Source organism: Ochotona curzoniae, unplaced genomic scaffold (genome assembly GCF_017591425.1).
Source record: "Ochotona curzoniae isolate NIBS_2020 unplaced genomic scaffold, NIBS_Ocur_1.0 contig_2927, whole genome shotgun sequence".
In the NCBI taxonomy this organism is placed as follows: Eukaryota; Metazoa; Chordata; class Mammalia; order Lagomorpha; family Ochotonidae; genus Ochotona; species Ochotona curzoniae.
Genome location: NW_024465654.1, coordinates 3,311,196 through 3,453,117, shown reverse-complemented (window position 1 = coordinate 3,453,117; position 141,922 = coordinate 3,311,196). Strand labels below are relative to the sequence as shown.

At 45.3% G+C, this 141,922-nt stretch overlaps 6 protein-coding genes and 1 pseudogene across 11 annotated transcripts in view; 4 read left to right on the top strand and 3 right to left on the bottom strand.

Moving 5' to 3' along the window:
- The window catches only part of NECAP1 (NECAP endocytosis associated 1), a 9,410-nt gene extending 6,864 nt beyond the window's left edge, over positions 1–2,546 (top strand). For both annotated transcript variants that reach the window (XM_040978843.1, XM_040978845.1), the window contains 2 exons: positions 534–636; positions 904–2,546. In XM_040978843.1, the coding sequence (XP_040834777.1) occupies positions 534–636; positions 904–952 (152 nt within the window). In that variant the 3' untranslated portion in view covers positions 953–2,546. The remainder of the gene's footprint in view (positions 1–533; positions 637–903) is intronic.
- A 5,057-nt stretch (positions 2,547–7,603) lies between these two features.
- On the top strand, positions 7,604–18,447 carry LOC121155473 (C-type lectin domain family 4 member A-like). The gene is made up of 7 exons (XM_040978841.1): positions 7,604–7,870; positions 8,349–8,470; positions 9,932–10,048; positions 14,361–14,456; positions 15,850–16,001; positions 16,437–16,552; positions 17,971–18,447. The coding sequence occupies exons 1-7, from the start codon at positions 7,839–7,841 to the stop codon at positions 18,116–18,118; spliced, it is 783 nt and encodes a 260-aa protein (XP_040834775.1). The 5' UTR covers positions 7,604–7,838; the 3' UTR covers positions 18,119–18,447.
- Positions 18,448–24,363: 5,916 nt separating this feature from the next.
- On the bottom strand, positions 24,364–29,241 carry LOC121155474 (C-type lectin domain family 4 member E-like). Its single transcript, XM_040978842.1, has 6 exons — positions 29,123–29,241; positions 28,164–28,256; positions 27,489–27,578; positions 26,563–26,714; positions 25,808–25,923; positions 24,364–24,540 (listed from the first exon to the last, which is right to left on the bottom strand). The coding sequence occupies exons 1-6, from the start codon at positions 29,157–29,159 to the stop codon at positions 24,372–24,374; spliced, it is 657 nt and encodes a 218-aa protein (XP_040834776.1). The 5' UTR covers positions 29,160–29,241; the 3' UTR covers positions 24,364–24,371.
- A 5,195-nt stretch (positions 29,242–34,436) lies between these two features.
- LOC121155538 (protein FAM186A-like) lies at positions 34,437–55,562 on the top strand. Its single transcript, XM_040978968.1, has 9 exons — positions 34,437–34,616; positions 40,744–40,963; positions 42,495–42,665; positions 44,383–48,356; positions 49,125–49,681; positions 51,930–52,122; positions 53,570–53,715; positions 53,937–54,119; positions 55,498–55,562. Exons 1-9 carry the CDS (start codon positions 34,437–34,439, stop codon positions 55,517–55,519), a joined length of 5,646 nt encoding a protein of 1,881 aa, XP_040834902.1. The 3' UTR covers positions 55,520–55,562.
- A 28,199-nt stretch (positions 55,563–83,761) lies between these two features.
- CD163 (CD163 molecule) lies at positions 83,762–109,252 on the top strand. Of its 2 annotated transcripts, XM_040978839.1 has the most exons (17): positions 83,762–83,893; positions 84,894–84,980; positions 85,890–86,210; positions 90,235–90,555; positions 91,901–92,221; positions 92,673–92,993; positions 97,693–98,007; positions 98,092–98,406; positions 98,768–98,854; positions 98,936–99,250; positions 101,528–101,848; positions 102,659–102,970; positions 104,403–104,438; positions 104,624–104,731; positions 105,558–105,653; positions 106,893–106,944; positions 109,015–109,252. In XM_040978839.1, the coding sequence occupies exons 1-16, from the start codon at positions 83,863–83,865 to the stop codon at positions 106,934–106,936; spliced, it is 3,351 nt and encodes a 1,116-aa protein (XP_040834773.1). In that variant the 5' UTR covers positions 83,762–83,862; the 3' UTR covers positions 106,937–106,944; positions 109,015–109,252. The 2 variants fall into 2 exon arrangements, with proteins under 2 accessions (XP_040834773.1, XP_040834774.1); XM_040978840.1 differs by lacking the exon at positions 106,893–106,944.
- A 13,515-nt stretch (positions 109,253–122,767) lies between these two features.
- On the bottom strand, positions 122,768–122,892 carry LOC121155612 (annotated as a pseudogene).
- A 1,065-nt stretch (positions 122,893–123,957) lies between these two features.
- On the bottom strand, positions 123,958–140,290 carry PEX5 (peroxisomal biogenesis factor 5). 4 transcript variants are annotated; one of them, XM_040978834.1, is made up of 16 exons: positions 140,235–140,290; positions 139,616–139,781; positions 139,326–139,361; positions 138,914–139,046; positions 138,641–138,772; positions 132,277–132,382; positions 131,740–131,830; positions 131,277–131,387; positions 130,924–131,016; positions 130,515–130,634; positions 127,248–127,391; positions 126,994–127,064; positions 126,443–126,655; positions 125,963–126,128; positions 125,492–125,649; positions 123,958–125,313 (listed from the first exon to the last, which is right to left on the bottom strand). In XM_040978834.1, exons 2-16 carry the CDS (start codon positions 139,763–139,765, stop codon positions 125,112–125,114), a joined length of 1,926 nt encoding a protein of 641 aa, XP_040834768.1. In that variant the 5' UTR covers positions 139,766–139,781; positions 140,235–140,290; the 3' UTR covers positions 123,958–125,111. The 4 variants fall into 4 exon arrangements, with proteins under 4 accessions (XP_040834768.1, XP_040834770.1, XP_040834771.1 ...); XM_040978836.1 differs by having other exon boundaries at positions 130,515–130,610; XM_040978837.1 differs by having other exon boundaries at positions 130,515–130,604.
- Positions 140,291–141,922: the final 1,632 nt, after the last annotated feature.

Sequence of the window (141,922 nt, the reverse complement as noted above, 5' to 3'; positions counted from 1 at the left end):
AATCTTCTCATTTGAGGAGTGAGAGCAGTAGAACTCAGGAATTTTCCCAAGATGAGAGAAACAGATATTAGAATCTGTAAGTTTTCACTTAATGTATTGAACAGTGCATCCCCATGATAGGGATGCCCCACAGTGTGTCTGCTCAGCCCCCGTGATGGGGTGCCCACAGTGTGCCTGCCCATCTCCCGTGATGGGGATGGCTCACAGTGTGTTTACCTGTCTCCCGTCCCCTGTGATGGGGTGCCCACAGTGTGTCTGCTTGTCTCCCGTCCCCCGTGATGGGGTGCCCACAGTGTGCCTGCCCGTCCCCCGTGATGGGGATGGCTCACAGTGTGTCTACCTGTCTCCCGTCCCCCATGATGGGGTGCCCACAGTGTGTCTGCCCGTCCCCCGTGGAAGGACGTCTGCGTTGTTGCAGGGATTGGACAGTTCTGACTAAAGCTGCTGGAACATCTGGTGCAGGTTTCTACGTGAATGTGCATTTTGGTTTCCAGGGTTTCTGAAGTCCTATGTCTCTTTCCTGTTTTGCTCAGATATCCTCTTAGATTTGGATTCCCCTGCGCCTGTTCCGACAGCAGCGTCCGCACCGGTCTCTGCAAGCAATGACTTGTGGGGCGACTTCAGCACTGCGGCCAGGTAACGGGCGCTGGGAGGCATGCCGCTCAAGGAGAGCTTTGCCGTGGGAAAGCCAAGGAGGTCTTTTCAGCTGTTGAAAAGGACATCATATAGGAGTTCTAGGGACAGTGAGACTGGAAAGTTTAGGGTGAGGTCTGAGTAGAGTCTGTCTGGCCCTGGTATTATTTCTGTGAAGTATGGCTCCGGAAGTTTTTGGGGGGCAGTTCTTGGAGCCTCATCAGTGATGAATGGGTCGGTGACCGTGGGCCATGTTCTCCTGTCTTGCAGCTCTGTGCCAAGCCAGCCACCACAGCCATCCAACTGGGTCCAGTTTTGAATAGCGTTGGCAGGACATTAAGGACAGACTTGAAGCATCAAAATGACCTTGAGGGCACCGATCAACCCGTGAGGGAAGTTAGGAAGCCCTTCCCTCCTAAGAACCGAATTCCTGGACAATCTCCCGAGCTTCTCCATTGCATTCGAGCCGACTGAGGTCCGTCCCTGTGTTGGTCATCAGCGTGCAGCTGGGGAGTGTGTGTTGTGCCCTGCCGACTGCCAGGGCGGGGAGCGTGGCTGTTAACTTGCTCCTGGCTGGCTGTGCTCAAAAGGCCAGTGAGCATTTGAGGGCAAAGTGACCTGCAGCATCTGTACATTTGTTTTCTGTCCTTTAAGTTCTTTAACTTATTTCAAAAAAATCATCTCATGGCCCGGTGTGCCTCTGTGAAGTCCTGTTGAGCAATTTCAGGAGAGGTGAAAACCCTAAAACTTCCTTTTCTACCAACCCCAGACTCCACAAATGGCAGGCCGATCTCAGTGTTTGCAAATTCAAAGTTTGGGTAGGGGTTGGAAAGAGTCGTGTTTCCCCTGCTGTAAATAGGGCCTCCTTCGGGCTTGCCGTGTTCAGTGAGCATCCTGGGTGGGTGCGGCCACGTCGCCCTGTGTGTTTCCATGTCTTTCTGTGATAAGAGGGTTGTGTTGGTGGCACTTTCACTGTTCTTTCTGTTGGTTGAATAGTGCAACATCTTTGACATTGGGCGTTTCTGGGATGAAAGCGGCTCAAGGTGGCTGTGCTTTCCAAGGTCTAGGGGTGTGTTTAATTCCACGCAGCCCTTTTTGGCTGCTGCCTTTGAAGCACAGCATTAATTTGTAGGTGCCCCATTGTTTGACCTTAAGCTGAAGAGTTTAGTCTTAAACCACTTCTGTAGAGCAGAGAGGTTGAAAGCACTTAACTGACTCAGCCCCCACGTTGCCCTGCTGCCCGTGTGTCTGGCCCCTATCCACGAATATTTCTTTTTCAGTCTGTTTCTCTTTCATAAAAAGCTGCTATTACACCTGCTGTAATTTATGAAGGAAGTTAGAGATCCACAGGCTTACCTGTGACAAATTTTGCCCGTGACTTTGATACCCGCCACCTGGGGTATCTTAAAATCAAATTCCTCTCCTGCCATTTTACAATGCTGTGAAGAGAATTGCCCTACCCATTCACATGAATGGGTATAATTTTGTTTGCTAATGAGCAATTGTGAGGATGAAACGGGAGGATGTAATTTCTCCCCTGAGTACCTGTATGTACACATTACGAGAGTCCTTATGTTTAGTTTAAAATATATATGCTCTCTTTGATTTCCTTGTTAACTTTTTGCTACCTTGGGTCCACCCCGTTCATTGCCTCGCCTTCCCAGCAGCTCTCTTGCAGAGCCATGGCAACGCATGTACAATTCCAGTGCAGAACACTAAGGAAGGCTGTAGCATCATGGTGACTAACTGTTGGGAACCTGTTTTCTCAGTCTTCTTCCACGTTGGTTTCTTTGTATTCTTAAGATGATAATATATTATGTATTTGAATTGCTGAAAAATTGAAATGGAAGTTTAAAATATATGTATATAAAGCATATGCTGTATTGGTGCAATAGTAATTAAAATAAGGAAAACCATGGTGTGTTTTTTAGTTTGTTTATTGAACTGCTTTTTAGATTTAGTTGACTATATGAATGTTAGGCAATAAAAACACATTAATAGCTGTTATTTTTTTTAAAAAAGATTTAGTTATTTATTTGGAAGGTAGAGTTGCAGAGAGAGATATTTCCAGCTGTTGGTTCATTCCACAAATGGCTTCACTGGCTGAAGTTGGGTGCCTCAGGAGCCAGGAGCTTCTTCTGGGTCTTTCACGTGGGTGCAGGGGCCCATGTGTGTATCTTCCGCTTTCCCAGGCGATTAGCAGGGAGCTGGATTCCAAGTGGAGCAGCTGGAACTCAACAGCCTGTGGTACCACCTGTGCCCGCTCTCTGCAGTGGCGTCCCAGGCTGTTGGTTTCATTCAAGGAATAAGTTGAGACTAGATCTCTGCTTGTAGCTCTGTGCTAACAGAGCTTCCCTTGTCATATCAAGCATCTTATCAAAATGGCAAGAACTAGAAATTCAGTAAGAGCAAAACTGGGAAATTCTCAAGAATGTAGGCATTAAAACCAGTGGTTCAAACAAAGAAAAAGGAGATTAAAAATATCTTTTCTTTTAACTTCCTGAAATTTTTTTTTTTAATATTATTTTTTTTTATTGGAAAGGCAGATATACAGAGAGGAGAGACAGAGAGGAAGATCTTCCATCCGATGATTCACTCCCCAAGTGAGCGCAATGGCCGATGCTATGCCGATCTGAAGCCAGGAGCCTCTTCTGGGTCTCCCACACGGGTGCAGGGTCCCAAAGCTTTGGGCCATCCTCGACTGCTTTCCCAGGCCACAGGTGGGGAGCTAGAAGGGAAGCTGGGCTGCCAGGATAGAACCGGCGCCCATTTGGGATCCCAGGCGTGCAAGGTGAGGACCTTAACCACTGTGCCACTGCGCCGGGCCCAGGATTAAAAATATCTTAAGCTTGGGGTTGGCACTGGGGTGTAGTACTTAAGCCTCCTCTGCGGCACTGGCATCCCATGTGGACCCAGTAAGAGTCCCAACTGCTTTGCTTCCGATCCGGCTCTCTGCTTATGACTTGGAAAGCAGTGGAGGGTGGCCCAATTGCTTGGGCTGCCTGGCTTTGGATTGGCTTCTGGCCATTGACCATCTGAGGAGTGAACCAAGTGGATGGAAACATCGCTGCAAAAGCATCTTCCTAACATCTGTGTTAGAAAACTGCCTCAGTGTTTGTTTTTTAAAGATTAGTTTATTTAGTTGAAAGAAGAACAGGGCGGGGGGTGGGCTTCCATTCACTGTCTCGGCCTCAAGAAGCCCACAATGGCTAGGGCTGGGCCACACCAAAGCCAGGAACTGGACATTCTATCGTTTTCCCACATACGTGTTAGGGCCATTAGTAGGGAACTGGATTGAATGTGGAACCAGTTGGTTCACCAACTGTTGGTCACATGGAATGCCAGCTGTGCCAGTGTTGCCCTTACAGCTTTAACAGAGTTCTCTCACAGTGGTCTGCTTTGGTCAGTACTGTCAGAAGTGGACTCTGTGAAGGAAGTTCTCTTGCCCAGGTGTATTTGTTCTTGTTATCCTCCCCATTGTTGAGCAAACAAAACGGCGTCATTCTGTGCAAATGGCCCGTGTGATTCCGGAATACTTTGATCATCTCCTTATTTTAATCATACAATCAGAATAGTTTTCTAAATGATCAATGTGTGTATAAGAGTACTCTGTGTGAGAACTTATCAGTGACGTGCAGGTTAGAGCTGCAGAAGGTACCACCTGACTCCTGTAAGGATGGAGAGCAGAAGCTCAGGTGACAGGTTGGCAAGGGTGTGGAGAAAAGGGAAGCTCTTCAACACTGCTGGGAATCTAAGTCGGTTACGGCCGTTATGGATGAGGGCACAGATTGCCTCAAAAAATACACCAGCTGTGCCAGTAGTCTGTCTTAGGGATTGGATGAAAGCTTCAGCATGTTCATGACAATACATATGAAAGCTGCAGGGATTTTCTTTTTAAAAAGTGCATCAAAAAGAGCCTTATCTTTTAGTTTGCAGTAATTTGTATGTCAAAAGGAAATGAAGTCATGATTTCCAAGAGGCAACTTCCCTCTTAGGTTTCATGTAGAAGTCTTCACAAAGCCCCAAGATACACAAGTGCTTGTTGAGGGATAAATGGGTCCAGAAAATGCCTGTGTACAATGGAATTCATCCTTAACAGGAAGGGACCACGTGGGTGACGCTTGAGGACGTGAGCAAGCTCTGGAAGGACAAATACTGGTCAAACACAGTGGGGGAAATGGGCAAAGGACACACAGTAGCTGCTGCTGTCCCAAGATGCAGCGAAGCCTACAGTTAATGTATCATTAACAATTTACTCAGAGAAGAGTGCTCAGATATTACCACACACACACGATTACATGTGGCGATCGACATGCTAATTAGCTTGGCTGTGGTAATCATTTTACAATGTATACCTCAATCATAACATCACGTTGCACACCCTAAACATAAAGTCAAATATACAGAGAGAAGGAGAGACAGAGAGGAAGATCTTCCATCCGCTGGTTCACTCTCAAAGTGGCTGCAGCAGCCAGAGCTGAGCCAATCTGAAGCTTGGAGATTGTTCTGGATCCCCCATGCAGGTGCAGGGTCCCAAGGTTTAGGCTGTTCTCAGCTGCTTTCTCAGGCCACAAGCAGGGAGGTAGAAGGGAAGTAGTCTGGCTCCCTGCGAAGTAGTAAGGGGCCACTAGAGGGCACGCTTCCCCCAGCAACTTCAGCGCAATCGTAGGGAATGCTGTCAGGCTTCCGTCCACAGCAGGCATTGAAGAAGAAATGAAAACCCACAGGGGCGTTTTGCCAATGGCATCCAAACGGGCAACTCATGCAGAGTTTGTTGGGCAGGGACAAATTCCAGGAGGATATGCCTTTTCAGGCTTTAAGCCAGTATTTGAACGGGATATGTATGTATTAATTTTAATGAAATCCTCTTTGGCACCAGCTTCCTGGTATGGATCACCGATGGGCATAAGGAGCAATGCTTCATTCCTTGTTTTGTAGCCATAATGCTGCTAAAGCACCTCTATGGCCTATAACTACCAGTAAGAAACCCAGCAGCAATTGCTTCCTCATCGTGTGTGTATGTGTGCATGAATCATGTGCAAGGTACTAGTTAAGATGGCATGGATTTTCTGTTTGAGAATTTGATCAGTATCATGACCAGATGATTAGACTTGGCAATCAATACCATGAGTGCAAAAGTACTCTTAAAACCCTATATTGCAGAGCTGCACATTTTCCATATTGCAAACTAACCTGTTCCCGCTGGGTTCCTGCCACGGGCATGGGAGAGCTGACTGAGCTCCTGGTCCCCGGGCTCCAGCTCCAGCAACCGTGCATGGCAGGCATTTAGGGAAAGAACCACGAGTGCGCTCTCTCTGCCTCTTGCGTCTTCACCACTTGTCAAACATTATCTAAGAGAATGTTTTGAATCCTGGGAACACTGCCTGGTTGAAATCGGGGCGGACCATAGCAGCGGCAGAAAGAGGCGCTTTGCTTTTGTCACCTTTGGCAGCCTTGGTCTCAGGGACAAGCCTGTCATTTAGGGAATGCCCTACCACGGGTGGCCACCACTGTCAAGGCAGTAAACGTCGTGTCTGAGAAGGATGGCTGCTGCTTCCTCCAACCGGAGGCCCAGCTGTTCCTGACACTGAGATGGTGGTCATGGCAGTGGTGTTTGTGGTCAGGAACAGTTTGTTCAGGTGGTCACGGGGGCGCTGGATGTAGCCACGGTGGTGGTAGATACAGTGGCAATGGGGGACGGTTACCAAGGGACTCAGTAACGATCAAAGACATTTTGGAAGTGTTCAAAACTACACTGACCTTGGTGGTTACAACAGTGGAGATCAACATTTTGACCCCTAAAGAGAGGACACTTGGATGCCGAAGTTGCAGCTCCCGTGGTGCTGACGGCCAACGTTCTGTCAAGAAGAAGGCACAGCAGCAGTTGCTGTGGCGATGGCAGAAGGCTTTCATCACTGCCAGGAAATACAGCTTAGCAGGTGAGCAAGTCAGAGAAGTGACAGTGAAGCCGCAGAAGCCATAAGCAGGGAGCTGGATCAGAAGCAGAGAAGATGGGACACGAACTGGTGCCCCTATTAGCACCAGCAGGCCAAAGATTAACCTGTGGAGCCACAGCACTGCCCCCCACCCTGTGTTATTTTTTTTTAAATGTAATTAAATGGATCACAAAGTAGATAGGGACCAATTTCAGCTTGAGGATCAATATAGCTTTTTCTGGGCCAATGCCGTAGCCTAGTTGGCTAAATTCTTACTTTGCACGTGCCAGGATCTCATATAGGCATCAGTTTGTGTCCTGGCTGCTCCACTTCCCCATCCAGCTCCCTGCTTGTGGCCTGGGAAAGCAGTGGAGGACTCCCCAAAGCCTTGGGGCCCTGCACCTGCGTGGGAGAACTGGAAGAGGCTCCAGGCTCCTGGCTCTGGATCGGCTCAGCTCTGGCCATCGTGGCTGCTGAGAGGAGCAGAGACAGAGAGGAAGATCTTCCCTGCAATAATTCATTCCCCAAGTGGCTGCAATGGCCAGAGTTAAGCCGATCCGAAGCCAGGAGCCTCTTCCGGGTCTCCCACATGGGTGCAGGGTCCCAAGGAATTGGTGTAAAACGAGGAGGAAGGAAGAGGAGAGGGAGGAATCCCTATACCTCTCAAACTGTCTCATGGAAAATAGTAATAATAATAAATAAGTGTTTAAAAAAACATGGGATGAGCATTTAGTGCCAAGGCTAAAAGGCAGCTTGAGACATTTCTGTGTAATATCGGACTGTGTGGATGGGAGTCCAAGTTCAGTTCTGGTCCTGGTTCCAGCTTCCTGTTCATGTAGCCGGTGTTGGATCAGGTGGCTGGATTCCTGTCACCCAAGGGGGAGACCCAGATTGAGTTCAGGTTAGCTCTGGCCTCTCCCAGCCCCAGCTGCTGTGGGAATTTGGGGTGTGAGCTGGTCAGTGGAAGGTCTCTGTTTTGGTCTCTCTGTGTTTCTTACTTGCAAATAAAGGTGAACACATTTTGCAAAGTCATACCCAGCTGACGGGCCTTTTGTTGAGATGGATGAGGACTGGTGAGATAGAGAAGTGGGGAATACAGAATGGCCTCTTCCCCCAGTAAGTGGTCAAGAGAGTCATTTTCAGAGTTCTGGAGGTGACCAGAGAGATTGATGATGGAGTTGCTTAGGAACCCACAGCAAGGCAGGGCCAACAGAGCAGCAGCTTCCGTGTGCATGGGACCCGGCATTGCCCTCCCTGCTGTGCTGGGGGATGGAGACTCTCAAACGTCTAATGGTTGAAATGTGAGTTTTGCATCCCTGGTCCTCTTCAAATGGGGGACCAAGAAACGATCCCATTCTCCAGCAACGACTGGGGGGAACGGCAGGTGTCTCTGCGCCTGGGTTTGTCTGCCACCAGGTTTGCTTGCCTGCAGAAGCAGATTTCGTGCTAAGTTCGAAGCTCAGCGCTCAGGAAAGAATTCTTTGAAGGCTTGGTTCCTCTTTTCCTTTCCTTTCTATTTCTTTCCCTCGCCCTCCAAGTTCCCACTTTTGCTGTGTTTGCAGAGTCATGTCATGGGGTTGAAGGCTCTGAGTCATGCTGCGCTGGTCCTGAGCCTGGAACCAGTGCCTGTGTGGACAGAGTGGCTCCCCGCTGTGGTTTCAGTTCTCATGAGACTTCTTGGGGGTGCTGGTTGCCATGGCACCTCTTCTCACCTGTTGAACCATAGGAAGTCGACCACTTACCAACGTTGTGCTTCTCCTTTATTGTATTTTGAGCAAGGCCTGAGACATTGTCTGAAGAAAGCAGAAACTCTGTCAACATGGCTTCAGAAATCACTTATGCTGAAGTGAAGTTCAGCAATGGAACCGTGGCCTCAGGCGTCCATCCAGGCTCCGCTGCAGGTAAAAGCTGTTTTCTTTCTTTCTCTTTTTCTTCTCTTTCTCTATTTTTTAATGGCTGGAGTTGATGATGAGGCAAAGGATGAAGGGAAGGCTCAGAAACAAGATCTAGGTAAGTTGCCAGCTCTCATGGAGTCGTGGAAGAGTGAGCCAACTCCAGGAAAACACGAAGGGGTGAGGTAGTTACATAGTCAGTTGGGAAAGCTTCCATGATGAAGTCGTAGCTTCAACTTTGCCCACTAGGAAACTGAGCCGTGAGGAACCAGTGACCAGCGTTTGCTACGCAGAGCGTGTTGTTGCGAAGTTGACTTAGTCTCTTATGGCTGGGGAGACGGAGCTCAAAAGACTAGGCAGTTTCTGTAGCCATCAGCCCAGATGCAGGATTCCTCATGAATGAATGGAGGTCAATGTCTTTTTTGTAATCATTTGTTTTTTCTAGAAGTATACAAGAGAAGAATGTTAATTATTATGTGTTAATTGCATAGGAAGGTCTGCATAAATGTGATCTTTAGAAGCTGATGTACTGGCACAGGTACATAGAGCTGAGTGCACTGGATCCCTGGTGGGGGTGAAGCTCAGCAGGCCTCCAGGACCACCCCATCCCCGAGGTTAGGTGCCTGTAGCTGGGCTGCGTGCTGCCCTAGGGCCCGCCTAGTAGGTAGATGTCAGGTTTGTGAGCCCCAGGGGTGGGGGAGCCAGCGATGCTTGGGTCACTTGGTCCAGGAAATTGGACTCGCCTGCAAGAACATGCCCTACTTAATGAAAAAGGCGAAGCAGTGGCCACAGGCCCTGTTATAAAGGAGAATATGGCAGCTCATTTGGGGCTGTAGCAGAAGAACAGATTGGGACAACTACCCCGAACAATGACAGCAAAAATTCTCAGTGAATGGAGCCACTGGACATTGGGAGGGTGACATCACCCTTGGATCGGTGAAAATGGCGGCATTGCAGAACTAGCCAAACCACCTGGACAGAACCCTCGGAATAGTCTGGGTTGACATGAAGTGGTGGTTCCCATCCCCGGGCACTAGGACGTACGGAAAATCATGAGTGGTTTCCTCCTTGGTCTCTCCTTCCCCCAGGAACAACAAGAAGAAATGGCAAATTTGGAAGCAATGAATTCACCGAATTTTCCCTAAACCTCGATCCTTTCCACCCTGATCAACCATGTAACCATTATTAAAAAACTAAAATTTAAAAATGGAAAAAAAAATAAACTGATTCACAAAAACTATGAAGATTATTCTCAGTGACAGCAGTTTGTGTTTTTACGTAGTTTCTAAACTTTCCACAACAAACATTATCGTTTCATCCCTCTTCCTATGGATATTTTATTGTCATTTCAAATGTCACCCTCCTGGAAGCTGTGTGCCATCCAAGCAAAGGGCAAAGAGGAAGAGAGGGTGGAAGAGCAAGTGGAGTCAACACTTGTTCTTTATAACACTAATTTGGTTTTCCTTTCAGCGCCCAGACCGACGACAACGCCTCACAGAAGTAACCCTGGTTTTCCCAAGTTCCTCGCGGCCTCTTTGCTGGCATTCCTCCTGCTCCTGGCAGTCTCGCTCCTCGTCGCGTTTATTAGTGAGTATTCCAGTGGAATTCATAAGCAGAGAAGGTCTCTGTTAGAAACTAGCATTTAATAATAGTCTTACCTAGAATTGTGAGGGAGAATTTTTTTTTTCTGGGAAGACATAACTCATGGGACATGAATGGGCATAATTCAATAGAGGAGTTTTCATTGATTCAGAGTTAGTTGCTCTAAAAAAAGGAATGAGATCAATTTTAAACAGAATTTGAAGAGTGCACACATTGGTGTTTCAGATTGGAATCTGGGGGGTGGGTCTTGTATCTGTGTTAGAGACTGGTTAAGCAAAAGCAAACCTCTATTTAATTTTTTTTTTTTTTTTAATTTTTGATGATGATTACATGGCTGATCAGGGTGGGAGGTTGGAAGGTCAGGGAAAAGTGGGTGAAACATTGTTTGCAAGTTTGCTATTTCTTCTTCCTGCATCTTGGGGTAGGGCAGCGATAAAGGAGAAGCCTCACCCGGCCTGCCAAATGTCCCAGTCCCCAGGGATGGGGAGCCACCCAAGGTCCCAATGTAGTGCTTGCTCCGGGGGTTTGCTCAAGCGCTTTGGATAGTTCTGAAATGCAAGTCCAAGGTGAGGCAACCCTTCCGATGTCCACTGGCTGACACAGCTGACCTCAAGCCTCCATTCACCCGGATTTTTGCTGTCATCATTTGGGCTGGGGTTGTCCAATTTGTCTATTCTCCTTCTGCTACAGTACCAAATGGGTGGCGGTATTCTGCACTGGATCAGGGACTGCAGCCACTGCACCGCCTTCTTCACTGAGGAAGTTGCATTCTTGCAGGCGGGCTCAAGGACCCGAGTCAGGCGACCTGAGCCTTGCCATTCCCTGCCCTCAGGGCTCATGCACCCAGCACCCACCTCACCGGTGGGCAAAGGGACCTGGGCCAGGCAATCTGAGACCTGCAGGATCCCCTGTCCCTGGGGCTTACGAAAACAGCATTCACTTTGTGGGTGGGCCCAAGGACCAGAGCCAGGCAACACAAGCCCTGCTAAGTTCCCTGCCTCTGGGGCTCAGGGACCTGGTACCCTCCTCACAGATGAACCCAAGGACCTGAGCCAGGCAACCCGAAACCTGATGGACACCCTGCCCCCACCCCTGGGCTCTTGAACCTGGTGCCCACCTCACAGGTGGGTACAGGAACCTAAGCCAGGTGACCTGAGCCCCCCTTAATCTCCTGCCCCTGGGGCTTTCAAACCTGGCATTTACTTCATGGCCTGCCAAAGGGCCTGAGCCATGGACTCACCAGACCCTATGCCCCCAGGGCTCACAAACACAGCATACCTTTCCTCCACCCCCACCTCGCAGGTGGGCCCCAGGACCTGAGCCCTGTCAGATCCCCCACCTCTGGGACTCACGTACCTGGCCCCCATTGGGTCCAAGCTGGCATGACTCACCTCACCTCAGCATCCACAGCCTGGACTAGTCTAGTCTGCTCCTGTTCCAGCTCCTGCTGGTGGGTGCTGCAGCCTATCCCACCCCAGCCTGATTGCTGTCCCGGCCCTAATGTGAACTGTCTGGTGTCATGGTTCAACCTGACCCCTCCTGCACCCTGCCCTGTTCTCAGATCTGCCAGTGGATGTTATGTGCTGGTCCAGACTGTTCTGTCCCCAGACCTGACCCACACGGATGCCAGTGGGTACTGTAACCTGGCATTGTCTGGGCTTCTCCTTGCCTTGCTTCTTGAGCTCTCCTACTGGGACTGTGTCCCAGTGAAGGAGTTTCCCAAGCTTCTCTATCGAGTCTCCTCCCAGTGGCAGTTCTCGCACACCAGTGGGTTGTTGGCCCAAGTTGACTTTGTCCATGTTCTGGCCATGAACAGTGGTCTTGCTCAGCTGGCCACACCCATTCTGGTTCTTGTTGTTGGTTGTTGCAGCCCAGTGCTACCTGGTCTGCACCAAGACACAGCTTTCACATAGTTGAGTGGGAGTCAAGACCTAGTCTGGCCTGTTCTACACCCACCCTGGCTCTCATGAGTACCAGTGGGGGCTGGAGTCTAACCCAGTCCATCGCTTCCCAGACCCAGTCCACAGTTGTGCCAAAGGAGGCTATAACCATGTCCAGCCCAGCCCGCTGCCCCCCAATCCAGTTCTCATCCGCATCAGTTGGAACCCCATCCAGATAAGTTTCCCTTAAGCTCCCCAGCCAGGCCTGCTCCCATCCTCAGCATTCAGGCATGCCAGTAGAGGGAATTGATGTACAATCAAATTTAATTTATTAGAAATTATGCTTTATACAGGTCTAGAACATAGCTATATGAGGACAAAACTGGAGACAAATAGAGAACCTAGAAGGCTAATTCACTGATGCAACTGAGAAACAGAGCCTGATCTATAGCTTATGTTACTGAAGAATAAGAAGAAAATTCTTTGGATGGCCAAAGAGGTAGACTCAGGGAATTTGAGATATGAGAAACGAGGAAGCCAGAGAAGTAAAGAACAATCTCAAAATTCTGGGTAAACTCAGCAATTGTGAAGTTTTCCAAAGAAGTAGGCAGTGTAGGATGCGTGGTAAGCTTGGGTTTGTAGAGTTTTAGATGACTGTGGGAACCTCAGAGGGATGTGTATGGTGGGAGATGTGCTAGGTTAGATTTCAACCCAGGTCTTCGGAAGTCATTCACGTACAGGAAGCAGGTGACAGCATGGGGATGTATGACATTTTTCAGGAAGGGATATAGTGTGAGAAGGGGTAGGGAAGGTTATGGTATGAGAAGCGTACGAAAGGGATGTTGGGGACTGCCATTTTAAAAGAGGTGGATGAATGAAGAAAAGGTTAAAAAGCAATGGCCAGAAAAGTGAGACAAAAATATGAAACAGAAGGATCCCAAGAGTTGAGAGACAAAACAGTTGGGGTCAAGTAGTGTAAGAAGTCTAATCGGAAGATTATTGACACGTGGCCCTAAGATACACACTGATCGTGTTACTGCCTGTCGTTCTAACAAAACTCCTGAGACTGGACACTCTAAAAGGAACAGAGGTTGACGTGGGCACCTGGTGCTGGGGTCGGGGAGATCTGAGCGCCTGAGGCTGGTATCTGCTCAGCATCTGCTGAGGGCTTCAGAACACAGTGGAAGGAAAGAGACTGAGTGTGTACAGAAGGGAGAAAGCACGAGGTGGACTTGCCATCCAGCAGCCAGCTCCTGGATAACGAACACACCCCTGAGAGAAAGATGCTTTCTCTCTTAAAGGCTCAAGCACCTGTTAGAGGCCCTACTTACCCACTCTACCACAGAGACAACCAAATCAGTCAGGATGAGCTTTGGGGGGACCAAATAATAACAGTGATGGTCCAGTGCAGTGTGGTTTTAGTGGAGCAGTTCAAGAAAAACCACAGTGTAGTGGTTTGAGGAACAGATGGGGGTAAGGGGAACAGAGAGAAAACTCAGTTTGTGTAGGCAGAGGTGGGCTAGTTTTAACTTTAAAAAAATCATTTACTAATTTTCATTTGATTTGAGGGGAGGGAAGGAGATAGATAGATATATATATACAGAGAGAGAGAGAGAGGGAGAGAGAGAGAGAGAGAGGATGTGAGAAAGTGAGGGAGAGAGCCAAAACAGCCAAGCCAGGACCCAGAGCTCAGCCAGGTCTCCCCCGTGGAGCAGGAGGGTACTTGAAAGCAGCAGCCCGAGTACTTGAAGCTTCACCTGCTGCCTTTGTGGGTGTGCATTCCCAGGGAGCTGGGTGGGAAGAAGAGTGGGGACTTGAACCAAGCACTTCAATAGGAGATGGGGCATTCTATGTGGCGACTGCACTGTTGCATCCACGCCCATCCCTGGGCTAAGTTTTCAATCGGGAGAGACGTGAGGAAGAGTCAATTATGGAGTCGATCAATTATATCAAGTATGGAGAAAGCACAGAAAAGAAGAGGAAGCATCTAATGTTCTCCTGATCCATTTCAGTTTCTTTTTAAATTCCCCCTTTTCCAGAGGAATGCAGAAGTAGCTAATTGCATTCTTAAAGACAAACCTTGAATGGCCTGTCCCCGGGGTTCAATAGCCACATGCATTTTACACGAAGTCCTCAAGCAGAAAGTGGACAGTAACTCTGATCTCGTTTTGATGGACCTGCCTCATCTACACCAACTGCTGACCTTGATTTCTGGACATGCGTGTAGTTCCGATCACAGCAGCATCAGGACTTCATTGACTGATGAGGAAGGTTTTTGTTTCCGGTCAGGATCCATCTACTCCCATAGTTAGACATTTTGTTTTGTTTGTTCTGTAAACAGGTCGAGGAAACAACAAGAAAGGTGAAAAAGTCCTAATACTGCTAGGAAAGTGAGCCGTCTGTATTTTCCTTTCCAGTTTTCTTTCAAAAATATTCTCAGCTTCTTGAAGGAAAAAAGACTTTAAAAGAACTAAATCACACGGCGTTGGAGTGTCTGAAAAAGAATGTTAAAGGTAAATATGAACCATACACTTTACGAGGATCCCAAATCAGTATTTCCAAAAGATTGCTGGATGTATCATACTAAGAAATGGAGTCTTATGGTCATTTTAAGCTACAAGTGTGGAACAGCACAGGACCTAAAAGTTCTGCGTATGTGCTTTAATTTGATTATGCAAGAAAATAGAAACATAGCTGTGAAAAATGAACATGCTACGTTTCAGATTTTTTTCAGCACTCACTCGTACGTACACATATGTTAAAGCCATGTGACTGAAATGCTAATGTTTTGTTCTGATTAAAGATTCCATGTCGCTTGTCAAGTCCGTAGGATTCGGACATGAGGGCGCTGTTCTCATGCATCGGAAGTGAAGGAGCCGGGGCTCCAACCAGTGCCCACATGGATGCCAGCATGGGCAGGCTGTGGCTCTCTTGCTGTGCTGCAATGCCAGCCCTCATTTCTTTTTTCCAGTGGGCTCACAGGCATTAGGAGCACTGCGTGACGCTGTTTTCTCTAGAGGCTCTGTTGGTCAGTTGGTAATTCTCATGGTTCTGTTCTCCCACTCACCGATTCCCCTGCCGCTGTCCTGCTGCTCAGTCCATTCTCCGGACGTTTCTATTACTGTGTATTTCACTTGGAAAAAAATCACTTGATTCTGTGTGTCTTGCACTTCTTGGCTGACACTTTTCACTTCCTCCTTTATTTACAAAAAATTTATAGCTCCTTACTGAAGCATTTTTATCATGGCCACTTTAAGGTTTTTGTTAGATACATTCTAAATATTTTTGTTTTCTTGATTGTTGGTGTCTATCGGTTATTATTTTCTATGGAATTTATGAATTTCCTAGTTCATGGTATAATGAGTCATTGTTGAACCATGAACATTTTTATATTGTGTTTTAAAGTCTGGATCTTATTTAAGCATATATTTTAGTTGGTTTTAAAACATTTTTTGAGATGACTTGTTTATTTGAAAGAGTAACAGGGAAGAGAGCGGGAGAGAAGCACAGAGAGAGAGCGCCTTCAGACAGCGACACATTTCCCACGTGGCAGGCTGTTCTCTGCACTTTCCCCAGTCACATCAGCAGGGACCTGGATCAGGGGTGGCGCCGCAGGGCCTTACGCCAGCTCTCCTGACATTGCAGGTGGCTGGTGACCTCCTGTGACGCAGTAGTGCCCTCTGCCAGGGTGACTTTCTTAGGTGCCAGTGCAGCAGGAGAAGAAAGCTTTGTGTCGTTGTTCCCTGCTGGAGAAGAAGGTTTTCTTGGCACCAGAGCGGGAGGGGCACCTTGCATCATCCAAGTAAAGAGGAGCGTGTCATTTCCCCATCCCCTAACTTGGATACTCCCCAAACTTTTAAAAGCGATGTCTTACGTTGCACTTACATGGCCTTCTTTCTAATACAGAGAAAACCTGGAGCTGCTGCCCAAAGAACTGGAAGCCATTTACTTCCAGCTGCTATCTGATTTCCTCGGACTCCAGATCTTGGAATGAGAGTCAGAGCTACTGCTCTGCCATGGCCGCGCACCTGCTGGTGATCAACAGCAAGGAGGAGGAGGTACTTGCTATCAGAAAGTGAAGCCATGACTTCCACCTGGTTTTCCTACAGCTTTCTTGGCTAAGAGGGGGGTTTCCATGGGTTTTAGACATTGGTGCTGTGGTAGGCAAAGACTTTGAAACAGCTGGGGAAGGGCCAATGTGGTGGTATTTTTCAAGCCAACACAAATAGTAAGAATCAATGTTTTCAAACCTCTATATCTGAAGTCACACAAGCTGTTAAAATTACGGCTGCCAAGTGTATACCTGTTTCTTCAGCTGCATTTTCTGATATTTAGTATTTTAAAACATTGTTAAGCAGATTTTGTAGACTGTTGTATGTTCACTCCCTATGCTTGATGATACATGATGTTGTGTGAACTGGGTGCTTGGGATTTAAAAATAGTATTCCCATAAAAAATTGGAGGGTCATGGCTCCTTTCTTTTTTTCCTTCAGAATTTCATCATCACAAATCTGCAAAATAATCTGGGTTACTATGTGGGACTGTCAGATCCAGAGGGTTGGAGACGTTGGCAGTGGGTTGATGAGACACCATATGATGGAAACGTCACGTGAGTAGAGAAAGGAATGCTGGGTCCTAGGTCATGCCTTGGCTGTCAGTGTCCTCGTGTCAGCTGGGAAATGGAAGTAGCTCACTCTGCTTTTCACCTTGGGCACTGGCTTAAATCATTTTATTGTCTAGAAATGCTTGTTAGACACACATAATTATTTTCTCTTCTCTCAGATGACAAAATTGAGTTTGGATGATTCATCTGGGTCATCCAGTAATGTCAGCAATGCTTCCCACACCCAGATTTGACTGTGTTTTCTTAAAACATTTATTTTCCCCCTATAACCTAGTCAGAATTGGAACCCCACATAGAACTGTAACCCCTTTACTTTTGTAATAAATATTAAAATAAACAAAGAATCAAGATTTGGGAGGCACACATACACACACGCGCACACACACACACACACACACGAGAGCTCTCCCATCCTGTACTTCACTCCTTAGACGACCAGCACTTCATACAAGTCTCCTATGTGTGTGTCAGGAACTCAAGCACCTAGGCCGTTTTCCACTGATTTCCCAGGTGTGTCAGTAGGGAGCTGGATTGGAAGTGGAGCAGCTGGGACTTGCACTGGTATTCACTTGGGATGCTGGTGTCACAGGTGTTGGCTTAATCCACTGTGCCACAGCTTTGGCCCTGGGTTGAACTCTGAATCCAGGCAGAAACCCCATCATTTGAGTCAGTACAACAGCCTCCTACAGTCTACATTAGCAGAAAGCTGGAGTCAGAAGCCAGAGAGGAGAATTATATTCAAGGAACTCTAATACAGGATACAGGATCCTTAAACAGCATCGTAACTGCTCTGCCAAACGCCTGCTCCTCTATTAGGTCTTAACTATTGCACATGTCTGAATATAGTAACGCTTCATGTTAATTAAGACCATAGCCATTAGTAGCATGAATTACTTTTGATAAAAACTATGCTGTATTTTAAGTCATATTCCATTTATGAAATTCTTTTAAAAATACAAATGTTTCAGTATATTATTGTCTTTTTTTTTTTTGCATCGATGATGAGAAGCACAGAGTAATACCAGTTTTTAACTAGTTTCTCAGATTCCAAAAGCAGTATGGTAAAAAATGAAACAATTATATTGATAGGTGGGGCCAGGGTGAAATCTTTCGGTCTATAAGGAAGCTCTAGGGGTTGACCTCCAAGACCAGGACATGGTGATGAATAATTGGAAGACAGCCCCTGAGAAGGCAAAGCAATGCAGAGGATGTGGGCTCTATTTTCAAGGCAAGTGCTAGAAATGCAGAGAGAGGAAAAACTGCACACACAGTAGGAAAGCTTGGGTGGAGCTCCTGACCCTGATTTCCACAGGTGCAGCACCAGCTCCCTGCTGTCTTACCATCTCTCATCCTCTTCACGACACTGCCTGAAGGCACACTTTTACTCTTTCTCTTCCTTTTAGATTCTGGCATAAGGGTGAACCCAACGATCGGAACGAACGTTGCGTTATGTTAAATTTTCGTTATGTTCCGAACGCCTGGGGCTGGAATGATGTCCAGTGTGCTCAGCGTCAAATGTCAATTTGTGAGATGGCGGAGATCTACTTATGAACTAACGTTGTCCGTGAATGTTTGGTTGGATTCACACCCAGCAAGACAGAGCCAGCTGTGCTTACTTATGTGTAAGGAATGCTTATCATGTTTTATGCACATGGTCGGTTATTCCATCCAGGAGAGAATGAATCAACACACTGCTTTCCTGACTCATTAGGAAACCTTTATTGAGCATTTTCCATATGCCAGAGACTCTGATGGATACTCTTGGCTTGTTGTTTGCTGATGGAATGAAACGATGGGACTCTTCCACTCATCTCACCTTTCTTTTTCTCCTCCCAGCTTCGTTGATGTATAGTTGACAAATAAAATCATAAACATTTAAAGTGTACTGAGTGATTATTCGATATACTTGTGTATTTTGTGATCATCAAATGAGCTGACACATCCGTTATCTTCCATAGGTGCCAACCTTTTGGTATACAGTGAGACTATGTGAAGTGCACTTTCTATGCAAACTGAAGGCATAAGATAGGGAGGTTGTACTCACCAAATAGATCCTAGAAGTTTTGGACCTTTGGCCAATATCTTCCCATGTCTGTCATCCCAAGTCTTGGGCGGTCACTTTTCTACTCTGGGCTGCTGTGCGAGTGACTCTTGGATTCACATACTAGTGGAATAATAAAGTGCTTCTCAATCCCTGAATTACTTCACTTATCCTTCTCTGTTCCTACATTGACACACTTTGGATTTTTTCACTGTTGTGCGTGGCACTGCCGTGGACATGGGAGTGTAGATGCGTCTGGGAGCTAGTGGTTTTATTTTCTTCAGCTCTGTACTTAGAGGTTGGGTTACTGGATTTTGCAGTCTTATTTTCAGACACAAGGACTATTCCAACTTCCTTTCTCACCAGGAGTAGACAAGGATTGCTTTTATCCACATCCTTGCCAACACCATTTAGCTCCTGGCTTTTGAAAATAGCCACCCTAACAGGTGTGAAATGATGCATCATTCTCATTTTCATTAACATGATTAAGGATGATTATCGTATTAAGCACCTTTTCACTGATCTATTGGGAATTTGTATGTCTTCTCTGGAGAGAGAAAATGTCTTTTCAGATCTTTTGTCTGGCTTTTCGTCCAGTGACTGACTCCCCAAATAGCCACAACAGCTGGGATGGACCAGGCTGAGGTCAGGAACCAGGACCTCCAGGTCTTCCACATGGGTGGCAGGCGTCCAAGCATTTGAGCCATCTGCTGCTGCTTTCCAAGGTGGGTTTATGAGCTACCAGGCCCTGTGCGGTAGCCTAGTGACTTAAGTCGTCAGCTTCCATGCGCTGGGATTGCATATGATCACTGGTTCTAAGTCCCACTTCCCATCCAGCTCCCTGCCTGTGGCCTGGGAAAGCAGTCGAGGACTGCCCAAAACCTTGGGATCCTGCACCTGCGTGGGAGACCCAGAAGAAGCTCCTGGCTGCTGAGTTCAGATCAGCTCAACTCTGGATGATGCGGCCACTTGGGGAATGAATCAGTGGATGCAAGATCTTCCTCTCTGTCTTCTCTCTGTGTATCTGACTTTCCAGTAAAAATAAATAAATCTTAAAAAAAAAAAAAGAGAGAGAGAAGTAGAGCTACCACAACTTGAATCAACAGTCATGGGATGCAGTGTTGCAGTTAGAGGCTGAATTCTCTGTGCCACAACACTAGCCCTAGTTTTTATCTTTTTCAGTGGTACATTTAATTTGATTGTTAAAATGTACAATAATATATACCTAACTTATTTTTCAACTTTTCTATTGATGACATTTGAGTTAGTTCTAACTTTTAGTTACTATAAATAGAATTTTTGTACAGATTTTTTTCATAATTATTTTTAGTTTTAAGGTTTAAAAATTTTTAAACACTTTGCCGCATTCACCTTTAACGTGGATATAGACATACACATACGAGCTATTTTTAAAAAACAGGACTATTAATATCTCAAAATGAGGGATTTGTGAAAATGATCATAGTGCAGGGAAAGAAGGGTAAATTGTCATGTAATTGACGAAATTCAGAGAAGCAATACTTATTATTTTATATCAAATGAAAGGAAAATGCACATCCTTTTATGTGCCTTTTGGTGGACTCTTGTGCTGTTTTTAAAAATTATTGATTTGAAGAGAGAGAAGGTTGGAGTAACACAGAAAGATAAATGGATAAAAGCAGAGCATGGGCGAGACCTTCCATCTGCTGGCGCACCGTCCAAATGGCCACACAGCTTGGCTTGCCAAAGCCATCCAGGCCTCCCCTGCGGACGGCTGAGGCCCAAGTGCTGATGCCATCTTCCACTGCTTTCCCAGGCACCTCGAGGGAGCTGTAGTAAAGGCAGAGAGGTGAAGGACTCAAAGCAGCACTCTGATAGAGGGTGCTGGCACCTCAGGTAGTGTCCTCAGCTATTGCGCTACAACACCGCCCCAGCATTTGTGTTCATTTCTAAGAGTGGAACGTATCAACATCTTTTATAAAACAAAGGCTTGTGATTTTCATGAATTCCAAATTATCATTTTTCTTCATAGTCGTATTTTTAGTGCTGTATCTAAAAACTCGCAGAAAACAAACAAACAAAAAAAAAAACATGAAACCATGTAAACGTTCCTTGTTGGGTTCCAGAAGTCTTATACTTTTTTGTTTCTAGACCTGTATTCCATTTTGAGTTAAATTTGTGAATGCTTAAAGTTTTGCTTCGATTAATTTTTTCACAGGTAGATTGTTCTAGCACCGCTAGTGAAAAATTGATTATTTCTTCATTGTATTGGCTAACCGCGTATCAGTACAGCAGCCTAGTCCTTCATTCTGCTGTGTGATCGTGTCCTCACATCGTATGGACAATGGCGGAGATCCCAGTGCCCGAAGGTCAAGACATGTTGAACAGTTTTTCTTTTTTCTTTTGGAGTTCATGTTTGATTTGGAAGTAGAGATGCCTACTGCATTGCACCTTCAGAACTGGTTGTGACAGTCTCTCTTACACAGTTACTATACACACCCCCCAATGACAAGCCATAGATCAAAATCAACAACAGGAACAGTAATAGAAAATTTACAACATGAAGTTAAATAGCATGCTGCTGAATGATCGATCTGTTGCTGAAGAAATGAGAAAGGAAATAAGAAACTTCGAAGGAAACGATGCTAGTGAGTGACCTCTCTGGAAAGGGGTTTGTTTCAAACGGATTGCTGACTCGTTTAAAAGAGATCAGGTTGGAACGAAAGCATTCGTTGTGTCTAAGAGTATATTGGACGCTTATTTTGAGTCCTTAGTAGTTGTTATTGTATCTACTTGTTTTAAAAAATAAATTCTTAGTTATTTGGAAGTCAGACTTACACAGAAGAGGAGAGAGAAAAGTTTTCTGATCTTTGGTTTACTCCCCAGATGGCTTCAATGGATAAAGCTGACCCAGGCTGAAGCTGGGAGCCAGAATCTTCATCTAGCTCTCCCTCATGGTAAGCAGGATCGCAAGCACTTTGCAGGCCATTAACAGGCAGCTGGGTTGAGGTGGAGCCATCAGGACACTAACAGGTGCCTGCCTTGCAGATGGTGTCTTCACCCACTACACCACAACCCTGGTCCTGATCTGTACTAGGTTTTGCATGGCTTCCTAGACAAGTGCAAATGTTTTAACATTGTCTGCCAGTACAATCTGACTCAGCTTGCAATTCTGCTTCTTCCCTCATTTTCCATTCTCCTTATCATTTAAAAAAAGACGTATCTAATTTGGCCATTTCTTCTTTTTGGTTTTCCTCCCACCATCTGTGTAATCCTTAAGGCCTGCTACCATAATTGGGAAACTTACATAGGACAAAGGAGAAAAATAAAGCAAAGAAAAATGGAGCCCGGGTTTACTCGCAGTCCCAGAGGGCAGACATTGGAGATGGAGAAAGAAGCAAAGAGGTCTTTAAATGGCTTGGCCTGTGAACAGCTCAGGAGAACGCCTTTCCTGCCTGGACAATCACATCACTCAGTTCTTGGGTTTTGTTTCTCTATCTCTGAAGGGAACTGGAAACAGCTGGTGGTGTCCCTCTAACCACTTCTCCCTTCTCTCATATTTTGTTGTTCCCTCAAACCAACCATGGGGGAGATTTTCTGAACTTCAGTCATGTTTCTCAGAATCTATACTTACAATGATCACTTGAAAAGCTCTGTAGAGGGGGTTGGTGTTGTGACACAGTGCATAGAGCTGCCATCTGTAACACCAGCATCTGATGGGAACACCAGTTTGAGTCCTGACTGCTCTACTGCCTATCCAGATCCCTGTTGCTGGTCTAGAAAAGCAGTTCCCAGTGTGTGGGAACCTGCCACCCCACCCTTGCAGGAGACCTGGAAGAAGCTCCTGGCTTCTGGCTTCAGATCCACTCAGCTTTGGCCATTTGGGAAGTGAACCCTGGTTAGTTCTCATGGGAAGACTGTTACAGTGAAGACATTTGTGTCTGCACACTCTGGTGTTTTGTGTTATGGTATAATTTCTCCATCTTACACACACTTCCACTGTGTTGTTGTTTATTCCTAGAACCCCACCAATGAGACCAACACAGTCTTGGACTTTCAGCCTTCAAACACTGTGGTCTTTATAAGTCAAGACAATGAAAAATGGATTCATGCAGGTTGTGACACATTTCCTTGGCTTTTTACGATTCTCGATGGATACAGTGGTTACCTCTTTCATACTTTATGAACTAGTTTTAGTGAGGGAAAGAACTTGACCTACAACCTGGTGCACAGGGACTGACTGGATGAGGTGTCAAGATATGCAGCAACACCGGCTCCTAGGTCTGGAACTGGGTATGTGTAGGGCTGCTGCTCACCAACTGGGGCCTACCTGTAGGCAGGTGCTACAGCGTGGGCTCTGGGTTGCAGTGAGGTGCTTGGGTAGTGACTGCAGAGTCTAGGTCTAGAATGCAAGCACATGCCAACCAGTAGCGGCTCCAGGGTTTCGTGTGGACTAGCTTCCTGTGGTAGTGATCCTGGTATCTGAGGAGCAGGCATTTAAGAAGTGGTTGTGGACTGGTGTGGAGCTTGTGTATACACAGATGAACCACAGCTTTGGGGTCTAGTGGTGCAGCTAGCCTGCAACAACAGTGGTCGTAATGGACGTGCAAGCGCACGTGGTGCAGACATGTAGTCAGAGTGGAGTGATTTCAGCCCTTATGTCTGGGGCATGGCCCATTTGTCTGATGCATGGGTATTGAGGAAGTGGTGGCAGAGCCTGCATCTATAACATGGGCTCATCCTGACCCCGGCATCTGTCCTGGGACTAGTTCATATTGAAGCTCGCTGCTGACGGTGCACACTCTGGAGGTAAAAGTAAAGGCTCAAGGAGGTAGTTGGGGCCCTGACAGTCACAGAGACTCCATGGAAGTTCTGAGCCCGCTTTTGCTGGCCTAACTCTGACTTATTGCGGGCATCTGAGAAGTGAAACAGTAGTTGTAAGATCCCTCTCCACTTATTTCTCCTTCTCTCTCTCTCATTTTTTTTTTCAAATACAGTGAATATAAATAAAAACTTTGAAAGATTGAAAGAAACAGGGAAATCTTTTTACATTTCCTGTTGAATCTGAAGAAGTGGGTGAATGTGGAAAGTGAATGGGAAAATAATATTCCCCTAATGAAGAGAGACTTGGGAGAGTTTAGTAGAGCTTGTTTCTTTAGATTTGGCTTGTTTTCCTGCGTGTCACCCTGTCCCCTCAGGCAAAGAGCAGGCCACCCGTCCCAGGAGGGTCTTCAGACGGTGTTGTTGACTTCGGAAATTCTAAAGAACCTGAGGCTCATGTGGAGAAAATGCACTCCAGTCAGCATTATGAATTCCAACACTGAAGATAATTTATTTTTAGAAATATCAAGTAGCTAACTATTACTTTTTAAAAGATGTATTTATTTGGAAGCCAAAGTTACATACAGAGAAAGAGAGAGATCTTCCACCTGCTAGTTCATTTCTCAGATGGCAGCAGTGGCCAGGTATGGGCCAGACCTAAGCCAGGAACCACATGGGTCTCTCACGTGGACAGCAGTGTCCCCAGCACTTGGACCGTCTTCTGCTGCATTTGCCATACCATTAGCAGGAAGCCGCACTGGAAGTGGAGCAGCTGGAACATGAATGGTCACCCTCATGGGATGCTGACATGGCAGGTGGCAGCTTTGCTATGGCACCATGCTGACCTCCAGAGTAACACATCACCATGAGGTCCTTCTCCAGTGAACCGCACATTTTCAATTTTTAAGATCATGGATATTGTCATGTTCGTCTTGTTCCATGTTTCAGTTGTGCCTTCTGTTCTCAGAGATTTACTTTGCTCAAATTGTTTATCTCCGGCATTTCACAAATCCGAAACATATTGAAGAAACAGGATACATCATTCCAGTTTTTCCTGGGATTCGTAGAGTCCCTTATGGCGGCACAGTCCTCCAGTGTGACTATGTTGTTGGGCTCCCCTACATCCCAGAAGCTGAGAAAGAGAGGAGATTATAAATCCTGGTGAAAGGAGGCAAACAATCCAATGTAAGCACCAAGTTACAGGTATGTTATTCGACTTGCCAACAGTTGGGGGGGCAGATGTTATAACCTCTATTTTAGTGACGAAGGAATTTCAGAGCTCAACTATTTGTCTCAGCCATGGAGTATGGGCGCACTGAAAACCACTAGACCGTCATGACTTTAATTCATTTATTTATGGTATTTATTTGAACAATAGAGTTACAAGTTGAGAGAGAGGCATTCCATTTACTGGTTCATTCCCCAGTTGATGGATCAGGACTGAGCCAATCCAAAGCCGGGAGCCAGGAGTTTCCTCTGAGTCTCCCCAAACAGTACAGGGGCCCAAGTAATCTTTCTTTTCCCTCCGAGGCACATTAACAGGAAGCTGGGTCAAAAGTGGAGCAGCCAGGACAGGAATCAGTGCCTGGTTGGCTTAACTATTATGCTATGTGCCAGCCTCATGCTCCTTCTTGCATTTTGGTTCCAAAATGCTAATTTATGGGAATGGTTGATACTCTTTTTCTGGAGTATCAATGTCCTGTATAATGCATTGGTCTCTACATTTCTTGTGTTAACTGAGGGTATTTTAACGGTGTCACCACGATTGTAGTTAGGCTGCTTACATGATGCATCGCAGCACATCAGCTACACTCTTGTAACTCCTGATGGTTACTCACACAAATCATTTAACTCACTTCGCCTTTACTTTCTTCAATAGCAAATAAAGATAAATAATACTAGAGATATCTTTGGGACGGGGTAATTTATGTGAGAGGAAATGATGAATGCCAAAAAACTTTACACACTTCCAAATTCCGTGTCCTCATGCTGTAAAGCCACCGTCAGGGAAAAAAGGAGATGTTACGATAGTTTCTACTTTCATGTAGAAATCTGAAATCTCTCAAATTGCCTTTTTTTCCCTCACTTACTTCAATTTCAATGCCTAGAGCTCTAAATTCCACTCTTTGCCTCTCCTACTTTATTAATGAGGGATAACCCCCTTCTCATTTCCATACGTTTTTTTTCCTTTCTCCCGACACAGCTGCAGGACGTGGGGAAGCAGGGAGGAGTGGCCTTCCCTCTTTCCTCTCGTTTACAGTCCATCCCTGCACTTGTTCCACCGAGGATGGGCTCGAACACATCTCGTGTAGCAGGAGGAAACTCTGAGAATCCCCTCCACACTGATCAAAGTCAGGATACGGAGCAGCAGGGAAATTCTTGTCAAGGAAGGGAATTACCTCAGAGACTTGACGAGAGGCGTGTCATCTACCCACTTCCACTGACCCTCCGCCACCTGGTCTGTCAGTCCGATATAAAACTCTTTCTTTGGGGGTTTTGTGTGGAAAAGGAATTCCTATGGAAGTGACAAAATGGCAAGATATGAGATCAAGCAGCATAATTCAGAAAGAAAATGTCAGAAGTCATGAGTCTTAAATGATGGTTAAGTGTACTTGAGGTGATTTTGATCATTGATGATTATGTCTTAATTTTTCTCCTATTGGTAAAATGCACTTAATATAAAACTAGATCAACAAAAAATTAACCTTTCCCAGAGAAGGAACTTCTTGGCGATTCATTAAAAATTTGTCTAAGGTTAGAGAAAGCCAAATACTGTAGCAACCCAGCACATAATGTTACTCATTACAGCTTAGAGGTAATGGCCATTAGTACCTGTCCTGTTTCATACACGTTTGTAAACACAGCAATCTTACTAAAATGGACATTCAACCTTTTTTCCCCCTCTTCTGCCTAACTTCTTCAATTAATGAAGGAATTTCTCATGGGAGTTCTTGTTAAGTTTTTCTGGTAATGAAAAATAGTGAGTGAAGGTGATGGCTTCCGGAAATAGCAGGGACAGCTTGCCCTTCAGGGCAGCCATTGTGCCAGTAGTCACTGAAAGACCAAAGCTTCTTGGGCGCAGGGGGAAAGCGATGATGGGTGTTACCCTAACACCGGGTGGGGGTGCAAGGGGGCGTGCCTGGACTCACGCTACCTGCTCCTCCAGTGTGTTGATAATCACCAGATGGGCTCCCACGTTTGCACAGCTTTTTAAACTTGCTGTCCACGGCAGAGTGTCAGTAGAAAAGAAGTAGCAGCTGGACTGAAAGTATTTCCAGTTCAAGGGACAGCAATTCTTCACTGAGCCTAGGAGAAGGGAAGGGTCAGTGAGTAACCCAGGTCAACCAAATAAGAAAGATGCAGTTTCATCTGGCCCCCTGCAGCCTGTCATTTCCAGACCCCTTGGAAGTTCATGTTCATACCCCGCATTTTACTATCTAAGACCTCACGCTGATGTAACATCGGTAAACAATTTTCTTAAATTTTCAACATAATCCTCATTATCTGTGTGTCAGCATTAATAATACAGCCATATCTGCGATCTGCTTTGGTCATACTCTTGTTATGGAATCCTATTTGTTTGTAGGGTTTGGGGTCCAGGAAATTTACGTATTTTATCTAGCTGACCTACAAGTAGCTATCTCTTAAGCTACTGAAGCAAAGTACTGTCAACCAAACCCACAGTGGGGTAGAGGTGAGCTCCATCCCTGGGAGGGAAGCAGCCTTCCCAGAGTCCTCACACTATGGGTTTTTTGTGCCTTCACCTCACTTTGGAAGCAGGTGATCCATTTTTTTAAAGTATATTCCTGGAGATATGACCTTCGATTTTTAGGCTTAATGTGCAGATACACATCTCAGTTTGATTCTGAAAGTTTAATGTCTTCAGCATTTCATGGCCGAAGTTCTAATCCTGGGGTTTTGCCAACTCCTCCCATTCACATGCAGCATAGGAAGTATTATACATTTTGCTTGTGAAAATTAAGCTATAGCCTAACTCTGTTTCACTCATTCTGAGGTCACGGTAGAGACCAGGAAATGTTGATAGTAGATGCCCATGTTCAGCCGTGAGGACCAGGTTACCTAATCCATCGCTGTAGCAGGAGAGCCCTGTGACACCGTCATCTGGCTGGGACCTTGTCCCACCACAGGTTTGGAAGACACGATAGGTCACTGTAAGGAAAGGGGCAAAGGAAGCGCTGAAGATTCGTTTCTTGCAAAAACAACAAATCTGCTCACTTTCATATTCATATTCAGAAAGTATTAATGGTTATTCTGCTATTGTTTGACCTCAAGTGCACAGGAACTGGGGGCTCAACTTCTCAAAGAAAGAGAAGGAATTCAGATTTATAAATCAGCTTTCCTGATTTCCAAAGGATTAAATTTATTTAAGAGAAAACAAAGATATATGTGCCCTTTCAGCCACATCCTTGTTATTCTTCTTTCAGTATGCAACTAATTGCATTTCTGATCCTCACCAGTGATAGAGGTTTATACTAGCAATAGGAATGGTACAGAGAGGAGGGCTCAAAACCATGGAGGACATGAAAATGTCCATTGCATAAAACACATCAAAGGTCACTGAAATTTACTAACAGTTCTACACTAGCTGTGACATCTGACTTGAGGAGTAGGCTAGAAAATCGGTAGTGAGACAGGGAGCCTGTGTATGGGAGTAGAGAACCTCCAGGAAGCAAAGAGTTTCCTATCAATATGCAATCAGAGAGAATCATATTGAATTGGACCATTAGCACCTACCCACACATCTGGTGATGAAGCAGGCACTGAGAAGTAGAATGGCACTGACAGCCACCGTCCACGAGAATGCCTGAGAAGAGACGCATCTCCTGCCTGCGGAAAGAAAGACACAAGCATGGTCAGGCTTCCTCCAGCACGCCACAGAAGAGAGGTGAGATCCACTCACGTGCTTGTTTCCTTCCACCTGCCTCAAATTGTGCTGAGTGGTTCTTGAGTTTCAGCATGCTTCAGGCTTTCTTCCAGAGCTTGAGGAAGCATGGATTGCCAAGTCTCACCTCCATGTGGAACAATCTTGGTAGAGCTCACACAGAGCCCACCAGTTTTCAGGGGCACTTGATGCTGCTGCCCCGAGGAGCACGTTTTAAGAATCATCCATTGCTAACTTTACCACTCTCCACCCATGAACTCAGTCACAGAATTCTCCCTAAGTCTCCCAGTTCTAAAACATCCTTTCCCATGTGACGCCTCCCCTCTCATTTCTTTTGCTCCACCCTTTCCTTCTCTTTCTGCCTCCTGTCTTGGTTTTTAGTCTTTCTTCTTATGTCTTTTGTTTTTTTTTAAGAGTTATTTCATTTATCTGATAGAGTTACAGAGAGAGAAGCCGGGGGAATCTTCCATCTGCTGGTTTTACTCCCCAACCAGCTGCAACAGCAAGAATTGAGGCAATCCAAAGCCAGTATCCAGGAGCGTCTTCCAGATCCTCTGTGTTGGTGCAGAGAATCTGGGCCATTTTCTTCTGCCTTCCCAGGTACATTAGCAGGTAGCTAGATCAGAGGTGGAACAGCTAGGGCTTGACCTGGAACCCACATGGGATGCTGACACTGCAGGCAGAGGTTTAACCTACTGCTTTATAGCACCTGTCCCCTCACTGAATTATTTTTCTGTTGCCCATCTTTTCCCATATTTATAACTGGTACCAAAAAGATTCCTAGAAAAAAAGAGAGAGGTGTAGATTTTACCTGTGCACTGTGATACGGATAATGTGGATGAGTCCATTCTCTCTCCTTTTATTTCCTGTTTCTGAGTGCAGGAGGGTTTTGGTGGTAAGAGTCAGGAAAAACGCATCCGCAAGGTGAACACATACTCTGACTTTAGGAAGTCCAAACTCCGTAGATGTAAGAATTTTAACTTGATTCATGGCCACGCCTTCAAGTCAGAATTTCCTTTCTTGCACAAGGAGGCCAAGGGGGTTTACTGAGCAGTATTTCAGTTCTGCTCATGCCAGAACCCAAACACATCGAGGAAATGATGAAATTGTGAGTCTCAGTGCAAGCAGGCAGGCTTAAAAACATCAACTTGCTTGGGTGGGCAATGTGCCTCTGCTTTTGCAAGAGCTAACATCCCCTTGATGTGGGGATGCCCACCCTGCATCCCCAAACGTCACTGTGATGTGTGTCCTCCATGCATTCGTTACAAAAAGAAAACAGCCCTCAAAGCACAGCTGAGCAAATAGTGTATATGTTTATGGGTTAGTACTGTGCACTTTTAAAATTTGCTTTCTGAATTTTTTACCGATTTATTTTCATTTTACTTGAAAAGGAGGGAGAAGATGAGGGAAACGGAGAGCAGGGTTGTGAGGGAGGGGAAGAAAGAGAGAGACAGAGAGATCTTCCATCCTTTGGTTCACTCCCCAGAAGCCTTCAGTAATCAAGGCTGGACCAGGCTGAACCAAGCCGAGGATTCCCTTACAGGTAGCAGGGTCCTGAGTACAGGAGCCATCACTGGCTGCCACACTGGGTATGTATCAACAAAGAGTTGAATCAAAAGTAGAGCCAGAACATAAAAGAACTAGGAGTCTGATACGAAACGCAGCTGTCTAAAGCACTGTCTTAATTGCTGCTCCAAACGTCTGCCCCTAAGGTAAAAATCTTAGACATCTTGTGGTGGGTGTTGAGGCATAGCCGGTAAAGCCACTGTCCGAGGTGCTGGCATCCCATAGGTACACCCTCTTGAGTCCCAGCTACTTTACTTCCACTCCAACTCCTTGCTTATGACTCAAGTGGAGCATGACTCAAGTGCTTGGGCCCCTGCCCTCATGTGGGAGACCCGGGAGGAACTCCTGACTCCAGGCATCAGATTGACCCAGCTCTAGTCACTGTGACCATTTAGGGGAGTGAATCAGCAGAGGGAAGGTCTCTTCTTTCTCTCTCTCTCTCTCCCTCTTTCCCTCCCTTCGTTCTGCATTTCAAATACATAAATAATTAAATCTGTTAAACCCAAAAGAAAACAGGAAGACCATTTTGGTGGACTAGATCTTTAAGAAATACGTCTAGAATTCCATAACTTCCATAACCCCCAACTGAACCATGGAGATTAAAACATTATTTATGTTTAATATTAATTTGGTGGAGGAAGAGAAGGAGAGTTTTCATATGCTGGTGCCCATATGCCAAGTGCTTGCAACGCTGGGGCTGGGCCAGGGCTGGGACAAGCTGAAGCCAGAAACCCAGAATTCCATCAGGGTTTCCTGTGTGGGAACAGAGACCCAAGTACATGGTGAGCCATGAAAGGGAGCTGGACTGGAAGCAGAGAGTCCAGGGGCCAGGACTTAACCAGGTCTTCAGGTATGCAGAGGCTGCACCAGTGACAGCTGCACATCTCTTCCATTTTTAATGTTTTTTCTCCCTTATCGCTTGAGCATTTTAATTTTTTTTTTTTTGCGGGGGGGGGGGTACTTATATCCCTCGTCTCAAAGTGGTGGCTAGTGAGTTATTTTAGAGGTCTCTCTCAGCTGAACAGCCTCATGTGATGTGGCCACCCTCAAATTCAGCTCAGGGAACAGAAACCTCAGCTCTGGTCCTCCCACCAGCACAGATATCCGAAGCCTTAGCAACCCCACAGGTACGGACGGCACAGACCAGGTGATTTCTAGTTCTGCGTTGTAGTACACGCTAGGAGAAATGTGTTTGAATGTCAGAAGTTGGAATTGTGGCAAGACATTCAAGTGCAGTGCTTCTCTTGAAAGTTAGGATGTACTTTATTGCCTTCCTCACTGCCTTTTATGAAGTAGATCACACTGATTTCAGCTGAGTCAAGTTCATAAGTGTCAGGAGGCAGTAAGTATGATGCCTGTTGCCCTGTCATTGCCAATCCCATGACCCACTTTCCATGTGTTTGTACTCAAAGGGACTTTTTATTATTTTAACGGGTTGGTTAACTTCCTCTACACTCTTCACTCTACACTAACGTATATTTACAATTTTAAATGATATGTTTATTATAGAATGTATTTCATATTTTATTAGCAAATGATTTTGGAGAAGTTACCTAATAAATGAGAAATATGAAATAATGCCAAATCATAATTATCCATTTAAAAACTTTAACAATCAGTAATATAATTCAATATATAATTTTGTTAATTTTATTTATTGATAAATTAATGATCATTTTACCAGCCAAATTATAAATTATATTTATGTAAAGTGAACACATTTTGTGTTTCACATATTTTCTTCCATATTTTTAAAAAATCTTTACATTGTCATGCTTTCAGTTCACTTTGCAATCACAGGCTTACCACTTCACTTGGCAAAGATTTCAACAAATAACAAGCAGAAAAAACCCTCTACTGTTCCTCAAGAGGGTAGGAAGGCTGTAGATGGTCGAACACCAAGCGGCCAGCCTCACCCATCTAGGGTACATTGCACTCCGTGTGTATTAGTTACCACAGGTAACTAGTGGGGTTTCCAGTTGCATCTATTTTGTTGCAAAAGACAGGATTTCATTCTTTATTGTGATTGGATAGTATTCCATTGCACATTTATGTATATCACACTTTCTTTATCCATTCATCATTTGATGGCCATCTGGGTTGATTCCATATCTTAGCTATTGTGAATTGAGTTGCAATAAACATGGATGTGCAAATATTTCTCTCATATGCTGATTTGATTTCATTTGGGCAAATTCCCAGGACTGGAATGGCTGAGTCATACAGTAGATCTATTTTAAACCCTTAGGAACTTCCAAGCTGTCCCTCATATGGTTGTACTAGTTTACATTCCCACCAACGATGGACTCAGGTACCTTTTCTCCCACATCCATATCAGCATTTATTGTTTTCTGACTCTTTATGATACCCATTCTAACTGGAATGAGATGAAATCTTACTGTAGTTTCAGTCGGCATTTCCCTAATGGCATTCCCACAGGAGGGAAAACTAGGGTTTTTCGAAAGGAAGTCTGGGTAGTGTATCCCTCCAGAGGGATACTGAGATTTGAGAATATTGATGAATCCCATTGGATCTGAGCCAGTTGGGAGAAAGAAACCAAGGGATTTTAAAACAGAATACCCGTGCCTAGTGGCTAAATCCTCGCCTTGCACCGGCTGAGATCTCATATGGGTGCTGGTTCATATCCTGGCTGCTTCTCATCCAGCTCCCTGCTTGTGGCCTGGGAAAGCAGTAGTGGATGGCCCAAAGCCCTGGGAGTATGTATCCATGTGAGAGACCCGAAAGAAGCTCCTGGCTCCTGGCTTCAGATTGGCTCAGCTCCAGGAGCTGCAGCCGTTGAGAGAGTGAACCAGCAGATGGAAGATTTTTCTGTTTGTATCTTCTTCTCTCCTTACATCTGCCTTTCCAATTAAAAAATAAGTCTTAAAACATTAAAAAATAAGACAGAATACTTGTTTTTAATACCAATAGGGACTGTATCAAATAATTCTCTTTAGGGTAGGCATCGCAGTGCCACGGGCTAAGGTGTTAATTGGGATGCCTGCCTCCTATATCAGAAAGCTGGTTCAAGTCCTGGCTGCTCCACTTCTTCTATCCGTCTTCTTGCCAATTCATCCAGGAGGCAGCAGGTGACAGCTCAAGAACTTGCCCCGCTCCCAAGCATGTGGAGGCCTGGGTAGAGTTCTTGCCTCCTGCCTTCAGCCAGACCCAGCCTTGGCTGTTGCGGACATTTGCACAGTCAAACAGTGCATGGAAGATTCTCTCTCTCTCTCTCCTGCCTCACTCACAAGCTCTCTGCCTCCATCAGTCTCTTCCCACATCATTTCAAGTAATTGAAAATAAGTAAGTAAATACAACATTTATTTGATATTTGGCAAAACATTGGACATTTGATGTAGCTGTTAAGATGTAATCCCATACTGAAGTGCCCAGGTTGCAGTATTGGTTCTGTTTCTGATTCCATCACGTGGAAGCAGGTGATGTTTGACTATAGTGCTTGGGATCCATCCGAACACTTGGGAGGCCCATGTTGAATTCTGGGCTACTGGCTTCAGCCTGGCCCATCCCAGCTCTACAAGGCATCTGGATAGAAGCATAAAGAGCAGGATCATCATCTTCCTCAAAATCTCATCTTCCAAATGACCACTTATCTAACAAAAAGAGAATCACATTTATTTCATTACAGATGTGGGAAATAAGCCTACCTGACTCCACCTACCCACCAGAGGATAGCCTGAGAAGCAGAAAAGGGGACACACTTATTGTTAGCTGGTCAGCAGGTGGAAGCAGGCTCCTCCTTTTGCCCCTGGTTTCTCAATGGCTAAAGTCCCACATGGCACCCAAAGCAGGGGGAGAGAGGGTAACAGGGTGGGTGGGTACTGCTGGGCAGATCCAGGACAAGGGAAAAAGAGTCATTCTGTGATCTCATCGAGGCTCCAGAAACTGAGAAGAGAACATTCTGGAACAAGCATCAGATGTTTAACCATTACAGAATTGCTGAAGGTTATGAAAGTAACAAGTGGTGGTGCACGGTTTGCTAACCAAGCTCAGCAACTGACACAACTTGGGTTCGTAGTCCTCTCTTTTACATGGTGTTGAGGCTTAGTATCATGGCTGTGCTAAGGCTAAACTGTCTTCCATGAAAATACACCATGATCATTTATCACAACAAACACAAACTATTTAAGCAGGAACTCAGGAGAGAGAAAAAATAGAACTCTGACACGTGGGTTTTAAGCTCATCTCAGCAGGGTTAGGTCTTCTGCTTCTTTCTGTGCTCCTGTTGTCTATTCTTTGCTATCCTCCCAACCTCTTCACCCTTCTACTCGAACGGCCTAGACAATGTGTATTGCAAGACCTTTTAAAAGAACCTTGAAGTCACTGGCAAATGTCACAATGGTTCTAATGTGATGTCACCAGAACTTGAAGTCAGTGGTTCCTGGCAGGAGAAGTTTCTAACAGAGTAACCCACTGACTTCTAGGAGCAGGAAAGGTCTTTTCTTAGCTTCTAGTGGATATCATTGTTAATATTTACCTATTAGGTTCTGTGAAAAAGCAGAAATAGAATAAGATCACCAAATTCTCACCATTTTATCAAAATGGAATATGAGAAAGTTGGTGAATCTGAATCAGAAAAAGCTATCAAGAATTCTCCTAATGTGAAAACAAAGCCTAGAAATACTCCAGATATCCCAGAAGTCCCCAGGCTTGAAGTTCCAGCCTCAGTGCGGGACATCATCTATCGGATTCAGCGAGCACAGGTCACTCGAGCCAGAGATGTAAGTAATGAATGAGGAATTTACAGATGGCACCTTGAAGAACAGAGTTACAGAGAGAGAGGGAGGAACACACACACACACATACACACACCCCACAGAGTCTTCCACCCTCCTCTGGTTCACTCCTAGGATGATCACAGTGGCCAGTGTTAGGCCAGGCTGAAACCGGGAACCAGGAACTTCATCTGGGTCTCCCACATCAGTGATCTAGGACCAACTAGTTGGGCCATCTTCTGCTCCCTTTCCAGGCCAGTAGCAGGGAGCTAGAACAGGAGCAAATGAAGCTGTAAGCCAGCAGCTCTAAGAAATTGTAGAAAACATGCTACAGTATGAACTGAAGAAATAGAAAAGGGAAATAAAAACATTCCTGGAAACGAATGAAGATGATAACAACATATCAAAAAAAAAAAAAACAGCAAAAGCAGTACTAAGAGAGAAGTTCAACAAATAGTGCCTCTATTAAGAAATCTGAAAGGCAACAAATAAATGATGTATCAGTACATCTCAAGGACCTGAGAAGAGTAACAGCAAACCAAACCCAAACTAGCAAAGAATTAAAATTAGAGAAGAAATAAAAAAATTGAAACAAAAAATGATACATAAGAACAGTGAGTTGAGGAGTTGGTTTTTTTTTTTGAAAATTAGCAAGACCAATACAAAACTGGCCCAACTTATCAAAAAAAAAAAAAAAAAAAGGAGGCAGAAGATCCAAACCAATGAAGCCAAAGATGAAAAGGAAAATATAACGACACCACAGATATAAAAAGAACCATCAGGAATTATTACAGCTATGTGTCAATAAATTGAAAAATCTAGAAGCAATGGATAGATTTTTAGATACACAAAACCCACTGAAATTGAGTCATGATGATATCGAAAACAGAAATAGACCAATAACTAGAACATATAATGAATAAATAATAAAGACTCTCCCAACAAAGGAAATTCCAAGACCAAATGGGTTACCCGCTGAGTTCTACCAGACTTTTCAAGAACTAATTACAATTCTTGAGAATCTATTCACAGCAACTGAAAGACAGAGGATCCTCCTAAACTCCTCCTCTTCATCCTTCTTAAGATTTTATTGGACAAGCAAATCTACGGGGATAAGGAGAGAGAGAGAAAGATCTTCCATCCACTGGTTCACTCCCCAAGTGGCCACAATAGCTGAAGCTGAGCCAATTTGAATCCAGGAACCAGGAACTTCTTCCTGGCCTCCCAATGCAGGTGCAGGGTCCCAAGGCTTTGGGCCATCCTCTGTTGCTTTCCCAGGCTACAAGCAGCAAGTTGGATGGGAAGCAGGGCTGCCGGGACGTGAACCAGCAGCTGTATGAGACCCCAGCATTGACAAGGTAAGGATTTAGCTACTGAGCCATTGCACTAGGCCCCCAAACTCCTTCTTTGAGTTCAACATTTCTTTAACTCATAAGAGAGTCTGGCAAGGTTGTGGGCTATAAAATCAATACACAAAAATCAATAGTGTTTATATGCGTAAACAATCTCATGGCTGAGAAAGAACTTGTAAGATCAGTTTCATTCACAATAACTGCAAAAATTTGAATATCTTGAAATAAATTTGATCAAAGATATGAGGAATCTCTAGGGTAAAAACTGCAAAATATAAAAGAAGAAAAAGTAGAAGACACTGAAACATGGAAAAATATGCCATGTTTGTGAATTTGTAGAATATTATCAAAATGTCCGTACTATTGAAAGCAGCTTACAGATTCAAAGTGATCCTCAGCAAAATAACTGTGACATACTTATCAAATATAGAAAAATTAATATAGAAACACAAGAGACTCAAAATATTAAGGTAATCTTAAAAACCAATCAAAGCTGGAAGTATTATATTACCAGATTTAAAGATATGTACTATATGGCAGTTGTAATCAAAACAGCCTTGTACTGGTACAAAAAACAGACCTGAAGATTAATGGAACAGAACAGAATCTCAGAAGTGAACCATAATGTCTATAGTCAACTAAATTCTGACGAGTGAACTAAAATCAATCTATAGAGAAAGGAAAATAGATCAATACATGCAGAACTAGATTTTTACCTTATACAAAAATCAACTTAAAATAGATCAAGGATCTAAGTCTGTGATCTGATATCATCGAATTACTAGAGAGAAGCATCAGGAACACTGCAAAGTTAAGCATGAGCAAAGACTTCTTGGAAAAGACCCCAGATGCAGAGGCAATGACAGCAAAAACAAACAAATGGGATTGCAATAAGCTACAAAGCTTCCGCACTGCAAAGGAAGCTATCAGGAAGCCATCAATAAAGGTAAGAGGCAATCAACAGAACGAGAATAAGTATTTGCAAACTACACAACTGATAGAAGATTAATATCCAAGGTTTCTTTTTTTTTTTTTTAAGAACTCCAGAAATTCAACAGGAATAAGAGAAAGTACAATTAAGTGGGCAAAGGTCGTGAGCAGACATTTTTATTTTCCAAAGCATGAAATTCAAAAGGTGAACAGACCTGTGAGTGCTCAGGTTCTCCAGCTGTCAGGGAAAAGCAGACAAAACACAGCACGAGGTTCCACCTAACCGCAGGGAGAAGGGCCCTGACACACAGAGAAACCAATAACCAATCAATGTTGGCCAGGATGTGGGGCCACAGGTACTGTACTCCACTGCTGGTGGGAATGGGAACTAGTGCAGATGCTACAGAAGACAACATGGAGATTCCTCAGATACATGAAAATAGGTCTAACGATGTGATTCAGACTTCCTACTGCTGGGAATATGTCCAAATAAAATAAAACCAGTATATGAAACATCTATCCATATCTCCATGTTTTCAGTAGTGCAGTTCATGAAAGCAATTGGAAAGTAGAAATTCTCTGTGTATGTAAAATACCTATTTTCCACTTAATTGGGACTCGTGTCTATTCCGTGATTTTAATCCAGAGACAGCATTATTTTGTGCATCTCATTGTTCCATGTCTGTTCATTAGGGATTGCTGCACATGGACTCCTGGACGAATTCAACAAATATCTGTCAATCTGTCATCTGTCTCCCTCGCCTGTCTCTTCTATTTTGGAAATGTAAGATAACCCAGGCTCCTTTTGTACACTCTGTGTCTCAGAGTCACAACTTCTCTACTTCTTTGTGTTGGAGAATGTTTAGACATCAGACTTCGGGAGAGGTATGCGAAATACTCTTGCTGATCACTGCTTGTGGACCATCTCAGCCGAGATAAGAAATACAAGGCTGTACATTAACCTAGGCATCCAACACGCTCGCACTTACATGTCTACCTGTCCGTATGTGTATGTAGAGTGCAGCCTTACACTGATATTTTACCTTCCAGTCCTGTCGCGACAGGTTCTCTTTTTGTTTTTAATTTGAAATGAATTTATCCAACAGCAGGAAACCCAATTCTATCCATGTTAATGTGGTATCAATTCAGAGAACAGATTCAGCATGGTTTGTGGATATATTTCTAAGAATATAATGCTTCTAACATCCTCCTACTTTCTTTCCTATTAATTTTTGAGAAGGCATATTTTAATTTATTTCACTGAAAGGTGCAATTGTTTCACTAAGTAAATGGCACTACAAGTAAAAAGTAAAAAGACCATAATTCAACATTAGTAGATAAAACATAAAACCAGAAATCAAATGAAGAGATGTCAATTTTATTGATACAGTGAATTTTAAAATGACCAACATATAAAAACTATAGTAGCATATCATATTCTTAGCAATTTGACAAAGATATAAAGCAAAGCTTTACATGGAGACATTTCTTTGTTGTTGTTTTTTTTTAAATTTTCAAAAGTTTTACCTCTCACATCTAAGAAAATATGGTATTTGTATTTCTGGGTTGAGTTTATTTCACTCAACATCATATTCTCCAGATGCAACCATTTTGATGTAAATTATATAGGAATTATAAAGGAATCACAACAGATCCAGAATACGCAGAAGGAATTCTGAACAACAGAAACCAAGCTGGCTGGCTGGAGCTGCTGCTATAACATAACAGATTGTCCCACAGAAGTGCTGGTTTGAGTCCATACTGCTCCATTTATGATCCAGCTCCCTGATAAAAGCATCAAGTCCATGTGGGAGTCCTGGGTGAAGTCCCCGACTCTTGAATCAGCAGATGGAAAACTTCTCTGACTCTCTCTATAACATTATCTTCCTAAATAAATGGATTTTTTTTTAAAAAAGGAAATCAAGATGGAGGCACCAGACGATTTGAATTCAAAGCATACTACACTACAAAGCTATAGTAATGAAAAACAGCACAGCACTCAAATGAAAGCTAATAGATCCCCATAGATGGAGTGGTACAGAATAGACAGCACAGAAGTTAATTCATATACACAGGACCAAATGGTTTTCACCAAGGTGCCCAGGCCACACACAGGGAAAGGATAATCTCTTCAATAAATGGTGCTGGCAAAAGTAAATATATACACATACTTTTATTCACATACATATGCGTATGTGTGTATGAGTAAAATGAGATCCCTGCTTCTCACTACCTACCAAAATTTTTTTCAAGATGGGTCAAAGACCTAAATTTCCAACGTGGATGAAAAATTATACCGAGCGAATACTTCAAGACGTTGGTATAGTTATGACTTCTCGGGCAAGACACTCAAAGCACAGGCAACAAAGTGAAGCCAGACAAAGCAGATAACGTTCAAACTCAGACGTTTTTGTGCAGCAATGGAAACAAGCAGCACAGTGAACAGATAGCCAACAGAGTAAAGAAAATATGAACGACTTGTCTGGAAAAGTATGAATATTCAGAGTTTATCAATAACCCAGTTAACAAACAGGAAAGGAGCTCTACAGACAATTCCCAAAAGAAATATGTCTTAGCTATGTATTTCTTGACAATACATGAAAAAAAAATTCAACCTCATTAGCGGTGGGGAAACACAAATCAAAACCGCAATGAAAAGCCCAATTTTTGTGACACACCATGCATTTTTCATTTCTAGCATACTCATAGTTTCAAAATCACTAACCTACACTCTGGTGAGAAACCCAATTACTGATTTGTGCATATTTTACGTACCAAGTGCCTGGGTATTAACTTTGTTGTCCAGTCAAAATACTGTTTTCTGGTTTCTGTTTCTTCTTGGTGTACTTATGGTATTCACGTCTACACAATCTTAGTTCTTAGCGTTAGAATTATCCCAGATGCATGCCTAAGTGGCAGGTAGTGATATGAGACTATGGTGATAAAAGTCCAAATCTATGAAAATATGTATGTAGAAAAGTTCACTCTCTTCTCGTCTTTACTATTCTCTTCTTAATCTTTCTTTCCACCACCCTCCCTCCCCACACACATCTAGCTTTCACTTACCTTTATTTCTTTTGTGTAAATGAATAGATTCAGGTGCAATGTATCATAGCATCACTTTTCATACATGAAAAGTAACATATAACAGATTTTCTATTGCATCTGCTGTTTTATAGCTTTATAGCTTTGCAATAACTTCACATCAGCTTATACAAGTCTTTTTAAATCTATTTAACAGGTTGACACAAGTTGGCTTGTGGGGTGGGGCAGGGTGGGGATGGAGTGGTGGGTCATTTGCCACCTAAACTTATAAGTACTTCCGAGGATCATTTATACTTTTAATTCTCACATTTGTCTTTAGGCTCCTTTAAACCGTTTTCTGTGAAAGCCTGGGGTAGAAGTGCAATCTACTATGTTTTCCAAAAGGGAAAGTGATTGTCCAGAGCCATTTGTGAAAAATTTATTCTTTCCCACAACTTTAGAAAAGGTGCTTAGTAAAAGTATCATGCCTCCGTATGTTATCATAATATTAACCAGCCTATTTCCTTTAACCTTCAACAACACTATCAAATGTTTTTACCCTGATAGTGTCTTGAAAAGTCTTAGCTGTTTACTCTTCTAAACAATTTCTGGAACTCGATTGAGAAGTTTACAATACATTGTAAAAAAAAAAATCAGAACTTTTACCATATTTGTATTGAGTTTGTTTAATTTGGTGAGCTATGTGATTGTCTTTTTTTTTTTCAGTCCATGAGTATGGTGTACTCTCCATTTATTGACATGTCTTAAATTTCTTTCAATAAAGTTTCATGATTTCATTGTTTACTTAGTTCCTTCTTTTCCTCTAGGACCTTAAAACACAGATGGATCACATAATGAGCAACGTGGATCGAATAATGGAACGCTACAATCTTGGTTCTAGCCCACCCTCTATAAAGAGTATCTTCCTTAAAGAACATATGAGAAAACAGAGAACTACATTTTTGGAGAGTGTGGCTACCTATACCAAGAATGCTGAAAACAGAGAAAAGACACTTGCCTACATTCTGGCCTGGTTAGAAGAATGGAGTAAGTTTCCAGAAAAGCCATATTCAGAAAATCAATAAATTGTGAAGGGCCGGTCATCTTAAAAGAGAACAATACTTGGGAGGTGGTTAAGAAAGTGTGCTGTTTTACAGCAAGGACAGAATAGATCAGTTCCCCAAGCGCCAGTTTCTCAGGCTTCCTTGCTTCTCTTCCAGTTTACCAGCAAAGCTCCAGCACTCTGTCTGTACGCTTACACTTGCTTGCCTGGGACGTTCTCACCATATCATCATGTCTCGTTCTAGTCTTAAGTTGATGTGTTTTCCAAACATCCCCATTCCCCATCATCTTATACTCTGTTACCCCTTACCTTTATTTGTATCTATATCAATAGTATCTGATACATCACACAACTTTTACCTTTTATTTCCTTTATTCTTAATCAATGGAAGCAGTACTGAAATTAGGGAACTTGCATTCAATGCTGTGTTCACTGAAATAGGGCAATATCCATATGGACAGACATTGGTTGAATGAAAGAATGAACATGCGTGTGATAAATAAGCACAGAAAAGGAGGAAAGGGATAGAGGGAGGAAGAGAGGGATTGACGTGCAGATGGGGAGTGCTCGATTCACTGGCTCATTCCCAAAATGCCAAATGGCCCGGGATGGTCCCGCTCAGAGCCTGGGACCCCACTGCCGTCTCTGACATTGGTGACAGGGACCCAAGCACTTCAGTTGCATTTCTACTCACATTTCACAGGAAGAGAGAATTTTAGAAGTAGAGCAGTTGGTGCTCCAAGTGGCCCTTTGATATGGGGTGTTGACTCTGCAAGGACAATCTTGCAATTCATGCCAAAATGGTGCTTCACCCGCCCCACCCACAACCCCATCAGGATATCTTTTAAAGAAAAAAAATATTAATTTTTTTTATTAGAAAAGCAGATTTACAGATAGAAGGAGAGACAGAGAGAAAGATCTTCCATCCTCTGGTTCACTCCTTTAAGTAGCCGCAATGGCCGGAGCTGAGCTGATCTGAAGCCAGGAGCCAGGATCTTCTTCTGGGTCTCTCACAGGGGTGCAGGAGCCCAAGGCTTCAGGCCATTCTCTACTGCTTTCCCAGGTTGTAAACAGGGAACTGAATTGGGAGAGGAGCAGCAAGGATACACACCAGCGCCCAAGTGGGATCCCAATGTGTGGAAGGCAAGGATTTAGCACTGATCCATTGCCCTGGGCCCAGGAGTTTTATTTGGGTTTATAGATTTGGGTTCATAGAGCTGGGTTATATTTGGGTTGCAGATTGGGGTTATATATACGTGATGACATCTACTCATATTTCAGATATCTACTTCCCTTGCAGTTAGGACTGAAACCAAATAGACACCTTCAAACATGATTCAGTAGACTTACCACTCAGCTTTCTCAGCCAAATCTTTAACTTTCTCATTTATAAAATTTATAAAGGATAGTGGTAAGTGCAACATAATCGTACTAAGTAGCTACCTGATATTACAAAGCTATATGATTACTATTGTTTAATCAAAACACAAAACATTTTTTTTCCCTCTCTTCAAGATGCTATTTTATCTGACATAACTACAACTGATATTGATGAGCACTACCACTTGATAGTACGAATGGAGATGTTTCCAGACACATTGAGAGCCATTGAGAACAATGTCAACTTACTATGCAGCATGAGTTCCACCTTCCTGAAAGACAAGAAGACTCAAAAGAAAAAAGCAGGTAACTTCCTTTGTGATTTTGCAAATGTAGTTTGATTTTTTTTTTCATAAAATGTAGCTTGGTGGAGGTATAATTTATAGATCATAAATTTCACATGCTCCTGAATAAGAGGAGGACTCCCAATGAAACTGTTACAACTTGACAATAGGATGCTAGATTTCCTTCCCTTACCCATACCTACAATGCCATGTTACACTTAAATATTAGAATGTTGGACTTGCGACCATGCCATTATAATAATACGGGGGCAAATGGTGGAGGGAGAGAATAGGGAGGGAGAAATGGGAAGTGGAGGGAAGAATCCCTATACTTACAAAACTGTAGCATGGAAAATAATAACAATAAAAATACAAAAAAAAAAAAAAGAAAGGGAATCAGAGCAAAAAGAAATAAAAACTTAAAAAAACTCCTCACATGCTGATTGTAGAGTTAAATTATTTTAATATTTTTTAAGAGATCTATTTTTTTTTTTAATTTGAAAGGCAGATTTACAGAGAGAAGGAGATATGTAGAGAAAAGGTCTTCCATCCACTGGTTCATTCCTCAAATGGAGCTGAGCTGATCTGAAACAGAACCAGGAGCTCCGAACTCTTTTGTGCCTTGTGTATGTGTTCACAATCATTACAGATTGCTCATGAACTGGCCCTTTTGTTTCCAGAACCATGATTTTTGTGTTAACATCTGCTTTGTCATATATTAATATAGTCTCTTCAGCTCCAAGTGAACTTTTTTTTTGTCAATTTACTTCCAGCTTATCTTGTTTTGTAATCCAAGGTGTGTCACTTGTAGTTGGATCTTATGGGACTTTTTCTTTTGATGCAAGTTTGACAACCCAAGTCTCCCATATGGGTGGCAGGGTCACAGAAATTTGAACCACTGTTTTGATGGGGGAGAATAGATGGGATTGTTGTCTGTCATTTAGCCATTCTGGAAATTTTTGTCTGTTGATTTATGGCCTTTTTAGAGAGAACCAAAGATTCCAATCAGCAAGACAAGTTACAAAAGAGAGCAAAAAACCCGAAAGAGAAATTTGACAGCATCAAGCATCCCTAAAAGCAGGGGAATTTTTGTGTTTGCATGGTATCTAATCCCAAACCTCCCAGTTAAAGTTAATGATCCCACAATTGAGATCGCCTCTATTGCTTCTCGGCCTTTTGGCTAAGATCGAGTGTGAGATCACCTCTATAGTTCTAGAAGCAGTTCTAGGTGACCAAAGAAGACAGTCTTACAAAAACAATTTGTTTTGGAACTAATTGCTTTTCTTTCTTTCTTTCTTTCTTTCTTTCTTTCTTTCTTTCTTTCTTTCTTTCTTTCTTTCTTTCTTTCTTTCTTTCTTTCTTTCTTTCTTTCTTTCCTTCCTTCCTTCTTTCTTTCTTTCTTTCTTTCCTTCCTTCCTTCTTTCTTTCTTTCTTTTCCTTTCTTTCTTTCTTTCCTTCCTTCCTTCTTTCTTTCTTTCTCTTCTTGTTCCAAAGATGTGATTACTTAAAAGATAATGACAGAGTGAGGGAGAGACAAAGAGGAAGACATATTCCAGTCACTGGTTTACTCCCAAATTTGCTGGACCATACTGAAATCAGAGCTGCAATTTTTCTCTGGTTGCCCACGTTGGTGGTGGGGGCCCAGACACTTAGGCCGTACTCCACTATCCTCGCAAGCACATTAGCAGGAAGCCGAATCTGATACTCATTGTCTGTTTTATGCCTTTTCCCCACTCCAGTATCTAGAGGTGCACTATGGAAAACCTGGAAAGACAGATGTATCAAACGACCCGCAACAGCATACGCATTAAGACCAGATCAAATGATTGCTGATCAATACACAACAAACACAAAGGTTTTCGAAATCCAAAATATGCTGCAAGAACTCATAGGCTCCGCCATGTTTACCAAATTAGAAAACACTGCTATCAAATACATCTCATCAACTATCCTAAATCTCTCTAAAGCCTTGAGTGCTGCAGCTGAGCAATTAAATATTTCTAACATCGTCAATGACAGTGCATTTTTCCAGAAGTATGAAGCAGAAAGAGAACTCTCGCGACGCATAATTTATGACCTCAGTGAGCAAAATGAGAAGCTGCAACGAAAGCTTCAAGAGAGAGAAGAACAGTATGAAATAATTCAACTAAAAAGTGGCAGAGATCAACAATATGAATCATCTTCCACAGCCACGACTAATGTCAAAGATGATTATACAAAGGGCAGTCTAGGCAGCATTCTAGCCAAAGAATTTGACAATACTTTATTTAAGTCCCTTCCAAAAAAACCCAAATATTCAGAGACAGATCTTTTATTGAAAGCCCCAACTGAAGTGAAGTCAGAGTTATCTCAAGAACAGCACCTCCAATCTGAGGGCAAGACCAAAAGAGCTTCCTGGCCTTATGAGTACGCCCCTGGAGGGAAAACATCCAGGCAGAGAGTGGATGCCTATGTGTTCGAAAGGACTGGCTACTATCAAATTGAGAGAAGAGAACACACAAAAAGCCTGTATATCCACGACCGCCCTGGATCAAATGTTGGTGAGGATGGTGGGGAAAAGACACTGACTGAGGCCAAAACGAATCAATACTATGAACTAGGAGAAACAGAGAACGAAAGAGAAGGAATAAAACCAAAGACATCCTCTGAATCAGAAAGCCAATATTACCCTTTCAGTGAAACCAAAAATCAAGATGCCAAAAGTGGAACACCTTATGAGGCAGAGCAGGCCAGGAAATTCAAAACTGAATCTCCCTTGGAAAAGGGGCGTATTTTGCCAGACCTGAAAGAGCCCCCCATTGAGTCAGCGAACAAATGGACTAGGAGCCTAGCAGGTCCATTGAGTATGGCTCAAGTGAAGCAACCATCAATGCCACAGAAAGTTGAAGTTCAAGGAAAGACACAGGACATCCCCTTAACAATGAGCAAAAGCAAAATATGGAGGAGAGAACCTAAGGAAAGTCCAGCCTTCAGCAAGCAACCCAAATCCCCTCAACTTGAGAAATCCCGCCCAAATACCCAGGAAGATTCTTCACAACCTGAAAGGGTGCTGGCAACTCCAGAGGTCAAAGGTGATCAGAGTAACACGGAATCATTTCAGAAAGCCTTAATGGATTTCCTTAAAGAGAAAATTAACAACATAGACAAGCCTGCTGATGAAAACACCATGCCAAGGAAGGAGAGCTTACTGAAAAGGGCAGAAATGGAAAACTTTGAAACAATAAAAGCAAAGATGGATGAATACTTCCAAAAAATGGCTGAGATCGTGACTCAAATGGTGAGGAAATTCAGAGTTGCGAAAAAGGAAGGAGCCGATGGAGAGAAACGTAGGCTATCCAAAAAGTCGGATTCATTCATGCCAGCACCACAGGATGAGAAGTCATCAACTACTGCCAAGTCTGAAATCAGCACTTTCCTCTCAAATGAAAACATAGACCCAGTAATGAAAAATGTCATAGAAACGATCTTGGCTGAAATAGAAAGTGAGGGAGATGCTGCAACAGTCTCAACAGTAAGAAAAGAACACAAGAAAGCAAAGCCTAAACAGGAGAAATATGGACAAGAAGGTCAAGGGACAATGCAGGACAAACCCAGTCTCCAGAAGGAAGCCGATATGATAACAGAAGCACGGAAGACCACAGCGAAAGAGCAAGGGATGCAGAGAGAGAGGGGAGAGCTGAGCCTGGATCTGAAGGCGGAGAGACATCACCAGCAGAAAGAAAGAGGGAAGAAGGAGGAGAAGCAGAAGCTACGCGAGGGGGCAGAGCGCCTTGACAGACAAGGGGAGATGGCAGCAGGCCATGAGAAGACCAAGGGGAAGAAACCTGAAGATAAGACCAAAGGCACAGCACAGGAATCCCAGTTACCCCAAGGCAGAACCTTCCATGGAGTCTCAGGGCTCCCGCCCGAGACACACTCCCTACCAAGCACTCCTCCACCTTCTCCTCAGGTCTTACTACCTGGGGACCTTCACATCTACCCACAGCCCTTCACAGAGCACAAAAACATCACTCCTCAGCTCATCCTGACTCCTAGGGAGGCCCAGCCCCTGGGCAGCGCTCTGATCCCTCAGTGGACCCAGGCCTTGGGCAGAATTCAAACTCTTCAGCAGGCCCAGCCCTGGGAGGCCACACTGACACTCCAGCAGGCCCAGGCCCTGGGGACAATCCTGACCCCCCAGCAGGCCCAGGCCCTGGGGACAATCCTGACCCCCCAGCAGGCCCAGGCCCTGGGGACAATCCTGACCCCCCAGCAGGCCCAGGCCTTGAGGACAACCCTGACACCTACGCAGGCCCAGGACCTGGGGACAACCCTTACCCCACAGCAGGTCCAGGCCTTGAGGACAACCCTGACACCTGAGCAGGCCCAGGACCTGGGGACAATCCTGACCCCACAGCAGGCCCAGGCCCTAGGAACAATCTTGACCCCACAGCAGGCCCAGGCCCTGGGGACAATCTTGACCCCCCAGCAGGCCCAGGACCTGGGGACAACCCTTACCCCACAGCAGGCCCAGGCCCTAGGAACAATCTTGACCCCACAGCAGGCCCAGGCCCTGGGGACAATCTTGACCCCACAGCAGGCCCAGGACCTGGGGACAATCCTGACCCCACAGCAGGCCCAGAACCTGGGGACAACCCTTACCCCACAGCAGGCCCAGGCCCTAGGAACAATCCTGACCCCACAGCAGGCCCAGTCCCTGGGAACAATCTTGACCCCCCAGCAGGCCCAGGACCTGGGGACAACTCCAACCCCACAGCAGATCCAGGACCTGGGGACAACTCTGGCACCTCAGCAAGTCCAGGCCCTGGGGACTATACTAACCTTCCAGCGGGCTCAGATCCTGGGGGCAACCCTGACTCCAGATGAGATTCAGGTCCTGGGGGAAATCCTGACCCCCCAGCAGGCCCAGAACCTGGGGACTATACTAACTTCCCAGCAGGCTCAGGTCCTGGAGGCAACCTTGACCCTCCAGCAAGTCCAGGCCTTGGGGACAACCCTAACACCAGAGCAGGCCCAGGACCTGGGGACAACTCTGACTCCCCAGCAGATCCAGGCCCTGGGGACTATACTGACTTCCCAGCAGGCTCAGATCCTGGGGGAATCCTTGACACCCCAGGAGGACCAGGCCCTGGGGACAACACTGACCCCAGAGGAGGACCAGGCCCTGGGGACAGCCTTGATCCCCCAGAAGGCCCAGGCCCTGGGAACTATACAGACTTCCCAGGAGGACCAGGTCCTGGGGACAACACTGACCCCAGAGGAGGACCAGGCCTTGGGGACAACCCTGATCCCTCAGGAGGCCCAGGACCTGGAGACAACCCTGACATACCAGGAGGACAAGACCCAGGGGGAAACCCTTACCCTCCAGGAGGACCAGACCCCCCAGGAGGCCCAAGCCCTAGGGACAACTCTGACCCCACAGCAGATTGAGGCTCTGGGGATTACACAGATCCCCCAGGAGGACCAGGCCCTGGGGACAACTCTGAACAACCAACAGGACCAGGCCTTGGAGATCACCCTACCATCCCAGGAGCCCCAGGCCCTGGGGACAAGCCTGACTCCCCAGGAGGACCAGGCCCCAGAGACAACCCTGATACCCCAGGAGCCCCAGGCCCTGGGGAAAACCTTGACCTCCCAGCAGGTCCAGGCACTGGGGACAACTCTGACCCCAGAGGAAGACCAGGCCCTGGAGATGATCCTGATCCCCCAGCAGGTTCAGGCTCTGGGGACAGCTCTGACACCAGAGCAGGTTCAGGACATGGGGACAACCCTGACACAGGAGCAGGCTCAGGCCTTTGTAACTACCCTGATCCCTCAGGAGGCCCAGGCCCTGGGGACAATAACTCCTGTAAAGGCCCATTTCTTGGGGAAGAGCCCAATCCCCCAGCAGACCCAGGGCCTGGGGACAACAACTCCTGCAAAAACCCTGTTCCTGGGGACAACCCTGATCCCCCAGCAGGCCGAAGCCCTGGGGCTCGCTCTGATACCTAAACAGGCTGAGACCCAGGCGCAGGCTTTGCACCCTCCTCTCACCAGGAGACCAACTCTAACACTGAGAGCCCCTACTGCCCCTCGGGACACCCTGGCAATAAAGGCAGCTGGCACTTCTGAACAGATCCAGGCAATGCAAATCTCACCCCATATACAACAGACCCCGCTGTTCAGGGTTCCTAGCACTCAAGAACAGGCTAAACTCACCCAGGCAACTGGGACCACCCCTACTCCTGAGCCAGTTCAGGCAATGGAATTTCCATTCACTTCTATGCAGGCACGGCCATCAAGGATGTCTGCATTTCCAGAGCTATTTCCAGTATCTGGGACCCCTCCCACTCCAGAGCAGCCCCTTGAGCTGGAAGCTCTTAGCTCTGGGCAGTTATTTCTGTCTAAGGATGCTTTAGCTGCCAGGCCACCTCCAGTACTGGAGGGCACTCCCACACCCAGGTGGCCTGTAACATCTGGAATGACATCTATCCCTGCAAAGATTCCAAGTGTCTGGGGTCCTCTCACACCTGGGAAGTCCTTCCCCGAAGAGCTCAAGGAGTCCAGACATTTATCCATCGCTGGGAAGCCCCTGGAACACCACCATGCCCCCAGAGAGCAGTCCCCCTCTCTACCGGCCGCCTCCACCCTTGGGCAGCAACTGACCCCACTGATCCTGCACGCACTTCAGAAGCCAGGGAAACCTCTGCCTTCCCCGACTCCGCAGTTACTGATAACACCACAGAAGCCACAATGGGACCAGAAATCACGATTCCCCCCGATAGAAAAGCCCTCGATGGTAACTTCACGTTCAGATTCCGACAAAGCCAAGATGGTGGGGCCCCTTCAAGAACTTGAAAGGATGACCTATTTTGTTGATGTGTCAGCTCAGAGAAAGAACCTGACACTGTTAAATGAGGCCGTGAGAACTCCTGGACTTCCTTCCCATGTACACATGATAGCTAGGAATCTTATCATCAAGACACTGCACACAGACGCGGCACGGCTGGGACACCTGTTACACAAGTACGCTGCCTACAGGCTGATCCAGCGAGTCAGGTAGGTAATTCCCCAGTGGTCTAGTTGCTCTATGTCCGCTGTTCCTGTGAAGTCCTGATATGAAATATCCTCTCATTGCCCTACAAGCATATTCGTATTTGTTAGATGATACGTTGTGCAAGAATCTCTTATAGCAGACGTGCAGGATGGACGCCTGTGTAGTGGAAGAAGAAATGGCAACAAAATCCATCTCATGTATTCACCTCGCGGGCAGAGATGCTAGAGCCTGTGAGTCAGGGATGATTTTCAAAAGATCATCTTTGCTCAAAAGATACGAGATGCCTGCTCACTATCCTGCACTCCTTTCACCTTCACTTCACCAGATGACAGAGGATTTCCATTTCATTCTGCTTATTTTAAAAAATAATCAACATGGCTCTCTCTCTTCTTTGCTCTTCTCCTCTCTCTTCCTTCTGGCCTCCCTTCCCCCCTTCCCCTTTTCCTGCCCCGCTGGAATAAACCTCCTAAGATAAAAAAAAAATCAACACTACATTAATTTTTCAAATTCATCTGAGAGAGCGCGAACGTTTGCATCTGTTGGTTCACTCCCCAAATGCCCACGTGGGACAGAAGTGTGCCAGGGCCCAGGACCACATAAAAGCTAAGAATAAAAAAATCCTCACAGGTGGCCCAACCCAAAGCTGCACCATCACCATTGCCTTCCAGGGTGTGCGTCAGCAGCAGGCTGGAAGCAGAAGGCATGGCTATCAACTCTCAGTACCCTGACATGGAAAGTGGACATCCAAGCCACTGGTTTGTCCAGCAGCTTGCCTCACAGCATCCAGTGTTTGCCCCAAAGCATGTATGATTTAAAAACTGGGAGATGTTGACTGATGTATTTCTTAGCAGCTAAGACACAGGCTAGCATGCTCACATCATGTCAGGGTAACTGTGTTTAATCATGGATCTAGTTCCTGATTCTCTTCAGGGTTCCGACTAATGTGCACCTGGAAAGCAGAGGTGATGGACGGGTGACTGGGTTCCTGCCACTATCGGGGAGCACTGGACTGAGTTCACAGCTCCCAGCTCACTGCTCCCTCAGTGCTGCAGGAATTGAACCTAGAGAATGGGAATTCCCTCTGCTTCTCAAATGTATATTCTTTAACAAAGTAGAGTGTAAATGCTCCTTTCTATCTACTTGAAAGGCAGATGGACAGAGAGAGCTCCCATCACTGATTTACGCTTAGCAGTTGGGGCTGTTAAGCCAAGCTGAAGCCAATTCACTTTTACCACGTGGGCAGTGAAAATGCAACTTGTTGAGCCATCGCCTGCTGCCCCCTAGTGCACTCAGAGGAAGCTGCACTGGGAGAAGGAGGCAGGCATGCAGTCCAAGAACTCCCATGCTCCTTATGGGAACACCCCTTCTGAACCACCGCTTCAAATGTCCTCCCTAACAAATAGAAACACGTCTGAAAGATTGGCATGACAGGTGACACGTAGAATTCCATCGCTTGTATTTGTGCTTGTTTACTGTGGGCAAGGCTAAGTGTCTTCTTACAGTCTGAAGAACCCTGTAAAGGACCCCCCCCACTCCAATCGTTTGTCTATTAAAACAAAGTTTTGTGAGATTGATTTATCTGTCCTTTTCAAATATTGGAAAATTAGCCACTTTTCTTCTATACAAGTTGCCAAATTCTTCCCCACTGGTATTTTAATTCCACTTTCGCTGTATTTGCTTTGTAGACAATTTGTATTTGTTTATGTATGTGAATTTTTAAAACTAATGCTTACTGCTTTATTTGCAGGCCTTATGCATGCTGAGGTTACTGAATTCTTTTTCTGGACTTGTTATTAAGATGCTTCAAAGCTTGGTTATTGCCCCCCCCTTTTTTTTTGCCTGTATTGCAGTTAAGTCTGATTCTTTCTATTGTAGAATATAAATTTCACTGTTTTTTTCTTTTTCATGTGGCTACCCTGTTGACCCATAACATTTTGCAAGTATTTATCTATCTAGAAGGCAGTCCCTGATAGCCAGGTCTGTGTCAGAATCCAATCCAGGAGCCGACTGGTTTTAATATATTCGAATGATAAGCAATATTTTAATGCTAAAATATTGTGAACAGTTAATAAAAATTTAGTAATCATATAGATTATCTAAAGTTAATTCACATGAGGAAATAGATTAGTAGTTTAAAAAACCTCTGTTTCCATCTCATCTTTCTCTGTTTGAAGGGATGATATGAGAAATGAGTGAAACAGAACAAGTTCACTGATTAGGCCCAAACTAATTCTTGTCCATTTTTTTTAGAAACAATATAATCCATCAAATAAAAGTCATCCAAAACTCTGGGAAGGGTTATGAGACTCAGAAACTCTACATCATATTGAGCAAAATTGATGACCATCAGAAAAAGGTGATGTGTGCCTGGACTGAGAAGCAGAAGCTTCTAGAAGAGACACGGAATCAGTGCATGAAGAAAATGATATCCTTATTTAGCCAGGTGATGTGTTTTCTGTTCCCTTTGACCAGTGTGTTGTGATAAAAAAAAAAAAAATAACAAAAACGTAAGTGTGAAGTTCTGGAAGCAGCCCTGACCTGAGAGATGATGAATGTTAGTTTTCTAGGTATGTCCTAAGAAGGTGCCACAAACTCAACGGAACAAGGGCGGGGAGTGTTCTGCCCATGGTCCTGGAAATCATTTGATTTGGTCCTGTCAAAGGCAATCACAGGTGGATCTGACATTCAATAGACCTATAGAAGGTTAATTGTTAAGTTGAAAATTTTCTATGCAGTATGAATCACATCATAAACATTCAAACGGTCCCAGGCAGGACAGAATGGTTTTTGCCCCGCCACTCCCATGGTTCTAGAACCTGTCATGGTTCTAGAGGCCATGAATGTAGGAAATCAATATGCTGTAGGGTTGGTTCCTTCTGGATTCTCTGAGAAAACTGTCTCATGCTTCCCTCAACTGCAGGGCCACTGGAAATCCTCAGCATTCCTTAGCTTGCAGCTGTTGAATTCCCATCTTTGCCTCCACCTCTCAAATGGCCCTCGGTACGCATCTGGGTTCTGGGCCTTAGGAGACCAACGCCATCAGATGCAGGATCCAACGACATCCTGGCTCAAACAGGATGATCTCGCATCCAGATCCCTAACTCAGATTTGTAAAGGTCCCTGCTCTAATAAGGCTGTTTCAGAGATTCTGAGTGAACACAGCTTATGAAGAGGCCATTGCCCAACCTGCCACTATAGCATGACCAGTGACACTCCCAGACTGACAACAAGAATATTCGTTAAAATTCTAGATGAGAAAAAGACGAGAATAGGAGTAGGCTCCAGAAAATTTCAGCTCATCTTTGTCACCCACATGTACCAGACTCCAGAAGTGAAACTTCTTGAAGCCACTGCTCCCTAATTGTGGGCAGTTACTTTTCTCTTCAAAACCAGCAGTTGGCTAGGCTTACTGCCCTCAGTTCATGCAAAGGGAGACAACTTGCTCTGTCAGCACCAGGCACAGGCCATCCCACTCAGTGCTGGCATCCACTCACTGTGACCCACAACCCCTTATCGGGCTACTGGCAATCTGGTTTGGGGAGTGACAGTAACTTTCCAAAAGTTGAGTTTTTTCCTTGGGATTATATGTTTAAGAATTCCTGGCACGAACTTAATTTCTTTTTTTTTTTAATTATTAATTACATTGTATTATGTGACACAGTTTTATAGATACTGGGATTCCCCCCACTCCCCAAACCCTCCCCCTATGGTGGATTCCTCCACCCCGTTGCATAACCACAACGAACTAAATTTCTAACAATAATGCAAGCTAAAATTCTAGGAACATTTTATAACTAAATATTCTAAATATTATAACCATGTATTTAGAAAGAACATGCCTCATCTTTTGACTTTTTTGTGACATCCTTTTTCTGATTTAATTTTTATAGCTCAGAGACACATACAAATTGAATCTCAGTCAACCTGTTCCATTGATCACCCACAAAAATGAGATAGCTGCCTCTGCTGAGTTTGCTCAACAGACACATCAAAAGTTACCAATAGAAGAGGATAAGCATTCTGCCAAGAAAATCAGGTGTGTGAGTGGAAGGCTGACACGTTCAGATGAAGTGTGGAATCTGAGTCTTCCCCACCCCCCCGGTTTCTTCCTCTTCCTCATCATTCTGATATGCGGCAATGGCGAGTCTGAGGGCGTGTCGTCTGAGCTAATCTGGGTGATTAGTTGGTTGTGAGTTCAGTTTCTAAAAACAGTGAAAGGAGCTGTGCACTTTCGCCTGTGCCTCCCTCATTCCCCAGATACCAAGACCAGACGGATGCCATCTGGAGAACCGATCTGTCTACATCCAGCTACCCAATAATAGAGAAGACACCAATAAGCGTGCCCTGGGACCAGCTGGGTGGGTACCCAGACATTCCTAGGCTGCTGCAGTTAGATGTCCAGTCTACCTTCAGAAAATCTCTTGCATCCATTAAAACACGGTAAGTACTAGCAGCACCTTGACAATTTGGCCTTTTGTCACATCTTTTGTTTTCCCGACCTTTCTGCTGCAGCAGCAGAAAGTGGCCAGAAGTGTTTGCTGTGTCATAAACCTGAGGATATCACCTTTGAAAAATATAAAATTAACAGTCATCTCAAGTGTCAATTTAATGCACTGCAGCTTCTGTAAAAAAAATAAACTTTCAACTAACTGACTTCAGTGATGAATCACAAATAGTTGGGTTAGATAATGGTCAGCCAGGTCTTTCATTTCTTTTTTCATTCCCTCTAAGCCTTTTGTAATGCTGGACTGGTAATGAAAAACATTTTTTTTCTTTTTCAAAAATTATTATCATTTATGATACAGCTCCATAGGCTCTAGAATTTCCCTTACCCCCTACCCAAAACCCCTGCAATGAGTTCAACTATATTATAGTTCTTCATAAATAGCCCTAAGTTCATCATTGTGGGCATGGCCAATGGCAGAGAGTCCAGCATGCTATTGACAAGATACAGTTAACAGTTATATTGGGAGTCCATCTTTGATCTGGAAGTAGAGATGCATACTGCATTGTATCCTCACATCTGTATATGATAGTTTCCATTACAGAGTTACTTTACATCCCCTTAAATGAAAAGCCACAAAACAAAATCAACAATAGGAAGAAAAATAGAAATTTACAACACCATGAAGTTAAATTACATGCTACTGAATGACTAATGTGTCACTGAAGTAATGAAAAAGAAAATCAGGAACATTCTTGAGGAAAATGATGCTGCCATATGATCTGAGTCAGTGAAGAATCTAATATGAGAAAAAACTTTTGAAAAAGTGAAACTAAAAACAGAAACATCAAAATCCATAAGATATAGTTTCCACTGACCTTTGTTGGTGCCTCTGCCAGGTAGTAGAGTGTTTGCCCCTTCGGCGAATATGCCGCTGGGTGCTGGACTGGGCAAGGGGGCAGCGGTCAGTGCTCACGGAGACAGGAGATGGCGCAAATATCTGAGCCCCTGTCACTCAAGTGGAAGGCTGAATTCCAGACTTTTGGCCTAACCTGAGCTATTACTGGCATTTCTATCCCTCTTCGTGTGTGTGTGTGTGTGTGTATGTGTGTGTGTATGTGTGTGAAGGGTGTCTCTAAATGTGATTCTCCAATGAATTTGTAAGAATATTATTTGATAAGTAATAAACTGTTACCAAGCTTTTAAAATTTTGTACTGGAAGACATTCTTTTCCTTAATTAATATGATTTTTTGAAGTATGGATTATATATTGATTTTACTAAATTTATTGTTAATTTCCTATGAGTTGCCTACATTTCCACAAAATATGGATTCTGAGCAATTTGTAATAAGATTTTCTCTTTTAAATTCCAGAATGAAGAATACTCCTAAGTGACTGTAAAATAGAAGTATATTCAAAATAAATTTATATATTTTTCAATAAAATATCCAGCTTGTTTTTTATGGCTATGAATTGTGTGGTTTATCCCTGTCTTTCTTGAATGTAGTTTCTTAAGTCAAACACCTTTATTCTAGATTGCAATCACGGCCACTCATGAAAAAAAAAAATCTACTGCTCTAGTTGAAGCAAAACATTAACAAATTTTGGTAAGCACTAAGTTATGACAGGGGCAATTCAGGGCCCTTGGCATGAGAGCTAAGTGGCACAGTCTTACCGCCAACATTCCAAACCCAAAGAAGCAATGGAAGCAAGGTGAGTTTGCATCATAAGAAAGACAAAAAGCAGAGGAAATGCCCGGAGAATCAGAAAATGATTATGATTTGGCAAATAAGAGCAATAGAGGAAGACTAGGCATCTAACATGCTCATTCTGAGGGGGAGAATCTGAGCCGGATTCTCTTCTGTGTAACACAGTACTACAACAGATCACTGGCTTCTCCTTGAACCCCACACTCCGATCCTAAAAGTCCAGGAGAGCCAAGAGTCCCAAAGAGAATGCTATTGCTAGGCAGGGTTGACCAACCAACTAACCTGGCACAAGTCTTAGCTGAATCCAACAGCGAAGACTTTCCTTCCTTCTTCCCTTCTAGGCTTATGCTAGCCAAATGCATTCTTAAAGCACAAAAAGTTCCTTAAGGGAGAAATATCTCTGGCAAGAACAACACAAGTAGAACTTAAAAGTTGTACACCTAACCCACAAGGAACAACGTAAGCTAAGGTTTGTTCTTTAATTCTTCCTTCTTTCTCCATTCATAAGCCACCAAACACGGCTGATAATTATGTAGGGAAAGGAGTTCATAGATTAAAAATATCTCGACAGCCAGGAAGGCAGTAAGCTAAATTATCTTCCCAGATGACAAGCGTAACAGAAAACAAACCAATGGACGAAGTAATTAATCAGAGACTACCATAAAGAATTAATTATTGTATTTTCAAAGCACAATTTTGAATTAGACATAAATCTATTAGATCAACGTACTTTACAAAAAGACATTAGGGAGGAGGAAGAGATGAAAACACAAAAAAGTTAAATACAGGAGACATACATAGAAATGAAAGCATTATTACAACAGATATTCTAAAAGGAGAGAAAAAAGCTAATGGAGAAGGGGTAGTCACAGACACAACAGGTAGGTTTCTATTTGAGATGCTGCATCTCCCTTCAGGTTGTCTGGATTAAGTTTGGGCTGCTCTTACTTCTGACACAGCTTCCTGTTAGTGTACTCCTTAGAATGGCTCAAGTCGCAATCCCAACAACCTCTTAACAGGAGGTCATATGCACAGGGCAGGGGGGACGCCAGAGTGGAGCAGGCAGACAGGAAGAGGAATGTATCCCAACCCTGAAGACTCCTAGATCCTCACCAAGGACTATCAGTACGAGCTCCAAGGTCTACATCCCAACTGCCAAGGAGACCACGGGGAATTGGAGTGCCTTCAGAGGCCAAGAACTCTGAGGTCACCCATCTCCATTTGGATCTCCCACATGGGATGAAAGAAGCCCATACCCCACCTTGCAGGATCCAAGGTCATCGGAACGACAACCAGGAGCACTGAGCGGTCCGCAGAAACAAAACAATGCAGGTGCACAGCGTAAACTCAGCCGTGAATGGGAAGGGGCAATGCCCTGGACATCAGTCAGCAGTTCCTAACATGCAACTTGAGCAGGGACAGCACACACATAGCTCCCTAGACAGAGGTCAGCTTTTCCCGAAACACATACTGCCCTGGGACTTGCACAGGGAATACTTAGGCACAGTACTGAGGACAAGGCTAGGTGGTTTCCACACATGTCAGCACACAGAATTCCACTGTTTCCACTGAACAGAGTACAGATAAGCATTGTCACTCTGGACGCTGGGCAGTCACTCCTAAACAGTCTATACATGCCTTCCATAGGAGACAGAGAAGGGACAGAGCACAACAGCATTCACCGGGACAAAGGCAGGTGGTCCTTAAGCCAACTCCTCCCCTCCCCGGGATTTTCACCAAGGAACTCAAGGCAGTCACTGAGGATAACGGCTGGCACCTGAACCCCAGTGCTGGTGTGCCCCCTCCCCAACCGTCTGCTTCATGCCTTTTGCTTTCCGGGATCCTGAGCCCTTCTGTTGTGTGTGTTAAGTTCATCCTCACCTGTTGATCTTCGTGCTTGTGGTCCTCTGAGCACAGACTCCAAGGCAATGCTGCCATGTCAGCTGGCACAGGCTGGGTATCCTCACCCCAGCTGGTCTATTCCAGCACAGTCCTCAGGAGTCGGGTGGCGGCTCGTTACAGAGCTGGTAGAGAGATGAGTAGCATACGTCAATGGCCTGGTTCCTACTACTGACCTCCCACCACGAATGGCCTGATCTGTGTACCTGGTCATACAAAGCCCGTGCGCCAACCAGCAACAAACTTCCCATGTCCAGGCCCACTTGGCCACTCAGCATAAGCCTAGTGCAACCTGCCTGGCTGTCTAAATGTCCCTACATCTGAGCACTGGGAAACTTGACTATTACAGGGCTGTGCCAGGGGTCAGACAGAGATGGCAGGAGTCAGGGGGTAGCAGGTAAGCAGGCAGAGACAGGAAGTGAAGCTCAGAAAGCGGAACCACTACATCCTCAACACACCTGTGAACTTGCTGGGGCAGCTCTCATTCTTGATGTCTCCTGAGCTACCAGCCCAGCCTGGTTTCCTGTCTGCCTCACCTGGGTACTGACACGTGTCCCTGTGCTGGGCTACTGGAAGGCGTGTTCTCAGGCAGGAGTGGGGAGGCAGCAGGGCCAGGGGTGACTACAGTCCCCAGGTGTAGCCAGTCCTCTCTGCCATCATCCATCTCGGCTGCCCTGTCCTGCCACTCCCTCGCCCCCCTATCCACACTCCACTTTCCATATGATCACCACTGCCATCTGCCAAGACTCTCCCTGGGTCTCCTAACCACGTCTGCTATCAGAGGGACCATGGTGAGGCCACAGGACGTGGGGGAGGGGAGCTCTCCTCCTACCTGGCTCACAATGTCTCTCTTACTCCCTTCCATCCCCAAATGGCCACCCAGTCGCCACTGCCCCTACTGTCACTGCCAAGGACTCCTAGAACACCACACAACTTCCAGGCGACTGGGAAAGGGGTATACCTCGTGGGGCCACAGTGGAGGGGGTCTGGCCACTTGGGAGTCCTGGGGGAACTGACCCAGCCATGCCACTGCTCCCACCATCCCCTCCTCCACACCTGTCTCCTCATCGAAACCCAGTCCAGGGAGGCCATGTCCTCCAACACCACCGGTGCTGCTCCTGGGCCTTGGAGCAAAAGGCAGGCAAACTGAGAGATGCCTTAGAAAAGGGCTCCAGGTACATGGCATGGGGTACCGGAGCCTGGCTACCATCTCCCGGTTCACGCCATGGTCCCAACACTCCTTGTCCTCACTGTGTCCTGGTCCACTGCCCACCTCCTCAGCTCCCGGACAAGGGCTCCTGGCCTCCCAGCAACAGCCAGGCTGCTAAGGCAGGCGGGATCAGCCCGTTGTGACGGCAGGACCGAGTAGACAGCCTATGACGATTGTGGCATGGAAACCCGGACACGCCCAACCCCGCCCATCCCGTCCGCGCCCCACCGTCCTTGCCGTCCCTGCCGTCTCCGTGCCCCTACCTCGGTCCACGGATCCTGGACCTCCTGAAAACACGGGGGACACTTTAGCAGGAGAGCTGCGCACAACCTGGCCTCCCAACCACCAGGCCAGGCCTCCTGGCTTGTGCCTTTGTGGGTGCTTGCAAGGTCGTTGTACGCATGTGTGAGTGGGTCCCCATGCACGTGCGCCCTCAGAGGCTCCGAGGGGGCATGGCCGGGGTGGAGGGAGGCTGAACTCCCATCCTGGGGCTCTGGGTGCTGTGGCTCTGGGGCCCTGGCTTGCTGTGGGGCCAGAGGCCAGCGCGTCCGAGCTGGTTGCTGCCCGGCTGCTTGGCCCAAGCGCTGAGGTTCTCCGTGGGTTGACCTGCTACATTCGGTTATGCCTTCTGTTCCTCCCAGCAAAAAGACCTGATAGACCTTGTTTTCATTAAAGCAATACATACTCGTCATGTAAAATACGAAAACAGGCTATATTTGGCCTAGCAGTAAAAATGCCCACGTCCGATATGGAAGTACTTGTGCCCAGTAGACATTCCCAGCCCCTAGCCCCGCTCCCCATGAGGCAGACCCCCGAAGGCAGCAGCGGACGGCTCGGGTAGCTGGGTCCTTGCCTCCCACGAGGGAGACCGGCGCTGAGTTCTGGGTTCACAGCATTGCCCTGGCCCAGCAAAAAAAAAAAAAAAAAGAAAGAAAGAAACAGCATGAATCAAGATGAATTTTGATAAATGAAATGAAATTTTTACATGACACGAGGGGCACTTGCTAAGCATGGCTGAAGGGCAGAGAGAGTCAGGCAGAGCAGCGAGAGATGGAAGCAGGCGGGGACTGAGGCTGCAAGCTGAGACAAAGTGGGGGGATTAGCAGCAGGACAGGGGCCCAGCATCCGTCTTCCTACTGCCTCCTCAGAGACAGAGGCCTTACAGATAGTTAAACCAGGGAATGAGAGAGCGGATCTACCCAGAAGGAGGCTGAGCATTGGAAACACACAAGAGCAGGAAGGGAGATGAGTCTTCAACCCACACCAATGCTGGCAGCATAGCAGGTGCACACTGGCCGCCCAGGGAACTCCCTAAGAAGCCTGTGTTTGTAATTTATAAAACCACCCTATACCACCCAGAGCCAGCGGGGCCTGCCCAGCCTTTCCAACCCCCCAGGCCTGGATTATGTGCTCACCAGCGGGAGCTATGACCCACTAGGGGAGTTTCCCAAGTCCCCCCACCAGTCCACTCCCAGACCAGATCTCACACATGCCAGTGAGTGCTAGGCCTTTGCCCGGCACAGGCTGCCCCTTCATCTTGGCCTTGTATGACTCTGGACAGACTGCATAGGTGATATTTCCTCCTCTCTCTCCTCAAGGCCCTTGCCACCTGTCTGTCTTTTGAGCTGTCCAGTCCCTTTGGGACGCCCTGGTTTCTTTAGTCATGGATATACATGAACGTTCTTGTGCCTTTCCAAAAGAGATGTACTGATTTTGCACCATTTGATTCTCTCAGAGTGAAAATTAAGTCACTTAGCCCCTGGTAAATATGGATTTTATCAGAAGTCATCACTTGTGCCTTAAAGTAAACATTTGTCTACTCATTAGGATTCCAATAGTTTTGCCAATGGTTTATCACTGTTGCTGTGAAATTTCGGATAGTGCAAACCAAGTCATTTTGCCTAAATTGTTTCTCTTCACACCTGGTTTTGCATAGACAGATAACAAATGAACAATGTCTAAAGCCAAGTTTCTGGACAACCTTGCACGTATTCTTGGGCATCGTCTTATACATATTCATGGACTATTTCAATACATATATACAATAAGTGCTTGATCACAAGAGTTAGTCAACATTCCACCTCTTTGCGCCGTCTGTGATCAGAGAGCCCCTCCGTTTATACACTCTGCTGGGTGACTGGGTCACCATCTCCCCGCTGTGCTACGTAACGCGAGCAGCATATCTTTGATATGATTCTGAGTCAGTACTCATTATTCCAACTCCTTCTCCCCTCCCCACTTCTCTTGACGGCTAGTAGTCAACGTTCTGCATTCAGATTAGGGGTTTCTTTGTTTGAAGCTTCTGTGTATGAGGGAGAACACGTATTTACCTTTGCATATGGTTTATTATACATGATATCCTCTAGTCCCATCCATTTTGCTGTAAATGACAGGATTTTATTCTTTTTTTAAAAAAGTCAAATAGATATTTCTTCAAGCTTATGGTTTGAGGAATTGGAAGAAAATGGACTTGTCTTAAGGCCTGGCACTGTTGCATTGCCAGGTAATTTGCACCTGTAAAGAATGCCATATCAAACCCAGGCTGCTCCTTCCCAAGCCAGCTCCCTGCTAACACACCTGGCAAAGCTGTGGAGGATGGCCCAAGTCCTTGGGTCCCTGCACCCACATGGGACACCCAGAGGAGGCTTCTGGCTTCAGCATGGTCCAGACCATGCATTGCAACCTTCCGGAGAGTGAATCAGCAGCTGAAAGCTCTCTTGCTGCACCTCTCCTTTCCATACCTCTGCCTTTCAGATAAATAAATAAATCTTTACAGGGTGGGGGAGGACTAAAATAAGTTATTTCAGTTCAGAGAGAAAGATAATCGAAACTTGTATTAACTGATGCTTCCAGAGTGGTCCAGTTGAAGTATGCATATTTTTCATTTGGAACAAATGTACAAATCAATAAAGATGAATAATTTGGTGGAATATGTGTTTACCTAGCTTTTTTGCTCTTTGTTAACTGAATTTACAAGCAAACCTGTGATTTTAGCTTGGTGACTCAAAGTATTGAGCCCTTGGCTTGTACTTCATGACCTTTTGACTTCATTCAGCATCAACTTCCAGATGGCAATTTGAAACTTTAGGCATTGCCCAGACATGATTTGAAGCTTGAGGGAAAAGTTGAAATTGTCACTCATGACTCCCCAGGTCTCCTGCCTGTCAAAGGCAGCTGCTTCCCCTAGAGCTTTGGATTACTACAAACATGTTTTTCTTCTCCTGGCTCTTTTCAGCAGGTGTACAGCTATGGGGCAATAACTTCTTAAGGGCTACAATTACATTAAAAGTTAGAAGGGAAAGTGAATACAGTTAGCGAAGCAATTAAAAGTTCTCATCCGTAATGATGAAAGTCCCCAGACCCTGTGGGAAGTACAGACTCTTGCGTCAGTGTTTCAGCAGAGAAGATACATTCTCAAAGGAGATACAATTACAAAGTTGCCGAAGTTTGTTTCCGTAGTTAATCATCTTGTCATTGCACCCTTTCTGATTGCTAGAAGCTGCTCTCCTCACCTAAGACATAGACTTCCTGGTTTTGTTCTGTGCTTCCCTAATGCCTTATAGAGTTCAGACCCTGCCGTTTAAGGGGGCAGCAGTACCCAGGATTTAGTTCTCCCCATACTTAAGAATATAAAGCTCAGCCTCGTGGCTGCCAGCCCTGTCTCTCCCAGATCCAACCGTGAGACCTTCTGTTACAGATATTCAACTGTGCCCCATTTGGTGTGGCTCTGCCATCAGCTCAGGAAACTGTAGTGCTGCCAGGCACACTTTATAGGGTTTTTGGAAATAAAGGTTCCCCCCACCACATTCTGCTTCAGTAACTGCTAATTCATACTCCATAGGCCAAAGTCATTTTTCTGGCAAATGTTGCTTTTTCTTCTTTCTCAGTAGTCTAAACTGGATATAATGCAACCCCTAGAAGCTATAAATATAAATATGTAGACATCCATGCTGCTAAATATTGTTTTCCTCTGAATAAAAAAATTAAATATCAATTATGCATTGTGATGTGCTGTTCTATAGAGCCTCATTGCTACTGAAATTTATAATTATATTGCCTTTCACAAGCTATAATAATTCTAAGTATTGGGAAATTATTTATTAAACTAGGGAGAATCCAACCAGAGAAACTGATCAGGATAATGATGCTTCTGTAGCAAAAAGCAATCAAAAACATAATCATAAAACATACAGAAGTTTTCTTGTTTTTGTGAATGCTCTGCCCGTGAGAGCGTATCCGAGCTGTGAAACGGAAGTATCTTGCAGCGGCCTGAGATTGTGTGGTAGAATCGGAATTTAGTGGAGAAAGAGGCCTGGAGACAGGGAAGGGAGTAAGCACAAAAATTATTAGGGTACAAATAAACATAAAAGTGTATCTTTCTTTTTTCAATATGTTGAGTAGAAAGCAACAGTCAATTAAAAAGTCATGAAGCCAATTTTTTTTTCCCCAAGCCTTGCTGACAGTGAAATGTGCAGGTGATAAATCTAAGTATTCTAATATTTTGTCTGAGAAGAGTATTGCTAGTCCTACTTTACAATGGAGAAAATAAAGCTTAAATTATTTTTCTAATATCACAAAGTTATAGTATAGATATCATTCAGATAATTACCTGGATTATCGAGACTCAACTCAGGTAACCTTTATTTTTGACACATGGGATAAATGACTTCATCTTTCTGGGAGAGTTTTCACCCAGGACATGAGGCTTGAGATACTATTTTTCCAGATTATTTTCCACTTGCAACTTTCCATCATCAAGTTGATTGTGCCTTTAAAATGTTTTTATTTCATTGTTTTACTTAATTTGGAAGGCGAGAAGACAGAGCTCTCCCATGTACTGGTTCTTTTCCAGAATGTCTGCAGCAAAGGATGGGAGAGGCCAGGACCCAGAGCCTGGAACACAGTCTGGGTCTCTAACATGGGTAACAAGTACTTAAGCCATCACCTGCTGAATAAGAAGCAAGGAAGCCCCAGCTAGAACCCCGATCCTGCCATAAGGGAGGTGTCCCACACAGCATCGTAATCACCTCGAACACCTGCTCACGTGTTATCCTTGTATAGGTCAAGTGCTTTGCTTGATGTTCTTAGACATAATCCACTTTTCACATTTTCTGGCCATTTACTCAGCTGGCATTTGAGGGGCCAGGGCAGAAGCCTGGAGGTCACGGGAATTTTATTGAAACACTGACATACAGAACTTTCTGCCATCTAGGTCTTCGATACCAGAGTTTAGTGAAGAAAGGAGGCTTTTCCCTTACCAAAAATACATGTAGAAAAAAGCTTGGTAATGGCTGTATAATCAATGCCAGTTTCCTTCCTTCCCTGAATTCTTATATCAAGCAAAATGCTAGTGATTCCTAAGGATGAAATACAAAAACAGTATTAGAGGGAGCTCAACGGTTTACAGCTAACCAAGGTTAAGATAAGAAAACTTATCTAGGAAATGTAGCTGATAAGTTGTGCAAAGAAAACGAGGTCAACTTCCTTCTTTTTTCCAAATGATGTTCTGTACACCATGCTACACTGAGAGAACTACAATTCTTCGAGGTCACAGAAGGCGAAGAATAATGTGCGTTTCTCATAGAATATTCAGAAGTGCCTTGCATCAATAGCGGGGGAAATGAGTTCTAGAACAAAGTCTGTTGTCCTTTTTACTACTAAAGCTTTCCTGACCAACAAGTACATAAAGAAAGTGCTTAACACCGCTGGTGATTGGCGAAATAAATACCAATCATACAATCAACTCTCATCTCACCCTCGTTGAAATGGCTGTGATCAAAAAGAACAAACACTGGTAAAGATGTAGAGAATGTGGAAACACTGTGTTGGTTCCTCAAAATTAAAGATAGAACTGCCGTATGACTCAGCTTTCTCACTTCTGGTTATATATCAAAAGGAAATGAATTCATAACGTCAACAAGAAGCCTTCATGCCCATGTTTGTTGCGGTACCAGCTACAATGACTGAGATGTGAAATCAGCCAAGGAGCCCATGGTTAGTCCAAGGGATTTAAAAGTGTGGTATAGGGAAACAGAAGAACATTTTCAACCACAATAAGAATGAAATCTTGTCGTTTGTGGCAACGTGGAAGGAATTTAGCTTAAGGCTCAGTGAATTAGTAATCGTGCTAAGTGAAGTTAGCCAAACCCAGGAAAACAAAATAAAATGTGTTCTTACTCATTTGTGGAAATCAAGCTAATCCCGCACATGAGAGTGCAGCGCAGAACAGAGGCCGTTAGAGGTTAGGAAGGGAGTGGAGAGAAGGACGGAGAATGGGTGCAGGAACACTGCTGTGTAGGCATGTGTGTATGGGGGGGGCGGTAGTTCTAACGTGATGTAGCTCAACGAATAAACGAGTTTATATCTGACATCTAGACAGGCTGTGCTCAACTATTGACTTTCTCTGTCTATGGAGAAGCCTCTTTCCGAGTGCGAACCAGGACATCCACTTTTTGGTTCCAGTATTCTTGAAAATTCACAAGGAGTTTCCATTTGTGTTCCATGCTAGCTTTGAAAAAAACTTCTAATCATCTAAGTCTCTATGTCTTGATCATAATTCGTTCAATGCTTCAGGCAAAAAAAAAAAAAAACTAGCATGGTTACTATCTATTTCCTTGGATACTTCCAGGAACACCCTTCTCGAAAAGTGTATTTTTAGTGTCCGGCACAGTGGTCTAGCGGCTAAAGCCCTCACCTTGAATGCACCAGGATCCCATATGGGCACCGGTTCTAATCCCGGCAGCTCCACTTCCCATCCAGCTCCCTGCTTGTGACCTGGGAAAGCAGTCGAGGATGGCCCAAAGCTTTGGGACCCTGCATCCTTGTGGGAGACCGGAAGAAGTTTCTGGATCCTGGCTTTGGATAGGTGCAGCTCTGGCCATAGTGGTCACTTGAGGAGTGAATCATTGGATGGAAACCACTAGAGGGCAGTACTAGGCTTTTGTTCAGGTGCTGATCTGTTGCAGAAACTTGCCTAGTTATTAGACTGGGGTTTCTAGTCTCAAATAACCCCAAAGATTTCAGGTAGTAAAAATCACACCAACTCTTCCTATAAACTTCATATTTTTTCTTGATAACTTTATTAACAGGTGTATGTAATTTCTCAACAAATGCAAAATACCAACAATATTTGTGTGCCTTGCTTCAATTTCTGAGTTCGAGACTTTGTTGTTGTCTGAGGGATGTTTATGAACTCTTCTATGGGATGCCTAGAAATTTTACATTTTCTTGGAGCCCTGCACTTTAGCCAGAGGTTTGTAATGGAGTTCTAACCAAGTTTTCAGATTGAGATATGAGCGTGGTATCACCAACATAGTGAATAGCATTACTCTCCAACTGGATCACGGAGGCGCCTCCCCTCACCGGGTGTGACAACAAAGAGAGCTTAAATGACTTCAGGAGAACATATTAAATGTGTTTACAATCCGTCATATACAGCTGTACTAGCACTGATTTATCACAGAAGAAGACTTGAAGCAGATGTGTCACTGAATGCCACTCTCCTTTAGGTTTTTGCCAGTTTGAATTGCTGATGCTGTATCAGGGACAACTGAGGCCTGGGGGGCATTACTTAGTCCTCCACAACACACAGCCAGGCTCCAGAACCCGTCTAGCTTTTTACAGGCCTAGGGGAGGGTCAGGAATGTGTGGATTCGAACACACCTGAAGCTAAGTAAGCATTAGTGAAAGCTGAAATCTCCCCCATAAATACTCTATAGTGTAGTGTTTTTTTTTTTTAAAGATGTATGTATTTTTATTAGAAAGGCAGAAATACACAGAGGAGGAGAGACAGAGAGGAAGATCTTCTGTCCAATGATTTACCCCGCAAGCGGCCGCAAAGGCCGGAGCTGAGCCAATCCAAAGCCAGGAGCCAGGAGCTTCTTCCAGGTCACCCAGTGGGTACAGGGTCCCAAGGCTTTGGGCCGTCCTCAACTGCTTTCCCAGGCCACAAGCAGGGAGCTGGATGGGAAGTGGAGCTGCCGGGATTAGAACTGGCACCCAAACGGGATCCTGGTGCGTTCAAGGTGAGGACTTTAGCCACTGGGCTACCTCGCTGGGGCCCCACCCAAGGTCCTTGATGTGCTCCTTAACACATGATCAGTATAAAGTTTGAGAATGTACTTACTTGCAAGGCTCTAGATTCAGCTTCCATGTGCCTGTTCCGGCCTTACAAGCACCATTTCTCCAAGGAGCTCTCCTCCCATGCTCCCCTGTCTCCCCCCAAGCCAACCTGTACATCTCCCGATAAGTGGAACTTCTTTGCCCACCCTGCCCTGACTCACATAGTCACCACTGGGAACACAACCCACCAGAGGAGTTTCCAAAATTCCCCCACCAGGCCTGCTCTCGGAACCAAATGCCACATGTTCCAGCAGGTGTTAGGCTTTTGCCCAGTACAGTGCGCCGCCCCCACCCCCCAGTCTCGGCCTTTGTATATGCTAGTATATGTTGACACTTGGCCTACCCAACACCCAATTCTAGGGTGAGCCTATATGGGTGCTAGATGCTGATCCAGCCCAGCCTGTTCCCAGTCCAGTTCTTATGAGTGCTGATGAGTACCATGAGCATGCCTGGTTTGGCCCCTCACCATCCCAGCTCTTCAACAAACCAGTGGGCATTGCAGTGAACCCGCCCTCAGAATCTACCCCCAGACCTGGTTCTCTTGTATGCTGGTTAGTGTCATGGCCTAGCCTAATGTGACCCAACCCCTGTTCTGACACTCATTGGTGGGTACTTTGGTCTGACCCTGCCAGGTAGGCTCCTCAGCTATAGCTTTCCTGTGTACTGGTGAGTGGTAGTCAATAGTGGTCAATGCTAACTAACCCAGCTCAGGTCTCCCACCTAGGCGGTTGTGTTGGTCTGACCCCAAAAAGTCTTCCAATTTCCCTCCTCCAAACTGCCTGGTCCCGTCTCAACCCTCTTGGTCACCTGCGAGTATACTGGCCTTGTCAGCAGAAGTCCCCCAGAAGTCATTTCTCATCTGTGATGTGCTGCCCCAGTTGTCTCCCTCCCATACATCCCCTGCCCTCTTCCCTGAGCAGCCACAGCCCTTATACCCATGAGCACATAGGCTTCCCAGTCTAGTCTTCTGGTGGGGTGACCTGTTGGCCTGGAGCCCTGACTGCCTGAGACCCAAGCACATGCAGGGGTCCCCAGACCTGGTCCACTGGCATGCCACGCCTGCATGCCAGCCTGGCTCCCCACCCATCTAGGACTCAAGCACGTGTATCTCCTGGCTCGTGCTAGCTTGCCAGCCTGAGGCCCTACCCGTCGGCCCAATTCCTAAACACCTGTGCGAGTCCCTAGGTCTTCCCCACAGGCACAGTGGAAGAGCAGCTCCACTTTCTTTTTTCTTGTTTTATTTCTTCTGCACAATTCAGATTTCATTGTCCTTAAGCCCATTTCTAGGAGCTGAGCAATCTCTGACAGCCTGCTCACGTCATAGGGTGCTCCCAGCAACAAAGCCATGTGGGATGCCAATGCAGAAAAAAGCATTTTCATCAAAGTAAAAATGAACACCTGAGGGCACAGAATTACCAAAAAACCCCTTCATGTTATAAAAGGAACCCCAAGCTATTGACATTCTCAACATTTTGTCAGCTCTGAAACGGATATTGCAGCTCATATTTATTCCTTAAATATTGTTAAGAAGAGAATGAAAAGGTAAGCCTCTAAATAGGGAAATATTTGCGAATTATTCATTTCATAAAAGGTTAGCGTCTAGCAGAGTATTGAAACACTCTGTGGGAACATTTGGCAAAGCGGGTAATATCTCCAGAAGTACCTCCCTGGCCCACCTCTCCGTGTGCCGTGAAGAGCCTGTTATCCCTGCAACATCCTCCACAATACTACACAACCTCGATGCTAACGAGAAAGCACCAGCTCATCCCAATTGAGAGGCATTTTACAAAGTGACTGGCTTGCACCCTCTCAGAAGTGTCAGACTCATAAAGACAAGGACAAACTCATTGGCCGGAGAAAGACTAGGAAGATAAAACCTTGTGTAATCCTAGATAGAATTCTATGTAGTCAATTGTGGAAAAGCTGGTGAAATTTGAATGAATTATCTTCTTAGTATCATTTTACTGAGAACAGTTTTGATGAATATTTAATAGCTATCTAGTAGTAATTTAAGAAGAAGCTGGATTATGTATGCAATTATCACAATTCTTTTATGTCAAAAGTTACCTTTTACAAAAAGTCACTTGTGAGAACTTTCAGAACCAAGTATTTGGGAAAGTCTGTTTTATTATTTTTACTGCTCTTGATTGAGCACAACTTGTTACATCAGCAAGCCTGTCAGGCCATCTTTTTTGCAGTAACTGATCAGAGTTTACTTTTGGAAAAAAAAAATCTATTAAAAACTTCCGTAACTTATTCAGCCTCTAGGGCCAGGCAATAACTTGAATTGCCAGAGATTTCTGCACTGTTGATGGTCGGCAGGGGACTCCAGCTCCACCGCTCAGAACTTCTCCAAACTTTACCATTGACTCAAGACATCAGCTACTCCCAGAGGCTTTACGTGATTCCAAACATATTTTCCCTTATTGCTACTATACTAATTGGAGGCAGGTGCAGAGCCAAAGGCCATTGCCTGATCACAGACTCTAATTTCTGGTTGAGAGTGAAAGGGCAGGGAGGTGAAAACAATGTTAATGAGTGGACTCAAACTTTTCATAACAAAGAAAGTGATAACCCCTTTAGGGGATGCCAACTCTGGCATCTGGGCTAGGGTATCGGGAGACCTGCTGTTCAGTATAATCATAAAGTTAAAGTTTGCGATAGCAGCACCTGCTCCCTGTACTGTGTTCCTTGCCTGTATCTTACGCTTCACACAAGACCCTCGGCCAAAGTAAGCCCATTTTTTCCCCCCAGCACCTTCTAGTAATTTTGATCAATCACTACATTTGGTTCACTTTAAGAGATCTGTTTTTTATAACTACATAACATTTGTTTTCTCCACCTACCTAACACTACCTCCATATGAGGTATGATTTTGTTCGTTTTTAGAAAAAAAAAAAACCTTTATAATTTTGGCAATTAGATTTTATAGAAGCACTTAAGGTCTAGAGAAGTGGGGTCCAGCTATTCAATCGGACAGGTGGGTTGAGTCACAAAATTTTGGTGTGTAAAGTGTGTTTTTCCTAGGAATCCAAGAGATTGGACATTGTGTTTTTATAATGGGTTGTCAATGCTTATCTAAAGATTAGCCTGAAGTCATACTTGCTGAGAGGCCCCTCCAAAAATTTTTGGCTGATGAATATGATATAAAATAAATTGTATAAAATTGATGAAAACTAAAAAATCTGAGGATTTAGCTATCATTTTTCATATTGCCAAGATATTAATAATATATATACATATATGTGTGTATACATACATGTTACTACTCTGTGTGTGAATATATATATATATATATAACTGCTTAAAAACTTTAGGGCCAAATTTCTTAAGACAAATTATCCTGTCAGTAATCAAGACACACAAAACTCTAGTCAGAGTTTCTGACCTTTCTAAGATCCTTTAAAATAAGCACAATTTACTCAAGAGAAAAGACTTTTTAGTTAAGAAAGAAGACCTGTTGCTATCAGGATTAGGCCTATCACTTTACAAATAAAGAAGCAGAGATAAACAAGTGACTTACCTAAACACACACTTAATTTGTGGCCCCAATATGGCTAGAATCTGTGACTCCAGATGGCCAGACCTGCTGACTTATTGATGCTGGCTTTGTTTTAAAACCAGTAAGTGTATGAAGCCAATTCATCAGAGCCTAAAGCACAACAGTGTCCTGAGCTCACGGCGTCTGAGTCATGGTCAACAGTGACCAAGAAAGTAGTCTCAATGGTGAGGGGGAAAAGCAGCGTTTGGGAATTTGATGTAGTTCAGAAAAAGTTGCTTGCCTGTTTCCCTCCTCAGTTACCGCAGGGACAGTTTTCTGCAGAGTAAGGGTCGTCACGGAGTGCGGAGAGTGTGGCAAGAACGTCGCCTGAGGGTCAGGAGAAAGTGTCTTCACGGGGAGCCTCAGGCCATCCCCAGAACCACTGTTACCTGTGGTGCCTCCTGCGCTAGCAGAGTCTGCAGGGACATGGAAGGAAGGAGTTAATACTGCTGGAATGAACACCTATTTATTAAATAAAATATTGTGCCATTTGAGGGAGCCAAATATTATCGCAAAACCAGATGCTACTCACTGGAAGCTCTTCTGTGCTAAGGATTCTTCCAAGACTCTATATGTGTGGTGAAACACACTGTTGGCAAGCTCTCTGTCAGCACAGCCTGCTGTCTAAGACGGAGGATAAGGAAGCCACATACTTCTATTCGCAGTTTTCTTTGACAATATGAATTTCAATACATATGATACAGTTTACTCTAAGAATTAGGACGTCCTCTTATCTACTTGCATCTGTCATTGCTCAAATGGGCTTACACTGAATCATCCAATCTTCATACCCACTCTCAACTTAGACACCAGTATTTCCATTTTATAGGTTGTATCGTCAGTGTCAGAATCAGGATTCACTCTCATTCCCTATAGTTCTGGATTCCCAGAACTGAATTGACGCAATAATACTGCCTCACAGGAAGAAATTTTGAAAATGTTGGAAATTTTGAAAGAAAGTCCTCTCCATGCCCAAACTTGAAGATATGCAAAAGCCTTCCTTCCTAGGTTCAAAGGTAGAAACTGGAAATTGGCGTCTTCAAGCAGCAACGTACAGAGCAGGTGCTCATGGAGGAGATGCCCGCTGTATGCCAGCAACAGAATTTCCACCTGCCCTACCAGGACGCCCCCAAGGGTTTGAGAGTCACGCCAACACCATCCAGATTTGCAAAACCTCCTACAGGAAGAAAGCCTAAATAGTGTTTGCAGAGCTGGCCTCTTGGAAACCTGAGGTCACCATCTTGGAAGAGCCCCCCAATAAATTCAACACATATTCTACCAATTCTCCAGACATGGCCATCAGGGAAAACCCAGAGCGCTGTGGTCATCGTCAGCCCTGATGCTGTTCACCTGAGCCCAGAAACCAGCTCTCAGCTGCAGCTTGTGCAGGGGCATGCTAGCCAAATCAACAGTGACTTTAAGAACAACAAACAGCAGGTGTGGGGGAAGTTATGGTCATCCATGAAAATGAACCTTCCTTCCTGGAGACACAGGTCGTGAGGCGGGGCTTAATAGCTCCGTGTTGCCTCCCTTTTTCCACCTGAAAACCTGCCTCAAATCGTTATGTCACCCAGCAACCACTCAGGCACGTGAAAGTGACCACTCTGCTTCCTTTCTATCTGAAAGTCTGATCTTTTTTTTTTTTTTTAAGGACCTATTTATTTTTATTTGAAAGGCAGATTTTACAGAGAAAGAGGGAAAGAGAGACAGCTGATTCACGTCCCAAATGGCTGCAATGCTGGAGCTGAACCAATCTGAACCTGGGAGTCAGCAGCTTCTGCGAGGTCTCCCACGTGGATGCAGAGGTCCAAGGACTTGAGCCATTCTGCACCGCTTTCCCAGGTCACAAGCAGGGAGCTGGATGGGAAGTGGAGTAGCCGGGGCATGATCTAGAGCCCATGTGGGATGCGGGCACTTGAACTCTGAAGATTAGCCCCAGTATGAACTGTTTCACCTCTCTTGAGATAACTGAGCCATTGTTAGAGCTCCCAGCTAGCCACATTTACCTGGCCTGTTGTCTTGGGACTGATAGCACTCAGAAACCTGTTTCTTGTCTACCTTAAAACCTCAGTGCTGTATTTGGTGGATTTCATGATGATTTTCTGAGACAGATATTTGATTATACAATGTGTTACTATCTATAGGCATGGTGCTGTAAAGCAGTTCTCCAGAACTTACTCATCTTTATATAACTGAAATACTAATATTTACCAGCAACTTCCCATTTGTTCTTCCTTCCAGTCCCACGTCCTTACCATCATTTGGTTTTCTTTTTTTTTTTATGATATCCTTTCTAACTGGGGTCACATGAAAACTCATTGTGGTTTTTATTTGTATTTCCAGATGGCTGTCGATCATCAGCATTATTTCATACGCTTGTTGGCCATTTGACTTTTAATTCTTTGAAAACTGCCTGTTCGTGTCCTTTGCCCATTTCTTAATTGGATTGTTTGCTTCATTGTTGTTAGATTTCTTGACCTTTGTATATCCTGGATATTAATCATTTGCCAGATGTGTAATTTGCAGTTTCTCTTGTGCTGTCAGCTCGCTTTACTTTGTTGAGTATTTCTTTGCTGTGCAGAAGCTTTTTAGCTTGATGCAATCCCATTTTCCTATTTTTGTCCTGTCACCTGGGCTTCTGAACCTTTTCTGAGAGGTTTTTGTCTATGTCAGTGTCTTGCAGAGTTTCCCAAATGTTTTTCTAAAATTGGATGGTATCAGATTATAGATTTAGATTCCTGACCCATGATGAATCAATTTTTGTGTACAGTGTAAGGTGCAGATTTTAATTCAAGATTCTGCACACAGCGATCCAATTTTCCCAACATCATTTGCTTAACAGACTGTCATTTCCTAGAGATTGATTTCAGCTTGTAAGTTAAAGATTAGTTGGTTTGTAGATGTGTGTAGTAATTTCCAAGGTTTCTATTCTGTTACATTGGTCTACATATCTACTTTCAGGAAAGTACCAGGCTATTTTGATTATAATAGAGTTGCAATAAGTCTGGAAATCTGGTATTGTGATGCCTCTAGCTTCTTTGTTTTGTTTCATTTCATTTTTTTAAGGTTGCTTTAGTTATTTGTAGTTTCATTATGCCTTTATGAATTTTAGCACAATTTTCTCTAGATCTTAGAAAAATGTCCTTGGCGTTTTGATGGGAATCATATTGCATCTGAACAATGTCCTGGGTAATGTTGACATTTTGATGATATTCATTCTTCCATTCAACAAACATGGAAGTTTTTTTCTTTCATTTGTTGTGTCTTTTATTTCGTTTCTTAATGTTTAACAATTTTTATTGCAGAAAGTTTTCACATCCTTAGTTTAATTTATTCTAAGGTGCTTAATTTTTTTGTAGCTGTGGTGGGTGGTACTAATGTTACCTAATTCTTTCTCGGTCATGGCATTTGTGTATATAAACACTATTGGTGTTTGTGAGTTGATTTCACCAACTCTCCTAAGAGTGCCAGCAGTCTCAGTGAAGTCTTGGCTCAAACAGGAGTAATTTGAGTTCCTCCTTTCCAACTTATATGTCTGATTTTTTTTTTCTTGCGTAGTGGCTCTGGAAAAACTTCAAGAGCTGTATTGAATGCCAGTCATTAAAGTGGATATCCAGTGGCTCCGGATCTTAGTGGAAATGCTTCCAACTTTTCCTAATTCAGTGTGGTAGATACGTCAAATATTGTCTTTATATTATTTCCCTCTATGTCTACTTTTCTCTAGGTTTATATCATGAAAGGATGTTGTATTTTTTTATTATTATTATTATTTTTATTGGAAAGGCAGAGAGGAGAGACAGAGAGGAAGATCTTCCGTCCGATGATTCACTCCCCAAGTGAGTGCAACGGCCGATGCTATGCTAGTGTTGAATCACCCTAAATATGAGAAATATATTTGACTTGGTCCTGGTGAAGGATGTTTTTGATCTATTGCTTATACAATTAGCTGGTATTTTATTGAGGACTTATGCATCTGTGTTCATCAGAGGTATAAGCTATATCTCTGCTGTAGGCAACTGCTTAGGTTGCCTTGTACCTAGAAAAGTGTTATACTGGTGGGAGAACAGCAGCCAGTAGTGGTGGGAATAATGGGTCTTGTTAATGCCAAGTTTATGTTAACTATTCCAGTATGCAGTGTAATTTGTAATTCTATTTTTTAAAAAGTAAGAAAGGTGGGGAATGCTGAGCTGTGACATGAAGGGAGGGGATCTGTAGACATACTTGAGTTGGAGCAGCTAAGGACAGGTCTGAGTCAGACCAAGACTCTTATGGGAGGCTTGGGATGGACTAAACAGTATCACCCACCACCTACTGGTACATGCAAAAGCTGGAGCTGGGGTCATGTCTGGCTGGGCTAGTGTAGAGTAGCTTCCCATGAATGTTGGAGCAATAAGAAGACCACTTGATGCTGGGCCTTAGCACCCACTAGAACACAAGAGAACCAGATATGCTTAGGTCATTGTACTCACACAAAAGAAGCTCCTGGCATTGAATTGACTCAGTTTCTGCCATTGTGGCCATTTGGGGATTGAACCAACAGATGGAACATTTTTCTCTCTGTCTTTCCTTTTCTCTGTAAATCTGCCTTTCAGATAAAAATAAGTAAGTCATTTTTAAGATTAATTTCTGATAATGCGTGATAAAGACTCTTAGTATAAAACTAATAGAAAAAACTGCATAAAAAGTTTAAAAATTACCATGATTAGTGTCAAGGTTTCAAAGAAATTCAAAGCACAAGAATGAAAATATTTCCTAGGGGTTAGCAACATGGCAATATAGGGAGAGGACAGGTCTAAATTGATAAAGAAAAATTAGCCAGGGTGAAACAGAGAGGACAGATTTCAGAAAATAGGAGGGGACAGGCCAACAGTAGAGGGGATCTTGAGCCCCACAGACACAAGGAAGCAGTAGAGATAACGGAACCGTGCTGCAGTGACCAGATAACCCAGTGGAGGTCAGCTGTCGGCAATCGTGACCGGAGCTCTACCAACACCTGGTGACATAAATGTGGAGACAAAGTTACCTTCTTTCAGTGCTGATGGAAAATGCAGGCTAGTATAACCATATGGAAGCCAACTTGGGAAGTGTCGTACAAATAGACATCATGGTCTTGGGGGTGGTGAAGTTGTGGCTGCAGTATCAGCATCCCATACATTTCAACTCCTGCTAGGAACTGAAAGTAGCAGAAGATGGCTCAGAACGTGCCACCTACGTAACAGACCTGAATGGAGTTCCAGCCTCCTAACTTCACCGTGGTTCAGGCCCTGTCTTTGCAGCCATTGAGTGAAAACCAGAGACTGGGAGGTCTCTCTCTGTAACACTGCCTTTCAAATAAACAAATAAATATTCTTAGAGAGTTAGTCCTCTACTCTTAATGAAAAATGAAATATGTAGTCATAAAGTACAATTTTTGTTTTATTATTTCTGACTTTTCCTTTTAATACACTTACATATAAGTATATACAAATACAAAGAAATATGGATATTTGCAAAATGTGATCATGTAATGTGGTTATGATATGTGTGTTTATTTTTGCCTCCTCATCCACTTTTGCCCTTAGGACCTACGCTGATGAGTGTACTCTTAAATATCTTTCACTTAAAGATTTAACAGCCACCGCATTGGGAAATTGTGTGCTGTGAACATTTTGTACTCACTTTTTATCAGGAATATAAAAGGCTGAGGTTTTCAATAAGTCAACTGGATGTTTCCTGGTTCTTGCAGCAGCTGCTTTTAAAAAAGGGAAGAACATTACATTGCTTTAGAAAGTCATCTAAGGAAATACTCATCTCTGCTGACAAAATACAAGTAGTTGTACATGGAGGAGAACTGCGCTCACATCACTTCTAGAATGCATTGGTAAAAATAAGTTTCATTGTTACACAACATTGCTTTTTTTCTATGGAAATTGAAGAAAGTATGCTTATTGCCACAAGTAAGTAGAACTATCCTTATTCTTGGAAACAAAGATTCAAGTTTCTCTAAACCCCACCACTTTATATTTTTCCAGTTGTAATTTATAATTTTGTTAAGGACAAATTTTGCTTGGAGTTCAAGTTTTTCTTTCTTCCTCAACCGAAATGAGGGTTTCTGACCCCTGGAATCATGTTCTTCTCTATCAGAATTCATTGTAATTTACTTCTCTCTTGTGCTAAGAACGTTGGTAATTTTTTTGGTAAAGAGTTTTCTCGTTCTGACATAGGGTATGCATCCTGGAGTCAAAATCTCACTTTTGTAATCCATGTTCTTCTACACAATATGCCATGATGGGTTAACCATTTAAATTTTTAAATCACTGTATTCTTACTTGTAAAGTACAGAAATCATTAAGAATCTCACAAGATGCTGGCAAGATTAACCAAGGCGATATAGCTGCCTATGTAAACATACCAACTGGGTAAAGAATGGATCATCGGCAGACGTTGGTAGGCAGGATTGATTGACTTTCAAAATGCCTTAATTTCTTACCTTTTTCCTATTATGGTAAAAATTTTGTATTTAACATTCCTCTTTGCTCCTAGAGCAATATCTACCTTGGTTTTAAATAAATTTGCGTTATTTATATGAAATGAACGAAGCTCATGTATTTCACAGGACAGATTTGGGAGCACAGCAGTACTTCCAATTTACTCTCCCTACTACCGTGGTCTCGACCGCCCCTGCATTATTATTTTTTTTTTAGTTTTTGTAATAACATACTTTAACTTTATAGCCAACACTTTTATATTCTGTTCAAAATGATTTCAACACATAATAAGAAACAAAAAACAAACAAACAAAACCAAAACCTTCCCATCCCCCAAGCGTGAACCTTAAGACAGTAAGCAGTGATCACCTCCAAAGGTCAATCTTGCTCAGATTTTTTTTTTTGAAACACTTTTTGTAGTCTTTTTTATTACTTACCAGAGATCATGAAAAATATGTATTAGTCTTTTGGGGACTGGCTTATTTCACTAAGCATAATCATTTCCAGTTATATGCATTTTGTTGCAAAAGAGAGGATTTTGCAATAAAATCTCTTATCTTATTGCTGAGTAACTTTTCATAATGTATGTAAACTACATTTTTTTTCATCCATTCAGCATTTAATGGACACCTGGGTTGATTCCATATTTTAGCATTTGTGATTTGAACTGCAATCAACATGTTATACAAGTAACTCTCATATGCTTATTTCATTTCATTGTGTAAAACCTAGGAGTAGAATGGCTGGGTTATATGGCAGATCTATTTTCATGCCTCTGGAGAACCCAAACCTGTTCTCCATAACAGATGAATTGAGTTACATTCTCACCAACAGTGGATTGAGATACTTTTTCCCCTCACATTCTCACTAGCATTTTTTGTTTTTTGATTTTTAGTTGATAGTCATTCTAACTGGATTGAAGTCAACCTTATAGTGGCTTTTATTTGCATTTCCCTGATGGCTAGTGAACCTGAGCATTTTTTTAAAAGATTTAATTGTATTTGAAAGATAGATCCACTGCTTCACTCTCCAGCAGGGCTACCATGGCCAGAGAAATTATTTTTTTGTCATGTGTCCGTTGGCCATTTGTATTTCATCCTGTTCATGTCTTTTTTCCACTTTTCAAAGGGAAAGTTTTACTACTGTTGTGTTCCTTAAGGTCTTTATAGATCTTGATCTTGTCTCCCAGTCTGTTGGTTGCCTCTTGTTTATTGATGGCTTCCTTCGTAGTGCAGGAGCTTTGTAGCTTTATATATCCATTTGTTTATTTTTGCTTTAGTGGCCTGTGCTTCTGGAGCCTTTTCCAAAAAACCTTTTCCTGTATCTATGTCTTTCAGAGTTACCTTGATGCTTTTCTTTAGTAATTTGATGGTATCAAGTTATAAAATTATGTCCTTCATCCATTTAGAGTTGATTTTTATAAGGTGTAAAGTCGCGTTTTATAATTCTGTACACATAGATCCAATTTTCCCAGCCCCATTTGTTGAGGAGACTATCCTTTCTCCCTGGATTGATTTCGGTGCATTTGTAAAATACTACTTGGCAGTCGGTGTATAGGTTCACTTCCAAAATTTCCATTCTGTCTTATTGATCTTCATGTCTGTGTCAGTATGAGGCTGTTTTGATTACTACTACCCTGCAATGTGTCGTCAAGTCTGATATTATGATACCTCCAGCTTTGTTTTTGTTGTTTAAGATTGATTTAGGTATTTGAAGTCTCTTATATTTCTAACTGGATTTTAGCATCCTTTTTTATAGATCTGAGAAGGATGTCATGGGTATTTTTATTGGGATCATATTGAGTCTGCAAATAGCTTTTGATAGTATATAGGTTTTGATGATCTATTAATTGTATCAATGTACAAACATGGAAGATTTTTTTCATCTTTGGTGTCTTCTGTTCCTTTCACTAACGTTGGGTGATTTTCATTATAGTAACCCCTGACATCCTTGGTTCAGTTTATTTCAATGTTTACATTTTCTTTGCAGCTATTATGAATGAGAATGGTGTTACAGGTTCTTTCTCAAATATGGAATCGTTTGTGTATACAAAGACTGTTGACTCTTGTGTGCTCATTTTGTAAACTGCAACTTTCCCAATGTAATGGATCATAGCATCTGAAAACAGAAATAATTTTATTTCCTCCTTCTTAATTTGAATCCCTTTAATTTCTTTTTATTATCTAATAGCTCTGTATAAAACTTTCAGGATAATATTGAGTAATAGTGATGAGAATCGTTCTGGATCTTGGTGGAAATACATCCACTCAATGTGATGCTGATATTGGGTTTTTCAAATTGGCTTGATTGTGTTGAAGAATGAGTCAATTTGCCTACAATTTTTATCATGAAAAAATGCTGTATTTTATCAAATGCTTTCTTGACATCTATTGAGATAATTTGGGTTTGAAATTTCAATTTATAATGTAATGATTCACATTTATTGATGTATGTGTGTGTTTTGAAAATCAGGAATAAGTCATTCTGATGTGTGGCTGGATTCTGTTAGCTAGTATTTTGAAAATTTTTGTATTCACGTGTATCAGAGTTACTGGTCTATAGTTCTTTCTTTATTGCATCTTTTTTTTTCCTGGTTTTACAATAAGATAATGCTATCTTTACAGGGTGCCATTTAGAGAATTTCCTACCTCGATTGTTTTGAATAATCTGAGAAGAATTGGAATTCGTTCTTGAAACATTTGGCAGAATTCAGCAATGATGCAATATGGTCCTGTTTCTGAAAACACTGTTATCCAACTTTATATTTAGCTGAACTTTTAATGTCATTGTTCTTGGAAGTGGCAGCAAATACTGAAGAGTACAAGAAAAACTTACCATCTACAGTACTTCTGCTAGAACATTTCTCAGGGGGCTAGAAATCCTTTAGCCAGCAGTATGTTTTTTTTTTTTTTTAATAGGAATGGAAGGAAGAGAAAGTAGTTGTTTCCCAGCAAGACTATAGTATGACCACTTACTAGAATGATGAGTTGCTACACAATGATGGGGAAGTAATGTGTGGGTGACTCAGGGGTACATAGCTGAACTTCATTCTGCTTCTCTCCCCTGTCTGCAATCACAACTCAAGAAAATGACACAGTTGTTGCACAGATAGAAACCATTTTGAATAGCGATCTTAACCCTCACCTGGGCCCTCAGCTCTGTCATTCAGCTCAGTCTATCCCTTCTCTGTATGTCGTTCATTCACATTTTACAGGAAATGAAAATCACATCACTGGAAACTCTCTTACCACATTCATTATGCGTGTACTTTAGTTCATTGGTCGTACATTTAAATTATAATAAGTCACTGGTGAACCTACCAACTATATCTGATTAATCATATCATATGCCATTTATCACTGCACACTATCCAAACCTATGCTTTTTTAAATTATTGCCTACACATTTTTCCTTTTGCAAGATCTTTTCTAGATTGTATACAGCATCACTGTTGAAAGGGAAAAATTGATTGTATTAATATCCCACTTGCCACTCCTCCGAATCTTCTAGATTCTCTTGCTTTCTGCTCCCAGGCCCTGAACATTGAAGCACCCATGAATCTGGAGAGATCGAAGAAAGGCAAGTTCCTGGAACTGATGCTTGACACTTTGGCACAGTGCATGGAAAAAGCAGAAGTCCGATTACTGGAACTGAGCAAAAAAAATGAGACAACTTTGAATTAAAAGTAAGCTATTAGTCAGCTTCGAGCCTGTGTAAGTTCTGTGTATCCAACAAGCATATGCTATAGCATGTCATTATCAACACTTTTTATGTTTAAAGCAAATGACTGAGTTTACACAGATATTTAGCTCAACTTTATATTCAACATACTAAAATATGAAGAGGAAATGTTTTGGGATCAAGTAAAACATTAATATTTAGATCATAGAGGAATCAGAAGACCTTGCACTCAGGATTTTGAGGAGAAAAACTTAGACTTAAGAGACAAGGAACTTTCCAAGATAGCAGAAAAACAACAAATCAAGGAAATTCCAAAAGTTTTGTAATTCCTTGTTTTAAAATAAAAGATTTACTTTATTCATTTTTAAAGCAGACATTTGTTTTAAGGGAAGTGTGCACAAGGAGAGTGAGAGACAGGAAAAGAAGTCTTCTATCCACTGGTTCTCTTCCCAAAGGGACACAACAATCATGGCTGGATCAGACAGAAGCCAGGAGCCAAGTTTTCTTCTGTCTCTCCTACACAGGTGCAGAGGCCCAAGCACTTGGGCTGCTTTCCCATTTGTAAGAAGCTGGATTGGAAGTTGAGCAGCTGGTACTTCAGCTGGCCTCTTCTGGGTTGCTGAGTCCCACATGTTTGCTGTATCCACTGTGCCACAATGCTAGTCCCTCTTTTGCCAGTATTTTATGATATTTATTACAGATCCCTGACCTCTGATTAAATTTTTTTCTCAAGTATTTGGGGAACTATTGTAAATGGGATTTTTAAAATTTCTTTTTCTAGATAGTGTACTATGAACATACAGAAGTACTATTTATGCTCAATCTACAGCCTGAAACAATTGAATTTTCTCATTAGTTCCAAAGTTTTTTTTAATAGCTTCCATATAGTTTCTATTATTATTTTATTTTTTATTAATAAAAAGAGAATAGATATTTTATGTGTTGCACAAATACAGTTCCAAGGAGACACACTTCCAGGCTCTGCTGCTCTGCGCCCTCCACCCCCACCAATGTCCCTCCATCCTTTCTTCTGTCCATCAGTATTTGTATAGACACGATTTTAATCTACTGTATCATCACATGCTTAATTTACCTCTAGTCATAATATTCAACAAATAGAACATAAGAAGATCACAAGACCACATTTCTACTGAGTACTGTCTTGGCTTGCACAGCAGGAACCAGAGTGAAGAGGGAAAACGTTACGCAGCTAAAAAAAAGAGATGCACAGAAAGACCAGAGGCTAGAACGGAAGAGAGGAGCACTGCCGAGCTCTTCCCAGAGGTTTTCGTTTTCTTAGGGGATCAGATCTGTCTACCAAGACTTGGTGATAGCCTGAAGCCACATCCTCATCCCAGTGCTGACCAACCCCTGAGACCATCAGGAGACCATCATGTGCCCAGGGGGAAGAAGAGAGCAGGATCCCTCACTGGGCGCACAAGTTCTCACGACTGGTTCTCTATTACATTTATTTATTTCACTGTTTTAAAAATGTCTGTTTATTTATGCTTAAAATAGAGTGGACAAACTTCTCTTATATTGCAATGCAGATGTGGGAGTTGAGCGATACCGCCCAGCCTGCTTGCCTGCTGCTCACCTTCCCTGCAAGCTTCTGTGTCTGAGAGCTTTAGCTAAGGCCTTGGTCAACTGTTGCTTTGCATGAAGATCACCTGAGTACGTTCCCAAAACACTCAGTGCAGACCCATCTCACTCCTTGGGCTACTGATACTTGCTGCACAGTCTCCAGCAAGCACAAACACCAGTGAAAAACAACAATTAGCACGAGAGGATGACTCAAAGCATTGGTATCCTCAACCCACGTGGGAGACCCATAAGTCACTGGCTCCTGGCTTCAGATCAGCTAAGTTCTGGCCATTCTGGCCATTAGAGGAGTGCACCAGTGGATCGAAGATATTTTTCTCTGTCTCTACTTCTCTCTGTCATTTCTGCCTTTCCAATAAAATTAAGTAAATCTTTAGGGGGAAAAAAAAAACAGGTTATTTTTGCTTAAATCCACTCATTCTTTCTATTCATAATATGCACTTTCCATGAAATTTTTTCTAGTGGCTCTGTGTTTATGCCATGATTGCCTGTTAGTAGTTGTTCAAATTTTAAAATTCAAAAGTGTGTCTTTTAACTTTGTAAGTCTCTCTTCATGAAGTTCTCTGATTGCTTATACCTATTTCTGTGAAGATTAATCACTTTTTCCTTTAGTTTTTGTCCCGTTCTTTGAACCAATGCTCCTTACTATTGTTACATGGTTTCCCTTACTTCAATCGGAGTTCTTTGAGCTAAAGCAGTGTTTTGGTCATTTTTTTGCTTACCCTTTTGTCATCAGTAATTGTCATCACTGATTTTATTGGGATTCTCCACTTGTTGGAAAAGAAGCACACATGTTTTCTACACACAAGCCACGCACAATAACTCGTGAGGTGCAGTGAGCATTTAATCTAGTGGCTAGGGTGCCTGCCTCCTGCACTGGAGCACTGGGGTTGGGGTCCATCTGCGGTTCTTCATTCTGACATCCTGCCAGGACAGAGCTGGAGGCGGCAGTGATGACTCAAGTGACAATCTCTGCCACTCACACTGGAGGCTTGCAAGGAATTCCCCATTCCTGGTCTCTGCACTAAAACATTTATAAAAGTGACCATTGTGAATCTAATGATAAAACATTAATTGTGTTTTGGCTGTTTTCCTTTAGCTTTGCATCATTTAATTATATAATAAGTATTGGGTTTTCATATGTCTAAGATATTAGTTCAAAATCAAGTTCAAAAATTTAAAAATATTCAGTGCAACAACAGAATATTAATATTTCCGCTTAAGCTCTGTAAATCAGTGGGAAGTGTTTCTCAATTTCCTCTGGGTGTTTCATGTCCCATATTGAAGACAACACAAGCACGAAAGGAAGCCCAAGCTCTTCCAATGACTTCCCTTTTTGGGTTAACCCCTCCTCCTCCATTATATAGCCTTTGTATTTATGTGACGGAGTGTTTTGGGTTTTTTTTTTTTTTTCACAGAAGTTCAGTTCTTGAGAGAACACTTCTACGGAATGATACAAGATCTAGGAATCATTTCAATGCCATAACTTTGGACTAGGCAAGCTCAGAATGGGACTACTTGAATACTCCGCATCTATTGGTAAAAACTTTTATTCTCTATTCACTCTTAGCAGTATAGAACTATTCTGTCAGTCAATAAATAAAATTTATAAGTGATTGGTATCAAGAAAGAATGAAATAGAGAAGGACCATCATGCTTGGAAGGCAGTGTTTTTGATGTATTATACATTAAATGTGAAGGTCTAAGGAAGGGATTGGAGTTTCCATGGATCATAATGCTTCTGAAATGAAATTAAGCCAAGAATTGAAGTTAACTGAACTATACTGAATATGAAAGTCATTGATGGTTAAAAGCTGATTATTTAGGAGAAATTTAGAGTGACAACTTGAGTACTGAAATCTACTTCATAACTTATATGAACATGTGGAAATAATTTAGTGTTCTTTCTTTTAGTGTTGGGTTAGAGAGATCAAAAGAAATGGATTGTTACCAACACTAGAGAATGTTTTAGATGAAGGGATCCAATTTGGGGAGTTTTTCAGATAGCAGCATTCACTCCATTGCTCAGCTGCCACTAAGCAGGTACCGTACCAGGTATGGATGAAGTTACCATGGTTGTAATAGACATAATGCACCCCATTTCAGAACTTACCTCAGTAGAGTGGTTCAGGAGATACACAGATGGAATGTCGGTAGCTGAAACTTCAGGCAGAATGGGAATATAGGAATCTCAGAAAACCTGCCCTGTAACTGGCTCTAAGGGGGAAATATTCACTACTGTTTCATTGTTGCCTTTCCAGCTTTCCAGAGTTCAGGACTTTTCCTTGGAATTCTGGGTTCCACCCCATATTTCTTCTAAACCCGCACTCCTTGCTTGCCCCTAAACACAAACATTTGCTAAGCATTTGCACTGAGACTGTAGGATCTTGTATACTTTTTCCTTTCTTTGAGAAAGAAAGATTTTCCCTCTGGGTTGGCATTCTTTGTTGTTCTCAAACCTCTGAAACTCTCCACCTTCTCCAGAGTCTCCTGGAGGAAGACTATACTTGCCTTCTGCCCCCGCCCTTTCTTCCCACAGATTTTAGAAGAGATTTCATCCACTTGCATCCCTTCACTATTGCTCTGGTCTCACTCCTCAGTGCCTCCTTCATTGCCAGTTCTCTTGGTAAGTACTTTGCCAAATTTACTTAAGAGCCCACACTGAAAAATAATCATTAAAAAACAAATAATACCTCTGAGAGCTGAGTAGCATCTAAACACTAACATACTGAACCTAATTCAATGGAGTAGGTGTTATTAAAAAGCAGACAATCAGAACTTACGCATGGCTTCCCTTGCAAGATAAGGGGCATTCTCAGGGGAAACTGTATTAAAAAATAATAGTAATAACTAGCTGAAAAGCAAGTATGACTATACAGAAGATAATATCTCAGAACTACTGGGATAAAAGAAATTTTTAAAGCATCTTAACCCAAATGCCAACTTTTATCTTTTTGTATATTGAAGGAAGCCAAGCTTTGCTCCTAAGTTCAATCAAAATGATGCCAAAGAGGCAGTTGGCATCTTTTGGGGCAGAGTTCTGAGGAGTTTATATCACAGAAGGTAATATGCAACTATTGCCATCTCAATTTCCACTTAAGCTCAAGAGTTTCAGGTTTTAAAAATCATGCTGGTTTTGACATGCATGTCAAATAAGTATTATTTTTAATCCTCTGTCTGCCATCTTTCTACCAATTTTTGGGATTTGAGAGAAATTAGCTAGTTTGTTCCATTCATCTTATTGAACTGGAAAATGATCCATGGTGAGTTCATAGAATTCCACCATGAAGAATATCCAGCCATAAAATAGACGCATTACATAGTAATGTATTACTTGGTTTTGCTGATTCTACAACGTTTCTTCATTTGAAGCCTGTAATACTAACAGATGCATGTGAATGCCTGTGAAACAGCATTCTCCTATTGTACTACAGATGGGACCAAGATGACTTTGAAAGATACATTAATAGCCTAAAAAACGATCAGTCTCTTCTCTTTGTGACTCATCCAATTCTGTCTTAACCCATCGTTGCAGGAGAAGCAGAGAAGCAGCTGAGGCTAACAGCTGGTGAAAACGCATGTAGTGGGAGAGTGGAAATCAAAGTCCAGGAAGAATGGGGAACGGTGTGTAACAATGACTGGGGCATGGAGGAAGTCTCTGTGATCTGCAGACAGCTTGGGTGTCCCACTGCCATCACGGCCACTGGGTGGGCTAATTCCACCGCAGGCACTGGACGCATTTGGATGGACCATGTTTCCTGTAGAGGAAATGAATCGGCCATTTGGAATTGCAAGCATGATGGTTGGGGAAAGCACAATTGTACCCACAAACAAGATGCTGGAGTAACTTGCTCAGGTAAGAATGTAAACCAAAGTATCAATATGAAATTCTTGATGAGAAAAATATGTGTAGATGGATTAAAAGCTAGAAGAAACCATTTTTTCTGTAAATAATCTAGACCATGTATAAAATTACTTAATCCATTGCTAGAATATCAGATAAACACCTGATAAAGCTAATATAATTTTTTTCAAGAATTATTTGTTTTATTTGAAAGGAAGAGTTGGGGGTTGACATTATGGCATACCAGGTTACAATGTCACCTTCAATACTGGCATCCCTTATGGGCACTAGTTTGTGTCCCAGCAGCTTCACTTCCAATTCAGTTCTCTGTTAATGTGCCTGAGAAAGTAGTAGAGAATGGACCAAGTACTTCAGCCACTGTCACCCACATGAAAGACCTGGAAAAATCTTCTGGCTTCTGCCTGGTTCACTCCATGCCCTTGTGACCATCTGGGGAGTGAACCAGCAGATGAAAGAACTCTCTGTGTCTCACCTTCTCTCTCTGTAGCTGTCTTTCATATAAATAAGTAAATATTTTTAAAAGAAAAATAATTATATAGAGGGGAGACAGAGAAATCTTCCATCAGCTGGTTCACTTCCCCAAAGGCTACAACGGCTACGACTGGAGCAGGCTGCAGTCTGAAACTCTATCTGAGTTTCCTACAAAGATGACATGGGTTCAAATCCTTGCATCATCTAAACCTACTGCACTACAATGCGAGCCTTCCATGTTGTTTTTTGAAGGGTTTGAAAAGCTCTGTTGTGACAGAATCTAGCCCAGACCAAACACATGAGCAGAAACATACAGTATGGCATGTCCAGTCAGGACAGCATGCAGCAGTGGCCAACACACAAGCATTTCAAAGTAGATAAACCAAACAGGACTAGAATGAAGCAGGAAGCAGAGTCAGCAGAGCCTTCATGCACAATGTCGAGGCAAACTGCTGGAAGGCAGCTGAGATTCCCCACACCATGATGGATGATCCACACACCTGCTGCATGAATGAAGGTGTAGGAAAGCTTCTGATCTCCTTTTCAAGATTACGATGTACAAGCACAGAGAGAATGAAGCTGTGCGACCACAGCTTCTCACATACTAACATGCAAACCATTCATGCAGATTTTTTTAAACTGCAGAGCCTCAGTCTGCATTTTGCCAACTTCTAGATGAGGTCAGTGCTGCTGGACAGCTATGTGTCCAGACAGGGCAATGGCACTCAGTCTTACAGGTACCTGTTACAGGCAAGTGTTTCATGAGGAACATCAGCCAGACACTTACCAGCTCTATGACTTTGGCTGCCTTTCTAATTCTTCTAAACCTCCATCTCCTCAATAAATTATTATGACGATTGAACTTTATTCAGGTACTGGACATGGCATCTGCAAAGGCTGGGGCTAAGCCAGAGCCAAAACTGAGGGCAGGGAACCCAATTCGGATCTCCAGTATGTGTGGCAGGAGCCCCATTATTTGATCCATCATCTGCTGCCTCTCAGGGTCTATGTTAGCAGGAAGCTAGAGTCAGGAGCCAGAGCGATTGAACCCAGACACTCCAGTGTGGAACAAGGGACACTTAGCCTGCATCTTAACCTCTAGGCTAAATGCCTGCCCTACGATAAATCTAAAACTAGAAGTTATTACTTTTAAAAAGAGAGAGAACCTGGACACTGGTCAGTGAGGAAGTGCCTGCTTGACTTCAGTTTTATATTAAGTAGTCTATTATAACTTCCTATTCTTACATAAGGAGTTCCAGTTATCTAAAATAATTCCTTATCCTAGTTCCCAGTGACATGTTGATGGAATGTACTGACCCACAAATTATTATCCTTTTTCCAGTAACTAACGATTCATTTTGTGAATCAAGGAACAAATATTCTTAGAACAGTAAACCCTTCCTATTGGAAGAAGAATGCTCTGAGGGAATGAAGGGGTTTCAACAAGTTCATGGAAAAGTGAAATTTAAAAAGTAATGCACATTTTTCATGAGTGTTTTGAATCACTTCATGTCATTTCTCATGTACACTGTACCATTTCATTTACATTATGGGTTCCTTTCATAAAACTTTTCATAAATTTTATCTCAGCTGACCTCAATAACCTGGAAATGACATGGAAAGCCTTTCTGCTGACAAATATCAAGGTCATGTTTCTGATCCAATTTCCGCACTCCACATTTCTCCTTGACCATCCAATTGGCTTCTGTGCTGCCCTCTCTCTTGCCAGCCTCTCTCTTCTTTCCCACAGAGGACTGATCATAGAAAGGAATAGTCTACCCAAGCATTGCGATATGATGGGGATTTGATGATTTGATTTTAGTCACTCAATAATGCTACAATTTCGTGCAAGTTGTTAACTTTTTCTAAACTTCACTTTTCTGACAATTCTGATAATATGGTATGCAAAGGTGGTGGTACACTTCACTGGGGTTGGAAAATATTCACTTCTGAGTTTCATCTTTTGGCTCAGTTTCGTTCTTTCTTCATTCCTCCCACCCTCTCTCCTGTCCCTCCTTTCTGCAGTCCTCCCCTCTCCCTCTCCCCACGCTCCGCCAGGTTGTATGCATGTGTCCACCTCTTTCCCCCACTTTCTCTCTCTTTCCCTTCTCCTCCTTCTTCTCCTCTCCCTCCTTTGCGCTTACCATTTAGTCATCATGGGAGGGCTAGGAATAACTAAAGTAACACCTAGCAAAATTCAAAACCATAACTCTTACCAGGCCATTATCATAATTATTATTGTTGCAAAGCTGCTGTTTTGCTAAAGTATCAGTGTTATTTTCCGCTCTTGTTTTCTGTTTTTGTTATTAACTAAGGAAGGTCTTAATTCCACCCTGAGAGATCAATAATAGAAAAGAATGTACAACCCTGAAGAAATCCCTAATTTCATGAGATCGTGGAGGCTGCAGTCTCAACCTCTGCACCCTAATTAGTGCCCAGCCCTTAGAGCCTCTCCCTCTGGGGAGATTTCACTCTGATATTAGGCAACATAACATGATCGTCAAGGGAGTATGCTCCCGCACGCTGCTGCCGCTCCTTCTTACCCGGGCTCTATTAGCGTCTCAGTGTGCCAATGACCTAAACTCAGCTTGCTTGATCCATGAAGGGTTGGGGCGGCAATGATGAGTAGTACACAATGCTTGAAGTCATGATGGGGACCAAAATGATTCTTACGCTTTGCCCTGGATAATGACAATAATAATAAGTAACCTTGTTACGTGAGCATCTTTGACTGCAGTTTAGAGCAAGTTAAACTTCTAAACATTTTGTTGAGCTACACCTAAGTGTTGCTTTCCAGGTGTCTCAACATTTCATCCAAAATCCCCTTTTCTTAGATATTTTAGCCATCAGAGGAAATTCATGAGTTAGTATAGAGAGAGAAATTCCCTTAAGAATAATTTTTTTTTGCTTAAAGATGATAGCCAGTGGTTTGGGGAGTATAAAAGATTCAAAGAAAAAAATGACAAGAAATAAATTAACTGTATTATCTTTTCCTGAAAATTCGGTTTACCACAGGGTGTTGTTTTTTTTTTCTTGCAAGTCATTTTGCATACTTCTGCTTTCTTCTGCTTTTTCTACTTTTAAACTTTAGTCAGCTCTCATGCTCTGAATAATTTGTCATAAAAGTTAAAATAAAGGCTTTAAATGCCCAACAAGTGACGGGCTTGTTGTTTGTACTGTTTTGCTATGTCTGCCTATTTTCTTTTCTTTTTACTTATTGAAAATAAGCAATTGGACTCAAATCTATGCATCTCTGTACAAGAGTATTTACTTCTGTGTTAGTCACGAAAGAAAACAAGACAAAGCAAGTAGTTTAAAAACTGCAACCTGCAAAATGTTTTTCTTGCTAAGTAGATGTGGAATAAAGTCTATATCTGTGTTGTCAACCAGATCTTAAGGGCTACAGTTCTCCTACGTGTGGAGTAGATTTTAAGGATTCATCCTAATTACAGCATCAACTCGTAAATGCTCAGAGGAACCTTATATTCTGAAGTCACTTCTGAATGAGTATCGCTTCTGAACTCTGGTCTTTTCTCTGCCTTAGATGGATCCAATCTGGAGTTGAGGCTGACCAATGGCGGAAACCGGTGCTCAGGACGAATAGAGGTGAAGTTCCAAGGCCAGTGGGGAACAGTGTGTGATGATGGCTTCACCAAAGAGCATGCCACTGTGGTTTGCAGACAGCTTCAATGTGGAAGTGCTCTCAGTTTCTCTGCTTCAGCGGGTTTTGGAGAAGGTTCTGGGCCAATCTGGTTTGATGATCTCGGATGCCGTGGAAATGAGTCAGCTCTCTGGAACTGCAAGCACAGAGGCTGGGGAAGGCATAACTGTGACCATGCTGAGGACGCTGGAGTGATTTGCTTAGGTAAGGACTCGAGAGGGCTGCTCTGCTCTGCAGAGGGCAAAGCACAGAGGGCAGAGCCCGGAGAGCTTCAACGCTTTTCAACAGAATGAAACCGTTTCCAATGCCACCTCCATTATTGCCTCACGTGGTGCTGTAAATCAGAAGGCAGAGTCTTCAACCTTTCAATGAAAATGAATTTATAATAAAGTAGGCTAGCAATTATCTCATAAGATAGCACACCTAGGGGAAGTAGAGGAAGGAAAACAGGGTTTTTATAATTAAAAATGAATATACAAAAAAATCATGCTACATGCACAGAGCAGGGTAGTCACTGATAGTAATCTGTTCATTAAAAAAGCAATAACATCTCAGCGGACAAAGCGAAAGTTACCATGATCAGCATGCCCTAAAACAGACAATAACATTAAACAGGCCAGAGGTCCTCAGCTTTCCAAGAGCCTCACCTGAACTGGCACTTTGGCAGAGTTCATGGTTGGTTCTGTCACCATTGACTGTCTTAGCTGATCCATTTCATGTGGGGTTTCAGTTCTGATCATAATCAAGGCGAGAAAAGTCCAAGAGAAAGAGAAGCGCGGCTTGGCCAGGAAAGTGTGTTCTCTGGTTGATTTTTAAGAGCACAAGACTCCTTGATCTAACTGACAAGTCTTCTGCCTTGCCCCACTAACCGCCCCATCCAAATCATTAGTGCAAACTAACAGAATCAAATGATACAAACTCAAATTAGAGAGCCTACCTTTTGTTTTCCTACCGAAATCGTATCCATAGTAAAGTCACGGTGTGAACGTACACTGTTCCATGTTTAGATCCAAGGATACAGAGACGAGTCTGTGTGAGCAGGGGTACCACTATTTCTTTTTCACTTCATTTTTCAGTTCGAAAGACACACGTTGTGTCTTGAGCTTCAAAGAACTATTAGGAAATATAGTGGAAAAATGTCCCTATCCTAACCTGTTTTTCCTCTCTTCCTCTCTCTCTCTCTCTCCCTCTTCCTCCCTCCATCCTTTCTTTCCTCCTTCCTTCAACCTCACCAAAAGAAGGAAATTCAATTCAAACTTATTTAAAAATAAGAGAACATTAATTCCGCCCCCCCAAAAAATCTGAGAAAGGCAGAGATTATAGGTGGTGTCAGGTGTTTAAACCATGTCATCTGGTTTGTCTTTTTCTCCACTGAAACTTTTTTAAAGCACCTGACCCACACCTCTTTTCATCTTTAATGATTTTCAGAGTTAATAGTCCATGGCTGTCTTCATCTCCCCTTTTCTGTAGCTCATCTTGGGTTGAGCTACTCATGGGCATCCATATTCATGTTTTCTTATTTCTGGATTGTTGTGTATCCCTGTTACAGATGGAGCAAATCTGAGCCTGATGCTGGCAGATGGACCCACTAAATGTTCTGGAAGATTAGAAGTGAAATTCCAAGGAGAATGGGGGACAGTATGCGATGATGGCTGGAACAGGAAGAATGCTGCTGTGGTTTGCAAGCAACTGGGATGTCCAACAGCCGTAGCCACCACTGGTCGAGTGAATGCCAGTGAGGGCTCTGGACCCATTTGGCTTGACAATGTTTCCTGTCAAGGGAATGAGTCTGAACTCTGGTATTGTAGACTCCAAGACTGGGGGAAGCATTTTTGCAGTCACTCTGAGGATGCTGGTGTGACATGCTCAGGTAAGTCAAAACAAAACAAAAAGCAGAGGAGGGAGGAGCTGAGTTCTTTAGGAGTAAAAACAGGCATGAGATGCAAGTTATAAGCAAACCTGACAAAGTGGAAATTCACATAAAGTCATGAAGAATTCCTGTTAGGTTCTTATTCAGCCAAGGTGGAGGGTGATCCGACTCTCTTTGTACTACTTATTAAAATTTTCACACCTCAAATTCTAAATCCACCTTGTTCAGGGACAACATTCCGTGAGACTCTCCTGGCTGAATTGCTCATGCGTGTCTGGACAATTTTTAGAAGCTTCCTTCTTTTCTAATCAAATTCATAATCTGTACTTGTTGTTTCCTTGTAAGTCAGAAAATAAATAAACCATCATTTCTAGTATCTGAGATGTTAGACCCCCTAAAAAAAATACCCTTTGAGAATATGTACATCCTCAGCTGATGTTTCTTTTTGCAGATGGCTCAGACCTGGAGCTGAGACTTGTAGGCGGTGGTAGTCGCTGTGCTGGAACAGTGGAGGTGGAAATTCAGAAACGTGTGGGGAAGGTGTGTTCTAACAGTGGCTGGTACATGGAAAATGCCAACATAGTGTGCAGGCACCTGGGATGCGGATCTGCACTCAAAAAATCCTACCAGGTGTATTCCAAACCGAAGGCAACAAACACATGGCTAATTATCAACAGCTGTGTTGGGAATGAAACCTCCCTTTGGGATTGCACCAATTGGCAGTGGGGTGGAATTTCCTGTCATTATGGAGACGCCGAAATCACTTGCTCAGGTAAGGTGCTTTATCAATTTGCTAAAAAGTTTGATCCTAACATTGTAAATATCCAGTGGTATTCTGGAAACTCCCAAGAAATACTAGTCTCTATGATTGGTATCTTTCTCACCACGTTGGATGAAGGTGTGTGTGTTTTGGCTTCTTTGGCTTTTGAATTTTTTAAATCACAAAGATTTCAGAGTCGAAGGATTGAAACTTGTAAGGTAGAACTTGAAGATGCCTTTCATGGGAACATTTTGAAAGGATTTTTAAAATTACCGCGCTGATGAAACAGATGGGACTTAACCTCGGATTCTCTAATCGTGACGGATTTCCCTTTTTGAACAGTTTTGTATATTTCATCGCAACCTGTTTACTAAGCTCAAAGCAAACTGTAAATTGACAAGACTTGTGAATAAACTTCAGCATTTTGTGCTATTTTTATACAAATGCCAGCTGTACTTAAAAGTGATGTCTTTTCAATGACTCCAAGTTGATATGGTCACTGCTACTCCCGTGAATAAAAATTTCAGAGAATACAATATAAGAAAAAGAACAGTCAATATAGAAGGACTTCATTGCACAGAACAGATATCCGTGTACTGCTGTCTACGAACCGATGTGTGCTTTGCCTGCCCCTTAGTGCCTTCCCAGATGTTATGAATTATTTTGACCTTTTGTTGAATGAACATTATCCCCTGGTTGCAAAAGGTAGGAAAAAGAAAGATAAAAATTTGAATTTTTCTATTGTTTAATTTTTTTTTTCTTGACTTAAACTACAAAACATGAAAGCATCGACTGTCCCCCACTATCGTCCCCAGCCATTCAGTTCTTTTCCCTGAGACAACTTAGATCTTTGGGGTATTTGTGTATTATTGAGCCAATATTTTGTGAACATACAGGACACTACCAGTTAATTCATGTGTGAATATCATCCACACTTCTCCGAATGGTGATGTGTGATATAAACTAGTCAGAAAGTGAGGCATTCGCTTAGTAAAATGTCTCAACCCTAACTTCAAATCAGTCCTGATGAATTTTCTGAAGTTATTTCTTTCTACCTGATAAATCTCTTGTAATAATCGTGCAACTTCATTCATGCCTTTAATTTCTTTCAGGTAAGCCTAATTTTGTACGGAATCGGTATGAGGCTATTTTAATTTTTTCAAGTGCATTAGAATTTCTTTTCCCATTCATTTGATTCTGACTTTCAAAAGATCTGCTTCTTTATCGTTCCTACTTTTTTAAAAGGAATGTTTAGCAAATTACGATTTTTGCTTATTTATCAATACAAGCATTTTAGATTCCAGGTCTAGCATTGAGTTAACCTACAGCTGCATGCTGTAACTCGTGATCAGACACTCTCTTAATCTGAGGTAGAGATTGTCCTGTGACTGATGACCTACAGCCACAGCTAACCGTTCCTTTTAATATCGTAATGTCATGGAGTAGTTGAAAATATGCCAAGGAATTAGTGCTTATCATGTGACTACTTTTAAAGTTGCTTTCATTTACTTATTTGTTGTGAACAGATACACTAAAGTGTGTGTATATCTATGAGATTTGCCAGGTGATACTTTGATGTATGAATATATTGTATAGTGTACAATCAGGGTCAATACCTATATTCCCTCAAACATTTCAACATTTCAAAATCCTATGTTCTAATTTTACTAGAGAAATGCACAGAGCTTTAATGTTATCCGTAGTCATCCTACTATGACATAGAACCTCAGAGTGTCTCGCTCTTATCTAAGTGTAACTTGGTTTGTTGAGCAAACTTTGCCCTCCTTTCCCATCCCATTCTCTCTCAAGTGTCAGGTAGCCACCCTTGTACTTTCAACTCTTGTGAGATAACTATTTCTTGAACTCCACTTGCAAGTGAGTTCATGCAGTCCTCGTCCTGCTGTGCTTGGTTTATGTCACTTAACACAATGGATCCAGTGTCATCCAAATTGCTGACATGATTTCAGTCTTTCTATGGTTAAGTTTTTTCTGCTGTCTAAATATGCTGCATTAGGATTATCTGGTTCTTGCTATTAAATTCTTTTTTTAAAAAGAGGATTTATTTTTATTTGAAAAACTTTTACAAAAAATGAAAGAGTAAGAGAGAGAGAGAGAGGATCTTTCCATCCACTGGTTCCCTCCCCAAATGCCTACAATAGCCAGAACTGTACCAGTCTAAAGCGAGGATTCAGGAGCTACTTCGAGGTCTTCCACGTGAGTGCAGGAGCCCAGGAACTTGAGCCAACCTCTACTGCTTTTCCAGGCCACAATCAGGGAGCTGGATCAGAAGTGCAGCAGCTGGGAAGATGAACTGGTGCCCCTATGATGCCAGTACCACCACAGAGGATCAGCCTGACATGCCACCACGAAGTCCCTACTATTGAATTCTTTGAGCTCCTAAATCATTCTGATGATCTGCCTGTCAGACACATACCTTGCAAACATTTCCTCCCACTTAGTAGTCCATTTCTTTGTTGATTGTTTCCTTTGCTGTGCAGAAGGTCTTTGCTTTGATGTCTCTTTTATTTTGTTAGCAAGGTGACATCGGTGAAATCTAAGACTCTTTGTTACATTTTGCGTTGTTTGTCTTCGCTAATAGACAGAACTTTGTGGTAAACTTTTTAGTTCACTCAACCTCAATGCCCAAAACAGACAGACAGCATTGGGAGTGCTTAATAAAAAGCCAGTACTATGGCATAGTAAGCCAAGCCTCTGTTTGTAATGCCGGCATCCCATATGGAAGTCTGTTCAAGATATGGCTGTTGCACTTCCAATCCAACTCCCTTTAATGCACCTGGGAAAATGACAGACAATCAATGACCCACATCCTTAGGCCTCTGCACCCACATGAAAGACTTAGAAGTTCCTGGCCTCTGGCTTTTGCCTGGTCCAGACCTGGTCATTGTGGCTATTTGAGGAGTGAAACAGTGAATGCAAGATACATATTTCTCTCTCTCTCTTTTTCTCTGTCTCTCTCTCTTTCTCTCCCCCCCTCTCTCTCCTGGTCTCCCCTCTTTTCTCCATAATTCTGCCTTTCAAAGAAACAAATTTTTTCATAAAAGAAACTGGTTTAATAATACTTGTTGGAAGAATAAATTACCATATAAATGATAAGAAAGCCTTGAATTTCTTGGAGACAAAATCATGTAAACACAACTATACGATCATGCCATGAATTTCTTAGGAAGAAGACTTAGAAGCAAGGAGGCAACCTAAGAAGCTACTGCAAATCTGTCTATGACAGATGATAACCAATTGCATCAAAGCCATAGCAATTAATATGGAAAAGAGAATACATGTTAGAGAACTCTAGGAAAGCAGCTGTTTTCTGCATGTGCACTATAACATTAACATCTAGAACCTCGACTCTGCAATCCATTAACTAGCCTCAAATCTTACTCATTGTGTGATGTTTACAAATTACTATGTCTCTATAGGCTTTAATTTCTTTGTCTGTAAAACTGGTCTAATACTTATAGTTTTTACCTAGAGAGTTTTTCTGAAATCTGAAATAATTTTGTTAGATTCATATTAAAGTGATATGTTTATAATGTGTGCCCACTTAATGTTCACCACTGCCGTTATTATTATCGTTGGTTGTGGGGAGATATAAAGATGTGGTTCAATTTCCAGTGGTTCTAATTTGATGGATATATTGCTGAGTAAATAACATGGTGGTCTTGTCATACAACAAATCATTTCAATCTGAAGACATCAAGTTCCAAGTGTCCACGAAAATATATTTAAGAATATAGAGGTAGGGGCTAGAGTTTAGTGGCAACTCATATGGACACCAGTTTGTATCCTAACTGCTTTACTTCCAAACCAGCTGCCTGACAATGGCCTGTGAAACCAGAAAAAGACGGCTTATGTGTTTGGGCATCTGTTATCTACCTGGGAGACCTAGATAAATTTCCTGACTCCAGACTTCACCCTGGCATAGCTTTGTCTGTTGTGGTCATTTTGTAAGAGAACCAGTAGATAGAAAGTCTCTCTCTCTCCCTTTTCTCACTCTATGTATGTATGTGTGTGTGTGTGTGTAACTTTGACTTTTAAAATGAATGCAAAAATGTTTTTAAACAATATAAAGAGAAACATATGAAAAAATGTACTCATTGGCAGTTGAGATGGCCCTGAACAGAACCATCTAAGAAGGTAGGTGGTAGAGTGATGACTCAGCAAATATGTCAAAGGTTTTGATAAGGCACTGCCAGGAAGGAAGGAGGAGAGAGACAGGAGAAAGGAGTGTCATCATGTCATACATAATCGCTGTCCAAAGAAAGCCTATTTCGAAAGCCAGGAGTAGGCTGAAAACTACACAGGTGCATCAAAAAGGGTGAAAACAGACCCAAGATGACAGTGGGCGGAGTGGAGGACCACGAGATGGAATCAGCAGATACACCTCATCTGTGGCCTCTGTTGTCATTGTTATAAATAATGTAAGTGAAGGAAAGCAGTAGCATTGCTTGTGGGAATGACTGGCTGCCAAAAGTAAGGTATGCAAGTCTCCCAGATGTTTAGATCCAAAGAGAACAAGAAGGTTGGGAATTCGCCATGCCCAAGTCCGGGCAGAAAAGTCGGGAGAAACACGTTTGAAAAGCCATTTGTGCCCCTTGACCTCCTTTCCAGCTCTTCTCTCCCTTCCATACCCCGTCATAAAGAAAAATCTAAAAATTATGTCATCTCTCACAGCCATGTTTTTATTTTGCAGGCCACAAAGAACCCAGGCTGGTTGGAGGGGATGTTCCCTGCTCGGGCCGTGTGGAAGTGAAGCAAGGAGACACCTGGGGTACCATCTGTGATTCCGACTTCACTCTGGAAGCTGCCAACGTGCTTTGCAGGGAATTACAGTGTGGCACAGCTGTCTCTATCCTGGGGGGAGCTCACTTTGGAGAAGGAAATGGACAGACCTGGGCTGAAGAATACCAATGTCAAGGGGACGAGTCACATCTTTCACTCTGCCCTGTAGCACCCCGCTCGGATGGGAGCTGCAGCCACAGCAGGGATGTTGGAGTAATTTGCTCAAGTGAGATCCAGTGTGCTCTGATGCTGTGAAGGGGCAGGGCCAGGGAGTCACAGCCACCTTTTCTAAAGCCCTGTCTCCTTCCAGGGTACGTGGAAGTCCGCTTGGTGAACGGCAAGTCGTCATGTGAGGGAAGAGTGGAGCTCAAAGTGCTTGGGGCTTGGAGACCCCTCTGCAGTTCTCATTGGGATATGGAAGATGCCCATGTCCTCTGCCAGCAGCTCAAATGTGGAGTTGCCCTCTCAACCCCAGAAAGAGCACATTTTGGGAAAGGAAGTGGTGAGGTCTGGAGGCACAAGTTCCACTGCACTGGGATGGAGCAGCACTTGGGAGATTGCCCTGTAACTGCTCTGGGTGCGTCGCTGTGTTCAGAAGGGCAAGTGGCCTCTGTCGTCTGCTCAGGTAAGGGGATGAAGAGCCAAGCTTCTCCCATGGGATTGTCTTAAGAATCAGATGGAGAGCAGCAATGACAGGGAATGGTCAGCGAGACGGAATCATGAGAAGTATGTCAGCATATTCATCTCCTTTGTCATTTTGGAGGGCAAGTGAACTTAATTTTCATAGACTTCATTGCTGTTTAAGCACAATTTGTGCCGAACTCTTTCCAGAGCATTCAGCTCATCCCCAGCCACGTTGACTAATTCACCCTCCTCTCTAAAGCAATGCTTGCTCATCACTCACTCACTTAACACTCCATCAGAGCTCCCTAACTCTCCCCTAACTTCTTGTCTTTCGGCTGACTCCACATGTTGGGTCTTTGCAGGAAATCAGTCCCAGACACTACCTCCATGCAATTTGTCTTCTTTGGACCCCAAAAGCTCCACCAGTCCAGAAAACAATACCTGCATAGGTGAGAATCAGTAACCATTCTACAAAAATGATCTCTGCGTTTATGAACGCATTTAATGAAGCTTTTTGTTACTCTCCCCAGGGAGTGGTCAGCTCCGCCTGGCAAATGGTGGAGGACGCTGTGCTGGGAGAGTAGAGATCTATCGTGATGGTTCCTGGGGCACCATCTGCGATGACAGCTGGGACCTGCATGACGCCAATGTGGTGTGCAAGCAGCTGGGCTGTGGTACGGCTGTGAATGCCACTGTGTCGGCTTACTTTGGCGAAGGAACAGGGCCTATCTGGTTGGACGAAATGAGCTGCAGTGGAGAAGAGTCCCACATTTGGCACTGCGGTTCACATGGCTGGGAGAGACACAACTGCAGGCATAAGGAGGATGCAGGAGTTATCTGCTCAGGTATGTTCTACATATAACCTCTAGTTCACAGGTGCATTTTAAAAGGGCTGAGGTGGGGCAATGGTCCTGACAGATGATCTTGAAAGAGTTCTCTGAAAACTGAGTCCAAAGGAAATTATAGTAAGAGTCAGAATTCCAGAAATACGGTGGCTAAGTACTGCCTCGTGTGCCAGGTAGTATAATACTATAAAGAAAGAATCTGGAAGTAGGCTTGCATATCCTAAAAATAACAACAAAGTCAATAATGAAGTTCTTCTAAAAATCAATTTGGAACTGGATATTGTATGAAGAGTTGATGGACAGCACTCCATAATTACTTTATTGATTAAAAAGTGGATTGAAAGAGACAAATACACTCATTCTATCATTCTAAGAGAAAAAATAATTATCATGGCTGATAAAGGAGACTTATTTGCCAAGGAACAAAAAATGACCAATAGAAGCCACTTCTCTTGTTTTGTATACTTGGTGAGTTTCAAAAAATGAATGTGAGGTAGAAAAATCTAGTATACTGGGGAAAACAGTATCACAGCTCAACAAATTAGGGAAGTGAAAAATACCACATGCCAGAAGTGATTAATTTCTATTTCAAGGCATAAATCTGGTAAGAGCATGCACAGCAAAACTGAAGTGTCACAAACGGGATTTTTCATTTTATAATATGCTTGGTATATTGGCTTTAGTGTCTTTGATGCACTGAATTTTATCAAAGACAGTTGCCAGAGGAAAAAAGAACGTGCAAAGAAGTGAGACATGTTTGAGGTGACACATTTGCTAAGCACCCGGTCTGATGTTTATACAATGTGTGTACCAATGGAAACATCACACTACATAAACACACGCACCTGGCGTGTTGTCAAAAGGCAAACGAAGGAGAACGGGTGAGATCCTTAAGGTTAAAACTACTACAATAGTTTAGGGAGTAAATCCAAACTAGAAAATTGGAACACTACCATGCCTTTGATTAAACCTACAAAGCAGCTTACACTCGCCAATGATCACATACAGAAAAGTTTGTGCAAAACTCAAGACTAGAAAACTGTAAGGTATGAATGTAGCCAACTCTGTATTTTACACGAATCAACTCAACCGCTCAGCAGGTACCCAGGTACTGCTACTGGCTGGCACAGTGCACTGTGCTTGCATCAGGACCAAAGGAGGGAGTCTTCAACTTCAAATAATATAGAATCACTAATTCTCTTTTATTTTGCATTTTATATCTTTTATTAGAGTTCACAGCCTGCTTTAAAGAGACAGTAACAAGATATTTCAAAAGCTACTGTACAATTTAAATCTTAGTAATTTAAACATTAGATGCATATTCATAGTGGCTAACCTGAAAATCCTGCTATTCATCTACGGTCTAAAGTACTTTCAACACTAAAATAACACCATTAGGTTTCAAAATAGTTTTGAAAGATTCATTTTATTTTTATTTGAAAGAATTGCAGAGCGAAAAAGAGGCAGAGAGGACTTCCAACATCTGGTTCACTTCCCAAATGGCCACAATGGCTGGAGCTGAGCCAGTTTGATGCCAGGTGCCAGGAGCTTCGTCTGGATCTCCCACTTGGGTCAAGGGTGCCAAGAACTTGGGCCATCCACGCTACTTTCCCAGGCACATTAGCAGGGGGCTGGATCAGAAATGGTCATCTAGGACTTGAACTGGCACCCGTAAGGGATGAGAGTGCTGCAAGAGGAAAATTAGCATGCAACACCATGGCAGTGACCCCTTTTAATTGTGTTTTGCAACAAAAACTCTGCTTTTAATAAAAACGATACAGACTAATTCAGCATGTAAAAACAAATTTACAGGACTTGGTACTATGGCTCAATTGGCTAATTCTCCACCTTCAAGCACCAGGATCGCATACAGACTCCAGTTTGTGTCCTGGCTGTTCCACTTCCCTTATCATCTAGGAAAGGATGGAGGAGAGCCCAAAGCCATGGGACCTTGCACCTGTGGGAGACCTGGAGGAGGCTCCTGGATCCTGGCTTTGGATCAGCTCAGCTCCCACCGTTGCAGCCATTTGAGGGGATGAAAGGGGTGAGCCAATGGATGGAAGATCTTTTTGTCTCTGCTTTTCTTTGCAAATCTGCCTTCCCAATAAAAGTAAATTAATTTTTAAATAAATAAATAAGTTTGCCCAAAAAACCCAAGACAACACTTTCAGATTCATTTATATTTTCTTTTCAATACTGACATGCGGATCTTCTTCCCACACCACAGTTTTTGCAGCTGTAATCATTTGATGTTGGCCCCTCATTCTCTCACTCCAGAGTTCATGTCTCTAAGACTGACCAGCGCAAACAGCAAGGATACCTGTAGAGGGCGCCTGGAAATTTTTTACGATGGAGCTTGGGGCAGCGTTGGGAGGAAGGACATGTCTGCCACCACTATGGGAGTTGTATGCAGGCAGCTGGGCTGCGCAGACAAGGGAAGCATGGACCCCGCGTCTTCAGACAAGACACCGTCCAGGCACTTGTGGGTGGACAATGTCCAGTGTCCTGAGGGACCTAGCGCCTTGTGGGAGTGTCCATCGTCCCCATGGACACAGAGATTGGCCAGCCCCTCGGAGGAGGCTTGGATCACATGCGACAGTGAGTACTCATTGTTCTAAGGACAAATTCCGTCTGAAGTTCCTCCACTGCTTTCCGGGGTCACCCTCTGACACGGCTCCTTCAGCCTCATGTTCCTGCTGTCACACCAGCAATGGCTGTTCCGCCTGGGAGCTACAGCTGCTGTTGCTTCATTTGTCCTGGTTATCTACATTCAAGAAAATGATTATTATTGCAAGGGATCTCGTGCCCAGCCTAAACTCTGTGTGAAAATGTTGCCTGTCAGCTTTCTGTGTGAACAAATGGACAGAGAATGTATGATTCCAATTTTGACTAGTGAATGGTCTGCCTTACCTTGTTGCATTTCCTTCTGAATATTATCCCGATGCACTAAGTGAGCAAGCAGAGCAGTCCTAGAGATTAAATCTAAAGCGTTTCTCCATTCTACGTTTGTTAGAAAGTAAGATTTCTATCTACCAGGTAATTTTTCCAGGCTGATTTTCATTTCAGGGAACTTAACCTTCCACATTACCATGCTCATTTATTTGACATTGCCTATGTCACAGAGAAAATGACAGAGAAAGTGAGTCAGAGAGAAAAGAGACATTTTCCATCTGCAGGCTCACTCCCCAATGGACTACAACAGCCCGTTGTGGTCCAAGTCCATTGAGCAGCCTGAAATTCCTCCCTGTCTGTATTCATGGAAGATAGTTTTCGTAAAATGTAAATTTTAACGCACACGCGAAGCTTACGATAGATTTCAAAAAGGCAGTTTTGCAGCTCTCTTGTCCTCTGTGACTTTTTAGAAGCTTCTGTCTTCTCAGAATAACCCAGATGTCTCTGCTTCCTCAGACAAGATAAGACTTCAGGAAGGAACCAACAGCTGCTCTGGGCGCGTAGAGGTCTGGCATGGAGGCTCCTGGGGGACAGTGTGTGACGACTCCTGGGACATTACGGATGCTCAGGTGGTGTGTCGTCAGCTGGGCTGTGGCACCGCACTGGAGGCATTGAAGGAGGCAGCGTTTGGTCCAGGGACTGGACCCATATGGCTCAATGAAGTGAAGTGCAAAGGAAATGAGTCTTTTTTGTGGGACTGTCCGGCCAGACCTTGGGGGCACAGTGACTGCGGGCACAAGGAAGATGCTGCTGTGAAGTGTCGCCCAAGTGAGTACCAAGAAGCTGGAAGGTGGGGGCGGCCGTGGAGGGAGGACACAGAGGGACTTATGTAAAACTTGGTTGTATCAACAATGATCAGAGGGGAGTGAGTGAATCACAATATTTCTGTCTGGAAAAAAAAATGATTTAAAAGTTATGTTGTCCTAGGAAGGGTCTTCAAAAATTTCATAGAAACACATATTATGGGCAGGCTTAAAATCATTTTGCACCAAAAATAAACTGATCTTTTCTAAATTTAAAAATATTTTAAGATTTATTGGCCCGGCGCGGTGGCGCAGTGGTTAATGGTCCTCGCCTTGCACGCCCGGGATCCCATATGGGCGCCGGTTCTAATCCCGGCAGCCCCGCTTCCCTTCCAGCTCCCTGCCTGTAGCCTGGGAAAGCAGTCGAGGACGGCCCAAAGCTTTGGGACCCTGCACCCGTGTGGGAGACCCGGAAGAGATTCCTGGCTTCGGATCGGCATAGTATCGGCCGTTGCGCTCACTTGGGGAGTGAATCATCGGACGGAAGATCTTCCTCTCTGTCTCTCCTCTCTGTATATCTGCCTTTCCAATAAAAAAAAAAATAAAAATAAATCTTATTTTTATTGCAAAGTCAGATATACAGAGAGGAGGAGAGACAGAGGGGAAAACCTTCCATCCGATGATCCACTCCCCAAGTGACCACTGAGCTGATCCAAAGCCTACTGGAGCTAGGAGCCTTCTCTGGGTGCAGGGCCCTCCTTAACTGCTTTCCCAGGCCACAAGCAGGGAGCTGGATGGGAAGCGGGGCTGCTGGGATTAGAACCAGCACCTATACGGGATCCTGGTGTATGCAAGGCAAGGACTTTAGCTGCTAGGATACTGTGCAGAGCCCATTTTTAAAAAAATTTTATTTGAAGGAATTACAGAGAGGGAGATCTTCCATACTCTGGTTTATTCCCCAAAAGGCCTCAACAGCCACAACTGACCCAGGCTGAAGCCTGGAGCCAGGAGCTTCCTTCAGGTTTCCCAAGTAAGTAATAAGGGTCAAAACACCCAAGCCATTTTTGCCTCTTTTCTCAGACTGTTGCCACTCTGCTCCATGAACTTCTGGCGTGTGGTGCTTTCTCAGACTGTTAGCAAGTTGGATCGGAAGTGAAGCAGCCAGAATTCAGACTGGTGCCCACCTGGGATGCCAGTGTTGCAGGCGATGGTTTTTCCTGGAACACCATATTGCCAGCCTCAGACTTATAAGTCTGTTTTTCCATAAACTTCTTAAAGTAGTTTCATATGTTGGCCTTCATTGGGGAAAAGTAAGTAACCTGTATGTATTAGAGGAAAGAAAGGCAAGGAGAGTCTAGTTTCAGTTTGGGAGTAGTTCACTTCATCAAAAAGATATTGAGCTCAAACAGCTATGTTTTCTTTATCCAGAAGTAAGCATCTTTCTTTTTTCCTTGCAGGAATTTCAGATACCCAAGGATCACTGAGAAACACAGGTATGTCATGGGATTTGCTAACTTGAAGTTTCCTTAGAATCCTTCTTGTTCAGAGACTTGGGGTCAGAAGCCTGAAGATTGGCAGTTTATTTCAGTGATTTCATCTCCAACTTTTGGAAATAATTAGAACCCAGATCTTTAAGCCCAGGCATTATCATCCCTCTTGATTTTTTACTTCTGTGTAGGTCATCCTTTTCTTATTGCATTTGGGATCCTGGGAGTCATCCTGTTGGCCGTTCTCATTGCATTCCTCTCGCGGGCTCAAAACCGAAGACGAATACAGCAGCTTACAGGTCTGAGGCAAACTCTGGGTTTCTCTAATAGGTCTGCCTGATATGGAAATGGATGATACAGTGTTGTCATCTTCATACAAGGGGTGTATGTACAGAACAATCATCTACAATGTGGCAACACACATCAGATTGAATCCAAAGCCAAAGAGGCACAGAGAAGCGAATGACGCATGAAAGGAGAAAGAATTTCTGGGAGGCTTCTAAGGCTTTTGAGCCCAGTTTTGAAGATATAAGCTCAAGTCATGGAAAGAGGGAATTTTAGGGAGAGAGAGGGCCCTGTGCAGGCATGGACAAGCTTAAAGGACAGCACTTTCATGGTTTCGTAGGGGAGCACAAGGAGAGAAGCTGCTGAGAAGGCTGTTAGGAGGGAAGGAGCGTGCAAGATCCTTAGTCACTAGAGCAGTCCACAGGAGCTGAAACCGCCAGGCTATCTCTAGAAAGAGCTTTTGGCACCACAATGGATGAAAGATCAAAGCAGGAACTGCCAGGAATAGCATTTTGGAATAATTCAGCTGAAAGATGAAAAAGGCCTTTAACTAGAATAAGAAATAAGGGAATAGGAAAGTTTTTAGAAAGATTAAAAAAGAATACCAGTAGCTTACAGATGATTGCTGACTTCCTTGATGAGAAAATGTGGCTGTTTACTTACTGTCAATAGGAAATGTTTAGAATTGCACCGTGTGTGTGTGTGTGTGTGTGTGTGTGTGTGTGTGTGTGTGTGTGTGTGTGTGACATAATGAAAAAGCTTGGCAGGAGGCCAGGCTGAAGCTGATAGCATGAATTAAGACCCATTAAGTTTGCCCTCACCTAAGAGCTCTGTTTTCAGTTTTCTCAAGAGGAGAACAGTTTGTTCACCAAGTTCAGTACCAGGAGATGAATTCTTCAGCCAAGTCAGATGATCTGGACCCGCTGAATTCTTCAGGTCAGTGACTACTTTGAGCATCTGCAACTCGCAGAGGTGGACCAGGGAAAAGAGCCGAGCCTGAGGTATCGACTCTGCTTAACACTGGGAAAGTCCTAAACATAGGTCGCAGGGAGCTTACGATGCATTTACAGGAAAAGAAAGGCAGGGATGGACTGAAAGCTATTCTGAGAGGACCTAGAAGATTTGCAATCTTAGGCAGGCTCTTTGCTTACGATTTCTATTAATATTTCCCCCAAATTAATTTTGTTATGTTAATTATTATTTTGGATGCTTTTACAGTTCAATTTGCGAAAGTAACTCAGGCAGAGTTGGAAATAACTATGCATCAGAATGTCTTGACTTGTATCTCAATTTGTTAAAATGGAATTTGATTTTCTTAAAACTACTATAAGAACCCATTTAGATATTGTCTTTTAAAAACTAAATTTTGTTGTATGTATTTAATGGTTGCAAATGATAGTATTGGATATATGCAAAAAATAAAAAGATTACTAAGCTGAAGAAAATTAGTATAGCCACATCTCACAAGATTACTCATTTGAAGATGTTTATCTTGAGGCAAAAGCAGATAAAATATACTTAGTACAGATCCCATTCACAGGCATAGTTCAGTTTACTCACTTATGATCTTCACTTTGCACTTTAAATGTTTAAACAGGTTAATCGTGTGTGTCTATAGCTTTGCGACCTGACCTATGTAACTTTCATTTCCACTTCCTTTCTCTTTCTTTTATTGAACTCAGTATGTATTATATTTCTCCTGAAAGTCTAAAAGCTTAAAATTTCTGCATATCCAACCTGTGGGAATTTATTAGGTCTACAAGATGAACCTTACTTCTCTTCACGTAGTGTTTTCTTTATTGGTTCTCCAACTTATGTTTAGTGCCAGTGTATTAATTATATCCGAGCGAGGGGACAACCCCTGGCACCGAGTGGCCTTACTCCACAAATCTGCCTTTCCCTTTTAAGAAGGGTTTGCCTTGCTTATTCAACTCAAAGGATCCATGCTGCGTCAGTCCACATATCCAAGGGATCAGAAAGGCTTTCTAGGCCCTTAAATCCTATTTGCTTGTTGTCCTAACTGTGGACATTATCTTAGTTCACAGGCATTTTGAGGGAAATCTATTTTTTTTCCCTGGTAACTATTGCCTTCATTTTTTAACGTTCTAATGAGTCACATGGTTTTAATGTCTCTAATTTCCATGTCTAAATCTCTTCCTATTTCTGGAATGTAAGGTGCCATTATAAGAGAAACAGAAAAAGAAAACAAGAATGTATAACCCACAAGGTGAGTGAGGTTCAGTATAATACATTATTTTTAAGTTCTTCCACCATTAGAAAGAAATTATGCATACAAACACCTCATCTATATGAATCCATGTTTATAAACACATATATCAATATTAAGAATCTAAAAGAATAGCTTTTTGTAAATGTGAGCCAACTTCTTTTTTTTTTTTAAGATTTATTTCTTTATTGGAAAGGCAGAGTTACAGAAAGAAGGAGAGACAAATAGAAAGATTTTCCATCTGTTGGTTCACTCCCAAAGTGACCACAATGACTGGAACTGAGCCCATCTGAAGCCAGGAGCCAGGAGCCTCTTTGAGGTCTCCCACATGATGAGGGTCCCGAGGCGTGGGTCATCCTCCACTCCATTCCCAAGCCATAAGTAGGGAACTGGATGGGAAATGGAGCAACCAGGATATGAACTGGTGCCCATATGGTATGCCAGTGTTTGCAGGGGGAGGGTTAGCTAGTTGGACTCTTGCAGCAATTAGATCAATTTCTTAATTATAACTGTATGGTCTAGCAATAGCTTTTTTATTGTTGGCAATAATGATGATATATACATGGAACTAAGGAAAAACTGCATAAATTAATGGAAATATTTTCAGAGACAAGATAACCTACATCTGCAGCTGTGTAATGCATGTCGCAGTAAAAATGGTAGATTGTTCAAGACACTACAGGAGGGGCCGTCATGGTGACACATTGGGCAAGAACACCACATTGAACAGCAGCATCCCATACAGGCACCAGTTATGCTTCAGCTGCTCCGCTTCAGATCCAGCCCCCTGCTCATGACCTGGGAGAAGCAACAGATGACCCAAGTGCTTAGACCCCTGTCACTCATGGGAAACTCAAATGGATGTCCAGGATTCTGGCTTTAGCCTGATGCAATCGTGTTAAGTTTCAGACATCTAGGACGTGAATCTGTGGGTAGATCTCTCTGCCTCTCCCTCTCTCTCTGCAATGCTTTCAAATAAATAAATAAACCTATTAGATGAATTGTTCTACCTCACCTACGAGTAGTATTCCACAGTGTGTGTGCCACAATTCTTTTATCTCATCATCAGTTGATGAGCATCCAGGTTCGTTCCATGTCTTAGCTATTGTGAAAAGATCTGCAGTAAGCATGGAGATAAGAATAACTCCTCCGAATACTGGTGTAACTTTCTCTCTAACACTTCAAGAGTGGGATGTCTGTTTTCAGATTTCTGAGAAATCTCCACACTGTTTTCCATATCATTGTACTAGCTTGTATTCTGACAAATAGCTAGGGTGCCTTTGCCCCACATTCATTAGCATTTATTGTTTTTTACTTTTTGGATGATAGCCATTCTAACAGGTAAGATGAACCTTCCTTGTGGTTTTCATGTACGTTTCCCTGAGAGCTAATGGATCCTGAACAATTTTCTCATGCGTTTGTTGAACATTTCCATTTCATCCTTTGAAAAAAGTCCATTCTTGTCCTTTGATCATTTTGTAACTAAACTGCATGTTTTATTGTCGATGAGTTTTTTGAGCTTTTCGTAGATTCTGCATATTAAGACTTTATGAGTTACAGAGTTTGAAATATTTTCTCCCATCTGTCGGTTGCCTCGTGATTGTTGAGTGTTTCGTTTTAAGAGGTTGATATTATCCCATTTGTCAATTTTTGCTTTTATTTCCTGTGCCTCTGGGGTCTTTTCCAAGAAGTCTGTACCGGTGACAATGTCTGGCAGAATTTCCACTGATGTCTTCCCCTACTAGTTTGAGGATTAGCATTATCAGATCATAGATACTTGATCGGCTATGAGTTGATTTTTATAATAAAGTTAGGGTCATGTCTTGTACTTCTACATCTGTAGATCCGATTTTCCAAACACCATTTGTTGAAGAGATTGTATTTTTTCCAGGCATTCATTTTAGCTTGTTGGTCAGAGTACTGATGGTTATAGATGCATAGATAAATTTCTGGGGTTATATTCAGTATGCTTTTTAATATATATGAATTTGTCATTTTGTCTTATATGTAATGAATTCTATGTGTATGTACGTAAAAAGAAAAATAAACATTTTTCTATTTATGCTTTAGATTGACATTTAAAATACCTCAATGAAGGCCTGACCTTGACTGGAACAAGAATACACCTCTAAATGCTGACACTGTGGAATAGTGGATAAAGCCATCCCACCTGGTGTACTGGCATCCCATTGGGCAGCAGTTCAAGTCCCAGCTGTCCACCTGCCATGCAGCCCCCTTCTAATGTGCTTGGGAAAGCAACGGAAGATTGTCCAAGTCCTTGGGCCCTGCACCCATGTGATAAACCTGAAAAAAAGATCCTGGCTCTGGGGTTTCAAGAGGCGCAGCTCCAGCCATTGCAGCCATCTGGGAGTGAACCAGCCCTCTCTCCCTGCCTCTCTGGACTTCTCTCTTTCCCTCACCCCTTTCTAACTCTGACTTTCAAGTAAATCAATAAATCTTTTAAAAAGAATGCACCTTGTTCACTGAAGATTACAGGCTCATTTTAAGTCCTTTCTTTTTCAGTATTCCAAAGACTACTGAATTTACAAAAGTTAAATTTGTGATGGTGAACTATTGCATATAAGATGTTTAAGGGCATTAAATAAAGAAATGAATGAACTTGTCTTAAGTTCTTGATCTTGAGTAAGAGTTTCTCTGATTTTTCCAGTATTTCCTAAACATAATAATAATGCCTTTCCATTTGCTACCTTATGTTTGCATATACTGTTTTTCCCTAATTTGGTTTAAAGAATAACCATCTTAGTAGTAAGTTTGCTCTTCCCTTACTTTTTTAGATAGTAATCCAAACAGATACACTGTTTGCAAATATATTTTCCTATAGCTCAGAATTTCTCTTCACTTTCTGGATTGTTTGTTTTCTCGGCTGTCCAGAAGCTCCTTCACTTGAGGTAATCAGCTGTAGCTACTTTTATTTTTATTACCCATGTTTCCTTTCTTATCCATTGCTCATCTACTATCATAGTAGTCAATCTCTGTGTTTGCAAATATTCTTGGATGTTTCAACTTTTGGTCTCTAGCTTCACTCTGAGAAGATGCATGGTATAATTTTGGTTTTTTATTTTTAATTTGCTGAGGCTTGTTTTGTTGCCTATATCACGGTCAATTCTGGAAAAGATTCCATGTACTGATAAAAAAAAGTGTAATATCTGTAGAATGAAAAGTTTGGTGGATATCAACTAAGTCCATTTGCTCTAGAGTTTGGCTGAGTTCTATTGTTTCTTTGCTGAATTTTGTCTCATTAATCTTTCCAAGGATGTTAATGGGGTATTAAGGTTCCCCTACAGCTCTTTCTCGGCTCTTCAATGGGTCAAACTACTAAGCTGTATTGGCAGGTCTCAGCCTGTGTTCACCTCCTAAACTCTTCGTACAAACCCAAGCTCCCATCTGGCTGCCACAAGAGCCAAACCACAACCGCCTCTCGATTCACTGCCTCTTACTCAACCTTTCCCTGACTTCCCTTCTCTACCACTTTCCCTAGCTCTGGCAACCACCATTCTAGTCTCTGCTTAGGTGAGATCAGCTTTTTAAGATTATACATGTCTCAGATCATGTGGTACTTGTCTTTTCTGCCTGGCTTATTTCACTTAACATAATGATCACCAGGTCCATCCGTACGGGCACAAATGGCAAAACTTCATCTTTTTTTTATGTGTGAGCATTTTGCCTTTGTGTGTGTGTGTATGTACCACATTTTTCTTCTCCATTCAGCAGTTGATTAAGATCTAGATTGTTCCTGTTTCTTGATTATAGTGAATAGTACTGAAATATGCATGGAGTGTGAATAGCTAGGTGGTGCACTTGTTTTGTTTTCCTTGGATATGTGTGTATATATACAGCAATAAGATTACAGGGCCATAGAGGACTTCTACTTTCATTGGTTAAGGAACCTACCGCTGTTTTGTGCGTAGTTGTACTCACTTACACCCTTATTAACAGTATGCATGTGTTTCCTCTTCTCCAACCTTGGCAGCATTTGTTATCTTTTGTCTTTTTGGAATCAATTCAGGAATCAGCTGGGATTGTGATTTTGGTTCTTGTCTTTCTGATGATTGATAATACTGAGAATTAGGGCATATAGCATTATCCATGTGTATTGTTCTTTTGAAAATCAGCTGTTTAGATTTTGTGGTATTTATGTATGTATTTATTAGCAGTGTGTTAATCAAGCCTGAAAGACCAGCTGTGCATCTTAGGAAAGAACTGAAAGCCCAATCTGTACTCAGAATAAAATATTTATGGATATGGTCTTGGGTTCTCTGTTTCACTTCCTCCATTCTTTCTCTGAGCTGTTGGAGAGGGCTTCCTAGGTGTGGCGTTTCCAGAGCTGACCTCAAAATCCCGCTCATCTTTCCTCAAGTCACTCAACTACGATATACCCAGGAGAAGGAAAGCTGTGTCTGAGTTAAAGTGGGCTGGACCCAAGTGCCATAAAAGCTTTTCATTGTTCATGATTCCTCAATCACGCAGAACCAGTGTGGAAGGAACAAAGCATTTATTATTGGACTACTTATATAAAAATGGAACACAAGTCAGAATTATCCTGTCTGGACAAGAATGATCATTCCTGAACCTCTAGTCTGGATCAAAAATGTGACCACAGTTTCAGTACAGGCATATTGATTCCTCCAAGGCAAATGCAGTGTTTGTAATCTCAACATCTTTACTTTCAAACTCCACTTCTTCACGCAGGGTTCTCTCCTCTTCCAAATTTTTCTCTGCTGAATAAGAAAAAAAAAAACCAGAAACATGAAACTCAGTGCCTCATTATAATCATGCCCAGAGACAAGAAAAGAACTGTGAGTATCCTGACACAACAAGCTAATCCTCTGCCCTGTGGCGTCTGCACCCCGTGTGAGTGCTGGTTTGTATTCCAGCTAATCCATTTCCCATCCAGCCCTCTGCTTATGACCTGGGAAGTCGGTGGATGATGGCTCGAGTCCTTGGGCCCCTGTACCCACGAGGGAGACCCATATCATCCACTTTGTTATATGTACATCAGTGTTTGACTATAAAATTCCTATAATCTCTTCAGGAATGCACAATCGCACGTCTCTAACCAAAGACATTCTGAACAATTGAGGAATTTTTCCCACAAAGCATCAAAATGTTCACCAAACTAAATCTTCCCATGATATTACATTCCTCAATTGTCCTTTATAACAATTCTGTTACACTAGTTGCCTTTGTTTAGAAAATAGGATCGCACGATCTTTGTATAAACCCATACCTGCAATTCAAGAACACAGACAATTCAGATCCTTTCTGGGGTCACAGAGCAGTCAAGAAAGGTGTCGAGGTAAAATAGAGCTTACTAGGGCTGGCTCAGTGGCTTAACAAGATAATTTCTTGTTTTGCAGTGTCGGTATCCCATATGGGCACCAGCTGCTCCACTTCAATCCTACTCCCTGTTTATGGTCTAAGGAAGCAGTGCAGAATGTCCCACGTTGAGCCCCTGCAACCAGATGGGAGACCTGGAAGAAGTTCCTATCTTCAGATCAGCTCAGTTCCAGCCAATCCAGCCATGTGGGGAGTGATCCAGTGCATGGAAAATCTCTATCCATCTGTCTCCCCTCCCTCTCGTATTAAATCTACCTTTCCGATAAAAATAAATAAATCATAAAAAAAATAGAGTGTATGCATTCATCCATTGATGGATGCCCCAGGCTGTCAGTGTTGTCTTGTGCTGCAGTGAACATGGAACACGGGTGTTGTACACAGTCAGGGAAGCGTTGACAGGCCCCGAATAAGGAGACGGGCTGCCTTGGTGGAGCAGTGCACACTGTGTATGTGCTGAGCTGCTGTGCTGTACCTCATAAAAATGTGCAAGTGTTCCATGTTAACCAAACACGTCTCCTAAGGCTTGAAAGACAGAGGTGTGGAGAGCTGACAGAGCTCTTCCATCTTCCGGTTCACTCCCCAAGTAGCCCCAGTGCTTAGAGCTGTTCCCCCACCGGCCAGGACATCTGCAAAACCGCTCTGTCTTTCCCCTCTGCGCACAGAGGCAGCTGGAATTATCTGACAGGCCAGAAACATCCCAATTACTGGTGCACACAAGTGGAAACTAGGTAAGTGTTCAAAACACAAACTTGGCCTTGAGGCATTTGCACTCCGAGGTAGAAGACTTGGGGTCAGCAGGGAATTGGCCGGCTGGCACCTGCAGAGCTGGAGAAGCTGTGGCTCTGAAGAAGGACCTGGGAGAGGCACAGCACTGCTGCGAAGTACCTCAAACAATGCTTTAGGACTGCAAGAACACACAGTGGAGGGTAGAGACATGCACCTGCTGCCGGCTGCGCAGCCCGCACCGACGTCCTCACTCAGATGAAACCTCTATCAAGACTGACACAATGACTGCATGAGAAACACTCCACTCACCAGAACTGCTGCCTGTTTTTATAGTTTTAAATTTTTTTTTATATTTTTATATTCTTCATCTAATTTCTCTGTCCCCTTCCCTAACCTTGAACTTACTGCTGTATATATGATACTGAATTTCTTTGGCACTTCCTTTTTTAAAAAAGGTATTTTTAAATTTTTATTGGAAATTCACATCTTCAGAGAGAAGGAGAGACAGAGAGAAAGAGCTTCCATCTGCTGGTTCATTCCCCAAGCGGCCACAATAGCTAGAGCTGAACTGATCTGAAGCCAGGAACTTCCTCCTTGTCTCCCACATGGGTGCAGGGTCCCAAGGCTTTGGGGCCATTTTCTACTGCTTTCCCAGGACACAAGCAGGGAGCTGGAAGGGCAGTGGAGCAGCTGGGACATGAACCAGTGTTCATATGGAATCCCAGCAAATGCAAGGCAAAAACTTTAGCCACTAGGCTACTGTGCTGGGCCCTTCCTTGGCACTTGTAACACAGAGTCACCGAGGCTTAGAGTTCAGAGAAACATGGGTGTCATTTTCCAGAAAATGGAGTACAGACAGGGCACAGATTCCATATCTCACACCACAGCGGGCTCTTCGTTCCCCATCGTCCACAAGCTCTCCCCATCCCAGACCCTTTTACTTATTAGAGCCTACCTTGATGCTCTCTCTTTCTGCAGTAATGGATCAGCAGGAAAGAGAGAAAAAAGAAGATGCAAGGTCCCAGGATGAAACCAAGGATGCCAGTCACAAGGATGATCCCAGGGGCAGGATCTGAAGGGGTCGCGGACAAAAGCATGTCTTGAGTTAAGAAAGGACCCAGGAGATCCTGCTTACTCACGCGGTGGGCGCTGCGGATGAAGTCACCGCCGCAGGCACAATGGCACTTTGTGAGTCTCTGGGGTTCCGGCTTGACTGCCCCTGCTAGGCGAGGCCTGAGACCACTGAGTAACAGGTGCTTCGCTACCGACCAGTCACGTGTTCAGAAGCCCCAGCCAATGAGGGCTCAGAGCACAGCGCTTGGTGCTCAATTTTTTTCTTCTCAATATTCTGTGTGAAGCCAAGCCGCAGAAAGGGCGTTTTTATGAAGGAGAGACTCATGACCCTTTTCTTCAGGGCCAGTGTCACCCGTGCGAACGTGTCTGAAATATGATCCCCCTGGAGCATCTTAAATTGTCTCTCCGGTCACACGGGATGGAAGGAAAGAAACACGGCACCTGCTTGAATACGAGACACATCTTCTCCACAGTCTGGACACCGAAGGAAGAACTTGCACTTGCCCAAGCACCACCATGACACTGACCTTGAGTCCTTGATTCTATATTTCTGAGAGGTCCTGGGTCCGCTTCGGGCAGAAGTGCCCCAAGGAAATCCAGCGATGCGGGCTGCAGCCTCACCCGCACTGTAAGGGCACTTAGACTCATGGAAGCCCTTTCCAAAAGAACAAGTTTACATTGCTACCACATCCGTGCCAGCAAAGTCGGGGTCCCGCGGGATGCCTGGGGATTTTCTCTCCTCTCGCCATCTTATCCTGCCAGAGAGCCACACTCGGTTTGCAGCCACGACCCTCCGGTTCCCACCTCTTTCGCCACGTGCCGCTGTCCCCCTGAGGTGTCCCTTGCAAGATCCGATGTATCTCTCTCTGAACGTGTCAAGTTCCCTCTGCTAATAAGAACACCTGTGGGACCAGGAGCCACCTGGTCCATTATGACCTCATTATAATGGCAATACACCGACAGAGATGCGTTTCCCAGCCAGGCCACATTCTGAAGTTCTGAACTGGGATGAATCTGGGGGGTGATACTAATTAACTCAGCACATCACGGCTTTCCCCCAAAGCTGTCGTAACTCACTCGCCCTTACGGGGTTGCAGCCCATAACCTCAGCTTCTTCAATCACGGGACGCCTCACCCAGCACCTGTATTTAATTACCACAAATCATGGAAAACATTTGTCATTGGGAACTGGCTTATTTCACTAAAAATAATAGCTTTTTTTTTTTTTTTAGTACTTTGTGTATTTCCCTACAGTTTTAACACTCCATTAGGTATCAGTAAGCATACATCGATATTTCATTAGAGGTTAATATATAACACCGCCTAGCCTAAACTGAAATCAATGTTCTGCATTTTATCTTTATCAAACCACATCCCACTGGCTGCACGGAGCACTGAGGGGCTGACGGCTAAAACACTTGCTGGGCTCAGCGTTGTGGTGTAATGAGTTAGGTCTCTGCCTGCCATGCCAGCATCCCATATGGGCACCTACTCAAATCCTGGCTGCTCTGCTTCTGATCCAGCTCCCTGCTGGTGTGCCTGGGAGAACAGCGGAGGATGGCTCAGTACCCCCATAGGAAACCCAGAGGAGGCACCCGGCTCCTAGCTTCTGGCAGGCTCAGCTCCAACTGTTGGACCCATTTGTGGAAGGACGCTAGCAGAGAGGTTAGGGACAGACCTGCTGGCTGCTACTAAGGTCACTTGGTGCCCTCTGCTGCTGGGTGCCCTCTGCTGCTGGGTGCCCTCTGCTGCTGCTGGGTGCCCTCTGCTGCTGGGTGCCCTCTGCTGCTGGGTGCCCTCTGCTGCTGGGTGCCCTCTGCTGCTGCTGGGTGCCCTCTGCTGCTGGGTGCCCTCTGCTGCTGGGTGCCCTCTGGTAGAGGCTTGGCTGCATCCGGCGTTTGGACTCCCGTAGTTTTTGTCTTTCTCTCCCTGGAGTTTATGCAGGTTTTCATCTTCTATGGCTGGATCATTTGTTGAAAGACATTGAGTTCCCTCAGCTCACTTACCCTAAAGAAGTAAGTAAATAAGTGGGCCCTGCGCGGTAGCCTAGTGGATAATATCCTCACCTTGTACGCCCTCCCAGGCACTGGTTCACATCCTGGCTGCCCCACTCCCCATCCAGCTCCCTGCTTGTGGCCTGGGAAAGCAGTCAAGGCCAGCCAAAGCCTTGGGACCCTGCACCCACGTGGGAGACCGAAAGAAGCCACTAACCATTGCGGCCGCTTGGGGAGTGAACCAACGGATGGAAGACCTTCCTCTCTGTCTCTCCTTCACTCTGTGTATCTGACTTTCCAATAAAAATAAATAAATCTTTTTTTAAAGATCATGCATTAGGGTCATAAGCCATCAGATGGAGGCTGGGGGCTGTGGGTGTGTACACACATGTGCGTGATACACCAATCAATGTTTCGGGTGCTTCCCTGGAGGCTCGCGCTGGCCTGTGGCACCTCAGATGAAGCCACGTGTATTCCATATAGAGTGCCCGGCGCCAGTGCTGCCTCCACTTCGATCCAGCTGCCCGACAATGCACCTGGGAGGCAGCAGATGATGGCCCAAGTTCCTACCACGTGGCTGGAGTTCGTGCCACGTGGGCGACCAGGGTAGACTTTCCAGCTCCTGGCTTCTACCTGGCCAGGCCCCAGCGCACGTAGGCATTTGAGGGGTAAATCAGCAGATGGAAGAATGTAGATAAATAGAAACGCTGGGAAGGAGAAAGGGGTCTATCTATGTCGTCTTTTTTATATCTTTCTTTCTGCCACTCTGCCTTCTGAGTGAAGAAAGATATTTAAGAAGTAAAAGTTTTTAAATGAAAATGAGAAGGGTGGCATGAACGGACTAGGGAGGGCCAAGTGGATGGTGCAGTTCCAAGTAGGGCCAGGAGAGGGAGCGCTAGCTTGCTGGAGGCCAACTGACTGCTTCTAACTCCAAGATTCGGAACAGTGGGGCCGTGGTCGTTAGCTGAGTGCATCAGGTAAGACTTTTTAAACTGATGAGGCCTCTGCTAACCAAACTTTGAGGACAATTTAAGCCTTTGGAATGTTTCTTTATTCCAAAACTATATGAAGTGAGACAGGTATAGTAACTCGACTTGAGACAGAACTGCTTTCTTTGGGAAATTGTAGATTCATTTACGCTGGAAGAATCGGGGGGAAAGGATTTCCAGAACGGTGGAAGTGTCCACTTGACAAGCACTTAGAACAGAGGCACAAGTGCTTGCTGAGGATAAAAGTGATATGGACAGGGCCTGGCACGGTAGCCTAGTAACAACGTCTTCAACTTACTTGCACCAGGATCCCATATGGGTGCCAGTTTGTATCCTGGCTGCGCCACTTCCTGCTCCATTCCCTGCCTGTGGCCTGGGAAAGCAGTGGAGAATGGCTCAAAGCTTAGGACCCTGCACCCGGATGGGAGACCTGGAAGAAGCTCCTGGCTCTTGGCTTTGGATCGGCTCAGCTGTGGCTGTTGCAGTCATTTGGGGAGTGAACCAGCAGGTGGAAGAGCTTTCTCTGTCTCTCCTTCTCTCAATGAATCTGTCTTTCTAATAAAAATAAATAAATCTTTAAAAAAAAAAAATAGCTCTCCCAGCTCTGACTGAGCAGTCAGGGCCCTCCGGGGCAGCCGTGTGTACATTAGGTGAGCAGAGGAAGACCCGTCCAGATGGGCCAGCCCAGATCGTAAAAGCCAGTCCATCCTTGGGCTCACCTAAGCCATTCTGTTCTGGACGTGATTTTTCTGCAGCGTGAAATAGCTAATACATCAAACTCAGAATGCTTCAAGTGCACTAGCCCTTTAAGAAATACTTCCCAGGCCATGGCTTGCAGCAGGTCCTGGCTCAGACTGGAGTGTCTGGTTCAAGTGCCTCTAGCTACTGCCTGCTTCCTGCTAATGCAGTGGGAGGTGGGAGGCAGCAGACGATGACCCAAATTACCTGGATTCCCACCACCCAGGCAAGAGCCCGGAGTGGAGTCCCTGAGCCCGCTCAGCTCCGCCCCAGATGCAGCCAGAGTGAACCAGAGAATGAAGGCTCTCTCTCTCCTCTCTCTTCCTCCCTCTTTCTCTTCCATTCTCTGCTCATGTCTTTTCCTCTTTGTGATTCTGCCTTTCAAATAAATAGACCCTTTAGAAAGGAGGAAAAAAATATGCTACTAATTGAAAAGCGAAGCTACAGCCTTAATGCCCACTGGTTTGCTCAGAGTTTTCAGGACTGAATCTTTAAATTACAACTGTATGCTTGGAAAATGACTTTTCAAATGAAAATGGTGGCTTTCTCTGAATTACAAAAGATTAATTAAAAACAATATACCTTGACAGGAAACAACTAAAATGAATACATGTGAATGAGGGTGGATATGATAATACAATATTAATTAAATATTTGTGTTCTTTAATAAAAACATATTATCACATTCATACTGTATTTTCTCCCTGTGGCCAGGGTTTGAGTCCAGCCATCTGGTTGGGATTGTCCCCCACGAAACCTTGCCTGGGTAAACACAGACCTGACTCTGGATGTGCCAGGGAGTGCAGGGTCAGGTTTGCTCTGTCACCTGCCCCAGTCAGCGCACACTGGTGGGTGCAGCTGCCTGCTCAGTTCCACTCCAGCCCCATCTCACACAAACTCATGGGTGCTGCAGTCAGTCCAGCCAACCATAAGCCTGGTCTTCACGCATGCCAGCAGGTGCCACAACCCAATCGGGGCAACCCACAGTAACCACTCCCATCAGACCTGCCCTCAGACCTGATTTTTGGGTGTGCCAATCTGTGTTGTGGCCTGACCCAGTCTGTCCTGCATCCCATCTGGCAGGACCCATGGGCCAACACACTTTAACACCTGGTCCACACGTATGTTGATGGGTGCTGCTGCCTTGACCAACGTGGCCCATTCCCTAGCCCTGGCTCTCGGGCTCACCAGGGGAAGACAAGCCCAGCCCAGGAGTGCCCATAGTTCCCCCACCAGGCAGGTTCCCAGCCTCAGATCTTGCACCTGCCAGAGATTACTTTGGTCCAGCCTAACATGACTCGTACCAAGTCCTGCCACTTGCCAGCTGGTACTATAGCCAACCTACACCCATTCTGGCTCTCATGCAAGTGGGTGTGCAGCCTGGCCCACCCCAGTCCCAGTTCTCATGTTCACAAGAGGAAGCAGCGGCCCAGCAGGGGTGTCCCTGAATTTCCCCCACCAGGCCCATTTCCAGCTCCAGGTCTTACACATAACCAGGTGCTGTGGCGCAGTCTGAGATGGCCCATCCCCGTTCACCTGCAGGCACTGCAGCCTGGCTGGCCTGGCCCGGTCCCAGCCTCACGTGAACTGGCAGGTGATGCATTCCAACACTCCTAAATCATCTGCACAGATAACCGGTTGTTGACACCTTTGCGTTTATCTAATTTTTATGTATTTCCCAGGCAGACAGAAATCCCACGTCCTGGTTCACTCCCCAGATGACCACAGCGCCAAGACGGAGCAGACTGAGGCCAGAGCGGGGAATTTCACGTAAAACAAAACAAAACAAAAAGCCGTTTTTGTCTCATGCAAAAGAGGAATCTTCCTGAAGACAATTTCAGTGTACAAAGCAAGGTTTATTCAAGATGTTAAAGATGGAACCCTCCAGCAGAGAGATGGAGGTTTTCAAGAAGGATTCCAGGAAAAGGTGGACGTGGTGTCCTATCAATGGCCAGCAAGCCACAGGCGCGTGGGGTCGAAGGCCGAGAAGGCCCCGCCGTGCTCCTGCTTCCATCAGCAAACACTGTCAAAAGTGTGATTGGCAACTTCTTTACGTTTTCACGATTAACTAAAAATTCAGAAGGGCAACTTTCTTTTCTTAAAAGATTTCTATTTTTATTGGAAAGTCAGATTTACAGGGAGGAGAGCGAGAAAGGTCTTCCATGCGCTGGCTCATTCCCCAAGTGGCCACAATGGCCAGAGCTGAACTGATCTGAAGCCAGGAGCCAGGAGCTTCATCCGGGTCTCCCACACAGGTACAGGGTCCCACGGCTTTGGGTCGTGCTCGACTGCTTTCCCAGCCCACAAACAGGGAGCAGGAAAGGAAGTAGAGCAGCCTATGGATACCAACCCAGCACCCATATGGGATCCAGGTGTTTGCAAGGCGAGGATTTTAGCCTTGAGGCTACTGCACCAGGCCCTCTTCCAGTTACTTAGTGTTTATTTTTTGCTACTAGGAAAGCAAAGCGTGAGACAGGGTGGGAGAGGCAGACAGGGAGAGAGAAGGCACATGCATGCACCTCGCTCCGCCCTCAAACGCCTTCTGCAGCCAAGGCTGGGCCAGCATGAGAAGCCAGGCCTCTCCTCGCCAACGATTTTCACTCTCCTTTTCCGAACAGCAGCTCTAGCAGGGCTGAGGTTATATCCCGCGACGGCTTTTATTTCCATTTTTCTGATGGCTCGTGACAGTATTTTTATACACTTTTTGGCCACTGATAGTTCATTTTTCAAGAACAGTCTATGCATGCCTTTACCCATTTCTAAACCAGATCGCTGGGTTTTTTGGCGGGAGGGAGGGGGGGTCTGTTGCTTGGCTTCCTGATACATTCTCCATATAAACACCTGTTAAAGTCAGTGGCTTGCAACTATGTTCTCTCATCCCGCTGGAAGCTCTTCACTGCACTGCCTGGTTTCCTGAGCTGAACAGAAGCTTCCAATCTGATGTACTCCCAGCTGGCTTCGTCATTCTTGTGGCCTGCACCAACTGAGGTACCAGGAGCCCTCTACCGTGAGCCTGTGAGTGCTGGGGTCTCCAAGCCCACTGCTCCTCCACCTGGTCATCATCATACGACCCCCTTCTGGGCTGGGAGTGGAGCAGCGGGTGTCCGCCCACCCTCACGTGGCCCTGGAGCCCGGGGTGTCCTGCACACTCTGCCCACCCGCCAAGCCCTCGGGAGGACCAGCCGCACTGCGTGTGCTCCTGTCTTGGCACACGTCCCCTCGGGAGCGGAAGGCCCCTGGGCCAAGCCCTGCAGCTCACTGCCTCCAGCTGGGACAGAGTTCAGCATCTGACCTCCACTCCCACGCTCCTCTTCGCCCTCGATTCCAACACGTACTCGGTTCACCGGACAGGCCTCCCACATCGGTACGCCACGCACCCGGGCAGGGGTGGGGACGGACAGATCCACAACGCCATGCCAGATCCAGGGACTATGATTTCAGTGGGCAGCAGCTGAAAAGGGGAGGGCGGGGAAATAAAAAAATAAGCACAACACTCTCCCAGGAGCCCCAGAAAGACTGTGAGCTCCTAACCAAAACCAGCCGAGGGCTGCTGTGAGCCACGCTGACGCCGCGCGCTCCAGAAGGCACCTATGCCTTGAAGAACAAGGAGCAGAGACCAGACCCACAGCCACTGCCTCCCCACATTTCCAAGAGTGAGAGGAGGGGATTTTTGGAAAGAACTTGCTCCCTTGAGTTTGCCAAGCGCCTGGGGAGCAAGCGTGAGTGTCGAAGGCACAGGGAGAGTGCCAGGAACCCACAGCCTGGGGTGGAGATCCGGACGGCCCAGATGGGACTGCAGGAGTTACAGCCACAGGAGTTGATGAACTCACCGTCAGATCCCGTGTCCAAGGAAGTGAGGACAAGAATGGGGCTCTGAGGAGCTCCAGCATCTACAGGGTAGACACGTGGGGCCCAGTGCAGTAGCCTAGTGGCTAAAGTCTTTGCCTTGTACTCACCGGGATCCCATGTGAGCACCAGTTTGTGTCCCGGCTGTTCTACTTCCCTTCCAGCTTCCCACTTGGGAAAGCAGTAAAGGACGGTCCAAAGCCTTGGGACCCTGCACCCATGCGGGAGACCCAGAAGAAACTCCTGGCTCCTGGCTTTGGAAGGGCTCAGCTCCCGGCTGTTGCAGCCACTTGGGTAGTGAACCAGTGGACAGAAGATCTTTCTCGCTCTCCTCTTTGTAAATCTTTCCAGTAAAAATGAATAAATCTTAGAGACATAAAGGAAGGGAAAGGAGCACCTTATAAGCAGATAGCAGGAGCTGGCATTGTAGCAGAGCAGGTTAAGTGCCACCTGCAATGCCAGCTGCTCCACTTTGAACCCAGCTTCCTGCTAATGGCCTGGGGTAGCAGCATAAGATGGGCCAAGTGCTTGGGCTGCTACTCTCACATGGGAGATCCGGATGAAGCTCCTGGCGTCAGCTCCCACCTGGAGCTTCCCACAGAGCGAGGCTGGAAGGAGGGACTCGGGCCTGTCCCGTCCTTGCCCTTGTTCCTGCGCTGCAGCCTCTCAGTGGAGCACAGGGCCCAGGCGCCTCGGAACCCGGACAGTTCTTCCACTGGCCAGCCCCACGACCCCAGTACAGTCCCACAGAGTGATTTTGATTCCTTCAGAGCACGTGTAACTCAACAGTTGTGGCTTGTGTATTCTCCCAGCCAGCATGTAACACAAACAGGGCACTCTGTCAGCCTTGTGAATTCTAGCCTGGATTCCGGAAACACCTGGGATGTGGCAGGGGCCACACACACACACACACACACACACACACACACACCTGGGATGTGGCAGGGGCCACACACACACACACACACACACACACACACACACACACACACGCTCGCGCGCGCGCGCGCGCTAAATGACCTGGGTGATTCCAAAGACATGCTGGAAACTGCTTCTGCCAGAAAAGCATCCTCCTCGACCCCTTCACGTGACCCAGAAAAGGCGAAGGGCATACACCCAGAGATGCGCCTTGGACCAGGTTCCATTCTTAAGCCATTCCTATTTAAAGATTAATTTGAAAACAGACACTATACTTGATCTTAGCCAAAAGGCTGAGAAATTATCCTCAAGATTTATTTACTTACTTATTTGAAAGACAGATGGGGTAAGGAGTTCGAAAGAATTTTCCATCTGCTGGTTCACCCCCCAAATACTCCCAACAGCCAGCTTGGGCCAGGATGAAGGCAGAGCCAGGAGCTTCTTCTGGGGTCTCCCCACATGGGCGCAGGGCCCCAAGTGCAGAAGTGGAGCAGCCAGGACTCGAACCAGCGCCCGTGTGGGATGCGGGTCATAGGAAGATCTACCTGCTATGTCACAACTCTGCCTCCTTGAGCCACTTAGCCAGCCACACATCTTCACTGAGCTGAGACAAGGAAACTGCCGCCTGGCCAGCTCACTGCCTCAGTGCCCGACGATCATGCTGCCACAAACTATCACATGTACACCAGGAAAATTTGGAAATTACCAAGAATTGTGACAAAGCAGAGGAAATCCACTAGGAATATTCCTTAGTACCTTTGCTACATGTTCAGGGTAACAATCTGCCAACCTTCCCTCCTGGCCCGTAAGCCGCAGCCTCTGCTGCCACTGGAAACGTTCCCAGGAACATCTCTAGCTTAGAATTCACGGTCTGGATAACCCGCTCACCTGGCTGTCCTCGAGTCTTTTTTTTCTGACCACAGATAACTATCCCCAAAACATTTATATTGATCAATACATAAACATTTGCTTGTATTTGTTTTAATGTTTTCCTTAAAATAGAAGCCCACGCAGCTAAGGCTCTTTATACCATCCCCGATAAGCGCACAAAGAAAACCTCTACAGAGGTCTAAATACTGAATAAAATATCAAAATCACCCCGTGTTTCATAACAGATCAAACAACTCCACAGACCTCTGGCAGCGTTCCCTCAGAAAGCTTGGTTGTGGGCCAGCACGTGGACCTCCTGCCAAGCACGCGGCCCCGGGAGCACAGAGACCTTGTCCGCCTCGCAGTAGCTGGCACAGTCAGCGTTCGTTAACTGGCTAGCTGGATAGTCAACATGCCGAGGAAAACCCAACAGGCAATGCGTGCCGACCGCCAGCCCAGCTCCCCACACCCGCTTCGCAAGCAGAACTCAGCCCCGTTTATTCTTCAGTCACGGTTCCATTTATTCTTCATACAAATATTTTACAGTTTTATTTTTCAATCATTTACATGTATTCATACAAAGAAAAATACATTTCAGGATGGAACTTTGGGCCCATGGTAGTTTAAAACAAAATCTCTCTGATCATTAGCTACTGAAGGTGGCAGGCGCCAGACCGGCAGTGGCGTCTCCCCACGCAGGGGCCCGGCCAGGGGCTGCCCGGCTTCCCTCAGCCTTCACCCTGTGGAGGTAATGTGGGGGAAAGTGGTCTCCCAACCCTCTCCCCTGGAAATAGTTCAAGAAGTACCACCAAAGGCTCAGGGGACACTGAACCCCCTCTCTACTCACAATTTGGCAAGATGACCATTTCTGAACCAACCAAGGAGTGTCGGGCTCAGGCCCTACTCATTGCTCATCTGAATTCACTGTGATCCCTGCCCCGCTTGCTCAGTCCTCCCTCCAAAGACCAGAGTCCCTGACCCGACCCCAGCTAGTGCCCCTGGGCAGCGCGAGTCCAGATGCTCTCTGGAGCAGCAGACCCCGGCAGCTGCACAGGATCCCATGGTGTTCGCTCCCACTTCACTGCATCAGCATCATCAATAGCATCTACACACGGCCAAGAGCGCCAACGGTGACAGAAATAACCAACTCGGCCCTACCCAGCCAAACTTGACACATGAGACAAGTCAACTGCCAACACATCCTGCCCTGGCGTCAACATGAGATGCACAGATGAAGAACTGCCTACACCAGCCGCTCAGGGACGCTGGACTGTTGCCGACTTCCAATGAAAGCAGGGGAAAGGGCAGACATGACAGATGTGGCAGACCCCATCAGAAGTGGTGGCTGATGACAATGGCTTCCCTGTATCACTGGGTCCTCCCCCAAAATGCAGCACCAGGAAAGGGCGTGATGAGCAGAGAGAAATCTGTAGCTGGACATGTGGCCCCTGAATTACCAAGGGCCTCGGGCAACACAGCTCACTTCCCCACGATCACACAGGAAACTACCCAGTGGAGACTGCGCCCCCACACAGAGGCAGCCCCCGAGGTCGCCCAGCTAGCGGCCACCCCACCAGCAGGCCCACTGCGGGGGACGGAGTCCTATCCAGAGCGGGGAGCCCTCTGGGCAGACACAGGGCACCCCATCCCACTGTCACTGGGGCAGGCCAAATAGCGCCAGGAGGGCAGGCAGATCCCGGGCGTCAGCCGCCCCATAGGCATCACTCTGGCCCAACATGGACAAGGCCAAGCGCAAGGTGCTCCAGATGTTCTCCGACATGGCGCCCCCTTCCCCCCGGGGGCCTCGGCTTTTCCGCTGCATGTTCAGGGCCTCCAGAAAGTGCTCCACAGCCTCCCTGTGGGAAAGGACGAAAGTGAGAAGCGTGTGAGGCAGGCAGGCAGGCAGGCAGGCAGGCAGGTCAGGCAGGTCAGGCGGCTTTGGGACAGAGGAGGCTGGGGCCGGCTAGAGGTGGAGCGGCTGGGGGAGTCAGGAAGAAACAGCTCCCTGGCGCCCCACTCGAGAGGGACCCTCACCGGTGAGCCCCGAGATTGATGCAGCTGATGCCCAGGTTATAGCGTGACCGGATGTAGCCAGGCTGCAGCTCCAGGGCCCGGCGGTAGGCAGCCACTGCTTCCTCGCTCTGGTTCCCGTTGGCCAGGGTGGCCCCCAGCTTATTCCACAGCAGATAGTCCTGGGGAAGGGGTGGGGAGGATGGGAACACAAGCCCAGGGGAGAATCCTGCCCCCGCCACCAGCTCCACTGCTCTGTTCAATGGATGCATGCAACCCTCCCAGCCACCTCCACAGCAACACTGCGCGTGGCGGCCACAACACAGCCTGTCCCTCCCCAGGCAGTACTCCCACCCTTCTTCCCAACCCTCCAAGGCAGCCAGTGTGCACGGAGCACCAGCCTGCATGCAATTCACTCCCGACTCCAAAAATCCCAACAAACGATTCTTCGGCAAGTTACGGGCTCCTGTCCCGAGTCTCCCTCCCGGGGCTCACATCGGGCCGGACACTGAGGGCAGCAGTGAAGCAGTCCACGGCCTTGTCATACTCCCCACTGAGGTTGAAGAGCACCCCCAAACCACACTGCACATCAGGGTCAATGGACGCGGGGTCCAGGCGCACAGCTGCCAGGAACAGCTCCTTCACTTCGAGGAACAAGGAGCTAGAAGCGGAAGAACCCACACATCAAAAAAAAACAAGTCAAAGGATGTGTCTGCTTCACAAACAACTCCTCAGAATGAGCGAGCCAGGCCTCCCAAGTGCATCAGTGCCCCGCCATTCCTCTTCCTCACCAACCCATCCTGGAAGCCCACCCCGCTGTCATCACAGCAATGCGCTGGCAGATGAAGACCCCCACACTGATCCCAGCCTTCCTGACCCACTCCTCTGCCCAAACTTGCAAAGTCAAGGTCATCTTCCTCCTGAGCACTCGGGGTGCCATCCTCCTCCACTTGTGTAGGAACCCCTCACACTCACTCAGACAGCAGAGATCCCAGGAGGCGCTTGCTGGGACCCAGGCCGGCCCCACCAGCGCCTTCTTCACCAGGCGACACCAGGTGGGCATAGGCTGGCGTGTAGCGCAGCCAGTCCCGCAGAGTTTCACAGGCCTGTCGCTGGAGGGACTCGTTGGTGAAGCTTACGGCCAGCGCCATCAGTGCTGTCCGGTTGTCTGGCTTCAGCTCCAGGCACCTGTTGACACAGGGATGGGCACGCTTGGCACCTATGATGACACTGGTACCCGTCGGCATTCTGGGATCCAAGCCAGGTTCTGAAATGCAGAGTCACGATGGCCCCACCTGCCCAACCTCCTCACATTAAGATACAGAGAGCTTCCAAGGGGAGAGTTAATAATTAAGTCACAGAGCTGAGTACAGCAACATCTTCACAGCCAGTGAGCAACGAGAAGCATTGTGGGAAAACACACCTGCTGGCAGCCAGACAGGACAGGGCATCTGGGTCCGGCCTCCCCTCCCGTGAAGACCCTCTGCGGAGCCCAGGACCGCTTCGCTCCCAGTCAGTGCACTCACCTCCGCAGGGCACTGATGGCTAGCAGTTCCTGCTCATTCTCCGCCTGGGTGGTGCCCAGATACTGCCAAGCCTGGAGAGGACAGACAGACTCCCTCAGCCGACAGTCACCCTCCACTCTGTCTCCCACTAGCTTTCCTACTCACCATCTCACTCGCTCTCTCGGGCCTCCCTGTCCCCCACCCCGCGATCTGAGACCACCACCCTCTGTGCCCTCTGGGGGCTCCCTCATCTGCAGTCAGCATAAGCCACCCACTTCCATGTGCTTGGGATCCTGCTGCACGGCAGCCTCGAAGAGCAGCACGGCATTGGGCAGGTCCCCTTCCTGGAGCCGGCGCAGCCCTTCCTCAAAAGGCTGGGGGTGATCACGCAGGGGATTGTCCTCCTCGAACTGGTAGCCCTGTGGGAAGCAGCCCGTGAGACAGTGAGGGGCGCCGTCAAGGTCAGAGCGGCAGGGATAAGAGCACAATACACCCAGACAGTGGCGGAGCCCAGAGTGTTGACGCCGGCACTGTGCTTTGCTGGTAGAGCACACCACGCCCCCGACAGTGACTTCACACCGTGTCAGGCTCGGTGGCCACCTGCTGAACCAAGCAAGCGCACACATGAGGCCATGGGGGCGGCAAGCTGATGTCTGGGAAGTCTACACGGGCCTATGTTTCTACTGCCTTGACTTTTCCCTTCTGGACAGGACGGGTTTGCTAACAGGACTGCTCGCTGTAGTGAGATCAACTCTCCTGAGCCGCTCAAAGAGCACCTGGCAAGGGTCCTCGACAACGTGGTCACATGCAAAGGAAACCCAGTCTGGAGGCAGAAGCACGACCACAGGCCACTGTGCCCTCCCAGCTGGGGGCTTCTCCTTTGGGAGGGGCGTTAACGACACCAGTGTCAGCTGGTCAAGGAGGTGGTAAAGGAAGACACAATGTTACTGGGGCTTCCTGTGTCTTGGGAGAAGTAAATAAAATATTCCTTTTCTTCAGAAGTAAATACATCCATCATAAAATATACTACAAAATGTAAAATATAAGTAGGGTCTTTTTAAATGTGGCTAAGGGCGAGTTAGAAAAATATACGTATAATATAAAAGCAGGAGACTCATCAGGAACACTTAACTCTTACAGCAACACTGGGAACTACCATCCGGGGCAGATTACTTACCACAAAGGAAAATTAAACCACCGCACAAGGGGTGTAAGAAGTGATACATCATAGGAGACACATTTGAAATAAGCGTACAAAGCATGCTCCTGGGACACAGCCACGCTCCGGAGACATCCCTGTGGCCATAAACACTCGGCAGGGAGATGAGCCTAGGCCAGGGCTCAGCAAACTTCTTCCGTAAAAGGACCAGAAAACAAGCACTTCAGGCTTGGCGGGTCTGCCACAGCTACTTAGCTCAAGCACTACCACACGCAAGTCCGACAGCACATAAACCAAGGAACAGGGCTGAGGTCCAACCAGACGTTACAGACACTGAAATTTGAACTTTATTTAATTTTCATGATTCATATTCCAACCATTCTCTCTAGCCACTCTAAGCAGCTAGAGGACCACACAGGAAAAAGCAGCAAGCAGATTTACTCCATAGGCCATAAACTGTAATGCTTTATTAGTCAGCAAAATACTTCCTGGAGCCCACGTTGTGGCACAGCAACTAAAGGCACCATCTGCAATGGGGGCATCCCGCACGCGTGCTGATCAGTGTCCTAGCTGCTCCATTTTCTTTTTGTCTTTCCTTTTCTTTTTTCTCTCCTTCCTTACTTCCTTTTTTTTGTTTGTTTGTTTGTTTTTTTTTTTTTGGTTAAGATTTATCTATTTAATTGGAAAGGCAGATTTATACAGAGAAGGAGACAGAGAGAAAGACCTTCTGTCCTCTGGTTCACTCCCCAAGTGGCTGCAACAGCTGGAGCTAAGCTGATCAGGAGAGCCAGGAGCTTTTTCCGGGTCTCCCACACGGGTGCAGGGTCCCAAGGTTTTGGGCCGTCCTCAACTGCCTTCCCAGGTAACAAGCAGGGAGCTGGATGGAAAGTGGAGCAGCTGGGACACGAACTGGCGCCCATATGGGATCTGGCACATGCAGGGCAAGTATTTAGCCACTGCACCATCATGCCAGGCTCAGCTGCTCCATATTCAGCACAGCTCCTTACTAATATCCTGGAAAAAGCATTGACCCAAGTTGTCTGAGGCCCTGCCACCCACACGGGAGGATGAGGCTCCTGGCTCATAGCCGTCATAGCTATCTAGGGAGTGAGCCGTGGATGCAAGAGGGATCGAGCTCTCCCCCCGCACCTACCCGCTGTACCACAGCACTGCCCCTCCTCCACCCCTACTCATTAGAACTCTATATGATGAACTCATCCACTGGTGAACTACAAATTAAAATCACCAGAAATAATACTTCCTGTTACATCAGACCAAATGGTTTTCAGAAATGCCCAACAAGCAAATTCCTGCACTGCCTGAAGCTAGATCTTTCGCTGACCAACAGACCCCAACTTTCTGTAAGTCAAGCTGAACCTCGCTCCCCTCTACGTCCACAGAATGCCCTTGTCCTGCCCAGCTCCAGCATCTTAGTTTCCATCTCGGAAGAAGCCATCACTACTCCATCCTGCCCCCTGCCATTCTTCCTCTTCTCCCACAGGCTTCGACTCAGGAGCTCCGTCGGCAATCACACCCCAAGACACCCCGCAACCCGCACGATATCTGTGTGGTCCAGGGAAACTCCCGAACAGACACCAGTCTCTAGATGTGCAGTGCCTGCTGCGTGCAACATCCGCTCATGCTCCAGCACTGACTTACGCTTCACAGCAGACCCTAACCTGGGCAAGGGCTCTGTGAGATTAAACTTAAAATAAGTGTATGGGCTAAGAAAAAAATAATAATAATGATAATAGTGGGGCCCACATGGTGGCCTCCACCTGCACCGTCAGCAACCCTCACGGGCGCTAGTTCGAGTCCCAGCTGATCCGTATCGGATCCAGCCCCCCGCCTATGGCCTGGGAAAGCAGTGGGGGATGGCTCCTGCACCCACAGAAGAGACGAGTTGAAGCTCCTGGCTTCAGACTGCCTCAGTTCTGGCTGTTGCAGCTGTTTGGGAAGTAAACCAGCATATGGAATATTTCTCTCTCCAGCTCTCCTTCTCTATAAATCTGCCTTTCATATAAAAATAAACACATCTTAAGAAAGGGAGGGAGGGAGAGGGAGAGAGAGACAGATCCACTCCACTAAACGAGCCAGTCACCTCTCCAATGTGTCCAGCCCAACTCCCAAGCAGCGCTCACCCACCCCAGTCCTTACAGTTCACAGACATCATGTCACTGCACTGCCACTGTTAGGCGAGGACAGCCTTCCTAACCTTTCTACCCGAGAATAAAGTCCACCAGCAGTTACCAGGGGAGGACAGGGGCCAGGGAGACTTTCTTCTTTCCACAGCAAGAGACTCAGGAAAATTAACAGGAGTCAGTGTCCTTCAACTGCCTCACTCACAGCGCACTCTGAAACCTGGAAAAGCTCGGGTCCTCACCTTATCGTAGGAGGCAGAAGTGAGGTCATCGTAGTCAGAGAGCCAGGGGTGAGCCTCCGCATCCCGTTTGGCCATCTCCTCCAACTCTGCCTGCAACTTGTCCCAGAAATCGACATCAGACTGCAAGGAAGGGAAGGCAGGTAGACATGGGGGATCCTCCACGGCCGCCCCGCCCACCCAACCCTGCAACACTATTTGAGAGTCCTCTGGAGAGCTCTCTGAAGATTCCCAGATCCTACAGTCTGATGTGAGACCTGGGAACCTGCATTTCTGAGAAACACAGCTGACCCAGGTGCCCGAGGAAGCAAAACATTGACCACTCGGACACTGACACACCCGACTCTCTCGGGACGGTGGGACACGCTTTCTCCTTTGCAGGCGCGTCAACTCCTGCACCATCCGCTCTCACCTCTATGGCTGACTTCGCTCGTTCAAACTCCATGTCGAGGGCAGAGTTGTTCACCGGTCTTGCAAACTGGTCAACCCAGGCATCTGAAGTGCCCTGTGACAAAGAAAGAAGATCACCACTATCAACAACTACTAGGAACTTCCCACCACTCAACACACATCACATACCCATTCAAAACCACCAGCCTGGGCACTTCGGAGACCATTCTCAGACTCTCCCCTCCCACACGGGACCTGGCTGCTACCACAAGCCAGCAAGAAAACCCCTTCCCTAGCGGGGCCCGCTGGACACTGACCCCAAGGCCTGGGGCGCTGGCTGCCTCTGCAGGGGGATGGGAAGTGACCACAGCCTACCTGCTGCTGTATAAACTCTGCTGCCCACTGTTCTGCCTGAGCTCGGCCCGACCCTGCCACCGACTCCAGGGACACCTGGCCCTCGCCAATCTGCCGCACGAATTTCAGGAACTGGGGCACAGAGACACACACACAGGCCACTTGGGAGAGGACCTGCTGGTGTCCTCTCCACACTCAGCCACACCCAGTGGGGGTCCTGCACTTGGGTCTCCCCCTGCCCAGCTCCAGCTACACACAGGACAGGTGCTGAAGACCCCAGAAAAGCAGACAGTGTCCAAGAAAGGGGTTTCTGGCTCTAAAGGGTGCTCAGGCCAGAAATGACAGGAAGAAGACAGAAGAAGTATGGGGCACAAGAGAGTGGGCAGTAGACCCGTGACCTCATTTCTTCCTCTGAAAACCAAATGCAAGGCCCTCGCCTTCCAAGACCAGCTTCTGGGCCCAGCAACAGCGGGACGTGGCTCACCTCCGAGTTAGCCAACTTGGGATCATCCACCTTGGCCACAAAGTCACTGGCTGTGTGCTGCAGATCCTCCTCAGGATGATACTCATCATGCCTGGGGCAGGAAAGGACACACCTTCACCCACTCGTCTGCCCGCACTGCACGGGGCACCTCTGGGCACCAGCTCCCACGGGTGCACTGGGTCTGGCCTCACGCTACCTAAGCCGACCGACACTGATGTAAGATATCTGAACAGAAGTCAGAGGGCTTCCTCTTACTATCCCTTTCCAAAGGAAGGAAAAAACAATAACAGGTTCAAATGAGAAGGAACAAGACACGCAGCACGATCTTTTGGCAGGACTGCTGGCATCCTTCACCTGTTTTTGAAATGTTGAGTTATAGGGGTCTAACATAAATGAACACCTTAAAGAATAATGCAGAAAAAGAGGGGACTGAACGTTGGCTTGGAAATGCAGAGGGTAGAGAGGCTGGGGAAGCTGTCCGCATCTGGACTGCTTCCACAGGGCAAGGGGCAGGGGGAGGGTAGGGAGTGGACTCACCACCGGTCGGCCGCAGCTGCTCCCTCAGGCTCCCCCAGCCACAGCTTCTCCTCGGACTGCTCCAGGTACTCCTCAGCCCAGCGGGCAGGAGACACAGACAAGGGGTCTGCAAGCAGCAGGTGACCCAGAACTCAGTGTGACACTGGGCAGAGGGCTACACTCCAACAGCCCTCTTCCCCACGCTCAAGCAGACACAACTGCAGGGGCTTGCTCCCAGCCCGTGAGTCAGAAGGAAACTGTCAATTCTCAACATCTTGTGCAATAGCCGATTCAAGCCCAAGGGCTGTGGGGTGAAAATGTACTGACACGTGGGAACGGGAGAAGACCTTCCAGGGTCATAATGTCCTCCTACAAGGGGGAAGAATCCGAAGGCAAACTCTTTGATCTTGAAGTACAGGAGGCCTCAATCAGAAACAGCAAGTACTGGGGCATCTTCCCTCCTCGAGGAGAATGCAGAGAAACAGCAAGGAGCTATGGGAGAACAGAAGACGTGCCTCTCTTCTCTAACCAAACCTCCTGCTACCTGCAGCTCCCCCATTCCAGCAACTGGACATGCCTTCCATGAGAACCTGACATGCGAAAGCGAGGCTAGAACTGAAGATACGTGGGCATGCTATTCCCACGCAGTGCTCTGAAATGTCACATACAAACATCAAAGTACATAATGGGCACCTAACCCAGGTGTACCAGTGGACTCCGAGCTCCAGCCCAGGCACAGCAGTTACCTCCCCCCTCCCCGGGCTCTTATCTGAACCCAGCCCCCGAAGGCAAGTGCTAGGCTAACATCTGTAGCTTAGGATAAGTTTTGAGCAGCTGAGGTTTTCAGTCTAATGCAACACATTATCTCAGATGATGACAAAGGGCACTTCCCCCACCCAACAAAAGATGAAGCTATCAAGGCAACAAACAGGGTGGGGTGTCAAGCTGCTTCTCCACAGCCAGGACGCCAGAACTTTGCCCTTGACTATCCAGGGGTCATCGCGCGCATGCATACACACACACACACACACACACACACCCCCACCCCCACCCCCAAGGACCTGAGCAGTAAGTCTGCAGACACAGCACACCTGCAGGGTTCCATCCCAGTGGGAAGCTGGGTGTAACTGGAACAGGCGGAAGGCAGATCTCTCCCCTTAGCACTGACATGTAACAATCTATTCTGCTTTAAGTGAGACTCTGCCTGAATAATTTCAACAAAGTGATTTCTGGGAAAATGTCAAAATTACCAAAAAAAAAAAAAAAAAAAAAGGAAGACTCCAGGGCCTCACAATACACACGCCCAGATGTCAGTCAGTCATCTAGGATTAATAAAAGGTGTGCTTGCCAGCTGTTTTTTGGTCACAGACCCTGAGGACTCTCAATGATGACATCCACTGCTTCCGCTGGCCCACGCACGCACGCATGCAGACGGAAAAGGAGACACTTAGCCCTTCCCCAGGCTTCCTAACACCTCCTGGTGCCTGGGTCCAGTTCATTCAAGGCTAAGAACCAGTCCTGCCTCCTTCCTCTCCAGTGACTCCCTGCGCAAGTCTCAGGGACCACATGCTCGCTCAGTTACAAGACCATGGTCTGGGCACGCAATTCCCATGGGGAGCAGCAACAGCGAAAACTCGAGGTGCCTGGACTTCACCGCAGACATCGGGAGAGTAAAAACTCCAGAGGTAAGAAGACTTGTCCTCAAGCCGTTCCCGTCTGGCCACTCTAGCCACAGGCTCCAGAATCTTACCAGCAGTAGGCACCACCTCTAACAAGGAACCAAATAAAATGACAAAAACCTAACACTTGGACTTCATGATCTTGTATAGAGTAAATCTTAAAGAAAACTGTCTAGGTCACAAGTTTCCTGGTTAGAACCATCAGCCTGGACTTCCAATTCAGGAGTTCACCTTGGGGTGGGTGTGTGGCACCGTGCGTTAAAACTGCCAGAATCCTGACTGCTGCCTGGAGTCCTGAATACTCTGCTTCCAATCCAGCTCCTCCCAGTGTGCCCGGAAGGGCAGTGGCTGATGCTGCCTAAGTATCTGGAGCCCAGCCCTCACCTAGCTTTAGCACAGGTGTTGTGGGCATTGGAGAAGCAAATCAGTGGACAGAAGACATCTCTCTCTTTTTGCCTTCCAAGTAATTTAAAAATAAAGAATACTCACCTTGTTGCATGCATATCTATTCTACCTAGACCATCTACCTCAAGCTCAAAAATCAAAAGCTGACAGCTTCCCACCCTTCTCCATCCAAGTGCCTGTCCGCTAGATAGCACCGTGGCCAAGAAGGCAGGCTCCGACAGTCAGCTTCCCACACTCAACCCCAACTCCACCACTCTTCCTTTAACCCCCAAGTTTCCATTTCCTTATCCGCAGAAACAGATAGCAAGAGCCACCTCACAGGACTGCCATGAAGACCAACGCTCAAAGTCACAAGTGTCAGCTCGTCATGAGCTGTCTGCTTGCGGCAAACCCACAGCGCCGGAGAACTCACCACCGCGAGCCTGTCACTGTTCCATCCCCGCCACCACAGGGGGATCGCTCCCGTCACTGTCCTGCTGTCTCCTGCCTGCCCGGCAGAGCCCTGGCTTGTCCCCTCCCGTGAGGACCATCTCACGCACAGGGACCGCATCAATGGCAGCTGTCTAAATTCAAGGAGCCTGAGCCGAGCAAGCACAAGATAGGGAACCACTCAGCGCAGAAGCCTTGGGTGGGATGGGGGATCACACCAGCAAATGGGAAAGAAGAAAAAGCGACCTTCAGGTGATGGGGACCAGCCCTTTCCCTTGCCGGTGCTGCCTACACAAACCTGCACACCTGATAAAACCGCACACTATTCACATGCATATGTAAGCGCATGCAGACCAGTTAATGCTGTAACCGGATTTCACCCACAGCAATTCCTTGATTGGGCTATTATGCCTACCTAAACTATAAAGTGTTAGCATTATGGCAAACTGAAAGCCACACGAAACGGTCCTGTCTATTTTTCTTTTCTGCCATTTCCAGTGAACATGGTACTTATTCCTAAAATAAAATTAAAATCAAAGACTGCCGAGGCCGGCATCATGGCACACCAGATGAGCTGACTCCTGACACACCAGCACCCCTCACCAGCACCCCTCCACGAGTGCTGGCACGGGGCTCGGCTGACTGCTACTCCAGCTCCCCACCCAGCCGCCTAGCAAAGCAAGGGACAGCCCAGAACTTGGGTACGTGCGAGACCGGGATGCTCCCAGCTTTGGCATTCCAGCTGTTACAGCCAGGAAGTAAACAAATTAATGGAGCTCAATAAATACCTAAAAATGTTTTTGAAAATCAGTTTTTAAGTTTCATTCCAAACTTGATTCTACGATCTTGGTGGGAATTTCAGAAGCATGAGAACAGGGAGATAACCTCTGGCTTCAAAGCAATACTTAGCGACGAAGCCACAGTCAGCCCTCGCCACACCAGCCACAAATGCTGCTTTTGAGGCTAATGTAAGCTGCCCTTTCTCCCAAATCTTTAATTCAATGACCAAGTCCTATCAAAGCAGCACACTCCTGGAGCCTGAAGGCGGCTCCAAACCCAGCCTCCCTCCCAGCCCCTCCCGTCCCGCCTCTCTGGAGCAGAAAGTTCCAGAAGAACACGCAGACTGCAAGAAGAGATTTCCAAAGAGCATTCAGCAAGCGAGAAAGGCCTAGGAGCCTTTTAAAAAATATTCTACACGTGCAGGCTAAGGAAGGTCTCTGTACACAGTCTCCGCGGTCAGAGTTCTGAAGTTGCAGCTTCATGCGAAAAACGCAAAGCTTCTACTTGGGACACGATCTTTGCCACAGCTCAAGTTTACTGAGGTAACTCCCAGAAGATTCTCAACTGCAGCATGGCCATGAACGCGGGGCCTGGCGCCAGACAGGCAGGAGTCCAAGCATCGTCTCTGACACAGAATGGCTTGGGACAAATCCCCGTTTCCTCGTCCATAAAACGTGACTTCCACGCTTCATGATTCTAAGGTCGGCAATACCTCTAAGCGGCTCGTGAGGATCAATAAAGGGGTTTAACATAAAGTGCCAAACGCTGTCAAGGAAAACATGGTCCCTACTATCCCCTCCAACTTCAGCATACGGCTGGGAAAGGAAGAAAGTGACACACAGCTTTCACTAAGAGGTTGGGGTTTGTTTTTGTTGCTGGTTTAGACTTTAGCCTTTCCCTTTGCCACCATTCAGACAGGCCTAAGGGATGCAATGAGCAAATATGCTTTCAAAGGAAACTGAGGCTGAGTCCCTTTAAAAAGAGCAAGAAAAAGATAGCTAAACTGCAAGACAGTCTGCTCACAGTCTGGGATCATTCAAAGTCGGGGCTGGGACTCAACTGGCTAATCCTGTACCTGTAAATGCCCGCACCCCATACACACGCTGGTTCATGTCCTGGCTCTTCCACTCCCCATTCAGCTCCCTGCTTATAGCCTGGGAAAGCAGCAGGGGATGGCCCAAGTTCTTGAACCCCTACACCCATGTGGGAGGCTACAAAGATGCTCCTGGCTCTTAGCTTTGGATCAGCTCAGCTCTGGAGGGTGAGGGAATACCAGCAGACAGGAAAAAACTTGTCTCTCCTCCTCTCTGTAAATCTGCCTTTTTCAATAAATCTTTAAAAACAAAGACAAAAAAATCTGGGTCCGGCACAATAGCGTAGTGGCTAAAGTCCTCGCCTTGAATGCACCAAGATCCCATATGGGCGCTGGTTCTAATTCCAGCGGCCCCACTTCCCATCCAGCTCCCTGCCTGTGGCCTGGGAAAGCAGTTGAGGATGGTCCAAAACCTGCACCCACGTGGGAGACCCAGAAGAAGTTCCTGGCTCCGAGCTCCTGATTGGCTCAGCTCCAGGTGTTGTGGCCACTTGGGGAATGAATGGGCGGACAGAAGATCTTCCTCTCCGTCTCTCCTTTGATCTGTAAATCTGACTTTCCAATAAAAATAAATAAATCCTTTTAAAAAAATTTTAACTCCACCAAGAACAAAGCTGTATTGTCACCTGAGCAAACTGCTTAACATATAAACCACAGTTTTTCTATCTACAAACTAGAACCAAAAACACTAACTCCACTAGGGTTCTCATGAGGATTAAACAGACAAGACACTAAAAACATCACACAGAGTCCAGAGGAAGGCAAACAGAGTCCACTGTTATTGCTAACTGCTGTCATGATAGCACAGCCTGTCCCCTCCAAGGCCACACACAGTAGGTGTCACAGGAGAGACTGGTTCTAGTCACCTCCTAGGAACACTGAAATCTGCAGGTGCTCAAGTCCCTTAGACAATGACAAAGTGTTTGTATAAACACAGTCTCTAGAAGTTGACCAGAAGCATGTATTATGAAAAGACTAACGACGAATCTCAACTCCTTTTGTGTCAAAAATGAACATAGCCTCCAATTCCTTTTTTTTTTCCCATGAACTTTTAGGTGCCATTGCATAGCCAATGCATACACGCCCGTACACTCAGGTTCCCTGCAGATGACTTGCAATACCTAACACAACATTGCTGGATGCACAGCTGCTGCCCTGTGTTGTTTAGAAAATACAAGGGTCAATGCCTCCACCTGCGGCCCCAGCATCCCACGTGGGCCTCAGCATCCCACCTGCGGCCCCAGCATCCCACATGGGCCCCAGCATCCCACCTGCGGCCCCAGCATCCCACATGGGCCTCAGCATCCCACCTGCAGCCCCAGCACAAGTCCCAGCTGCTCCACTTCCCATCTAGCTCCCTGCCAATGAACCTGGGAAAGCAGTGGAGGGATGGCCCACATGGGAGACCAGGAAGAAGTTCCTGGCTCCTGAGTTCAGACCAGCCGGCTTTAAGCGTTGCAACTCTTTGGGGGAGTGGACCAGTTAATGAAAGATCTCTTTCTCTCCTTATTTCTCTCTTAACTCTTTCAAGCAAAAATAAATAAATAAGTTTGTAAAAACAAAAAAGTAAATGACAGGAAGAAAAATAAATGAAAAAACAAACATTCACATGTTCAGAATACAGAAGATTTCCCCAAATATTTCCCACCCATAGCTGGCTAAGTCCAAGGCCGTGGCACGCAGACACACGAGGCCTCTGAAATCCACAAGCCACTCTCGAAGGTCCCAAGTCTATTCAAGCTGCGTGAAAGCCAGAGTTCCAGCGAGCGTGCTAAGTGTTTCTTCCTGGGCATCCAACGCACACACGCTGAACGCCGGAAACAAAGGTTCGCTAACCAGGAAGGAGCCCTCGCCCCTTGCTCTCCCTCACACACGAAAGCGGGTCAGGAGACCAGGGAAGTCCAGGCAACGGAGACATGCTGAAATGCTCCGACAAGTTACAGAAACGTACAGCACGCGGCCCCAAAGGCGCCGGTCCCGACGCTGCCATGGGTCTCACCTGTAACCTCCGCAATGAACTCCTGGGACCAGTCGGTCTCGTTGTAATCCTGACTTACATCCACAGCATCGCCCGCCGCGAGAAACTCCTGCGCCCAGTTCTCAGATAAGGCCAAGTCGGCCACACCTGGGGCTGCAAAGAGACACAGGCCCGAGACAGACGGGTAAAAAAGGCTTGTCATTTCTTTATACCTGACAGCAAACTAGGCCTCCTGAGGTCTCCCTTCCTGTGTCCTGCCGCCAGCCGCCCTCCACACCCAGACCCTGCGCCCACCTCGCTGTGGGGCCTGGCGCAAGTTGGACTGTTCAATTTCCTGCATCTCTGCCAGCAGGTCGTCCATCTTGAAGGTCTGGGGGGCACGGGACACCAGCGGGGCATTCTGGTCCTGCAGGAATTCGGCTACCAACTAGCAGAAGAGAAGGGGAAAGGAGCCCCCCTCGTAAGTGTCCAGAGGCCCCGACCGACCGACGGACATGGACCATCGGGACCCGTGGGAGACAGTAGAGCAAAGCCAGGAAAGGGAAAAGATACAGGTCCATTCACACACACACAAAAAAAACTACAGATGTGGAAGCTGAAACAGCAGACAAGTCATTTGGTCAACAAGAGTTCAAACACTGAAACATGGGTGCAAAACACAAGAAATCAAAACGGGGGTGTAGAAAAAAAAGCTAACTTTATGTACCTCATCTTCGGAGGCCACTCCCAAAGGCTTGGAAACCTAAGGCAGAAAGGACACACGTTGTGATTCGGTGATGGAGGCCACAGCCCACAAGGCAGTCAACGTGTTAGCTCTACCATTTATATGACCTTGGGCAAGTCCACAGCCTGCTGGGCCTCAGCTTCCCCATCTGGGAAATGGGCGTCTTTTATCCACCACCTGCACAGCACCCTCGTTAATAACAGGTAACCGCTACTGCACTACAGAGAGGGTAGCCATCCCTCAGGGAGCCAAGGGGCCCTCGGTCCACTCACCTCAGAGGAGGAGACGGGGGCTCCCGGGGGCCAGGGCCCAGGCCTCAGCCCCTCCTGCCGCAGGGCCTTGTCCTGCGTGAAGTGTCCCGCCAGCTTCATGAGCGGGTTGGCGCCCCCGCACTCGGCCTCCACCAGCTCCCGCATGGCCATGGTGACCGCCAGCTCCCTGGGGGAACAGCGAGCTCGCCTGAGCCGGCCCCTTGCCCGCCCCCATCTCAGCCAGGGGCGCAAGGGCCGCCCTCCACCCCTGAGCTGCTCCTCCCGTGCGGGTGCTCCGCTGTCAGAGCCACAGGTAACCTGCCCTCCAGCCGCTTGCCCCGGGATGTGGGGTCAGGAGGGCGGACTGGCCCAACAGCCGCCCCCCCACGATGGGGCCCGGACCCCAGCAGGGTACGGGGTAGCCTTCACCAGCCGGGCTTTAAACAGGACACAGCGGCCGGCCGAGGGAGCGTGAGGACGCCACCGCACCGCAAAGGCCCAGCCCTGCGCCCCTACACACCCGGGGGAAGGGGGCCATCCAGCGCCCGCCCGAAGTCACCTGAGCCCCTCCCCGGCCCTCCCAGCTCGCGCCCGGACGCGCGAGGCCACCCCGGGAGTCGGGGGCCACCGGGGCTCGTACCCGCTCGGGGCCCAGAGCTGCCCGCCGCTCGACCCGCCCGGGCACCTGGTGCGGGCCGAGGGGAAGGGGAGCGCAGGGGGCGGGGCGCCGGGGCGGGGCTCGGCCTTAAAGGGGCCGCGCTGCGGAAGCGCACTGAGGGGGCGTGGCCTGCGGCTGCGACGGCGTCACGTGACCGGAGGAGCGGCGCCGCGAGACTTTAAAGGGATAGAGCACCTTAAAGGGGAAACTTGAAGGATCGTGGATGCTGGGGTTTTGTTTTTGAGGGAATGCTCAAAGATGAAAACCAAGAGGCTTCCCCAGGCTTAGGGGACAAACCGACGGCGCGGAATTCAGGGCTGAGCTCACTCTGGCTCTTCTCTGGGGGCTCCCTTAGGGACCCCTTAGTCCTTCATGGCATCTGTACCCCTAGCTAAATTAGAGATGGCTGATCTTCCCAAACCCCAGTAAAAAAAATAATAAAGCCCCCAACACTAAGGGTCGTGGGAGTCCAATGTAGGACCTTCTTCGGACTGCCGATGCCTGGCCTCCTTCCAAATCGTCCCTCAGTGGGGCAGTGTCCCAGTCTCCAGGAGACCTGACCCCTATTCCTCTACGTAATGGGATAAATTGCACCGCAGTATGACAAATTCCGGAGACGAAAATAGGGTCCGACGCATCCCGAGCCTCGGCTGGTCCCGTGCAGGGAGGGGTGGTGAGTCACGGCTGTCCCTCCTCCTCCCCCATCACTGGTCAAGGTCACCCTGGTGCCATTCATTCCCACGGTTCCAGAAGGAAATGGGAACCTGAGCCGCAGGCTGCACCATCTGCCCGAGTTCAAAGCTCAAGGTTCCCGAGAAAACAGGCCCGGATCCGAGACCCAGGCGGCCCCGACGTCCTGAAGGAGGACCGCAGGGCTTCAGGGTTGCCAGGACGCCCTACAGGAGGACCGGAGGGTGCCTAGCCTTGGACGCCACCGGGCGGGCAGGTGGACACCAGGTGGCGCCCCGGGCCAGCCTTGCTCCCGGGCTGTCCTGCAGGTGTCAGGCAGGGAGTCCCGTAGCCGGTCAGAGCCGCTGGCGTGAGAGACGTGTGAGGGCCTCCCGCTTCTCACCGCCTGGCCCACGTAATGGAGATGATCCCGGCCCCCCTGCCACAGGCTGCCCTCCAGCCGAAGGAGCCTGAGAGCCTCTCAGCCGAGCCACACCAGGGAGAAAAGGTGCACGCTTGACAAGAGACCCCCGTTCCGCTCAGACGTCAGAGACCATCAGGCGAACCAGAGGGCATTGTGGAATGGTTACCGTTAGCCACAAGTGCCGAAACATACCTTCTGAGCACTGGGGCTTTCGGTATTCGCACCTCTACGAAGTAGGTCAACAATCCCACTTCACAAGGAAGTCTTGCCCCAAACAGCATCAATCAACTTGTAACTTCAGCTACCTGTCCCATTGTACAGCACTTTGCAATTCTTAGGGGAGGCTTATGTAGAAACTCTAGAGAGAGGTGTTTTTATGTATTTATTTTATTTTTATTGCAAAGTCAGATATACAGAGAGGAGGAGAGACAGAGGGGAAGATCTTCCATCCATTGATTCACTCCCCAAGCGGCCACGACAGCTGGAGCTGCAGAAATCCAAAGCCAGGAGCCAGGAGCTTCTTCCAGGTCTCCCACGCAGGTGCAGTGTCCCAAGGCTTTGGGCCGTCCTCGACTGC

Excerpts from the sequence above, each read along its gene's own strand:
- LOC121155473 (XM_040978841.1), top strand. The coding sequence starts at position 7,839 with ATGGAGACTCTCAAACGTCTAATGGTTGAAAT. Across the intron at positions 8,471-9,931 it reads CCATCCAGGCTCCGCTGCAG|CGCCCAGACCGACGACAACG; the intron begins GTAAAAGCTGTT and ends TTTTCCTTTCAG. Across the intron at positions 16,002-16,436 it reads TCAACAGCAAGGAGGAGGAG|AATTTCATCATCACAAATCT; the intron begins GTACTTGCTATC and ends TTTTTCCTTCAG.
- LOC121155474 (XM_040978842.1), bottom strand. The coding sequence starts at position 29,159 with ATGGACTCATCCACATTATCCGTATCACAGTGCACAG. Across the intron at positions 27,579-28,163 it reads CTTCATCACCAGATGTGTGG|TGACCTATCGTGTCTTCCAA; the intron begins GTAGGTGCTAAT and ends CTTTCCTTACAG. Across the intron at positions 25,924-26,562 it reads TCAACACACTGGAGGAGCAG|GAATTCCTTTTCCACACAAA; the intron begins GTAGCGTGAGTC and ends TCACTTCCATAG.
- LOC121155538 (XM_040978968.1), top strand. The coding sequence starts at position 34,437 with ATGGAATATGAGAAAGTTGGTGAATCTGAATCAGAAAAAGCTATCAAG. Across the intron at positions 40,964-42,494 it reads GGCCTGGTTAGAAGAATGGA|ATGCTATTTTATCTGACATA; the intron begins GTAAGTTTCCAG and ends CCTCTCTTCAAG. Across the intron at positions 53,716-53,936 it reads CATTCTGCCAAGAAAATCAG|ATACCAAGACCAGACGGATG; the intron begins GTGTGTGAGTGG and ends CTCATTCCCCAG.
- CD163 (XM_040978839.1), top strand. The coding sequence starts at position 83,863 with ATGGGACTACTTGAATACTCCGCATCTATTG. Across the intron at positions 92,994-97,692 it reads CGCCGAAATCACTTGCTCAG|GCCACAAAGAACCCAGGCTG; the intron begins GTAAGGTGCTTT and ends TTTATTTTGCAG. Across the intron at positions 104,439-104,623 it reads AGGATCACTGAGAAACACAG|GTCATCCTTTTCTTATTGCA; the intron begins GTATGTCATGGG and ends ACTTCTGTGTAG.
- PEX5 (XM_040978834.1), bottom strand. The coding sequence starts at position 139,765 with ATGGCCATGCGGGAGCTGGTGGAGGCCGAGTGCGGGGGCGCCAACCCG. Across the intron at positions 139,362-139,615 it reads CCCCCGTCTCCTCCTCTGAG|GTTTCCAAGCCTTTGGGAGT; the intron begins GTGAGTGGACCG and ends TTTCTGCCTTAG. Across the intron at positions 138,773-138,913 it reads GCGCCAGGCCCCACAGCGAG|CCCCAGGTGTGGCCGACTTG; the intron begins GTGGGCGCAGGG and ends GTCTCTTTGCAG.